Source organism: Bos indicus x Bos taurus, chromosome 14 (assembly GCF_003369695.1).
Source record: "Bos indicus x Bos taurus breed Angus x Brahman F1 hybrid chromosome 14, Bos_hybrid_MaternalHap_v2.0, whole genome shotgun sequence".
Lineage (NCBI taxonomy): Eukaryota > Metazoa > Chordata > Mammalia > Artiodactyla > Bovidae > Bos > Bos indicus x Bos taurus.
In genome coordinates, this window is record NC_040089.1 from 70,376,736 (window position 1) to 70,520,914 (window position 144,179).

Genomic DNA, 144,179 nt, shown 5'->3' on the forward strand with positions numbered 1-144,179 from the left:
TTTGCTCTTCTGCCTAAAATCTTGACTCCAAGCAGTATTAATATAATTACTTTGGCTTTACTATCTGTGTTTCAGAATGATGATATTAATATCATTGCTAGCAGAATGATTTCTGAAAACAGTTTAAGATTTTTAAGGTGATTTTTGTTCTTAGGATCTAACCCACCATGGTTCACAGTGATATTGCTGTTTTTAAATTGTTTGAATTGTTTCCTCTCAGGCTATGCTTCTCATTCAATACATAATGAATTTTGTTTGTTTCATTTGCTTTCCATTTAAGAGTAGCTTTCTTTTAATTTTGACCTAAAGTTGTTTTGTAGTTATGTAAAGAATTTGCATGGTTCTAATGTCAAATCTATACAGTCAGTTATATTCAGAGCAGTTCTAGCTTCTGTTCTTATTCTCTCCACTTTGATCTCTAGCTTCCCCTATGATAACTATTAAACAAATGTGCTTTATCCTTCTATTTTCTAAAGTATAAGTAAATGTATATCTGGATGTGTTTATATATGTGCATAATTATATATATATGTATATAAATAAATATATGAATTAGTATCTTCCCCTTCTTCAGTATTAGATAAATGCTTCAGTTCAGTTCAGTTCAGTCACTCAGTTGTGTCCAACTCTTTGCGACCCCATGGACTGCAGCACGCCAGGCTTCCCTGTCCATCACCAGCTCCCAGAGCTTGCTCAAATTCATGTCCAATGAGTCGGTAATGCCATTCAACCATCTCATCCTCTGTTGTCCCCTTCTCCTCCTGCCTTCAATATTTCCTAGCATCAGGGTCTTTATCAGGTGGCCAAAGTACTGGAGTTTCAGCTTCAGCATCAGTCCTTCCAATAAGTACTCAGGACTGATTTCCTTTAGGATGGACTGGTTGGATCTCCTTGCAGTCCAAGGGACTCTCAAGAAACTTCTCCAACAAGAATCTCCTCCAACAAGAATCTCCAGCACCACAGCTCAACAGCATTGATTCTTCGGTGCTCAGCTTTCTTTATGGTCCAACTCTCACATCCATACATGACTACTGGAAAAACAATGGCTTTGACTAGATGGACCTTTGTTGGAAAAGTAATGTCTCTGCTTTTTAATATGCTGTCTAGGTTGGTTATAGCTTTCCTTCCAAGGAGCAAGTGTCTTTTAATTTCAGGGCTGCAGTCACCATCTGCAGTGATTTTGGAGCCCCCCAAAATAAAGTTTCTCACTGTTTCCATTGTTTCCCCATCTATTTACCATGAAGTGATGGGACCAGGTGCCATGATTTTAGTTTTCTGAATGTTGAGTTTTAAGCCAGGTTTTTCACTCTCCTCTTTCACTTTCATCAAGAGGCTTTTTAGTTAGTCTTCACTTTCTGTCATAAGGGTGGTGTCATCTGCATATCTGAGTTTATTGATATTTCTCCTGGCAATCTTGATTCCAGCTTGTGCTTCATCCAGCCTAGCATTTCACTTGGTGTACTCTGCATATAAGTTAAATAAGCAAGGTGACAATATACAGCCTTGACGTACTCCTTTCCTGATTTGGAACCAGTCCATTGTTCCATGTCTGGTTCCAACTGCTGCTTCTTGACCTGCATACAGATACCTCAGGAGGCAGGAAAGGTGGTCTGGTATTCTCATCTCTTTAGAATTTCCCACAGTTTGTTGTGATCCACACAGTCAAAGGCTTTGACATAGTCAATAAAGCAGAAGTACATGTTTTCCTGGAACTCTCTTGCTTTTTCTATGATCCAACAGATGTCAACAATTTGATCTCTGGTTCCTCTGCCTTTTCTAAATCCAGCTTGAACATCTGGAAGTTCACAGTTTATGTACTGTTGAAACCTCCCTTGGAGAATTTTGAGCATTACTCTGCTAGCATGTGAGATGAGCGCAATTGTGCTGTAGTTTGAACGTTCTTTGGGATTGCCTTTCTTTGGGATTGGAATGAAAACTGACCTTTTCCAGTCCTGTGGCCACTGCTGAGGTTTCCAAATTTGCTGGCATATTGAGGGCAGCACTTTCACAGCATCATCTTTTAGGACTTGAAATAGCTCAGCTGGAATTCCATCACCCCCACTAGCTTTGTTGCTAGTGATGCTTCCTAAGGCCCACTTGACTTCTGACTCCAGGATGAGCCCTAGATGAGTGATGGTAGCATACTATTAAATATATACATTTTCTTTTGGTTTTCAGTTCAGTTCAGTTCAGTTCAGTCGCTCAGTTGTGTCTGACTCTGCAACCCCATGAATTGCAGCACACCAGGCCTCCCTGTCCGTCACCAACTCCAGGAGTTCACTCAAACTCATGTTCATCAAGTCGGTGATGCCATCCAGCCATCTCATCCTCTGTTGTCCCCTTCTCCTCCTGCCCCCAATCCCTCCCAGCATCAGAGTCTTTTCCAATGAGTCAACTCATTGCATGAGGTGGCCGAAGTATTGGAGTTTCAGCTTTAGCATCATTCCTTCCAAAGAACACCCAGGACTGATCTCCTTTAGAATGGACTGGTTGGATTCCTTGCAGTCCAAGGGACTCTCAAGAGTCTTCTCCAACACCACAGTTCAAAGCATCAATTCTTCGGCACTCACCTTTCTTCACAGTCCTTATTTTATTTTAAACTTTTTATTTTGTATTGAGGTATAGCCAATTAACCAGCAATGTTGTGATAGTTTCAGGTGAACTGTGAAGGGACTCAGCCATACATATAGATATATCCCTTCTTCCCCAAACTCCCCTCCCATCCAGTCTGCCACATGACATTAAGCAGAATTCCATGTGCTCTACAGTAGGTCCTTGTTGATTAACCATTTTAAATATAGCAGTGTTCTGGGTAGCAGCAGCCAAGCAAAGACTCAGCTGCTTGGTTAGAGCCTGAAAGTCAATTCCTCTCAGTTGTTGAATTTTCAACTCATGAATTTCTGTGGTCCAGAGAGCAAAAGTTCCTCAAAATTGTCTACCACAAATAAGCAATGTTAAGAGTAACTTGCATGGTGCCTCTTCAGACCCTAGCTCAGACAGTTTTGGAAAAAGCTTCCAAGAGCCCAACCAGCTCAAAAGTAGAAGAGCTGCTATTTGTTGGATGCCAGTCAGGTAGAGAGAAAAGCTGATGTAATTTTATGAATTGAGAAGTTTGGCCTATAGTCCAGGTGATGCAGGATCATTTGACTTCTAGTAGAGTTGACCATAACCTTGACTAGACGCATCTTTGTTGGCCAAGTAATGTCTCTGCTTTTCAATATGCTATCTAGGTTGGATATAACTTTCCTTCCAAGGAGTAAGCGTCTTTTAATTTCATGGCTGCAGTCACCATCTGCAGTGATTTTGGAGCCCAAAAAGTCAAGGCTATGGTTTTTCCTGTGGTCGTGTATGGATGTGAGAGTTGGACTGTGAAGAAGGCTGAGTGCCGAAGAATTGATGCTTTTGAACTGTGGTGTTGGAGAAGACTCTTGAGAGTCCCTTGGATTGCAAGGAGATCCAACCAGTCCATTCTGAAGGAGATCAGCCCTGGGATTTCTTTGGAAGGAATGATGCTAAAACTTAAACTCCAGTACTTTGGCCACCTCATGCGAAGAGTTGACTCATTGGAAAAGACTCTGATGCTGGGAGGGATTGGGGGCAGGAGGAGAAGGGGACGACAGAGGATGAGATGGCTGGATGGCATCACCAACTCAGTGAACATGAGTTTGAGTGAACTCCGGGAGTTGGTGATGGACAGGGAGGCCTGGCATACTGTGATTCATGGGGTTGCAAAGAGTCAGACATGACTGAGTGACTGAAATGAACTGAACTGAACTGAACTGAACTGAGAGTTGACCAGAAGTCTGCTTCTAGGCAAGACCAGTATTTCTTTTTTCCTAAGAAGTCAGTTTGAATGCTCTAGGGTGAGGGATCAGGCCATGTGTTTCAAGGGAAGCACAGATGGAACAAAGCTGGACATGAGCTGTTAACTGCTAAAGCTGGAGGTTGGTACATGTGTTCATTACATTAATCTCTCTACTTCTGTTTATGTTTAATTTTTTCCACTGCAAAATGTTACAATAAGAGAATTCAAGTCGCACACACACACACACACACACACACAGCCTGACTGAAGCATTTGGTATCCAACCATAGACTACAGATACTCCTGTGGGCCTTCTACATCAATCCTTGAATCAAATTAATCACCAGCAGAAAGATTATCCTAGATGGATCTCATTAATTTAAATTCCAGCGGAAAAGCCTTTTTACTAAGTTAATTTTTCATGTTATATGCTTTGCTTTTATCAATGGTGGATGTAAGAGATACCCTTATAGAGAATGTACATCTTTTATACAGTCAATGCAAAAAGATATTACATTCTTGGATGTACATTCTAGAATTGAGGTTTAATCTGATTCAGGTATATTTTCCCAGGAATAATCCTGTATAAATGGTATTGCATACTTCTACCAGAAGGCATCTAGTGACCAGTTTGCCAACATGTGATGGGACAGTCTAGTCTTTACCTAGACTCATTATTTCACTAGGCATTTGCAAAATGATAACATTCAGATTATATCATCATCACTTCATTTGTTTGCTGGAAGACATCTATAAGAGAAACTTTTTCTTATCACCCTAGAGTTCCTCTCCTCATGGAATGGCTGGCATGCTTTAAGCCTGGAAGATGCTAAGAGTGGTTACCACCTTCCTTAACCTCAGCAGAACCTTAGTAAACTTCTGAAATGGAGAGGATGGCATTTGGACAGAGCAGTCTGGATGAACTCATATAAATATGTCCTGGAGGGAATATAGAAGTAGATGAATAAACAGGGCTGGCTTAACATTGCCTACTTCAACATTAGTGAGTTTGCCCAAAGTAACAATTTTGGCTTTGATGTAAGTTCTCTAGAACTTTTTTTAAACTATGTGAAACAGTTAGTTGTACACTAAGGCCTCTTCTGTTTGGTTGAGACACTCAAGTCCAAGTAATAGGAGAAAGGATGTGGTCCTGGTGTCCAGGGTAGAAGCTGTGACTAGGACACCTCTATAAATCAGGAGCAGTGTTCACAATGACAAAGATCCTGAGTTATCTGAATCCAAATCTTAGCTCTGTAACCACCAGTTATGTGTCTATGAACAAGGTATTTGACTTCCTTGAAGCTCAGTTTCTGTAATTAGGGTTGGAGACTGTGATCTACCTTTCAGTCTTGCGTACATTAGAGATAAGATAAGCCAAGCACTTTGCCCAGCATCTGGCACAGAATAGATACTTGCTACGTAGACCTCATCATCATTTAGAAGTAATTCAGAAAAAAGCAAAAAACATGTGATACCACTTATATGTGGAATCTAAAATATGACACAATGAACTCATCTAGCAAAGAGAAGCAAACTCACAGACACAGACAATAGTCTTGTGGTTGCCAAGGGGGAGGTGGGGTGGGAGAGGGACGGACTGAAAGTTTGGTGGTTGGCCGGGAGGGAGAAGGAGAAGGCGTAAGTAAACAAATAAATGGAAGAAAGACAAAGGAACTGCTTAATGATCAGACTAAATAGTCAAGTCGGAATTGGGGACCATCCCTAAATTCAGGGCTGAACACATTGAGTGGCAAAACAGCTTCTGGAGCAATCACAGGGGCTACATTTGAAAACTGTGCAAGGTCCCTACTGGGGAGAGTTGTATGTCCACCGAATCCAAAGACGTTGCTGCAGGGTTGTAAAGTCAGGGCAACTCTCTAGTCAGCTACCAATAGAAATCAGAGTTCTCACTGCACTTTCAGAAGCCATTTGCTGAGAAATATGTCCAAATGGTGTCTGCTGAGATGCTAACGACTTCTTTCAAGCTTTCTCACTGATGTTTGCTGTATTTTAGCTTTTAAAATAGAAACTTAAATGAGAATTTGAACTTAGCTTTCTGTGGCTTCCTTTGTATTTGGTTTGCTTATCAACGACACCAATTTTAGTTTCCTAGCAGCCTTTGCAATACCACGAGATTAGGTTGATTAAGCCTTCTAGGCTTGCGGTCAGTTCAGTTCAGTTCAGTTGCTCAGTCGTGTCCGACTCTGCGACCCCATGAATTGCAGCACGCCAGGCCTCCCTGTCCATCACCAACTCCCGGAGTTCACTCAAACTCACATCCATCGAGTTGGTGATGCCATCCAGCCATCTCATCCTCTGTCGTCCCCTTCTCCTCCTGCCACCTATCCCTCCCAGCATCAGAGTCTTTTCCAATGAGTCAACTCTTCGCATGAGGTGGCCAAAGTACTGGAGTTTCAGCTTCAGCATCAGTCCTTCCAATGAACAACCAGGACCGATCTCCTTTAGAATGGACGGGTTGAATCTCCTTGCAGTCCACGGGACTCTCAAGAGTCTTCTCCAACACCAGGCTTGTGGTAGATGAGGCTAATTGCTGTTGGTTCCTGGTCTGAATGAGGTTGGGAGGCAAATGGCAAAACACTCTCAAGGCAGGTAGAGTAGGGTTGAAAGGCTCCTTAGAAAAGTAATTAATGGAAGATGTTGGAATCTCCTCTTTCTACCTTCAGTATATTCTTACGTATCTTGGTACCATTTTTAAGCAGAGTTCAGAGCTCCCTACAAACACCCCTATTGCACCTTAGTTTTTTTAACCCCTTAATTGTGCCACTGCGGTTATGAGCACAGAGTAGGCGGTTCAGTTATGGAAGGTCTAGTCTAAGATTTCCAAATCTTTGTTGGCGATAAATATAGGAGTCAAGAATAGCATTGGAATTGGGATTCAGATCCTAATTTGCCAGTCCCCAAAAGCTGTGGTCTTAAACACTCTGACTCAAAGAAGAGTGTGCATATGTTAGTCTCTCAGTCGTGTCCGACTCTTTGTGACCCCATGGACTCCCCACAGGCTCCTCTGTCCATAGAATTTTCCAGGCAAGAATACTGGAGTGGGTTGCCATTTCCTTCTCCACAAAGAATAGTAGACTAATAGTTCATTAGGGAGCTGACTAAAAATGGGGAGAAATAAGTTCTCATTGCCCGTGTCAGGCTCAGGAAATGTGTCCTTGACCCTGAGAGCCCTGGGACTGGCTCTGTGGTAATTCTCCCTCCAGTCTTTTCCTCATGATCAACAAAGAAAAAGACCAAAGGGTCCTCTATTCCAAAGACAGAAAATTAATTTCAAAGTCCAAAGTGAAACTCACTCAGACTCTTTACAACCTCAGGGACTATACAGTCCCTGGAATTCTCCAGGCCAGAATCCTGGAGTGTGCAGCCTTTCCCTTCTCCAGGGGATCTTTCCAACCCAGGGATCGACCCCAGGTCTCCCGCATTGCAGGCGGATTCTTTACCAGCTGAGCCACCAGGGAAGCCCAAGTCCAAGTCAAAGTCCAAGGCCCCTGTTAAATTCCAGAAGGAAAGTCAGCACATTGGCAATGTTGTACTGGGAGCCATGTGATACCCCAGTAATGGAGAGGATGTTCAGTTATTGGGGGAAGGGGCTTCCCAGGTGGCCCACTGATAAAGAATCCACCTGCCAAGCAGGCGATGGTGGTTGGATCCCTGGGTCAGGAAGATCCCCTGGAGAAGGAATTGGCAACCCGTTCTGTACTCTTGCATGGAAAAGCCCATGGACAGAGGAGCCTAGCCTGCTGCCGTCCAGGAGGTTGCAAAAGAATCAGACAAGACTGAGTGACTAAACAACGAACAATATGTAAAAAACCCAGGAAGTCAGGGATAATTGATTGACTGCTGGGGCAAAGTGCACCTGGCCGCGTGTCTAATTCTTTGAACAATATTGGCTTCTGGGCTGGGCTGGTCTGAGCTGAACTCCAGTAAAGCTAACCACTTCCTCATTAGCTCTGAGACAGGGTGACCTTCCTCCAGACCAGCTGAGAGAGAGACTGGATCCAAGTCGGCCAGGTGATGCTCTCCCTTCACGCCGAGAAAGGTCAGGGGGATGTCTAAGAGGATACCAGCTGGGGAGGAGATCTGGGTGGAACGTGCTCTAGGGGGTAAAGTAGTTGGTGTTATCTGGGAATGGAAATGACACCAGGGCAGGTTTCGCAGCCAGGGGAGGATTCCCAGGGAAGGAGCTCTCAGAAAAGGTGGGGCGAAGGGACAGCTGGTGGGAATGATGTCAGGGTGGGAGTGTGGATGTTTGGGCTGTGGTTCTGTGAGCTGATGCGTCTAAACTGCCTCTGATTCTGGTGCCTGGTGGATAAGTAGAGCCGCATAGGAGAGGCACCCTGCGGGTATTAAATGCTCTCAGCCCTGGGTAGCTATGAAGTGCTCTGATATATTTTTTTTTTTAATTCACACCTGGATTCAAGCCTTGCTGAGTCTATTTTTATCTTCTTTTTTTCTCGGTTTCTTTATTTGCAAAGTAATACAAATAATGACCTCACAGCATTGTTGTGAGGGTAATACTCTGAGACCAGTTAGGAAAGTGCCTGACAAAGGGCAGGCCTTGGATCGGTGAGTCTCAAGCTCAGCTGAGCCTTTGGTACCAAGGAGAACATAGAGATGGCTATTGTCAGATTATCAAACGCCAATCCAATTAGAATCACTTTGCTTCTGTGCAGCCAGGGTTAAGAAGCTCAGTACTAAAAATTAATTGTTTTCGGAAAGCTCAGAGGATAGAAAAGAGTGGTGGTTTTTGGTTAACTTTTAGTCAAGTCCTGTGTTGTTAACTGTGATTAGTTTGCTTTTGTATAAAATGGTAACTTGGAGAAGGTACAGCCACCTCTGGCTTGTAAATCAATCTGATTGGATATAGCGCTGGTTCTAGGCAATCCCCTTTGCTTCTCACACTTAGGAGCAGAACTGGGAAGATATGGGAGTAAAACAGTCTCTTTGGAGCCTTGCCTCTGGGACTCACCGGACAGGACCATGGGGTTTAAAATAGGGGCACAGTGTGAGTGAGACTCCAACAGTTTAATCAAAGACGGTCTGGGGCCTCCCCATGCTTTGTGAGGGGACCTGGCATAACCTGAGCACTCATTGGTGACCCTCAAGAATCTTTCCCCAGTGGCTTCCCTCTTTCCTCCTCCTTCAGGCTTCTCCTGAAGAACAGCAAAGTGGATCTCAGGTGTGAGGTTTCATTCCTGGATTTTCTCATGTAGCAACTGGAAAATTGCAGGCTTAAGAAGAGAGAGCTTTTCCAGAAATTCTCCTGCGTTATTATTGTGTGCGTACGTGACCCTAGGCTTAATATTACCCTGAGCCGGAAGACCAAAGGGAGAAAAAAATTTCTCTTTTGTTTTCCGAGTTACTAGACTTGGTCACGTCGAAAGAAAGTAGACTTCCCTTTTTGGGGGGCAGTGAATTCAAAGAGTTTCTTTAGTGCTTAACTGACTGACCTAAAGCGCTAGGAGAGAGACCGAAAGGCCTGTGGTCACCTGGTCCTCTTTTCCTTCCTTCTTTGCTCAGGGCAGAGAACTTTCAAGAATGGAAATGTTCTTATATACACTTTTAAAAGTAAAACATAGAAGATGAGATCAAATAATAAGTAAAGTAAGCAAAACAAATACATTTAGGTGAGACTAACATGATTAAAATCCCTCAAATCATCTATGATAATAGAACACAATGAATTTGTTCTGAAGTTCTTTGTTTGAGGTAACTAGAAATGTTTAAGCCTGTGTCTTGTATTTCATATCAGGGTGAGTTTGGCTGCAGGAATTACCTCTTCCTTTTTTTGATAACAGCTTTACTGAGATAAAAATTAATGTATGTAAAAGTTACCAATTTAAAGTCAGAACTCAATAGTTGTTTTTAGTATATTTACAGAATCGTGCAACGGTCACTGCAACCAATTTTAGAATATTTTTATCACTACGAAAAGAAACCCCATATCCTTTAACATAAACTTCTAACCCCATCGACCCACTCCCTGACCTCAGGCAACCCTGAATCTACTTTCTAGCTCTGTGAACTTGCCTGTTCTGGGCATTTCACATGAATGGAGTCATACAGTGTTTGGCCTTTTTTGTCTGGCTACTTTTACTTCATCTATGTTATAGCATATGCCAGCTCTCCATTGCTTTTTGTGGCTGAAGAATACCCTATTACCTGGATACATCACATTTTGTTTATCCGTTTGTTGGTTGAGTGGACATTTCGTTGTTTTCACTTTTAGTTATTATGCATAATGCTGCCATGACCACTCGTGCACCGATTTTTATGTGGACATATGTCATTTTTTTCTTAGATACATACCTAAGAATGACATTGCTAAGTCAGATGGTTTAAGTTTTTGAGGAAATTTCCAGATTTTTTTTTTTTCCAAAGTGACTTTATCATTTACATTCCCACTGAGTATACAAAGATTCTGATTTCTCTATATACTCTCCAATACTTGCTATTATATGTCCTTTTTGTTATAGTTATCTTAGTATAAAGTAGTATCTTACTGTGGATTTGATTTACATGATGTTTATGCCTAATGATGTTGACCATTTTTTCATGTGTTTGTTAGCTATTTGAATACCTTCTTTAATAATATCTGTTCTTATCCTTTGTCTATTTCTGATGGATTTTAATCTAGTTATTTTTGAATTCTAAGAGTTTTTTTTTTAAATGTGTTCTAGCTACAGTTCCCTCCTCAGATATGTGGTTTACTCTCATCCTGTGGGTGGCCTTTCCACTGTAAAAAAATAAAATTATTTTTCTTTATTTGCTGCACTGGGTCTATGTTGCAGCACGTGGAATCTGATTATAGTTGCAGCACGCAAACTCTTAGTTGTGGCATGTGGGATCTGATTCCCTGACCAGGGATTGAACTTGGGCCCCTGCACTGGGAGTGGGGGGCCTTAGCCACTGGACCACCAGGGAAGTCCCCCACTTTTAATAGTGCTCTTTGAAGCACAAATTCTTAACTTTGATGAAGTCCAATTTGTTTTTCTATTGTTGTTTGTGCTTTTGCTGTTATGTCTAAGAAACCATTGCCAAATCCAAAGACATTCAGATTTACCACTGTTTTCTTCTAAGAGTTTTATAGAGTCCCTAATTTCAGGTCTTTAATCCACTCTGAGTTCATTTTTCTGGATGGTATGATATAGGAGTTTTGACTTCATTCCTTTGCATGTGGGTATGCAGTTATTTCATCACCATGTGTTGAAAATACTATTTTTCTCCAGGAAATACTTCTTAAGAACAACATTTTCAGAGGCAATTCCAATGTTTTGTTTTCTCATGAGAAACCCATAAGTAGAGAAGGCAATCCAGAGTTCACTGAGCCCTCGTGTCCAAGTCACGGAGTCCTTCCTAGGCAAAGTGGGTGATTCCCAGGCGTATTCACTGCCAGCCTCCTATTTGTACCCATGGCAGGAATTACCAATCAATCACAGCACCCTGGCTAAGGCTTGGTGACTACCAAGGCTAACATGAAGGGGTAGTGTTCCAAGAGATTCAGTTTGGGAGAGAGTGAAATGGTGAGGTCAATTTCAGATATGTTGAGTTTGTAGTGCATTTGGGACATATAAAGGGAGCTTTGGCAATAATTGGTTGGTGTAAAAAGACTGAAACCCAGGCCAGGGGGGGGGATCTATGCTGAGAGACTTGAGACTTTGCTGTACAGATGGGAACAGATCCAACCTTCTAGAATGAGTGATAAGGTGAGATAACCCGGCATTGACCCAAGGAGTCTGGTGAGGCTACAAATGGGACTGCCAGAGACTGGCTCGAGAAGTAGAAAAGAAATCAGAACAGTATTTGAAAATAAACTAAGGATAAAGGGCAGTTCAGGGAAGGCTATTGATAGTGTCACATGTTGTGAGAGATCTGGTAAAGTGCAGCGTTTCTGATTATCAAACGGGGTTGTTATCGCCTTTGTGAGTGCAGCTTCCATGGGATACTGGAGGTGGAAATAAGATGCAATAGTCTGAGCATTGAACTGGATGTAAGCCGAGACCAATGCTGGTGAAATCTGGTAAGAGATACAGAGATCAGACTCAGAAAAGCAACAAGATTATTGTAATTTCTTGGAATTAAGAAAAAAATTTGAGGTCAAATGAAATGTTCAGTAGACTGTGAAAAAAATGTCTGAGGCAAGATAAGCATCTTTGTGTTTGCCAGATTCAGTCTACATGGACGACATCAACTCAACTGCAGTGTTGTCTGAGATAGGTCCTGCAGAAATGGTGGGGGAAAATTATTATCAAGGACAGACCTTGTTAAAGAATATTTACTCGCAGATAGAGCACAGAATCACTAAGCTGTGTTTCTCAGAGAAGGGTCCATGTGATTACTTGCATCAGGAATCCAGAGGGGTTTAAAAAAATATTGATCCCTGGGATGCATCTGTGACCTCCTGAGTCAGGATCTCATCATAGGAGGCCCAGTTTTAATAAACTGCCCATAGTCAGAAAGCTCTAGAAAGCATTTGTCCAATCTATGTCTGATGTGGATACTTATTAACCATTCCAGTCATAGGGTTCTCCAGAAGTTTCCTGATGGGGTAACTGGAGCCAGATTAAGGACCTAGTGCCTATTAGGACCAATTGCCTCCTAGGCCATTGTCAGAAGTAACCCTCTATAGATGGAGTTAAAGTATTCCTGAAATAAACAAATGCAAACCGGATCCACTTCTGTCGAAATTGAAAACAGGGGAAAAACTTTTCATTAGCTTCAAACTGTCTTTTTTGAATATTTTTAGGATGAGCACAGGTCATAGCTAAGATTTTGAAACTTCGTTATGTATGGTTCAGTGTTTTTCCCTTGGCGTTAGTGTTTTATTTTAATATCTAAGTCTTAAATCACTTAGTAATTCCTTAGAGTGTTCTGGTTTGGGAAATTGCCTGAAATGATAACATGAAAAACAATAAAAAGCCCAAATTCAAACAAACTCAAGGACAAGAATAAGGGCAATGTAAGAGTGGGGGCTATGTTGCTTACATGTATCAGAAAATGGACACTGCCTTGGCCGGTGAAAGGAATTAGAGAAAATTCTGCTTTGGTCTAAAACATTCACCAGCAGAAAATTAGTTTCATGTCATTCCACTAAATAAATGTGGAATAAAAGATGTAAAACATAGCCTTGAGAGGATCCAAAATCATTCACGTATCTGGGTTCCCATTAGCCTTGGTTGGGCCTGCATGCAATCCTGACTATTTGGAGTTATTGAATTAAATAACTCAAAAGAGTTTAATTCTAAAAAGTATTTACTGAGAATTTCCTGGTGGGCTAGTGGTTAGGCCATTGCACTCCCACTGCTGAGGGCCCAGGTTCAGTCTTTGGTCTGGGAACTAAGATCCTGCAAACTGCATGGCTTGGTCAAAAAACAAACAAATAAAATAATAAGAATTTATTCAGTGCTAATGGAAGACAGTTTCTGCCACCAGTAACATGGGTAAGACAGATATTAAGTAATTAAAAGTATTATTATGTATATGTATTATATAACTCCTATTAGATGAGGCTCTATGTTGATAGATGCATGATAAAATGTTCTTAAAATGCATGATATGTAATGCAAATAAAGTCCAAGTTAAAGTGCAAGCAAATGAAAAATGGAAAAACTTAGCATTCATAAATTTATTTTGAGCTTTAAATAATAAGAATATTAGAAGTGTAACATTCTTTGAAATTTAAGAACCATTTCCAATTTTCATCAAGCTTTTTTTTTAATTTAAGTCTATTCATTTCAATTGAGGCTAATTACTCTTCATCAAGCTTTTGTCTGGGAGGCTATCCAAACTTTATTCCTTGCTAACTAGCTAAGTAGCACAGTCCATAGATCAAACACTGCTTATATATTTTCTATGGCTAATGTTGGAGGAATGGTTGCTGCTGCTGCTGCTGCTACATCAAAAAAACACTATTAATATTAATTGTTAATATGTTCTAATACCATGAAGCTGTTAGTCAGAAGTATTTATCCTAACTTTTCCAGTTGTTCACTTGTTTCCATCATATAAACAATTTATATCTACTTTGCTCTGATAAAAGGAATTAGTAATCTTTATCACCAACCTAGATAGCATATTCAAAAGCAGAGACATTACTTTGCCAACAAAGATTCGACTAGTCAAGGCTATGGTTTTTCCTGTGGTCATGTACGGATGTGAGAGTTGGACTGTGAAGAAGGCTGAGTGCCGAAGAATTGATGCTTTTGAACTGTGGTGTTGGAGAAGACTCTTGAAAGTCCCTTGGACTGCAAGGAGATCCAACCAGTCCATTCTGAAGGAGATCAGCCCTAGGATTTCTTTGGAAGGAATGATACTAAAGCTGAAACTCCAGTACTTTGGCCACCTCATGCTAAGAGTTGACTCATTGGAAAAGACTCTGATGCTGGGAGGGATTGGGGGCAAGAGGAGAAGGGGATGACAGAGGATGAGATGGCTGGATGGCATCACTGACTCGATGGACGTGAGTCTGAGTGAACTCCGGGAGTTGGTGATGGACAGGGAGGCCTGGCATGCTGCGATTCATGGGGTTGCAAAGAGTCGGACACGACTGAGCAACTGATCTGATCTGATCTGATTGATTAAAATTTCCTTATTATTACTGTCAGTGTTAAACTATTGAACTGGAAATGCCTCATTTTTACATAAGAATGGGTTCCTAAAATGCAAAGGTGTTCACCCTGAAACACAGGGCAGAATTTAATCTAGAATTATAAATCCAGATAACTTTAATCTAGAATTGTAAACCCAGATAATTTTATAACTTATAAATTTAAATTTAATGTATGAATGGTGAACACACAGCTCTGAAAACTATGCTAACCAATTATCATGGAGAGCACAAGAGAAGCCTTTATAATACAGAGATGTAATTACCTGTTAATTTCTCTGATGGGTGGTTTTGGCCTTTTTAGAATTTAATCAATCTGACTTGAGAAGCTGCTGCTGCTACTGCTGCTGCTAAGTCGCTTCAACTGTGTCCGACTCTGTGCGACCCCATAGACGGCAGCCCACCAGGCTCCCCCGTCTCTGGGATTCTCCAGGCAAGAACACTGGAGTGGGTTGCCATTTCCTTCTCCAATGCATGAAAGTGAAAAGTGAAAGTGAAGTCACTCAGTCGTGTCCGACTCTCAGCCTACCAGGTTCCTCCATCCATGGGATTTTCCAGGCAAGAGTACTGGAGTGGGGTGCCATTGCCTTCTCCGGACTTGAGAAGCTAGGAACCTAGAACATAAAATATATAAAGGGAAGCCCACTTTAGGAACCTGGCTATCTCCCATCAGGAACTGGGTCACACAAATGGATTTCTTCCCAAATGGAACCAGAAGAAAAACAAATTGGCAAATTCAACAGCTTTGGTGGTGAATAGGTTAGGCTTTGAATCAGACAGACCAAGGCTGGAGTCCTGATTCTATAATTTTGATCATTGCTAAGAATCAGTGATTAAAAGTGGTACATATATACACATTCTTTTGAAGAAAAGCTTATAGATTTAAACGTACTTTTTGCATACATTATTAAAAAGTACCACAAGTTTCTGAAGAAGAAGCAAAGTCTGAGCAACACCTTGAAATTTTTGTCATTGATTCAGGAAGTAAAACACACAAGTGAAAGTTCTTTGATCTTGTGGAACAAGGTCATTTGATTTGGTTCACGGGAGGGCAGAGGTGTTAAGAATGTGAGAGTTGCTTAGCCTCACTGACCTCATTTTTCTAAATGTAGCTATGTTGTGAAACAAAGGAAGAAGGATCCTTGCTGGGCCTGCCGGTCCACCGAGCATGCTGACTGCTGACCCACAACCAGGTGATTTCACTTCAGGGTCCCCGAGACAAGTGAGGCTTAGTCTTCTCAAGGGGATCAAGAAGGAAGAAGCCCATCTAGACAGTGGGCTGTGTTCTTGTGCTTTGACTGTACCAGATGCACACTAGAGACAGATGGAGAACGCAGTGCAGCTCAGGAGCAGCCCAGAAATGAGTATCAGAATGACTATCACATTTGACATAAAAGCGACCTTGATCCACATCTTTAGTGTAGGTTTCCAGAGTGACTGAGGGGTGGGAATGAGGAATCCGTCAAAAAGAGCCCTTGACTTTGGAAAAGGCCATAGGCTTTTATTGTTTAATTGGAAACCTCATTTTGAGTGGAAAAAGTGGTAACTTGTTCTTAGTAAGTCCAATCTCAGAGAGTGAGAAAAAGGACTTGATTTGTGTTTTGGGGGAAGGCTACTGCTGGCTGTTTCATGCAGACTTTGAAGAGGACCCTTGGGCTTCAGAAGCGGGTGCTGTCAGATTGCACCCTGGGTTGCACCGTCTGAATCATTTCCCCCGTCTCTTGTGCCTGGTTATCAGTGAACTGAGTCATTGCTCAGACATGACATCCTGTACTGGTCTGTGTTTAAGACGGAATCTACACAAATATCTGTTAATTATTCTTCTGTGCCAAGTGGTGGGAAAGAGGACTTCCTCTCTGGCTCACTGGGTAAAGAATCTACCTACAATGCAGGAGACACAGGAGGTGCGAGTTCAATCCTTGAGTCAGGAAGATCCCCTGGAGAAGGACATGGCAACCCCCTCCAGTATTCTTACCTGAGAAATCCCATGGACAGAGGAGCCTGGGGGGCTACAGTCCATGGAGTCTCCAAGAGTTGAAAACGACTGAGGGACTAAGTGCACAAGGGTTGGGAGAGCAAAATATGGAGGAAACTCAGAGATGTCAGGGAACTTACACTCTACAGACAGTTGAATACACAGAAAGTTTTTCCATGCTAACTTCCTCTTGTCTTCTATTTTATTTAACCTACATTCTGATATTCAGAAACTTGTTCTGAGATGTATTAGATGTGAACGAACCGCTTTTGGTACAAACACATTTCTTTCCTGGATTACGATTCCATTTATGACATCTGATGAAAATCAATAAAACCAGTCGATGGTTAATGTTTGACTGAAGGGGAAGGGAGAGGCTGGGGAAGCAGAGCCCTGCACTGGGTGTGGCCTCTGGGGAAGACACTCCAGTCCCAGCAAGGGTCCCAGCAGCTGAATGGAAGAAAATAACCTTTAACCACCATTTTTGTTACTTACAGAAAGGTAAGCTTTGGTATGTCTTAACTATGCTGATAATGTATTTCTTTAAGGAGAGCAGAATAGATGGCAAAGGGCCTTACTTAAGTTGCTGGATAAAAGTATTCCTTGAGGGGTGCTGGGTAGCATTTGCTGGGAAGAAAAGTTTATTCCTAGTGTAATAAGTTATGCTTCTGGAGCATAATTTCTTTTGCATGTTCTTTTGATTAGTCTATATCTTCTATAAATCCATTTCATGAAGTGGTTTGGGTTAAGTCAAGCTTGGGAGTAGAATTAAAGGAAAGCATAATTCTTTGGATGTTTACGTGTGGATCACACCCATTCTTTTCAATTAAAATATAAAAAAGTGCCCAGCCCTGAGAGGACCTGGGACTCTCATACTCTAGAAATCAGGGCCAGAATCTCATTTTCACAAAGTGTCATTTCTCAGGGGTGATCTTTAAAAACTGTGCATTTTATTTACTTCTTAGAGAGCGAGATTCAATTTAGGATTCATAGGACTGCCTGGGACAGAACAGAGAAAAGGAAATGCATAGGAGGAAAAAAAGTCCTTTGTTAAAAGTAGTGGAATAGGAATTGAAAACAGAAAGACGGATCTGCCTTCCCAACTGGGAAAGCAAGGTTGGTGCGTGTATCGGTCAGGTTCTGGTCCTTCTTTCGGCCACATTGGTGGGTGTAATATCAGCTAATGAGTGATTATTTTGAGATAACAAGACATGTACAGCTTGTCAGTATCTTCAAAGGTCCAGTCCCTGTCTTTGTCCCAGTTTTTTATTCATTGTGAGTGACTTTGAAACAGATGCCCTCTGGGCTGGCAGACGCCAAGCAGCAGACGGGCAATGCATTCTCTAATATTTTCTTGTCTTTCTGTTTCTTCAAAAACTCAGATAGCAAGAGAGGAATAATTTGAAAGAAGAAGAAAGCATATGTTTCGATGACATGGAAAATGGATGGCATTCACCCCTCACCAGGAAATGAAATGAGTTTTGCTGAGTGAGGGTTTATCATGGACTGTAGAGTATATAGTTTATGAGTCTTCAGGGTTGGGCAGATGGGTTAGGCCAGTTTCATCATTTACCAGCCAGCGGACACTGAGCAGATTGCTTAAGCTCCCTGTACCTTAAATTTCTCACCTACAGAATGGAGATACCTGCCTCACCAAGTAGTTATGAGAATAAGTTAAAAATTAGATCAGCATGTCAAGAACTCAGTACATAGTTTGGCACCCAATAGATGTTTAATGAATGTTAACTACTTTCCATGAGAAAAGATGTTGACTCTACCTTTTAAGTAGGTGATGCAGGTCAGACTGAGAAGTTGCTCTTTCAATCCCTAGGGAAAGAAACCAACAGTAATGTTGCAGTAACTACATCTACCAGTATGCAAGGGAGAAACTGATTCTATGCCAAAGAAGTGGGGTCCCAAAATATGAGATAATGAGAAAACACTTGAGTTTTGCTTTTTTTCAAATGAAGCATTTTAAAGCACGTCTGATTTTTCACATATATCTTGGGTGAGAAGGGGGTGTGGTATCCTCTGAGACTTGCTAAGATGTCCCCTGGGAAAAGTCATTGCTGTCGTTCAGGATGAAGATTGCATTTCCAGTACCTCTTCCCTTCTTTCATAAAAAGGCAAAATATACCCCAGCAACAACTCGACTTCCTGTTTGTTTGTCAAAGGAACTCTCTGGAAAGGAGAGTGGGGTCCCCCTTTTCTTCCTGATCAAGAGAGGTGACTCTGCTCAGGAGGAAAGCTGAACACCGCTGTGCTCCTTTCTCTGAAGGCTGACAAGTGCCTTTATGGCTGTTAGTTTACACAGGTAGAGACATACAGGTTTATTTGTTAGCATGAAGTTGTATTCCTTCAGAAATCCCTGGTGTCGAATTTAGCAGGGGTAGTTGTTCTGTGTTCTCCTGCGTGATTAAACAAGAAAAGAGGTACTGAAGTTTGTTAGGGGAATATCAATCTACCTAGTTGTTACTTGTGAGAACAAACAAGGGTGTTTATTTAGGTATAAGAAGTGTTAAGTTAGCAAAAGCAGATACTCACCCAGTGGTTGAGGTTTAAACTCTTGTACACTCAAGCTGAGCTTTTCACTTACGTGTGTGTAACAGACCAAGCTGTCCATGGTTATTGTGTATGTGACATAAATAAAACCTAATTTGTCTTAATATTCTGTAAGACCGACATTGAATTCTCTCATCCATGATATTCTGAATCAATGATTTCTTACTGCATTTTAATTATTTTAAAGCATAGGACTTGTGTTTATGAGTGAGAGGCAGAGAAATCGGAAGGGTAGACTTGTGCCCTTAGGGAATGTTAAACTCAGGATGAGCACATCTTCCTCACGCAGAGGGTTCCATGCTTGGTCTCTTCGATCAGACTGATGCTCCTTCCTCAACCTCCCTGAGCTGTTCTGCCCTGTAAGATGACATCAGGTCCTGCCTTGTGGGGACGTTGTGAAACTAAATGAAATAAGTCATCCAAAGTACATAACTTAGTAAATGTTCACTAAATGCTAGCTTTTTTTTCTTTTTAAAGGTTACAAATATAAAAAACCAACTCATGAGTGAGTTTTCATAGTGGTAAAGCACCCTTTACGAAGATAGAATTAAATTTATTTTCCCCTTATTCTCTTGCCCATCCCAGTTGTCAATTACAACTTAATTACAGAATCAGAAAGCCTGCCACACTTGAGGAGGACTGCACATTTTTGTTTTTAGAGCCCTTGTCTGAAGGTCACCTCGTACATGAGCTAGTATTGTAGCAAGTCTTTTGTTTTGTTTAAATCTCAGGGTTTAAACCATATGTGAAAGTTAAAGTGTTAGTCACTCACTCATGTCCGACTCTGCGACCCCATGGACTATAGCCTGTCAGGCTCCTCTGTCCTTGGAATTCTCCAGGCAAGAGTACTGGAGTGGGTTGCCATTCCCTTCTTCAGGGGATCTTCCTGACCCAGGGATCGAACCTGGGTCTCCTGCAATGCAGGCAGATTCTTTACTGTCTATCCACCAGGGAAGCCCTTAAATCATATGGGATGGGATCTAATTTAGATTTACCTCATATTGAATTTCTAAGGCCAGAATGTATTATCTTGACAAAGTATTCACCTGTGCACTTCTTAATACACAAAGAAATGTTGTATAAAGCATGAAGAAACACTTTGTCAAAAATAATTAAGATGCTCTTTTGAGAAATATTGATTTCTACTCTCCAAAAAAGTCAGTAAAGAATCTGCCTGTAATGCAGGAGACCCCCTGCAGCATAGGAGAGCCAGGTTCAATCCCTGGGTTGGGAAGATCCCCTGGAGAAGGAAATGGCAACCCACTCCAGTATTCTTGCCTGGAGAATTCTATGGACAGAGGAGCCTGGTGGGCTACAGTCCATGGGGTCACAAGAGTCAGACACCACTGAGCAACTACACAATGACAACAGTCCTCCTTTTAGGCTAGAAAAGACCCTTGTGGTGTTGTTGTGCTAGATATGGAGGAAAGAAGTCCTATCTCTGCCTCAGGTTTCTGAGGTGGAAACCGAAACACCTTAGAGAACTCAATACTGTCGTCCTTACTGCCAATCTGCTTAAGTCATCCAAGTACCATGGGGGTGAGTCGCCATCTGTGACCCCATGCAAGGGCCTCCCTTCCCTCTGATCTCCTCACCCCAGCTGCCCTTTTCCTAGCTCACTCTGGGGGGAGTGCTGGGTGGAGGTAAGTATGAGCACACTTCCTGAAATAGTCCTTAGAACTCATTATTACTTTCTTTAATAATTAGGTTTAAAATTTGTATTTAAGTCAATCAGAGAAATTTAACATATTTTAAGAGGAGCCCTCTACCCTCTCATAAGACTGTATAACCAATTATTCACCTACTGATTAAGTAAAAAAATCACCCTCAATTTTGCATACGTGTAAATCCAGATTTTCGTATGCTGAAAGATGGGCATATTTCAATTGCAAAATTCAGTGCGAGAACAAAGTGCCTGCCTTTATGTGTGCATTGGGTGGGGAGAGGGCAAGCCACCCTTCCTTTTCCTTCTTTGGACCTTCCTTCCTCCTTTCTAATCAGCATGAAGTGGAAGGCAGCAGCCCAGATTTTACACCTTCCTGTTTGTTTCTAGCTTATTATTAGCTGCTTTAATTTGGTCCTTAATTTGCCAAGAATGCAAATTGGTCAGATCCTCTTGTGATTTTTTTCTAAACCTTAAGTGATATAATGGGTGCCAGAGATTTGTGAGCAAGAAGACCACAAAGATGGGCATGATTGATCTGAACATTACTTGATGAACAATGTGAGCAAGCTTTTAATCTGATTTTTATTCATATCTGGCCTTGCTGTCCAATTTATGCTGCTCTTAGCAATATACAATGCAGAGGTGAATTAAGTGGCTCACAGAATATTTGGCTCTATTATTGGTCCTGATGGTGTATGAGTTCTAGTCACATTCTTTCCTTGGCTCCATTATTGGTCCTGATGGTGTATGAATTCTAGTCACATTCTTTCCTTGGCCACATCACCTGTGATACTGGAGAGCAAATTCTGCAGCCCTCTCCATCTGTACCTTTATTGTTCTTTGGAAATGCATTGTCCAGCCTTAGAGCATGGTGAATTACTTTAATTCAAAGCCTTTAACTTTTCTTTTTTTAAACAAAAAGGATGAGTATGGCTGACTTGATTTAAGGTTTGCCTATCACTTAGCTTTTTGTAAGAGGGGGAAGAAAATCAATGCTTGTGTATTGATTTACTTGCAGGTTTGGAGACCTGGGACCTAGAAATTCCTCGTCCTTACTCAGATAAATGGGGAAACGACAGGGGAGTCTAAAAATACCTCTTGGAGGCACTGGAGCCCAGCAGGAGACTCAATCAGCTTGGAGTGGAGCCCCTGGGATGCAGTGGCCACTGCCTATATAGTAACTGGATGAGGCTCCATCTGAGGCCACCTCTGTCTTAGGATGGCAGTGCCTTTGTCAGTCAAAACTAGGGCCCCTTGATGTATTAGTTTGGTAGGGATGCTATAATAAAGTACCACAGATAGAGTGGCTCAAGCAACAGAAATTTATTGTCTCACAGCTCTAGAGGCCTGAAGTCCAAAATCAAAGTGCCTGAGGGGCTGACTCCTGCAGACAATGAGATCTGCAGCCTCTCGCCTTGGCTTGTCTTTCCCTGTGGCCCTTCATATTGTCTTTCCTCTACGTGTGTCTCTGTGGCCAAGTTCCCCCTTTTGATGAGGACACCAGTCATATTGGAGCAGACTCACCCTGACGACTTCATTCTAACCGCATTACTTCTGTGAAGACTTGAGTCTCCGAGTCAGATCACATTCTGAGGTACTTGGCAGTCAGGACTCCAACATGAATTTTGAGGCAAGGGGCATCCTTGCCATCACACTCAGCTCAACTGAAAACTAAGAAACTAGGGGGGTGAAGGTCAGAGAGTGAATGAGGAGAGGGTACGATAGAGAAATAGTTGTGTGGTAGGAGCTGGATCTCCAAGGCTGATGGTCCTCTGAGAAGGCGAACGCATGTTAGTGTCTGAGGAGGAAGCGCCGCCATGGAGCGAAAAACAAAACTTTTTGGAATTTTAGCAAGATACGTAACCGACTCAGTGACACCAGGAGTCTTATTTGTAAGGATGTTCATGCTTTCAGAGAGACTAATATATGAATGAGCGCATAGGTGTGAAGTTAGCCAGACGGTGTGATCTTGGACCAGTGTCTTGTGACTTCTTTGATTTTTGATCTTTATGAGGTAAATTTTTTTACATTAAAAAATAATTTCATATTTATTTTTGGCTGTGCTGGGTCTTATTGCTGTGCGGGCTTTTCTCTAGTTGTGGTGCACGGGCTTCTCTTGTTGCGGAGCACAGGCTCTAGGGCCTGGACTCGGTAGTCGTGGCTCCCGGGTCTAGAGCACAGACCCAGTAGTTGCGACACATGGGCTTAGTTGCTCCAAGACAGGCAGGTGGGATGTTCCCAGATCAGGGATCGAACCCATGTCTCCTGCATTGGCAGGTGGGTTCTTTACTGCTGATCCACCAGGGAAGCCCCTTTAAGAGATAAATTTTAACAGCGTCTGCTTCATAGGGTTCTTACGAAAAATCAATAATTATATAAAAGTCTCAGCATGTGCTGAGACAAAGGGCTTCCAGGAAATGTTAGCTGCCTTTGTGTCGTTATCCTGGCTGGACACAGATTCAGGACATGGAGGGGTTTCAGTGTTTTCTGGGCTGTGGTAAGTTAAACGAAGCCGTCAGCCCTAATTGTCAAGGCCAGCAGCCCTGATTCCGCGTTTGTAAATTGTTTACGGTTAAAGCAACTGGTGGTGGCTTTTCAAAACTCTCCCAGACCTCTGACCTCTGTTGCTAAGGATGTACTTGGCCTCTTAGATAGTTGCATAGAAACTGTGTGAATTTAGTCTTTGTGCCTGAGGGAAACTCTGACAGCAAAAATTCCTAGCAGAGGGTTGGATCAACTGTTTCAGATAGTTCAGACAAAACATCACTGAATTATCTGGAAATCTACTCCAATCCTTTGCCAAGTAGGGTTGGTGAAGTAGTCTACCAAGTGTGTATGGCTTGGTGGTTTTAGGCAATTTCAGTTACAAACCATGGTTTCCCTCCAGCCAGGATGTAATATTCATTAGTGAAATTATGTCTGTGTGAAGAAGAAAGATAGGCGAGACTTGTTTGTGAGGACGGAGTCCTCCTCTGGCATAATCCTAGCAGTGGGGTACCTTGCCTTGGATCATTCAGACAAAGGCTTTACTTGGCCGCTTCTTTTGGCCGTGAGGGTGTTGTTGTGAAGGCTGCGTCTCGAGTATCCCTGTGACCAGGGCCATCGAAAGCTGGGAATTGTGACAGGAACTGTCTTGTAGGACAACATTTAAAGTTCTGACTAATAAACTTGGGTGGCAGAAGGAAATTTTATTTGACAAAAAATATTAACTGTTCAAAATATTCACTTATTGAGGTCCCCAAAGTAGATACTATTATCCTCGCTTTACAGAGGCGAGTCGGTGGAGGAGCCAGGGTCCAAACCAGCCAATCTAACAATTGCATTGTGTGACTGATTCATCCACAAAGAAATCATGAGACTCTAGGCATGGGAACGGAAAGCAATTACTTCTGTTTCCCACTGGAAACCTTTCTGTGAGGGGTGAAACCAAATGTAAATAACAAAATAAAGGATGAGTTTAATGCTTTGTTTACTTTTTAGGTTTCATTAAGCACCTCAAACGGTGGCCTGTTTGAGCATCTAGCTAAAATAAGGCATTTATTTTAATTTGCTTTTCTGCCATTCAACTTACATGTCTTTGGAAGCTTGGAAGTGCTAAGAAATCATTTCAAGTGCAGATGGTATATATCGATCAGTTCTTAACCTATTTACTGAGAAGAAATTTGTTTGTGTATTTAAAAGAGAAATAATCCTTATCATCAACAATAAAAATGTATTACTGTGCATCAAAATAAATCTTTAGATCTTGTTAGTTTCCTTTAATGTTTTCTGTTTATTCTGAAAGCTCTTACTAATTGGAGAAATTCATAGAATACCAATGTTGCTGCTGCTGCTGTGTTGCTTCAGTCGTGTCCGACTCTGTGTGACCCCATAGACGGCAGCCCACCAGGCTCCCCCGTCCCTGGGATTCTCCAGGCAAGAACACTGGAGTGGGTTGCCATTTCCTTCTCCAATGCATGAAAGCGAAAAGTGAAAGTGAAGTCGCTCAGTCGTGTCTGACTCTTCAAAACCCCATGGACTGCAGCCTACCAGGCTCCTCCGTCCATGGGATTTTCCAGGCAAGAGTACTGGAGTGGGGTGCCATTGCCTTCTCCGATACCAATGTTAGACAATCACAAATGTTTCAGAATTTAATAAACATCTGTTGAGAGTGTAATATATGCAAGCCATAGTATGAAGAGCTGGGAGAGGTTAAAAATATATAATTTTAAAATAAGGCCTCTGCTTTGAAGGATTTTGTTTTCTAGTAGAAGCAGCAACACAGACATGTAAATAAGCGATAAAAAATAAAATGCAGGTAGGAGGGGCTTTGAGAAGGCAGTGGCACCCCACTCCAGTACTCTTGCCTGGAAAATCCCATGGACAGAGGAGCCTGGTAGGCTGCAGTCCATGGGGTCTCTAAGAGTCGGACGTGACTGAGTGACTTCCCTTTCCCTTTTCACTTTCATGCATTGGAGAAGGAAATGGCAACCCACTCCAGTGTTCTTACCTGGAGAATCCCAGGGATGGGGGAGCCTGGTGGGCTGCCGTCTATGGAGTCGCACAGAGTCGGACCCGACTGAAGCGACTTAGCAGCAGCAGCAGCAGCAGCAGCAGGAGGAGGGGCTTTGAGAGAGCTTCTGGCTGGAAAAAAGAGAGATTGCATGAAGGATGTAATTTCTAGCTCCATGAGGCAGATGCTATACCCCTTATTTTGTTTTCCCAGATTTTAGCCCAGTATCTGGCACATAATAGAATTGTTAAATTCAGTGATTTTAAAATAAATAAATTGGCTCTAGATGGTCAGGTATGTAAGGAAAAATGAGAACACATAATCTCAATCCAGCTGGATTCAGCAAATATCAATTGTCATTTACCCTGGGTGGGGCCCTTTGCTGGGTGGGAAGAACAGCCAGTGCCGAAGCGTGGAGACAGGGAAGCTGGGTGCAAAGTCCACGGAGTGCTCGCGGCATTCCTGGGTGCGGCGGGAGTGGGAGATAAGGCCAGAAGAGCAACTGGGGACCAACATTTAAAAGATCTTGATGCTGAGGGTTCTGAGGAGAAAGATCCCCAAATGCTACTTCTCTTAAGCAAATATTGGTTGATAGCTGATCGTGTTCATTTTACTAATATAAAAAAATGACTAGTTAGATTTAATAATACCAATTTATTAATTTTAAATATATTTGTAGTATGCTAGAACCTGGGCTTGTTATTTGTTTCCATATGTTTCCAAACCATGTAAGTAGTCTAAAGCCGTAGAAAAAATGTCTTGTTTGTGTTTGACAAGGAGCCAATTCTAAAATGATGTTTGGACACATAGACCAAACTAATTTTGTTGCAAAAGCTCATTTCTAAACATTCACAGAATTTACAGATCTAACTGTCCTGAAGGGTTTCCGTCCTAGCTCTTTCTTAAAATAGCTGTAGCCTTGGGACAATTGGTCTCATTTACACAGCATGCGCTAACAACACGCACATCTCTATGCCTATATCTGCCTCTCTTGGGCTATCACACAGTACAGGGTAGAGCAGAGAGAGGAAAGTTCTTTGAACTTTGGCTTCTGACAGATCTGGTTGGCAACAGGGCAGTATCACTTCCTAGCTGTGTCTTTAGGTGAATGGCTTAACTTTGGACTTTGGTTTCCTCATGTATAAAGTAAGAGTAACATTTCCTAATTCGTTATGACTGTGAGAAACTCGTAAAAGTGTTCGCTCACTATTGAGCAATTGCTATGTATTTTTCATTCGAGTAAACTGAGGCACAGAGAGAGATTAAGTAGTACCCACGTGGCCACACAGCTAACGAAAGGCTGTGCTGAGTTTCCGACCCAGACTCGCTGACTCAAGAGTACACCTTCTGGGCCTCTGCCATTCTGTCTGTAAAGGTCCCTCCACTGATCTACCCTATGCGCTGTGCTGTGCTTAGTCGCTCAGTCGTGTCCACCTCTTTGAGACCCCATGGACTGTAGCCCGCCAGGGTCCTCTGTCCATGGGATTCTCCAGGCAAGAAAACTGGAGTGGGTAGCCATGCCCTTCTCCAGGGGATCTTCCCAACTCAGGGATCAAACCCAGGCCTCCCAAACAGCAGGCAGATTCTTTTTTTTTTTAGCGTCTGAGCCACCAGGGATGATCCTTAATAAACACTATTTTCTATCTTTATTTCCCAGGACATTTGTTAAGCTAAATTGTTGTAGTACTTTGATCTTTCTTAAAGTTCAAATAGAAGGTGTCCAAAGGTAAGGAATTAAAAATTTTCAGGGTTTAAATTTTTAGATAGTTAGAATTTTATAACCATTTTCCCGTGCAGATTATATTAGCGATGTAAGTTCAATGTAGAAAACTTTAAAAAATTAATAAAAAAAAAAAGTAAAACAAGATCATCTACAATTCCTCGAGGCAATAAAATAATTGGAATTTTAGTGAAGTGAATGCATTCTTCATTTCCTTGGTTTTTTTTTTGTTTTGTTTTAGCAGTCCAATATTATGATAGGCAACAGTCCTGCTTCACAGACCATGTGGAAAATTTGTCTCAGATCTTAAAATCAGTTAGTCATGAAAAAATAAGAATAGGAAAAAAATCAGTTAGTCATGATGTATCTTAGGGTGAAAGGTATACTTTTTGTGAAACGTGAAGACACAGGGAAAGAGGAAAAATAATACTGAGTAGGAGAGAAGAGGGGCAGAGTGTAGATTCTCACTGAGTTGCTTTGGGAGTTATAAATACATTTTTTCCTTTGGTGTATTGTACAATTAACAGCAAGGTTTAGAAGACCAAAGAGGTGGCTGGTGAGGTCGTTGAATGAAGGATTGGGAACATGCTTGGGTTCTTCCTCCTTGAAGACTCTCACATATTTGCAGCTGTGAATCAGAACCACTAAAACTTTAGCATCTCGTTATTTTGGCATTTGGCGCATCTCCTCCATCCATATAATGAGGGTCTTCATTGCGGCACATGGGGGCTTCTCTAGTTGTAGAGCAGAGGCTCAGTAGTTGAGGCTTCTCTGTTTGCCCCCGGGCATGTGGGCTCTTACTTCCCCAACTAGGGATTGAACTCTCGTCCCCTGCATTGGAAGGCGGATTCTTAACCACTGGGCCACCAGGGAAGTTCCCACTTAAGACTCTTTAAGTGAAGAAGAGTGATAAAGTGAAGCGGTAAAATTGGAGTCAGCACAAGCTTGTTTCGGGATATTGACTTGTGGTTGCTGTGGATGAGGTATCAGGGGGCTTGGGGAAGTCCAGGCTGTTCCGCAGAGGAGAGGCTGGCCTTCAAGGATGCCATCCTACGAGGTTTACAACTGAATATCGTCCAGGGATCCTTTGTGCTTGGATAAACATGGTTTTAATAGGAGGGGAACTAATCAACTTATCTCCGGTTTATTCACAGGAGTTTGAATAAGGAAAATTATGACAACGCAAGCCCAGCTACACTGCTTGTGTCTCCTTACACTTTACTTGGTAAGAGAAGAGAAATGTTCTGTCTTTATTTAGTGGAATATTTCTAGCCCATACCGGGGAAGCAACAGCTATCATCACTTAAACAAAAAAGTCTATCAACTTATTGTGAACAAAGCACACAGCTTACACTAATGGGCCATTTTTGATGAAATGGCTGTAAGTTATATGTCTAACTTTCAACCAGGGAGATGCTTTCTCCTCAGCTCTTATAAGCCAATGCCCCTTCACGGGCAAGTTTTAAACCATTCATCTACTCAGTTTTAGGCTTTTACATCCAGCTCAGGGAATCTGGAAAGAAAAGTATACTGATACATGTGTTAGTCTCTGTCCCTTAGTCTTGACTTTATTTATTTTGTCTTTAACCATCGTTAAATTACCACCGAAATTAAGAAAAGTATTTTCTCCAGTTTTGACTCTGCTCTGCACTTTTGTTTCCATATATGGCTTGGACTTTTTTTGGCCAAATTTGCCCTTAGTCACTTGTCGAGCTAACCCTATCGACTCAGGCTTCTAGAAGTTGGAGCTGAATGGAACGTGGGGAGACCAGCCCAGGCCTCAGGTGGATAGAGGGATGCGGTCTTCCCTTTTGTCGTGAGGTTCCTAAGGGTCATACATGTGCCAGATTTGCTGTGTTATGAAGCAAAATTATGGGGAAGCATTTGCTTTCTCCTTAGAAGGAAGCTACTAGATCCTCCTACCTCTAATCTTGGTTCCTTTCTTTGAAAACCCGAATATAACATCGGATTTCAAGTTCCAGAGAGCCCCTGAGAGTCTACACAGTTCAAAATATTTAGAGTGACATACAGCTGTACTTGTAAACTTACCAAAGCGTTCCTCTTGAGGGGAAAAGCTGCAGTCTGAACCTTATGAGCCTTGTGCATCCCCACAGCCTGGGGCTCGAAGCTTTTCCTCAGGACTGCCAAGAAGCACCACTTGGCTTCGCTCCTGTTGCTACCTTCTCATATGTGCTTTGCTATCTATATTATGGCAGAACGGTGAAATCAGTGCCTAGTTCAAACTTGGCACTGCTGTTGACTGGTGATAGGAACTTGGGTGAGTTACTACACTCTGAACCTCAGTTTTCTGCCTTATGAAATGGGTCTAACAAGAGGACTTGCCTTATATGGCAACTAAATGAGATCATACGAAGCCCTTGGATCAGTGACTGGCACAGTCTAAGGACTTGATAAATATTAGCTATAATTATTACTACCACATTTTAAATATTCAGGGATTACACTCATATGGACCCTGACCTCCATGAGGAAGACTGTGTTTTAGTCATCTTTGCATCCTCAGCACATAGCACAGTGCCAGGAACAAGGTAGAAATTAAATACATAATTATGGATTTATATTAAGAAACAACAGTGAGCTCTAAGAAAGACAGAGAAGATTCTTTCATGATAATTTAACATTAGCAGGTTCAACAGCTTCTGATCTGAGATGGGGATATGCATTTTTCTTCCTAGATAGAGGATGAAAAGCAGTTTTCCTTTTCCTTCCTTTTGTTTTCCTTACTCTCACCATAGTGAAGTTTCTACCCGGAGTGAGAAATGCGGCCCAAACCACTGCTGGCAGCAAGAGCGTTGCCTGGGAGACGGCCACGTGCACAGTTGTCTCTGGGTGAAGGAGGGAGGCTGCGACCTGTGGACTGGGGTCTCAGGGCCGTTGGGAGGAGCCATGTCTCTTCTGCCCCCACCCCCGACCCCTGTGCGCAGACCCTCTCCTGTGAAGACTGCAAGTTCACTTGGTGCTTCTTTCTTTGGGCATCAAGCTTTTATTTAGCAGAGGATATTTACCATTTATTCCATACTATAGTGGCTCAGCTGTTCTCTTTTGAGAACTGGTTCTCTTAGGGGATTAGAAACACTGTGTGAACACATTGGAAGGGCACTGAAGAGAGGATTTGGGAGAGTGCTGAGTAGGGATGCAAGGAAATCAGGGAGAAGCCAACTGTTTTAGAATTGTGCCTGGGACTCTGCTTCCTCCAGAAGGAGGAGAGCTTGAAATACCTGCTGTATGACCAACACAGAGAACTCTTGGTGTAAAGCGCAATGAAGGTGGCTACTAGGCAGGCAGATCTGACAACTGCAAGTGTCCTTTGCTGGCCTGGAAGGCAGTGGGGCAACTTGGAAGGGGTGGGGCTTCGTAGTCCAGCCCCCTCGGCACCATTCCACTGTAACACCAACTATCTGTGCCTCTGCTAGGGGGGTTCTCTTGAGAGACTTCCCTGATAGTGGTGAGGATCTTAAGAAATGACATGTGTGGAGGGTCACATTCCATAGCAGGAAACACAAAAATATCAGTTCCATCCGCTTCCTACCTTTCACCTCTTTATGCAAGATGGTGGGTTTTGTTCCTCCAACTCTTTCACAAGTTTTCACTATAACATTCTTCCCAGTTCTGGCAGTATGGCTTGTTGACTCATGCATTTTGAAATCTTTATAGCTCAAATAGCCCTGATATGAGAACCCAACCCTACTTTGAACCTTGCCACTGAGACATCTCCTTGTTTCCTGATAGGTGAGCCGGCTTGTCCACAGAGGAAAAATGCAGGCTTGTGGGTGAGGTGTGCCTGACTAACATAGTTTTCCTGCAGGGTCTGTCACCGGTGTGATCAGCTGAAAGACAGACTGCTTATTGATGTGAGCAGAAAACTGATGAAATGAAATGGAAGTCACTCAGTTGTGTCTGACTCTTTGTGACCCCAAGGACTATACAGTCCATGGAATTCCCCATTTCAATTCCATTCTCCGTGGAATTCTCCAGGCCAGAATACTGGAGTGGGTAGCCTTTCCCTTCTCCAGGGGATCTTCCCAACCCAGGGATCAAAGCCAGGTCTCCGGCATTGCAGGCGGATTCTTTACCAGCTGAGCCACAAGACAGACTGCTTTCTGATGTGAGCAGAAAGCTGGTGAAAGCAGTGTGCTATTAAGCAGTAGCCCCTCAAAAGGCACCGCCCTAGCAGCAGCAGCATCCTGTATCCACCACAGCGCCCACTTCTTGTGCTCTGCCTTCCAGAGGGAGGAGAAGCTGGAGCTGGAGCTGGAGAAGATGTGGAGAGAAGTGGGAGGGAAGATGAGCCCTCAGAGGAAGACACACCTTGAAAGGAACTGATGAGCTAGGAGTCTGTATAGTTATTGCATCAGTTAAGAAGTCCTTTGCTGCTGCTGCTAAGTTGCTTCAGTCATGTCTGACTCTGTGTGTGACCCCATAGACGGCAGCCCACCAGGCTCCCCTGTCCCTGGGATTCTCCAGACAAGAACACTGGAGTGGGTGGCCATTTCCTTCTCCAATGCATGCAAGTGAAAAGTGAAAGTGAAGTCTCTCAGTCGTGTCCGAATTTTAGCAACCCCATGGACTGCAGCCTACCAGGCTCTTCCATCCATGGGATTTTCCAGGCAAGAGTACTGGAGTAGGGTGCCATTGCTTTCTCCAAAGAAGTCCTTTAGCTATGAGCATATTTAGAGTATCTCCAGTCAACAGGGATTTATTTTTTTGTTAGACAACAAGAATTCTATAGTGGGCAGTCCTGGGCAGGTTTAGCAGTTTTGTGATATTATCAGAGACCTGGGCTTCTTTATCTTTGCTCCACCATTATCTGAGCTGGTTTATCCCCCATGGTTTCATGACAGCTGCCACAGCTACAGACAGGGGACCACTGCCTGAATAAGAACAAGGAAAGAGGAAGGGCCATGCCACCCACATCTGTCCTTTTTCATCAGCTCAGTTCAGTCACTCAGTCGTGTCTGACTCTTTGCGACCCCTTGGACTGCAGCACGCCAGGCCTCCCTGTCCATCACCAACTCCCAGAGTTTACCCAAACTCATGTCCATTGAGTCAGTGATGCCATCCAACCATCTCATCCTCTGTTGTCTCCTTCTCATCAGGAGAACAAAAACTTGACTGGAAACATTCCCCCACCCACACCCCGACCCAGCAGACTCCACCTTTGTTTCAATAACCAGAATGGAGTCACTTGGCCATGATCTTTCCTGCAAAGGAGTCTGGGAAAGAGATCATTTGTCTTTCCAAGGGATAGAGGTTGATGATGGCTGCGGGGGCAGCTAACCCAAGAGTCCACTACATCTCTGAAGTGGAGGGAAGTTCCAAATTCCAAAACCTCTGTGTTCTTGTTTATTAATGCTTTTTTGTTGGACACCCAGATCAACTCAGTCAAGGTTTAATGAGCCACAGTACAAGATCTTTTCTCCCCATCATTTTGTCCTAATTGTTTTTGGGTTATTTATCTCCAGTGTTTCTGCAGTAAGAGTGTACTTGCTCCATATAAGGAAATGGAGAATAAATCTCTTCTCCCCAGTTTTTCTTTCTTTTTTTGTTTTACCTGTCCAGTTCTCCAAACCATTAACTTCCCATATCATACTAATCCATCCCACCCCTGACTGCCACCACAGGAGGAGAGCAGAAGGACCACTCAGGAGAGGCACTGGCATTGGGTGTTGTGCTAGATACCTCGTTCCAGGGGTGCCCACTGTGGTGGGTGTATAGCTGGCAGTCCCTTCCTGCGTGCTGCTCTGCCTTGAGATTTCCTTCAATGATCCTCGTTGGTGGGAGACAAAGGGATGGCAGGAACTACCGCTGAATGTGCCCTCTTGCACACCCTCCATGCTGCAGATTTCCTGCCAGGCTGTCTCGGCCACTTGTGCTCTTTCTAGTGGGTAGTGGGGCAGTGGCTTAGAGCGGCTAAGAGTGGTCTGGAATTGTAGGTTCAAATCCTGCTTCCTGCACTGTGAGCAAATGACTTAACATTTCTGCATCTGAGTCTCATCGCTGGTGAAACAGAGCTAGTGATGATAAATGTAGGATTGTTAATGTGGTTAAATGTGCTTAGGACAAAGCTCAGCATACACTAGTGTAGCGAATGTGAGCTCTTTTTGCTGTGTGTCAGGCAAGCATTGTACTAAACAGGTCCACGTATTTTTTTTCCCCCTTATGGATTCAATTGTCTTTGAGGTGCCTGAACTCGAGCATGCTGGGGAATCTGCCATGGATTTCCTTATAAACTAACAAGAGTGGAATGGAGGGGTTTTAAGAAGCTGGTGTCAACCAGGTAGAATTGAATGGCATAGTGGCACTGTGGGATGACGATCACCAGTTTTCCTTCAGCTATAACCTAGTGTGTGTGCCATGTCAACTGCTCGTGGGTTCTACTCCGGTCAAGTGACTAACTCTCTGTGAGCCTGATTGAAAACACGGCAGTGTTAATTCCCACCCCCACCCCACCCCCCCACCCAGGGTGATTGCTTGAATCACCTTGAATGAGAAAAGCAATGCTAGGCTGCTGACAAACCATCTTGACATAGTGGAGCCTCAACAAATATTAGAACCCTTCCTGCCTATTTTGACTTGATTTCACTTTTTTTTTTTTGAGCCATTTTAGAATCTTAGATTTCATATATCACTCCCAGAACCATAAGAAAATCATCAAGTGGCCCAAATACATTCATAGTACATGGTGTTGCTAATTTTCTATTTTTCTTTCATCTCTTAACAGACAACTGGATATGGCCAAGAGGGAAAGTTTAGTGGACCCCTAAAACCCATGGAATTTTCAATTTTTGAAGGCCAAGAACCGAGTCAACCCATATTCCAGGTAAGGGCTACTCTTAGTCTCTGTCATCTTGATTTTGCAGGCTCTCTGTGGACTTTACTCCTTTATCTACTGGACACCCAGAAATAAAATAGAGGCCTAGGAGATCTCATTATGGAGAATGATTTCAGGAGCCAAGAGATGAGCAGTCTCAGTAATACCAGGCGTCCTCATTCGGACTTTCTCAGTGGTATCTGGGATATCTCCTGTCCCTGAGGCGGGAACCTTAGGGCCTGTAGGCTCCGCCCCTCTCCGGGGGTGGGCGGGGACCAGTCTCGGAAGAGGGTGGTTATCTGAGTCTTGGTCTATTCCGTGAGCTGGCTGCTTGCAGCATTTGAAGATACGGATTCTCTGGTTTAGCGCTGGAATAGCCTGCCTTCCTGGGGAAGGAAATGGCAACCCACTCCAGTATTCTTGCCTGAAGAATCCCGTGGACGGAGGAGCTTGGTGGGCTACAGTCTATGGGAGGAGCTTGGTGGGCTACAGTCTATGGGGTTGATAAATTGTTGGACACGACTAAGCAACTAACACACACACACACACACACACACACACACACACACAGCCTGCCTTCCTCACTGCCTCCTCTGAGCCTGTCTCTGGGCCGACCCAGGCGTTGACTGAGACACACTGGGAGGCAGTCATCTTGTTCACTTGGTTCACTGAGAAGCCTCAGATTGAGGGTGGATGGCAGGGGCTTGAGGGGCAAGAGACTTCAGCTTTAGGGGCACTGAAATAATCTTGGAAACATAATGGAGAGAGGGAGAAAAACATCCTACTGCATTGGTCAGAACCCCCTGGAGAAGCCTGCTTGGCCCTAGAGTGGTAGGAAGAGGCTTTGATGGGCCTTAGAGGATGCCCGTGATCCCCTGCCCCATGCACTGGGGGAGCAACAGGGGTTGCCAAACTACTGTCTGAGGTGGGTATGCCTTCTCTTAAGTGCCAAACATCTCTTTTGTTGGACAGTTCCCATCCACAGAGGAGGGACCAAAAACTGCCTCATCCCACCTTCTCTCATTTGGTACCAGATCAGTGCGAAGTGGCCCTATTATATGAGCTGGTGGGGGTGCACAGGTATCTCTGTGCCCCCGCCGTGGGGTGTTACAGAGGCTTTGACCTCTCCAGTTAGGGGAGTCAGGCCCTGAGGGAGGAGCAAATGCTTTGAGAGCTTAGACAGAAGAGCAGTCCAGCAAAGGCACAGCTGGGACACCTGCCCTGTGCTGGGAGAGGGCAGGGCCTGCCTGGGGTTCTGGCAGAAGGCCAGTGAGGCCAGGAAGCCGCGAGCCTGGAGAAGGAGGTAGGAACGGAGGCCGCAGAGACAGGAAGGATCCTGACTTCTGAGGTTCTTAGATTCCGCCCCCACCCCGCAGAGGAGCGGGCCTGAATCACGTTTCTGTTCAGGGCTGCAAAGCGGAGGGAGCTGGGAAACGGAAGAGGATGCCAGGAAAAGGTTGGGAGTCTCTGGCGAGGGCTCACTTAGGGGAAGATCTCGTTAACTAACTCTGTCTCCCTCGCCAGGGAGCATTTAGTTAGAGATTTCTCATTTACATTTGGAAAGTCCTTTTCATTTGTGTGTTTTATGCTTCATAAGTTGGTAAGAATGCTGTGGGCTGGGCACACATTCATCTCCTTTTATGAACTGTGCGGAAACTGCCTAGTGTTACAAGATGCTGTGCTGGGTTCTGGGGGTGCAGGATGAGACCAGCAGCAATTCTGCCGCTGGAGCGCTCTTGGGTAGCAGAAGGAGACTAACAAGAAGGCAAACAATGCGCTGGAGGGTTCTGATTGGAGTCTGGTGGGCTGCGGAGGGGGCCAAGTGCAGGCAGAGAAAGAGTGGTCAATTTTAAGAGTGGAGGGTAGTCGTTGAACAGAAAAAGTTTCATTGGACCCCAGAACTGGGTATTTAAAGTTGACCAGGCACTCCCAAACAGAAAGCAGGCCCTGAGGACTAGATGGAAAAAAAAATATGGGGGCAGGCATTTAGCAAGAAAATGAAAGATGGCAGGTGGTTTAGGGTGGGAGAGGCTGTGAGGAGAAGGTGAGACTGCTGAGGGCGAGGGTCGGCGTGGGGGTCCTGACTGGCTGTTTAACCTGTGTTAGGCGGCAGGGCCCACTGGGACGTTAAGGAAGGGGTGAAGGAGTTAGGCTGTGTTTGCCCAGACTTGCTCTCTGATCACTTTGAGTGTATGATGAGGGGAGTGAGCCTGGAGGCGGGAAGGGTCTTGGGACACTGTTTGCCACAGAACCAGTGGGACATGACGGAGGCCTGGTTTAAGCAAGTATAAATGGGAGTGGAGGGGACGGGACGGGTGGGAGCAATGCGAGGGGGTCCCATGTGCTGGAATTGGTTACTGAGTGAGTGCAGGCAGTGAGAGAAAGGTGTTGAGGGTAACTCTAGGGTCTCTGGACTGCTTGACTGGCTGGTTCATGGTGTCACTCAAAGAGAGAGCGAGAGAAGGAGGGGAGGGAAAGTTTATGGGAAAATAAGTTTTAGGCTTATTGAATTTAATCTGTGGGGTTAGCAAGGTGGAGATGTTTAAGAGACAGTGGCCACATGAGTCTGGAGCTGTAGACTGGAGAGTCTTCCTCTCAGTTGCTAATCCAGAGCTTGGGTTTGAAAGCCTGTCTGTAGCGAGTACCTCAACTACCCACAGGGGCCAGGTAGATGATGAACGGTACTATCTTGGGATCAGAAAGGCAATAGCAAAAAAACAGATGTAGAAAACCCCGAAACTGTGCAAATGTGAAATTAAAAGTCTTCTGACACTTGGTGTTAGCCTGTGGGACACAGGGAACAGTGGGGAGCGGGACTAACTGAGGGTGCCTCACAGGGCAAAGGCTCAGGGCAATTCCAGATAATTTCTCACATCAGAATTTGTGTATTACAGGATTTCATGATTTTTTCCACAAAAGTCAGACATTTTTATCTTTATGTAGAATTTCCTAAGAATCTAAATATTTCCTAAGAATCAAAATCTAAGAATATTGGCACAGTTAAAAAAAAGCATCCTATAATCAAAGCAAAAGTTGTCTGTGGGCCAGAGAGTCTGCCGTCACTTCTTTGGGCAGAAAGGAACAGATGTTCTGCGAGTACAGGTCCACGTCTCTTTGAACAGAATCAGAACTGTACATAGTTCTGATGTACTGAACTGTACAATCTCCAACTTACAAATATCGCAGACCTAGAAATTGCTTCTTAGGATCCTTTCACAGTCTCTGAGGATCCCAGCCAGTAAAATCATTCCTTGGGTTGCTCCACGTCGTTTTCTGTTCTTTTTCCATCAGTCATGCTACAAAGCTTATCTCTTCTAGGCAGGAAATGAGAGCCCCGTTGTCACGGCTGAAAGCTCTTGTGTATGGGTGTGTGTGTTACAGAGGAGAAGTAGGAGATGAAGGGGAATTCCTTCTAGAATCTCAGAGTCTTTGTGCTAGAAAACACCTTAGAGACTCTTTGTACCAACTGCTTGTTTTACAGATAGGAAAATCGAGGCTTAAATAAATTAATGGCATAACTGATATTATAACACTGCTGTTCTCATGTTCTAGTCGAGTATATCATGCTACCTAACACCATATATGGCTTCCCAGGTGATGCTAGTGGTAAAGAACCTGCCTGTCAGTGCAGGTAGAAATAAGGGACATGGGTTCAATCCCTGGGGTTGGGAAGATCCCCTGGAGAAGGGCATGGCAACCCACTCCAGTATTCTTGCCTGGAGAATTCCATGAACAGAGGAGCCTGGCGGGCTATAGTCCATAGGGTCACACAGTCAGGCACCACTGAAGTGACTGAGCATGCACGCAACACCATATGCAAAAATTAACTCAAAATGGATTAAAAACCTAGATGTAAGACCAAAACCGTAAAACTCCTAGAAGAAAACATAAGCAGAACACTTTGATATAAATCATATCTGTCTCCTAAAGCAAAGGAAATGAAAGCAAAAATAAGCAAGTTAAGCCTAATTAAACTCCAAAGCTTTTGCACAGCAAAAGAAATGATTGTTAAAATGAAAAGACAACCTACAGAATGGGAGAAAATGTTTGCAAATGATATAACTGATAAGGGGTTAATATCCAAAATATACAAAGAGCTCATACAACTCAACGTCAGAAAACAACCTAATTTAAAAATGGGTAGAATACTGAAATAGACATTTTTCTAAAGAGGACATACAGAAGGCCAACAGGCACATGAAAAGATGTTCAACATTGTTAATCATCAGAGAAATGTAAATTAATAAACTCTAGAAATGATCCCTGAAAGTATAGTCTTGAGAAATGCACATTTAAACCACAAGGAGATATCACCTCAAGCTGTCAGAATGGCTATCCTCAGAAAGAGCACAAATAACAAAGGTTGGTGAGGAAGTGGAGAAAAGGGAATTGCTCGTGTACTTTTTTGGGGGAATATAAATTGGTGCAGCCACTGTGGAAAATTGTATGAAGGTTTCTCGAAAAATAGAACTACCACATGACCCAGTGGTTCCACTCCTGGGTATATGTGAAAAAAATGAAAACACTAATTCAGAAAGATACATGCACCCCAATATTCATAGTATTTCCAGTCGCCAAGATATGGAAGCAAGCTAAGTGTCCGTCAGTGGATGACGGATACAAAATATCTTGACACACACGTGACACACACACGCACAGTGGAGTACTACGCGGCCATAAAAAGAACTTCCCTGGTGGCTCAGACCGTAAAGCATCTGCCTGCAGTGCAAGAGAACTGGCTTCAATCCCTGAGTTGGGAAGATCCCCTGGAAAGGGAATGGCAACCTACTCCTGTATTCTTGCCTGGAAAATCCCAAGGACAGAGAAGCCTGGCGGGCTACAGACCATAGGGTTGCAAACAGTCAGATATGACTGAGTGACTAACACTTTCACTTTCATAAAAAGAATGAAAATTTGCCATTTGCAGCAATATGGACGGACTTTGAGGGTATTACGTTAAAGTGAAATAAATCAGACAGAAAAAGAGAAATATTGTATGAAATTGTTTATAGGTGGAATCTGAAAAACAAAACAAACTAGTGACTACAACGAAAAAGACTCATAGGCACAGAGAGCAAACTAGTGGTTACCAGCGACAGGCTGGGGGAGAGGAGGGGCCGAGAGAGAGAACTAGTGGTTACCAGCGACAGGCTGGGGGAGAGGAGGGGCCGAGAGAGAGGCAGGGGATTAAGAGGTACAAACTGTTATGTGTAAAACTGCCTTGAACAGCAATGGATCAAACCAATCAATCCTAAAGGAAATCAACCCTGAAGATTCCTTAGAAGGACTGAGGTTGAAGCTGACACTCCAATACCGATGCAAAGAACTGACTTATTGGAAAAGACCCTGATGCTGGGAAAGATTGAGGGCGGGAGGAGAAGGGGATGACAGAGGATGAGATAGTTGGATGACATCATTGACTTAATGGAGATGAGTTTGAGCAAACTCCAGGAGATAGTGAAGGACAGGAAAGTCTGGTGTCCTGCAGTTCATGGAATCGCAAAGAGTTGGACATGACTTAGCAGCTGAACAACAGCAAATAATCTACAAGGATATACTGTACAACACAGGGAATATGACCAATATTTTGTAGTAACTATTAGTGGAGTATAACCTTTAGAAGTGAATCACTATGTTGCACCCCTATAATTCATGTAATATTGTGTGCTGTGCTATGCTTAGTTGCTCAGTCTTGTCTGGCTCTCTGTGACCCTATGGACTAGTCCTCCCAGCTTCTCTGTCCATGGGGATTCTCCAGGCAAGAATACTGGAGTGGGTTGCCATATCCTCCTCCAGGGGATCTTCCTAACCCAGGGATCGAACCCAGGTCTCCCGCATTGCAGGTGAATTCTTTACCATCTGAGCCACCAGGGAAGCCCATGTAATATTGTGCTTCAATTTAAATTAAAAAGTAGGTTACATGACAAAAAATAAAATCTGACATCTCAGAAAAAAAAAAGCATTTCGTTCTCTCTCCATCTTTGGCTGTGGAGATGATGTTGGAAACTCGGCCTTGGTAAGATGTACTCTGAGCTCTTTATTCCAGTGGTGGCATGGAGTTGTCCCAGTCCCCTCATCTGTGCCAAAGAACTTCTTACCTGAAGTCAGGGAGGCACAAAACAAGCTTATTGCCCCATGAGGTTGACCCTTGCATTATTAACATATCCTCCAAAAAAGAAAGAAAGAAAGAAAAGGAAGGAAGGAAGGAAGGAACTACACATCTACAGACTTCTTTCACTGAAGATTTGCAATTATGCCCAGCTCTGTATTCTCAGGGGCTTCCAGATGAAAGAATTGTATGATACATTTCTGAGATAGGTCATTTTTTGCCTTTTCTCTTTGTAATGTATGAGATGTAACTCACATATCTTAAGATTTGCCCTTTTAAAATGGCCAATTCTTTGGTTTTTAATATATCATAAAAGTATGCAACCATCACCACTGTCTGATCCCAGAACACTTTCACCAGCCTCAGAGAAACCCTGTACCCACTGGCAGCCACTCTTTCGTCTCCTCCCACCCCCTGGCAAACACTAATTTATTTTCAGTCTCTATAGATTTGCCTTTACAGACACTTCATAAAAATGAAGTCATATAACATGTGGCCTTTTGTGTATAGTATCTTTTACTTAGCATCATATTTTCAAGGTTCATCCATATTGTAGCTGCTGTTAGTACTCCACCCCTTTTTTATAGCCGAATAATATTCCATCGTGTGAATATGCTACCTTTTGAATATCCATTTATCATTTAATGGACATTTATGGCTATTACAAAGTAATGGTATTATGGACATTCATGTACAATTTTTTGTGAGGACATGTTTTCCATTCTCTTGGATATATACCTAAGAGTAAAATTTCTGAGTCATGATGAATTTAATATTTAGCCTTTTGAATAACTGTAAAATTGGTCTGCAAAACAACTAAACTATTTTACATTCCAACCAGCATTGTATAAGTGTTCTGATATCTCCACATCCTTGGCAACGCTTGTTACCATTTTTTTTTTTTTAATTAAAGCTATCCTAGTGGAGTAGAGTGGTTTCTTTGTGGTTTGGGTTTCCCTAATGATTAATGTTAATATCTTTTAATGTACTTATGTACTATTTGTGTCTGTTCTTTGGAGAAATGTCTCTTCAAATCCTTTGCCTATTTTTAAATTGGATTATGTCTTTTTATTGTAAGAGCTGTTTATATATTCTGCATAAAGTTTCTTATACACATAATTTGCAAATACTTTCTCACATTCTGTAGATTATCTTTTCAGTTTCTTGGTAACGTCATTTGAAGCACAAAAGCTTTTAATTTTGAAGTTCAATTTATTTATTTTATTTTCTGTTTGTGCTGTTGATATAATATCTAAAAAACTACTGCCTCATCAAGAGTCATAAGGTTGTATGCCTGTGTTTTCTTCTTAAAGTTTTATAGTTTTAACTCTAACATTTAGGCCTTTAATCTATTTTTAGTTGTTCTGTGCATGGTACAAGGTAGGGATCTAACTTCATTTTCTTTTGCATGTGAGTATCCAGTTGTTCAAACATCATTTGCTGAAAACACTATTTTTTTCCCCTTGAATTATCTTAACACCTTTGTTGGAAATTAATTTGACAATAAATACAAAAGTTTACTTCTGTACTCCTGATTTTGATTCCACTAATCTATATGTCTATCCTTATGCCAGTGCCATCGGAGAAGGCACTGGCGACCCACTCCAGTACTCTTACCTGGAAAATCCCATGGACCGAGGAGCCTGGTGGGCTGCAGTCCATGGGGTCGCTAAGAGTCGGACACGACTGAGCAACTTCACTTTCACTTTTCACTTTCATGCATTGGAGAAGGAAATGGCAACCCATTCCAGTGTTCTTGCCTGGAGAATCCCAGGGAGGGGAGCCTCGTGGGCTGCCATCTATGGGGTCGCACAGAGTCGGACACGACTGAAGTGACTTAGCAGCTGCAGCAGCATGCCAGTGCCATAAACTTATTGCCCCATGGGGTTGATCCTTAGATTATTAACATATCCTCCAAAAAAGAAAGAAAGAAATTCTTACACAGTTCTATAATATTGTAGCTTTGTAGTAAAGTTTGAAATTATGCAGTGTTAGGTCTCCCAACTTGGTTCTTCTTTTTCAAGATTGTTTTGGTTATTTTAGGTCTTTTACATTTAAACCTAAATTTTAAGATCATCCTGTTAATTCTACAAACAAGACAAAGGTAATTTTGGTAGGGATTGTGTTGAATCAGTATCTCAATTTGGGGAATATTACTATCTTAAAAATCTTGTTTTTCAACTTTTAAGGATGGGGTGTTTTCCATTTATTTAGATCTTTAATTTCTTTCAATAATGTTTTAAAGTTTTCAGATTACAAATTCAGATTTTCTTGTATTTCTCAGGTTAAATTTATTTTGAAGTATGTTATTCTTTTTAATCTTATTGTGTGTGGAGTTGTTTTCATAACATCACTTTCAGATTTATTTTTGCTAGTGTATAGAAATAGTATTGATTTTTGTATATTGATCTTTTGTCCTGCAGCCTCACTGTACTTGTTTATTTGCTGTAAAATTCTTTTTAGATTCCTTAAGATTGTCCATATATAAGATCATGTCTTCTGTGAATAGAGGTACTTTTATTATCCAATCTGGATGACTTTTATTTCTCTTCTTGCCTAGGATCTCAAGTACAATATTAGATAGGAAGTCCCCTCCATGCGAATGAATTCTGTTCCGAGAGTGCATTCTTAAAGTCCAATTTGTTCATAAGTCCAACAGAGTTAGCCTAGGTACCCAGCTAACACAATTGGCTATAGAGGACCATATTATAATTGGTTTATAATACTTTTCACACAAATAATATGCAAAAAACAAATATAAAAAATAAGGAAAACATTTTTACCTTACAGAATAGTACCCTGAAAAGTACAGGACAGCACCTGGCAAACAGGGGCTGGTACAGAGTGAATAGGCAAGAGGAGTTACCGACCTGAAGAGGGAGAGGAGGTGGCCGACGACAGAGCTGAAGGAGTGTCAGCAGTAGGAGACAGAGGGCGAGCTGCAATTCCACTCCCACCTGATGTTGGTAGCACAGGTTCTGGCTCCTTGCTGGATTCAACGCTACCCTTTTGATAAAATGATCCAGTGATGTCTGGGTAGTGCCTCTTTTTTTCTCATCGTAGATGATATCTTGGGCTTGAAATTAAGACATTATACTACTACACTCTATACAGTGCGTGCATGCTCAGTCATATCTGACTTTGCGACCGCATGGACTGTAGCCCACTAGGCTCTTCTGTCCATGGGATTCTCCAGGCAAGAATACTGGAGTGGGTTGCTGTTTCCTCCTCCAGGGGATCTTCCCAGCCCAGGGCTTGAAGTAGCATCTCCTGTGTCTCCTGCATCGGAAGGCAGATTCTTTTCACCACCGAGCCCCCTGAGAAGCCCATTCTCTACAGAACTGTAAAGTACACAAAGCACAACCACTCGCAGAGGACGCACACACGTGACAACGTGCGCCAGATAAGTGCACTAACTTAAGACACAGAAATGCACACTCGAATCTTTGAGAGCTCACAACTTGAAGGGGACTTACTATATAGAAGTGACAAGATTGGGCTTCATTTTCTTGTTCCTGATCATATGGGGAAAGCTTTCAGTCTTTCACCACTAAGTATAATATTAATATTAACTGTGGGTTTTTCTTATATATCCTTTATCAGGTTGAGGAATTTACCTTCTATTCCTGAATTGTTGCATATTTTTCATCATGAAAGGATATTGGATTTCGTGGAATGATTTTCTGCTTCTGTTGAGATACTCGTCTGGTTTTGTCCTTTATTCTATTAATATGGAATATTAAATTAATTGATTTTTGTATGTTGAACCAGCCTTTTATTCTGGGATAAATGCCACTTGGTCATGATATATAATTTTTTATAGTTGCTAGATTCAGTTTGCTAGTATTTTGTTGAAAATTTTTGCATCTGTATTTATAAGAGATATTGCTCTGCAGTTTTATTGTATTTTTTTTCTGATTTACATATAAGGATGATATTGGCCTCGTAGAATAAGTTAGGAAGTGTTCCATACTCTTTTTTTTTGGAAGTATTTGTGAAACTTTGGTGTTAATTCTCCCATTGTTAGGCAGAATTCATCAGTGAAGTTATCTAGACCTGGACTTTCCTTTGTGGGAATTTTTAAAATTACTAGCTCAATCTCTTTACTTGCTATAGTTCTTTTATTCTTTTGTCAATTTTGGTTAGGTTCAGTTGCTCAGTTGTGTCCGATTCTTGTGACCCCATGGACTGCAGCACGCCAGGCCTCCCTGTCCATCACCAACTTCCGGAATTTACTCAAACTCATGTCAATTGAGTCTGTGATGCCATCCAACCATCTTATCCTCTGTCACCCTCTTCTCCTCCCACCTTCAATCTTTCCCAGCATCAAGGTCTTTTCAAATGAGTCAGTTCTCATCAAGTGGCCAAAGTATTGGAGTTTCAGCTTTAGCATCAGTCCTTCCAATGGCTATTCAGGACTGATTTCCTTTAGGATGGACTGGTTGGATATCCTTGCAGTCCAAGGGACTCTCAAGAGTCTTCTCCAACACCACAGTTCAAAAGCATCAATTCTTCGACCCTCAGCTTTCTTTATAGTCCAACTCTCACATCTATACATGACTACTGGAAAAAACATAGCTCTGACTAGATGGACCTTTGTTGGCAAAGTAATGTCTCTGCTTTTGAATATGCTATCTAGGTTGGTCATAGCTTTTCTTCCAAGGAGTAAGCGTCTTTTAATTTCATGGCTGCAATCACCATCTGTAGTGATTTTGGAGCCCAAGAAAAATAAAGTCTGACACTGTTTCCACATCTATTTCCCATGAAGTGATGGGACCAGATGTCATGATCTTAGTTTTCTGAATGTTGAGCTTTAAGCCAACTTTTTCACTCTCCACTTTCACTTTCATCAAGAGGCTTTTAGTTTCATGGTTGCAGTCATCATCTGCAGTGATTTTGGAGCCCCCCCCCCCCCCCAAAAATAAAGTCTGTCACTGTTTCCACTGTTTCCTCATCTATTTGCCATGACGTGATGGGACCAGATGCCTTGATCTTTGTTTTCTGAATGTTGAGCTTTAAGCCAGCTTTTTCACTCTCCTCTTTCACTTTCATCAGCAGGCTTTTTAGTTCCTCTTCACTTTCTGCCATAAGGGTCCTGTCATCTGCATATCTGAGGTCATTGATCTTTCTCCTGGCAATCTTGATTCCAGCTTGTGCTTCATCCAGTCCAGCGTTTCTCATGAGGTACTGTGCATGCAAGTTAAATAAGCAGGGTGACAACATAAAGCCTTGACGGACTCCTTTCCCAACTTGGAACCAGTCTGTTGTTCCATGTCCGATTCTAACTGTTGCTTCTTGACCTGCATACAGATTCCTCAGGAGCCAGGTCAGGTGGTCTGGTAGTCCCATCTCTTGAAGAATTTTCCACAGTTTGTGGTGACCCACACAGTCAAAGGCTTTGGCATAGTCAATTTTTGTAGTTTTTGTCTAAGAATTTATCTGTTTCACCTAGGTTGTCTGATTTGTGAGAAAACAGTTGCTCATAGTATTCTATTTAGATTTTTTAATCTCTGTAAGTTTGGTAGTGATGTTCCCTCTTTTTTTTTGGTTGTGCCATGTTTGGCTTGCAGGTTCTTAGTTCCTCAACCAGAGATTGAACTGGTTGAGGTAAGTCCAGTTGAAGATTTGTTCATTGTAATGATCTTTTTTTTTTTAAAAAAAAAAGAAAAACAACTTTTGGTTTTGTTGATTTTCTCCTTTGCTTTTGTATTCTCCATTTCATTAATTTCCACTTTATATTTCCTTCTGCTTGCTTTGGGTTAGTTTAGTCATCATTTATTTAGTTTCTTTTTTAAAATAATTTTTTATTTATTTATGGCTGCACTGGGTCTTCATTGCTGCATGTGGGCCTTCTCTAGCTGTGGTGAGCAGGGGCTAACTCTTTACTGCCGTGAGCAGGCTTGTCATTGCAGTGGCTTCTTTTTTTGTGGAGCACATGCCACTATTGTTTAAAAAATATTTCCTTAGGATAAATTCTGTTTAGTAATTTTTGCTATTAAAGTCTATAAACATTTTTTTAAATTTAATTTTATTTTTAAACTTTACATAATTGTATTAGTTTTGCCAAATATCAAAATGAATCCGCCACAGGTATACATGTGTTCCCCATCCTGAACCCTCCTCCCTCCTCCCTCCCCATACCATCCCTCTGGGTCGTCCCAGTGCACTAGCCCCAAGCATCCAGTATCGTGCATCGAACCTGGACTGGCATCTCATTTCATACATGAAATTTTACATGTTTCAATGCCATTCTCCCAAATCTTCCCACCCTTTCCCTCTCCCACAGAGTCCATAAGACTGTTCTATACATCAGTGTCTCTTTTGCTGTCTCGTACACAGGGTTATTGTTACCATCTTTCTAAATTCCATATATATACGTTAGTATACTGTATTGGTGTTTTTCCTTCTGGCTTACTTCACTCTGTATAATAGGCTCCAGTTTCATCCACCTCATTAGAACTGATTCAAATGTATTCTTTTTAATGGCTGAGTAATACTCCATTGTGTATATGTACCACAGCTTTCTTATCCATTCATCTGCTGATGGACATCTAAGTTGCTTCCATGTCCTGGCTATTGTAAACAGTGCTGCGATGAACATTGGGGTACACGTGTCTCTTTCCCTTCTGGTTTCCTCAGTGTGTATGCCCAGCAGTGGGATTGCTGGATCATAAGGCAGTTCTATTTCCAGTTTTTTAAGAAATCTCCACACTGTTCTCCATAGTGGCTGTACTAGTTTGTATTCCCACCAACAGTGTAAGAGGGTTCCCTTTTCTCCACACCCTCTCCAGCATTTATTGCTTGTAGACTTTTGGATCGCAGCCATTCTGACTGGCATGAAATGGTACCTCATAGTGGTTTTCATTTGCATTTCTCTGATAATGAGAGATGTTGAGCATCTTTTCATGTGTTTGTTAGCCATCTGTATGTCTTCTTTGGAGAAATGTCTATTTAGTTCCTTGGCCCATTTTTTGATTGGGTCATTTATTTTTCTGGAGTTGAGCTGTAGGAGTTGCTTGTATATTTTTGAGATTAGTTGTTTGTCAGTTGCTTCATTTGCTATTATTTTCTCCCATTCTGAAGGCTGTCTTTTCACCTTGCTAATAGTTTCCTTTGATGTGCAGAAGCTTTTAAGGTTAATTAGGTCCCATTTGTTTATTTTTGCTTTTATTTCCAATATTCTGGGAGGTGGGTCATAGAGGATCCTGCTGTGATGAATGTCAGAGAGTGTTTTGCCTATGTTCTCCTCTAGGAGTTTTATAGTTTCTGGTCTTACGTTGAGATCTTTAGTCCATTTTGAGTTTATTTTTGTGTATGGTGTTAGAAAGTGTTCTAGTTTCATTCTTTTACAAGTGGTTGACCAGATTTCCCAGCACCACTTGTTAAAGAGATTGTCTTTAATCCATTGTATATTCTTGCCTCCTTTGTCAAAGATAAGGTGTCCATATGTGCGTGGATTTATCTCTGGGCTTTCTATTTTGTTCCATTGATCTATATTTCTGTCTTTGTGCCAGTACCATACTGTCTTGATAACTGTGGCTTTGTAGTAGAGCCTGACGTCAGGTAGGTTGATTCCTCCAGTTCCATTCTTCTTTCTCAAGATTGCTTTGGCTATTCGAGGTTTTTTGTATTTCCATACAAATTGTGAAATTATTTGTTCTAGCTCTGTGAAGAATACTGTTGGTAGCTTGATAGGGATTGCATTGAATCTATAAATTGCTTTGGGTAGTATACTCATTTTCACTATACTGATTCTTCCAATCCATGAACATGGTATATTTCTCCATCTATTAGTGTCCTCTTTGATTTCTTTCACCAGTGTTTTATAGTTTTCTATATATAGGTCTTTAGTTTCTTTAGGTAGATATATTCCTAAGTATTTTATTCTTTCCGTTGCAATGGTGAATGGAATTGTTTCCTTAATTTCTCTTTCTGTTTTCTCATTATTAGTGTATAGGAATGCAAGGGATTTCTGTGTGTTGATTTTATGTCCTGCAACATTTTATGCCTCAAGTTATTTCCAAAAGGATTATGCTAATTTATATTTTCATTAATAATATATGTGCTTTTTTCCATTCTTTACAAGAGCTTTTACAACATTGGCTATTATTGATTTTTAACTTGTGAATATAGAAAAATATATTAAAATTGTTAATGAGGTTGAATGACTTTTCTGTCTGCTTTTAAGTGAATTTTCTCTTCTGTGGTCTTAAAAATACTATAGCTATCCCATGAATGATCATTGACATTTTCTTCATTTCTGAAAAGTGAGATTTTCATACAGAATATTATCAAATAAAGTCACTTTAAAGTTGTTTTCCTTAACAATAAAGTATCTCTTAATCTTTGTCACAGTTTTTAGAAGTACTAAATGCTGTCTTTTTCATCCTAGCAATGAAACTACACTTCTTAATGTTTCTTAGAAGCTAGGAGTAATATAGCTCTCAGATATTCCCAGAAAAAAATCTCATCTAATTCTAGCTATAATGTAAAGTATCAATTGATTTTTGTAAATATATTAAATTATGTCATTTATTGTTTCTTGAGAGACATGTAGTTTGAATATTAGTTAATATTAAAGCAGACTTTTAGAATGTATCCCTTTAAAAGCTTAGAAATTTTTATTTTGGTGCTTGTGCAAATAAAAATGTTACCTGAAATTGGTGACTTACAACAAATTCTACAACATTGCTTTTCCTAATGACTTAATCTAATTTTTGCTTTTTCCCAGTTTAAGGCCAATCCTCCTGCTGTGACTTTCAAACTAACGGGGGAGACAGATGGCATATTTCAGATACAATCTGATGGACTTCTATATCACAACAAAAGCCTGGACAGGGAAACAAGAGCTGTTCACAGACTGCAGGTGAATCGACACCAGGCCACGGACACCAGCTCCAATCTCTGAGTGCTGGAGATGCCACTGGCACACTCCTCCCCAGCACAGAATCCCGTTTCCACTCTCCTTACCCTAACGACGTGTTTGCCAATCTCGTTTGTCCATATATATATTTTTTAAATCAACTAGAGAGTGATTTGGTAAAGATATCTTCGTTTTTAGGCTTTTTGACCAGGTAACCCAAGTTATATTGCCAAGGCTCTCAGATGAATCACTCATCAAGTAAGGCCCTACTTAGGCACCTGGATCAAAACCACTCAACACTTCTCTGATATTTCACTGGTGTCTTGCTCTGGCTATTGGGTGGGCTCTGGCTCCGCAAAGAAGGCAGCATTGGTGCTAGATGACGCACCTTTGGGCCTTGCAAGAAGCAGAAGTGACCGATGACCAAAGTCAGAGTCTGACTAAAGAGACCTCCTCCCTCTCTTTCTCCCTTAGGTTTCATGGTTTGTATCTGAATACACAGAAATGGTAGAGAGCTAACTGTGGGTAAAGAGCAGGCCAAAAGCTTTCTGTTAGTAAATATGCAGATTGACCACTAAAATGCCTCTGTAACAGCACGTGATGTTTCCATATCCTCAAGGGTCAAAGTGTTCTTATTTCACTGACTCTAGCTATTTAGAAAACAGCATGTCCAGTGTCCAGCATATCCCACTGCTGGAAAACAGTCATGATTAGCTTGGCTTAACTGATAGGGCCTCTATTTTAGCAGCTCCCAATTTGGGCTTTTATGGGTGTCTTTCTCCCCTGTAGTTATCAGACCATTGATTATTTGGGCTCTAATTTCCTTCAAGTGACTTTTGGGTGTATGATATGAGGTTCAGACTCACCGAGAAGCTTTCCTTTTCCTGTCAACATCAGGTCTCAGCCCTGGATGCTCAGGGCAATACAGTGGAGGGCCCGGTCCCTGTCACCATTGAAGTGAAGGACATCAACGACAACCGACCTGTGTTTCTCCAGCAACATTATGAAGGCTCAGTAAGGCAGAATTCTCGCCCAGGTAATAGGCAGGAGCCTGGAGATATTTGGCAGAATGGCAGATTTGTGTGGTTAACAGCTATAGCTATCATTCGTTAAGCACTTACTATCTTATTTAAATTTTATTTATCTTATTTAAATTTCACAGCAATCCTGTGGGATTAGTTTTATTATCCCCATTGCTCTAGGGCACAATTTCTCACCGTTGGCACTACTGACATCTTAGGCTCTATAATTCTGTTTTGTGTTGTTGTTGTTTTTCTTTTTTTTTGGTCAGGGGCTGCTGTTCTATGCATTATAGGATGTTAGCAGCTTCCCTGACCTATCTACACATCAGATGCCAGGAGCAACACTTCCTTTCCAAGCTTTGATAGCCGAGATGTCTTCAGACATTTTCAAATATCTCTTGGGGGCAAAATCACCCCCAGTTAAGGACCACTATCTTTGGATGAGATTTTAGAATACCTTACAGCTCTAGAGGGGCTTCCCTGCTGTCTCAGACGGTAAAGACTTTGCCTGCAATGTGGGAGACCTGGGTTCAATCCCTAGATGGGGAAGATCCCCTGAAGAAAAGACTGGCAACCCACTCCAGTATTCTTGCCTGGAGAATTCCATGGACAGAGGAGCCTGGCAGCTATAGTCCATGTTGTCATCAGAGTAGGACATGACTGAGCAATTAACACACACACACACACACACACACACACACACATACACACACAGCTCTAGAACACTCTGAAAGGGTAAGCTTACTTCCCCACACCCTCCCAGGAATCCACATTCTCATGGTCACTGCTGGCTCCTAGTTCTTTTTCTTCTCTTACTTCCAACTCCTAGCTAGGGCTCATCCTTTCACAATTCTCTTACCTTTTATCTCCAGGAAATCCCCTCATCAAAGCCTAGGTGTGTGCGGTTCAGTTCAATTCAGTTCAGTTCAGTCGCTCAGTTGTGTCTGACTCTTTGCGACCCCATGAATTGCAGCACGCCAGGCCTCCCTGTCCATCACCAACTCCCGGAGTTCACCCAAACTCATGTCCATCGAGTCAGTAATGTCATCCAGCCATCTCATCCTCTGTCGTCCCCTTCTCCTCCTGCCCCTAATCCCTCCCAGCATCAGAGTCTTTTCCAATGAGTCAACTCTTCGCATGAGGTGGCCAAAGTATTAGAATTTCAGCTTTAGCATCATTCCTTCCAAAGAACACCCAGGGCTGATCTCCTTTAGAATGGACTGGTTGGATCTCCTTGCAGTCCAAAAGAAGACTCTCAAGAGTCTTTTCCAACACCACAGTTCAAAGGCATCAATTCTTTGGCGCTCAGCCTTCTTCACAGTCCAGCTCTCACATCCATACATGACCACTGGAAAAACCATAGCCTTGACTAAACGGACCTTTGTTGGCAAAGTAATGTCTCTGCTTTTGAATATGCTATCTAGGTTGGTCATAACTCTCCTTCCAAGGAGCAAGCGTCTTTTAATTTCATGGCTGCAATCACAGTGTGTGTGGTAGGCTTTACTAAAGATTTAGAGAAATGAAGGAGCATCTTGTCATAACAGTGCACAAAATAAACCTGAATATTAGACTTTGAGTTCTCAGAAAGACTCTTGGCCATTTCCATCGACTCACTCTCAAACTTCCTTCTGTGTTACTTAATGCTCTCTCTCATTTTTCAATGCCCACTTCCAATAACTCTGGAAGAGTATTCCTTTCACTTTATTATGTGGAGTAATTTCATGTGTCTCTGTCTCTGAGGTTGCATACCAAAGGTTCACTGCTGAACTGTGCTAAGTAATTATCTTGCAGGTCTTATTCTTCACCAATAGGATTTTCTAGTTCAGTGGTTCTCAAACTTTTTGGTCTTAGGGCCCTTGTATTCTCCTAAAAACTATTACAGGCTCTAAGGAACTTTTCCAAGGATATATGGCTTATATCCAGTAGTATGCTGGCAAATTTTAATAGCTGTCTATCTGGGGGTGGGAAAAAAACCTCAGATTTGTAGCATTTGTCAATTTCTGTGGTATAACTACTCCCACCATAACTTATTTTAAACTACCAATGGTGTTAATAATTGACTCACAGTATTTCTGGAAATTCAACTGGGTTGTACCAGTTGGCTCCACTATATCACTGGTTATATCTACCAATATTTATCATATTTGAAATCAAAACTGAGAAATTGAAAAATTATTTAGTAATTGATCTAAAGTAATTATCATATTTTAATAAAAAGAACTGTATTTTCAAAGACAGTAGGAATTATTAAGAAAATGGCATTGTTTTAGTCTTTGCACATCCTTTAATGTTTGGATTAGTTGAGAACAATTGGATTCTTATGTCTGTTTTTGCATTCATTTTGTGGCCATATACTGTTTTGGTTGAAACGTTTAAAGAAAAACTGTCCTTAGGCAGGTATGTAGTTGAAAAAAGGAGTACTGTAACAGTGTTTTCAGATTACTGTGAATAGTCTTTGATACGAGACAAAACTCAGCAAGGGATAGTTTATTGTTGATTGCAATGTGGAATCTGAAACTGTATCAATGTCTTTTGGGGTACTCCTTTATGCTAAAATGCATCAATTTATCTTGTGATTTGGATGGGTCTTTTATACATGTTAAAAACAGTCTCAAAGACCCCTAGAGGTTCCTGGACCATACTTTAAGGAATTTCATCCTAGGAAAAAGGAGCAGAATAAAGATTTACTCCACACTAATATGAATTATGGCACATTCCTCCACTCTATTTCTGCCCCTTGGAAGGCAAATGTGTCTATGGTTGGTTTAATATCTTTAAAAAATATCTTTTAACATCTTTTTTTAATATCTAAATATCTTTTTTTTTTTTTTTCTGGGTACATTTTGTTAAACAGGAAAGCCCTTTATCTATGTCAATGCTACAGACTTGGATGATCCAGCCACACTCAATGGCCAACTTATTTATCAGATTATCATGCAGCTTCCCAAGGTCAACAATGTCATGTACTTTCAGATCAACAACCAAACAGGAGGAATTTCACTTACTCCACAAGGTGAGTTAAGTGATGCCCTCAAGGGACTCTCTGAATCAATACAAATGACCTAGATCTATATCATCTTCAGAGACATTTCCTTTTCTCTTCTCTCCTACTTCCCATAGGATCCCAGGAATTGGATCCTTTGAAGAATCCTTCCTATAAGCTGCTGGTCTCAGTGGAAGACATGGGAGGCCTGAGTGAGCATTCCTTCACTGACAGCGTGCATGTGGATATTACGGTGAAGGAGAACATTTGGAAACCGCCAGAACCTGTGGAGATTGAAGAAAACTCGACTGAACCTTACCCCATTAAAATCACTCAGGTAGTGCCCAGGGAATGCTAACAGCCTGCCCAATCAATGCACTCACATTGTAGGGGCCCACTCTCAGGTCTTCACTGATGTTTTTGCATAGTATCATTATAAAGCAAACTAAATAAACAAAATCTCTGACCACAAGTCTCTGGAGTTTGCCATCATGGGTGAACTCTGGACTGTACCAACTTAGATTCATGTGCACTAAGTCACTTCAGTCATGTCTGACTCTTTGTGACCCTGTGGACTGTAGCCCACCAGGCTCCTCTGTCCATGGGATTCTCCAGGCAAGAGTAGTGGAACAGATCGCCACTTCCTTCCGTGGGGTATCGTCCCCACCCAGGGATCGAATCCAAGTTTCCTGCATGGCAGGTAGATTCTTGATCATCTGAGCTACTAGGGAAGCCCAACTTACATATATTTGAGTTTTAAAAGAGAACTTTACTCACCTTCATTTTCTAAGTAGATAATGCTATTTTCTTTTTCTTGTCTATAGTGTAGAATATGGCTGAGTTGTATATGGTACATGTGCATGATTTGAATTTGAGACTGCAAATTAGTTTTGAAATGTTGCTTCTTATTCCGGTGGGGAAAATCTCAGTGTGAAAGATTTGCCCCATCATAGGCTGAGGGGCAGAGATAGGACTGGCCAAGAGTAAGAGCTGAGTAGACAACTTTTATCTTTGGAGCCCACCCCCTTTCCAACGCCATCCCCTGTAGGTACCTCCCCTCTCCCTTCAGACCCTCCCCTGGTCCCACCTGTGTCTCACTTTGAGCCTTCTCTTCCTGCTTTAATTCCTGGAAATCCACTCTGGGGCCCACCCAGATCTGATCTTTCCTGGGAGATCAGGAGATTTCTTGACACAGAAAGCTGTGAGTCAGTGGAAGATCGCTGGATTTGGAAGCAGATAAGCAAAACCACATTCTTGCTCTATTACCTCAAGGACTGATCATAAACAAAGAAAGTGAAAGTGAAGTCGCTCAGTTGTGTCCGACTGTTTGCAACCCCGTGGACTGTAGCCTACCAGGCTCTCCGTCCATGGGGTTTTCTAGGCAAGGATACCAGAGTGGGTTTCCATTTCCTTCTCCAGAGGATCTTCCCAACCCAGGGATTGAACCCAGGTCTCTCACACTGCAGGCAGACTCTTTCCCATCTGAGCCACCAGGGAAGCATAAACAAGTCATTTATTGTTTATGAGAAGTTGAGGCAACTTCTCACCAATAAAATGGGGATAATGAAAGCTCTTTAGGGTGTGACAGAAGTTAATTAGTATCTGTGGAAGTAGATAAAAGTTATTAACGTTATGAGGCAGTTCTGGTCTCTAGTACTCCTATATATATATATTTTTTAATGGTACTGCTATTGTTAAGGGGTCCTGGGGCCCATCCCGTTGTATCTATCTTCTAACTTAAGATTTTTATTTATTGAAGGTTTTTAACGTGAAAAATATTTTACCTCCTTTTACAAATTTACTTATTTATTTAATTGGAGGATAATTGCTTTATAATGTTGTGTTTGTTTTCTGCCATACAACGAGAATCAGTCATAACTGTATATATATCCCTTCCCTCTGAAGCCCCCTCTCACTGCCACCCCCCTCCCCCCAATCCCAGCCCTCACAGAGTGCCAGGCTGGGCTCCCTGCGTTATATAGCAGCTTCCCACTTACTGAATGTTGAATTAATGAATTTCACCTTCAGAAGAAAAAAAACGAAAGCAAGAAGTATTCTGCTTTACCAGATAAGAAAGTATATCAGGACTCATTTCTCCAAGAATTTCAGTTTGGTTCCTTTATGAAAGTCTTCCTATTTATTATTCACGTTGCCTTCATAAGGATTTATAAATGCTAAAAAAAAAAAATGCATATACTTAGTTTTTCATAGCACTGTCGAAGAAAAGAAAATATAAAGAGCCACAGCCAATACCCAGGCCTGGGAAAAGTACTCGGTGTGTCTTCAAACTGAGGAAGAAGAGTGGAAGGGGAAAGATGGAAGAACTTGGGCTGAATCTGTAGGGCGTAACGGGAGCTTGCTTACAACCAAGAACATAACCTTTGGCCTGGAGCTTAAATAACTAGAAAAGGACAGTGGTGGCTCCTTGATACCCTTCCCAAGTTGTCTTTGAGGAAACAGTTTAGTGTAGGACTTTAGGCAGGTCATTTAAACATTCTGCGTGCTAGTTTCCCGGTTTATAAGATTCGGGTAACAATAGTCTCTACCTGATGGGACTGTTTGCGGATTTAATGAGACACTTTAAAGTGTTTAGTATTATGTCTGGAATGGGGCACAACCCTCAATAAGTGTTGTTATTAGTAGTAAGTAGATTATCCCATAGGCTAGGCTCTGTCTGTAGCAAGTGGACGGGACTTACTTTTGAGTTTATTGATTTTATTTTTTCCAAGTTATTTACAAAACAACACTGGGAGTTGGCAAATATTCTTATCCCTAAAGTCTATGAGATTAAATATTTAAAGGAGAGATGTTCTTATTTATGTATCACTTGTTTTAAATAACAGCATGATGAAGAATTGAGAGTGTCTCCTGTCTTTACTGGGGAGTTTTGGGAGCTTGTCATTCATCATGGCTTGGTCCTCACAAAATGCCAGACATTAAGTGCATCTTGTTTCTTAAAGTGGTGTTTCATGACAGGAAGTCTTCACAACCAGGCTTCCAAATGAACAACCTATAGACTCTTTAGAGGGTTCACAAAGAATTGCTTTAGGGAAGGGAAATACCGCTATGTGCTTATCTGGAGCAATACAACAGTGAAAAGGAAAAAAGGGGGAGGGATTATTTTAGGTTGAAAATGAAAAATGTAATTTAGCAGTTATAAGAAACCACAGACATCCAAACAAGGTCGTCAGAAATTTCAAACGGAGAGCTAGAAAATTGTTTATTTCCTTTCCAGTTCTGTCCGTCCGGGACTGTCTTTCCTCACATTTTGCTCTGGGCCCTGTAGGTGCAGTGGAATGATCCAGGTGCTCTATACTCCTTAGTGGACAAGGAGAACTCACCACGATTTCCATTTTCGATAGACCAGAAAGGAGATATTTATGTGACTCAGCCCTTGGACCGAGAAGAAAAGGACGCAGTGAGTAAATCTAAGAGGAGGTTCACGGGTGACGAGACGAGACCCTGTGCCCGTGGAGACCTGAGGGCAGAGAGGATTTTACTGAACACCCACACCACCGCCACCAAACCCCCAGAACTGTGTTCTGAACCTCTGTGCCTTATTGCTCTCAAAGGCATGGAAATAACCCCACAAATTCAATCCATTTTATATTTTCTCATTTCGCAGTTCTAAAGGAATGGAAAATAAAGGCATAAATGGAATAGTCTTGAAACAGTTGTTTTCTCTGCCTTTTAAAAAAGATGATGATGGAGTCATGTTTTACCTCTGTTCTTGTTATAGTATGTTTTTTATGCGGTTGCAAGGGATGAGCAGGGAAAATCACTCTCAATCCCACTGAAAATTCAAGTGAAAGTGAAAGACATTAATGATAATCCACCTACGTGTCCATCTCCAGTGACTGTACTTGAGGTCCAGGAGAATGAACAAATAGGTAAGAAAGTGTGTGTCTGTCTTCTTTAACTCTGTAATCCCTTTCTCCTCCCTGTTGGGTAAATGGTGGCAGATAAACCTGACTGGGGATCGGTTGTCCATGCCCAACACAGCGTAGAGGTAGAATGCATTTTGGGACTCACACGGGTACAGTATTTCAGTTCAGGGAGTGTCTGAGAAGGGTTCTAAAATTGGAGTTTTCTAACTACCACCCCTACTCATAGCACGGTTCCTGCCTCTACCATTACTACTACTCCTGTCGCTACTTACACCCCTACACCTGCCGTGAGCACCATAACCACTTGCACCAGCATCCTGTATAAATGTGTAACGTTATCTCATCTGCACAGTTTTCCCATAGATTCTTTTTTTGCCTTCCAAAAAAGTCAGTGACAGATGTAATCCCATCAAATTTGCTAAATAAACAAACATTCACACTCCATGCCAGATACCCTGCAATTGACCCTCTCTAGGAAGCTGATAAAAGCTCATGGGGCTTAAAGATGAAGTTCAGTTTCTGTCTGCTTTTGTCCTTCTATTCTTGACCTGCTTCATTTCTTTGTACTATTCCAGGATAGCTTTAGTTTTGTGCAGGGACAGCTACTATTAGAACACTGATATCTGGGAGTTCTGTGACTTCACTGGATTTGGGACACCTCTTACCTATTACTCCTTACTGCTGAGCTCATTGGTTGTGCAGAAGATCTTTGAAAACCTCTGTAGATGATACCTCAAGTATTTTTGTGTAGGGCCCAACATTTAGTGTATCTGTTCATCTATGATGCATAACAAACTGCCCCCAAATTTAGCAGCTTAAAATAACAAACATTTATTATCTCACAGTTTCTCTGAGTTAGGGATCTGGACATTCAGAAAGAGAGAGAGAGAGTTTAAAAAAAAATGGCAAGTAAGATGAAAGTCAGTCTTTTCATAACCTAATCTCAGAAGTGACATCCCATAACTTTTGCCATATTCATTAGAAATGAGTCACTAGGCCCAGCTCACACTCAAAAGGAGGAAGTTCCACCAAGGCGTCACTATCAGGGGTGGGGCGACTGCTGAGGGCCATTGTAGTGGTGGCCTGCCTTACTAGGGAGGAGGACAGTACTTGTTTTCTGAGACTAGTTTACCTTGCTGGGAAAACAAATTGTTCAAGGGTGCAGCCTCTCCAAAAGTGATCATTTATTTTGTAGCAATATTTCACAGTCTTGAGTTGTGGACTTAATGGATCAGGAATTCTTAGAAATCAACACAGAATGAGTCTATTCTAATATATATAGCCTAGAAGGAAACCCCCCCCCCGCCAAAAATGCCCCTGCCTTTTGGGGCCCTGTCTAGCTCACTAAAATACCAGATTATTCTTTAGTATATTTATATTCTCCTGTTTGGTGTCTTGTATCAGCCAGAAACTTGTGAGACTCATGTCCCCAAGTCTTAGCAGTGCCAACTTTAATTCTGAAATCCCACTTGCCACCAACGCCTTTGTATTCACACCAGAACTTTATCCTCTCATAAAAGCCCCACCTCCCCAAAGTATTTCTCGGTGCCCCAAGAGATACTGTACGTACCTCTGAATCAGTTTGGGCTGCCACTTATTCCTAGCTTTTGTCACTCGGAGACATGACACTTCTTTCACTCCTGGCTCATTCATAAAGTTCTCTGGTCCCACTGAGTGGCGCCCCCTACTGGAGTTTCCCTGTCAGTGATGCCGAACAGTCCTGGTGTCTCTGACCGCTGGAGGGTTTCCCCGCAGTGAGGGGAGACCGGTGTCCTCTGTGTTACGCTCACTTGCCAAGGGAAGGGTCCCGAGCAGGGCTGCTCAGACACCAAAGTGAAAGTGAAAGTCGCTCAGTCGTGTCCGACTCTTTGCGACCCCATGGACTATACAGCCCATGGAATTCTCCAGGCCACAATACTGGAGTGGGTGGCATTTCCCTTCTCCAGGGGATCTTTCCAACCCAGGGATCGAACCCAGGTCTCCCTCATTGCAGGTGGCTTCTTTACCAGCTGGGCCACAAGGGAAGCCCTCAGACACCAAACCACCACAGAATTTAGTGAGACGCACTTTCATTCCAGCACGCAGATGCTTTTCTTACAAGGGCAGATGCAGGTTGCAAAGGTGACTTGGTTGCTTGTGAGGACGCAGAAATGGCAGCTGCTACCACGCTAGACACATGTTCTGATGCCTCTCCTTCCCTGGCCAGGAGACACGTCTGCCAGGGCAACCCTCTTAGAGGCATAACATAGGTACTTTCGTTCCTCCCCTCACGAAACCCTCCAAATCTCCCTGTGAATCAGTAGATGCAAAGTAACAGGGCGAGGGGATAAAGCCAACTCCACAAGGGGGATACATATTCAAGTTCTAGCCTTCATATGGAATTCTGGCTGTGCGTAGAGAAACACACAATTCCCATTTCATGCAGCAGGATGACCCAGCATCTATCAGAGCTCATCCAGACAGACCTGGGTAGAGCACTGCGTTGTGGCCAGACTTCTAGAACTCCCTGGACTGAGACACTCACAGAAATAAAACTTAGGTCCATAAACTGCAGCGAGGTGGAGAGGACGCCAGCCTGCTCTCGGCCCCTGCTGTCTTTATCTTGGGGGTGGAGTCAGTCTCTGCTGTTGTTCCAGAAACTTGCTTAGAATTCAGCACAGTTGGCTTGTCCTTGTTTAGTTTTACCATTTGCCTTGTGCATTAGTGTCTGAGGGTGGCCGTAACAAATGACCACCGACTCAGAGATTTGAAACAACAGAAATGTATCCGCACACAGTTCTGGAGGCTAGAAGCCTGCAGTCAAGGTGCCCGCGAGGGGAGAATCCTGGCCCCTGGTGGCTCCTGGCATTCGTTGGCTGCTCATGGTGGCCTTGCCGCAGTCTCTGCCCTCTTCTTCACATTGCCTCCTCCTCTGTGAGTGTCTCTGTCGTCTCTTCTGGATTTAGGGCCCACTCCACATCCAGGATGGTTCAAGACCCTGACTTGGGTCCTCCCAAATTCATATGGTGAAGTCCTAGCCCCCGGCACCTCAAGGGGGACTACCATTTAGAGACACGGTCTTCAACGTCATTAGCGTGGGTCTTAACCCAATATGACTGGTGTCCTTCTGAGAAGAGAAAATCTGAATAGACACAGAACGGGGGAAGACCATGTGCAAACACACGCAGCAGATGGCCATCTATAAGCCAGAGATCTCTGAAGAAATCAGTCCTCCTCACAATTGCTCTCAGACCTCTAGTCTCCAGAAACTGAGAAAATAAATTGCTGTTGTTAAAGCCATCCATCGTGTGGTCACTTTTTAAAAAAATTTTTTTATGGCAAGCCCTAGCCAGCTAAAAATGGACTTCCCTGGTGGCTCAGACAGTAAAGAATCTGCCTGCAATGCAGGATACCCAGGTTCCATCCCTGGCTTGGGAAGATCCCCTGCAGAAGGGAACAGCAACCCACTCCAGTATTCTGGCCTGGAGAACTCCATGGACAGTGGAGCCCTGCGGGCTACAGTCCATGGGGTCGCAGAGAATCAAATGCGACTTAGCGACTCACACACACATGCAGCCAACTAAGACGCTGCTCCACACACTGTACTGCTGAAAAGGTGAGAAGCACCAGCATCAATCTAAGAACTTTATTCTGCTTCTCACGGTTCCTTTTAGTGCCTTCTAGGAACCCGATTCTCCACGGAAGCCATTTTTTAATAGGCTAAACAAATTAATGGACGGGTTTCCTTCTTTCTTTCCCTATAGGGAGCAGTATTGGAACTCTTACTGCTCACGACATGGATGAACAAGACACTATCAACAGTGTTTTAGAATACAGAATTGTGGATCAAACTCCCAAAGTTCCTCAAGATGGACTCTTCCTGGTCCAAGAATTCTCTGGAATACTCCAGTTAGTGGTGCAGTCGTTGCGTAAGTGGGACACTCCACAGTACAACCTGACCATAGAGGTGTCTGACAGAGGTTAGTATCGCTTTCACGGTGTCGAGTGAAAACACTTGTTTTCTTTCTAGCTGTGATTGTTAGGCTGCTCTAATGCCTGGGTGTGTTACAGAGGCTACCATTGAAAAAGGTCTTGCTTCCCACATAAAACAAGGCCAGAAGCCAACATGGTAACGGCCAGAGTTGCAGCTCAGAAAATGTGATTATGTTTGTCTCCTGAGAAGCAGATGCCCACGAGGGGATTAAATATATAAAGATTTTATTAGGGGAACTGCCTATGAGAAAAAATGGAAAGGGATACAGAGAAGTGTGGAAGAGCCATCACACCTCAATTCGAGCCTGACCCTGAGTGAAGGAGGGAAGGAAGGAAAGTGCTGGGGAAACTCCCGGTCAAAGGGAAGTTCGGCAGGGTCATCGGAGGTCCGAGGTTGGCTGTGGAAGGAGTCTGTGGTCTCCCAAAGCAGGCCTACCTTAGCCTGCCTGCCTTGTTCAGGCACTGCTGGGGCAGCCAATGGGAAGCAAGGTCTTGGTGCACACGTGGTGATGGAGTTCAGAGCCCGGCAGCATGTTGTCATTTAAGATCCCTGTTGTTAGAAGTTGTTGGCAAGCTTCGTTGTCATGGCCACCATGATCACAAACAAGACAGTTAGTTGTATTTCTCAAGTCTCCCTTTCAGACTCAAAGGCTTCTACTGTATGACTGTGAAGGAACTTTTGGAAAGCTTTGTCTTCTCCTATTAGCTTCTAATTGGCCATTTGACAATATCAGGAAACATTCATCCTTATACTTTATACAATTTCAAAGCAAGTGGTTTTTAATCTTTGCTAAGTCATGAGACCCTTTGAGAATCTGATGGAAACTATGAATTCCTAAACAAATGCATATGTTCTCAGATAAATTGCACAGACACACAAACATACTCGACCTCAGAGACAGGCCTGTTTTAGGGTCATTAGTACTTTTAAGTTAAGAATCTTTCTTCGAGTTAACTGGTCCTGAGTCTTAAAGAACCAAGTAGTTCAGTAATTATTATGCTAGGAAAGAGAGATTATATAGGTATGCTGTACTAAAGAGCATCATTTCACATTGTGCTTCATATTTTTTTTCTTTATCCAGATGTTGAGATACTAAAGAGAACTGAGAGTCCTGGGGTTTACCAGGCCCCCAAAGCAGAACATTTGAGACATAGTAATTCAGCAAATATAGAGGGCCTAACATAATGCTTAGCATTATGCTAAGAGGTACAATGAAAGTGGGTATAATAAATTATCCCTGTCTGTGATGAGCTGACAATTTCACACCATTAGCCAGCCATTCTTCCAGTGGTTACTGAGCATTTAGCTTGATTGAGGCACCATTCAAGGTACTGGGAATGCACAAATAAATAAGACCCGCTGTCTGGCCTCAAGGAGCACTTTTGGTAGAGGAGATGGACAAGTGAATAAATAAATTTTAAGGAATATGTACAAGGTAGCCCATGAAAGCAATGAGTGACTCAGTGGAGAGGGAGAGAGACCTAAGAGAGCTTTCTGGAAGAGGTGTCATTAATCTGACTTTCGATGGATGAATATGACAAGTTACAAAACAGTGTAAAGGCTTATAGAGGAGAAGAAAGTCCATGTGCAAATGCATGGAGACCCAAAGCAGTTTAATGCTGTAAGAGCATAAAGTGGAAATCAGATGACAAATTGTCTATATACATGAATACATCTATAGAATATATGGACCAGATTATGCAATATATTTATATGTAAATATATGGGTGTATGTGTGTTGATGGAATTAAACATTCAATAGTATACTACAGAAAATTAGTCAGTAGGCTATAATTAGCATAGTTTTACATAAATTCAGGGAAGTGATTTTATTTACATGAAATCACGAGGCTCACTGCTGGTCCAAATGAGGCTTACGTGGAACAGGCAAGTGGTGAGTTCAGGCCCTGGGACCTCTCCAAATCTCCAGCCATTCTTGCTGTCTACAAATGTCCTGGGGGCTGGACCCAGCTTTAATTAGCATCCACTTATTTATAAGATGGTTATTATTAGGTTACATGCCTGGCCTTGTGTCTGGCGTGTTGAGAACAAGCTCTGGAGCTCTGCAGCCTGAGTATGTTTGTCAGTATCCCAGGAAAAGAAAGCCCTCTTCAAAGAAGTAACCAAAAAGAGAGCAAAGAAGGGATTATCTGTAAAGCTGTGGGTAGGCGTTACGGGAAGCCAGCAGGAGGTGTGAAGCACAACGGAGTCATTTTTACCCCAAGCTGAGAAGGGCAAGGGAAGGGCCCTTCCCTGAAGGAGCAGGCCCTGGGCCTGGGGCTGTGACTCTAGAGGAAGCTGCTGGCAGTGGGAGCCAGACTGACTCCGTGCTCCTGCCCTTCCTCAGACCTCCTGCCAGTGCTCCCCCTGGTAGAGCTCAACTGCTACCCAGAGGGCCAGGATGCCCAGTGATGCTGTTCCTAAGGGCAGCCCCAGGGCACAGAGCAGGGTGAAGGGTGGGGAGCAGACGGAGAGGACTGGCGAGCACGTGGACTCGAATTCTGGCTTGACCACGAGCCAGCTGCAGGACCTTGGTCAAGTTGCCCTTGGCTTCCTCGGTTGTGAACTAAATGAAAATGACAATCGTACCTACATCACAGCGTCAGAGTGAAGATGAAATGAGTCACGTAAGCAAAGCACTTAATGCCGAGCCTGATACACACAGGGTGCCAGCGGTGTCTGTTAGGATGAGAACCTTGATTTTGTTGCTGTCTACATTTTATAAACTGACTGCCTCACACTGATTTCAAGTAACATAACCAACCTCTTACACATCTGATAAGTAGCAGAGACAGAATTTCAGTGGTGGGGTTCCAGAGCCCAAAGCCTTAGCCATTGTATAATACAGGCTTCATGGCTGGAATAATGGAAACCTCAACAAAAGATCCCATCCTGTTGGGCTTCATGTGGCTGTTTTTCTGGGGATCCCATCTCTACTGGTACTCCATGCTCACCTTGGATCCAGGTTGAACTGCTGTCTCTGACTAGGTCTCTGAATTGTCAAACCCACCCCTCAAAGCCACTTTCCAGGATTCTGTGAGCTGCCTCTGGGTAGGCATGCCCTTGGAAGAGGGCTAATTGTATCATGGGCTTCCCAGGCGGTGCTAGGGGTAAAGAACCCGCCTACCGATGCAGGATATGTAAAAGACCTGGGTAAAATACTGGGTCAGGAAGATTCCCCTGGAGGAGGGCATGGCAATCCACTCCCGTCCTCTTGCCTGGGAAATCCCATGGACGGAGGAGCCTGGCAGGCTATAGTCCAAAAGGTCGCAAAGAGTCAGACACGACTGAAGCGACTTTGTACACAGACACACCATTGTACTGTGCCTCCCTCACTTGGGCCTTCCCTTATGGGGGCAGAAGAGATACAGCACAGTGAGAGCCAGAAGTGTTCAGAGAAGGAAAGACAACCTTCTTGGATGCTCAAAGAAGCTTTCTAGAAGGACAGTTTTGCACTGGGCTTTGAAGGCTACGTAAGTTTCACGAGCCAGAAAACAGAGGCTGCTTCCCAGGAAGCCTGGCTCAGGAACAAGCTTTTATGGAGGAGGAGGCAGGTGGGTGGAGTGGGAATCCCAGAGGAGCCTCTCCCAGGGTTTTCTTCCACCCCACCTTGGTGACCTACACGTGGGTGTTGGTGGGGAACAGAGAGACTCCTTGCTCTGCACATCGCAGGCCAATAGTCAAATTGTGGCGTGGCTGTCACTGTACTTGCCAACTGTTTTTCTTGCAGATTTCTGATCTCAATGCATGATTTTCAGTGAAAATTTTTGTGATGTGCTTTTGATTTTCAGATTTCAAGACCCTCTGCTTTGTGCAAATCAACGTTATTGATATCAATGATCAGATCCCCATCTTTGAAAAGTCAGATGTGAGTAGTTGTCACCTTGTTTTTGCTTTACTTTGTTTATATTACCTGACCCCCACTTCTGGAATAAGACACAAACAGTAGTTAGGGATAATGCCAGATTTAATATCTTAGTTAATGCTCTGCTAGTAAACTCAGGCATCGTCTTCAGTGGAAACCTTCTGGGGACAGTAATGTTCACTGTTATAGTATCTGCGAGCATCTGTTTATAAACTTTTGCCAACAGCTCATTTATTTCAAGGACTGCTTGAAAGCTGTAAGCACAGTCTTTGTCAAATTGAGATGAATTGAGTGGCTGCTTGCAGTTTGCCTTTATATATTTTGTGTGTGTAGGACAATAAATAGATTATTGCTACGTTCTCAAACAAGAATTTGTTGTCAAAATTTAAAATCTGGCAAAATATTGGCAATTTAAGCTCACCTTGCATTAATTGAATAAGAATCCAGTAGTCATATACAGATGTGAGAGTATCTGAAGGCTGAGTGCCGAAGAATTGATGCCTTTGAACTGTGGTGCTGGAGAAGACTCTTAAGTGTCCCTTGGACTGCAAGGAGATCCAACCAGTCAATCCTAAAGGAAATCAACCCTGAATATTCATTGGAAGGACTGGGGCTGAAGCTGAAGCTCCAATACTTTGGCCACCTGATGCAAAGAGTCGATTCACTGGAAAAGATCCTGATGTTGGGAAAGATTGAAGACAGGAGGAGAAGGGGACGACAGAGGATGAGATGGTTGGATGGCATCACCGACTCAGTGCAAACTCTGGGAGATGGTGAAGGACAGGGAGGCCTGGTGTGCTGCATGCAGCACGTGGGGCTGCAAAGAGTCGGACATGACTGAGCAACCGAATAACAACAACAAAGGCGAAGACAAAGCTGACCTCTGGTTTATGCCGAAAGAATGTGCTCAGGACACTTGCAAAAAAAGAGAAGAACTGGGCAGAAAGAGCAGGATAAAAAAGATCAGTTGACTATATCAAGAAGAATTCAAGCTAACTTACTGGTAATGTGGGCTTTGAAGTTGGCAGTAGTTTTATCATTGCTTCCCTTAAAATGGATGCCTCTATTTATTTATTTTGGAGGAGAGAGAAGCTGTTTTGACTAGATTGTTATGTTTGAAGTCAGTGATGAGGCAGCCCTGAGCCTTGTGATGATGTTCATAAATCAAAATAAGGATAAAGCTGTGGCAAAGAAAGGGAATTGATTTACAGGAGGGTGTGCAGAGGTAAAAGGTTTGACAATATAGCCTGTGTAGCAGGCACTGAGGTTAAGTGAGCATGAGGTGAAGAGCCTGTCTCTTCTCCGTCCCCATTCTCTTGGGTATTTGATCTTTTCTGTATGTTATAGTCTCCTCGCATTACATCTAGACAGTGTTTTTAGACTGAGAACAAGAGTTCTGCTTTAGGAATCTCAGAGCTTGGAAAGGCAAACGGGGCTCTAGAAAGTGTGAGTCCACTTCTTTCGCTGCCGTGGTCCACTCCTGGACCCTGCCTGTTATCATCTTCATGATCGTGATGCCAAGAGACGTGACCTGGGGGATTTTCAGTGGAGGAGTAAGAGATTAACAGCACCTGCTTTGGAGGTGGACAAGCATGGATTTGAACCCCAATTCTGTGACCAACTAGCTGTGTGGAGTGGGTTTCACCTCTCCAGTCTTTTGCTTCTCTGTCAAATGGAGGTGATGACACAGCTATTCAGTAGGGCATTTTGTCTTGCTGCTTACCTTTTTGAGCACTTATTATGTGCTAGGCATTCAGAGGTTCTATATGTATTATCTCTGCAAATCCAAACAGAAAACATAAAATAGCTTCCATTTTTATTATGTCCAATGGACAGAGGATGAACCTGAGACTTTAAAAAATCAGGTAACTTATTTCAATTCACCCAGGTAATAAGTGGCAAGCCTAGGATTCATACTGAGGCCACTTGACTCCAAAGTTCAGGCTCTTAACAACTATTCTGATTGATTAAGAATTAATTAAAATGATACATGTAAAGTGCCTGTCACATTGTAGGTACTCGATACATAGGAGCTATTTATCTGTCTCATTACTAACAACTATAATGATAGTTACAGTTATTAAATATATTGGATGTGGGTGGGAGAATCTGTTTTAGAATCCCATCAGTTGCTCTCTGAGACGCTGTTTCTTGGTATAACGGATATCAGTCTACAAGTGTGACTGATGTCAAAGCAACTGCAACCTACTCATCAACGGGAAAAACATGCTTGGTAAGTATTGATGTAAACGATGACTTGTGTCCATTCTGAAACCAGAGGCAGGTTTGCTTGTTGATAATTGTGCTTGATGACAATGGACATTCTCATTGTTTCCTTCCCCTATTTCCTTCTTAGTATGGAAACCTAACTTTCCCTGAAGACACAGCTGTGGGATCTGTCATCTTAACCATCCAGGCCACAGACGCTGATGAACCACATACTGGGAGTTCTAAAATCCTGTATCGAATCACACAGGGAGACAGTGAGGGACGTTTGGAGATTGAAACAGATCCCCAAACCAATACTGGATACGTCAAGCTTAAAAAGGTAAATCGCCCATTGAATGGAATTTGTCTTTTTCATAGATTAGTTTCCTTAGGACCATTCAGGGACCTATAAGCAGAGGTGATGAATTGGCGGCGACCTCTCAGGCACGTGATGGACTCCTGGAACCCCCGCAGTCATTCCTGTCCTCGTGAAAGACAGAGGCCGGGATTCTTGCTCTGAGTCTGTCACTAGCTAACCAAGTAACCTTTGCAGAGGGAGGTAGTATTTTCATAAAAATTATAGAATGAATCATTTTTAGTATCAGTATGTCCCATGCAATTATTGGGAAATGCTTTTACTAAAAAATCACTTACTGTTTATCTGAAATCCAAATTTAACCAGGCATTCTTTATTTTTATTTACTAAATCTTGGGCAAGGTAGTGCTCAGGGCTTTATTTTTCCCTTTGCAGGTGTGGGATATTAGACTAGATGAAGCCCATGAACCCTTTAGGATGTAGGCTGTTTATTCTAGTGGACCAGCCATAGGTTCCTCTTTTTAATAATGACTGGAGGGTGGTAGGTCTCCTTTAATAGGCAAGTTATAATAAACAAATGTATTCTCTCATACCTTCTTCCCTGCCCACTCCTTACATTCATCTTTTACGGTGCTGCTAAGTCCACTGACTCTTGCTTCGTCTCTCCCTTTGTAAGGACTGGGTAGCCTGGAAGCCAAAATCTTGATTACCCTGATACTTGCTTCTTTATACAGGGTCTTCCCATTCTTCATTCAGTCTACTCCTATCCCCTACTGTATACACCTGAAGTTTGGCCCTTTCCTCCCTGGCTGCCTCATGTATGCATGTAAACTGGGTATCGGATGACTCAACAGGAAGCGGCACTCAATGTCATCCAATATCTTTAGAATGAAAAGAGATCAGAGTTACAGCAATAGAGACTCTGCAGACATGGTTGAATGCGGAAAGTCTGTAGTACAGTGTGTGGGAGGCTGCATCAGAAAGCTCTGAAGGAAAGTTTTGACCCAGAATAAAGGTAGAAACTGAAAATGAAGACAAAAGAAAATAATTTTACAGAAAATGGATAGAAGTATAGGGGGAAAAAGTGCTGGTGCTGAAGGAAACCCTGGAGCAGAATCTCAGAATTCTGGTATCGTTCTGACCACACACCCCGCCTCTGACAAGGGGCCTCACTGGGCTTCAGCTGCAAGGTTTGTGCGTGGACCTACTTAAGCAGCAGTATTTTGTGTGAGTCTGACCTTTGAAAAAGGTGCCGTTACATCTTCCCCCTCTATTCATGGCTGCCTATATGGACACAAAGAACCCAGAAGGAAAGGTCAGGGCCCCGAGTTTGCAATGGGTGGTCCAGGCGGCAGGCCTGGTCCTGGGGCAGGATGCGGGGGCAGATAGCTTCCATCCTTCCCCAGGACCAGCACCCTCTAGGTGTCTAAGAGAAGATAAAGGCCTGTCCATCTCAGTATGAATGTCGGTAACTTTTCATGGTGGCTTGTTGTGAACTAATGTAAGTTAATTTGACCATCTGTGGCTAAAGGGCATCTATAGGGAACAGTTGGTAACCTTGATGATCAGCAGTAGGTGAAGGCTCTAATTTTCTTCCCACACCCTTAACATGAGAGGGTGTGTTCCAGTACAGCGGGCCTCTGGCCAAAATCTTGGTCACATCCTTATTTTGTTTGTGGTTATATGCCAAGTGTCCAGAATATTTGCACATAGTGGAGGTTCAATAAATCTTGGTTGCCTGAATACATAGTTGAATTCTGTCCCATGTGCAATTAATAATAAGCAGGTTTGAAAACCAGCATTCAACTTGTGCTTTAGGCTTTAGGTTTGTGCTGGCCTGGCTCTCTGTCCCTCAGGCACTGTAATCACAGTAGAATAGTGACAGGATTCATCTGATTGTCCGCAGAAAAGGTGACGATAGACCAGAACTGGAGTCCTGGAACTCTGAAGGGTGTAAGCTGCTGGACCAGCCAGATGCTACGTTCTTCTTCAAGAATGTATTTTTCCACCAAATTGCATGTCTTGAATACCACTGATATCACAAAAACCTCTTTGCAAGATCACTGTGCTAATTAACAAGCATTCTAGTGTAGCTTGAGACAGTGCTAGCTCAGAGCCTGTACCAGCTGCCTCTGGGGTGTGGCTCTGATTGGGATCTTTCAAATGCTAAGTGCCAGCCAGCCCAGAGGTGTGGATCCCTGACCAGGATGCACTGATGTCAGCCAACCGCCCCTCGGGTGTGTGTCCTTGCCATGACAGGTGTGTTCATGCAGTTTTCAGGTTTTTAAACTTAGACTCTATTATGTGGTTTCTCTGGTGGCTCAGTGGTAAAGAACCTGCCTGCAATGCAGGAGATACAGGAGGCATGGGTTCGATTCCTGGGTCAGGAAGATCCCCTAGAGGAGGGTATGGCATCCCACTCCAGCATTCTTGCCTGGGGAATCCCATGGACAGGGGAGCCTGGTGGGCTACACGTCCACAGGGTCACAAAGAGTCAGACACGACAGAAGCGACTGAGCATGCACGCATGTGGTTTCTCACGCATAGCTTAGTTAACCTTACTTCTAACTCCCTCCTCATTAATGGCTTCAGAACCATTGTATTGGTCATTTAAAAAAAAAAATTTAATCCCAATGTTAAACTATCACGATCCTATCAGCACCTGTTCACCTGAATTAAATGTGCAAATGAAAGTGAAAGTCGCTCAGTGGAGTCCGACTCTTCGCAACCCCATGGACTATACAGTCCATGGAATTCTCCAGGCCAGAATACTGGAGTGGGTAGCCTTTCCATTCTCCAGGAGGTCTTCCCAACCCAGGGATCGAACCCAGATCTCCCCCATTGCAGGCAGATTCTTCACCAGCTGAGCCACAAGGGAAGCCCAACAACACTGGAGTGGGTAGCCTATCCCTTCTCCAGGGGATCTTCCGGACCCAGGAACCGAACTGGGGTCTCCTGCATTGCAGATGGATTCTTTACCAACTGAGCTATGAGGGAAGCTCTAAATGTGCAAATGGCAACAGGTAAAATTCACTGAGGAGCGCACACTCCACAACTGAAGCCCCTTTCGCTTCATGAAGCACTTCTGCACATACTCCTTTGCCTGTCAAGCTCATCCCGAGGGAGGCATAAACAGTCCCATCATCCAGCTGAGGTTCAGGCTCATGAGTTACAGTCAGCCGCTCTGCTAGATGAAGGAGCTGGGAACTTGACCCCTGGCTTCTGACTCCTTTCAGGAAAGGACTGCTGTGGCAGCCTGGGATTGCCATGTACTAGCTCTGCGACCTTGACACAAATGTTGTAACCTCTCAGACCTCAGTTTTCTGATCTGAAAACCTAAATTGGTAGAACCTTCTTGATGAGGATCCTGGAGGATTCAGTGCAAAAATACACACATAGCTTTTAAGACGTGTGAGGGCAGAAGCTAGGACTCTGGCTGTGGACAGATGAGACGTTTTCTCTTCTTGCCAAGGGTACCAAACTTGCCCGATCCCAGAGTGCCCTCTGGGGACAGCTGACTCTGGCTCTCTGGTGGGGGGCCTGGAAATCAGTCTTTTGAGCAAGTGCCCTGCAAAGGCTTTCTCCTCTACTCTTGAGTAATGACTGCACTTCAGGGTGGATACCAGGTGTGTGGGCTTTCCATCCATCGATTCTCCAACGCCAGCCTGGTGTCCTACTATGTAACTCAATTATGACACTTGTCTGTTGGGAGACAGCATCCGACCCTCCCAGGTTAAGGGCTCAGTCCCACTCTCCCACCCCACTTCAGAAGCCAGTAGTAAGTCCCAGGTTGTCCCCTGTTCTTCTGACTGACTGGCTATACATCAGAGGTTCATGACTCCCTCCTTAAGTTCCAACATTTGCTAGAACAGCTCACAGAGTGCACGGAAACATATTTACCAATGTATCACGTAATAAAGGATATGATGAAGGATCCAGCGGAGCAGCCAGATGAAGAGAGAGATGGGGTGAGGCCTGGGAGGACCCCGAGAGCAGGAGCTTCTATCTCATGGAGTTGAGCTGTGTGTCACTTCCCCAGCTCGTGGATGTGCTCACTAACCCAGAAGCTCTCTGAATGCCTTACTCTGGAGGTGTTTATTGAGGCTTCATCATTTAGACATGATTGATCATGAACTCAGTCTTCAGCCCCTGTCCCCTTCCTGGGAGGTGGAAGGGGTTGTGCTGAAAATCCCAAGCTTCTAACCATGCCTTGGTCTTGGTCTGGTAACCTGTTCCCGTCCTGGTTACCAGGAGCCACCAAGAGTCACCTCATTAGAACAAAAGGTGTCCCTGTCACCCAGAAAATTGCAAGGGATTTAGGAGCTCAGTGTCAGGAACCAGAGGAAAAGACCAAGATATACTTTTTCTATGAATTCATATGCCGCAAGTGATGCTTGGGAATAAACACATTTTAGAACTGCTGTCCTCCCTGTCTTTACCGCCACCCTGAGCTCTGGCCTATTGAGTGATAGATCAGCATATTCTTGAGACCAAGCAGGTATCAGGAGCCAGGAAGGCTATTTCTCTGAGCCCTGCCAGACTCATCAATAACTCTCCTGAAATTGAAATTCAGAGGTTTGTTTTGGCTTTAATGTTTTTTTGATACAAATTTTGTCACTTCTTCATTATGGCTGGTCCTTTTGAATTCTCAGTACATGATGTATTTTTAAGCAGCTAGAATATCATGTGGAAAGCTAATGTGCGTTTTTTTCTCATCACTGATTATTGATGAAAATGTTAAATGTCCCCGGTCTCAGCTCCTTTCCTTCAGCACTTTATCTCTGCTTCCAGGTTGAATCTAAATCATGGGGTTGACCTTTCAAGCAGCCATGTACAGAAGAGGGATTGTGGCATAAGTGGGTGTTTTCTGCCTACCTGATGAGTAAGGTCGTGAGGGTCTCTTGACTTGACTCTGCAAGCATAGCCCTGTGTAGTGAAAGACAGGGCACATGGTTTGACAAAGCTTGTTCTTGATTAAACTCTGCTGGTTATCACTTGCTAATTTTAGTATCTTCGATTTCTAATTTTTTTCCTGGAAAATGTGGTTCCGTGTGTTTTCCTGGTGTGAAAGTTAAGCGGACTGACTGATAGCAAGCTGTTACTTCCATTCAGTAAGGGTTGAAGGAACACTGACACCGTCTCCTAACGGGCCTCCCTGCCCTGGTCAGATTGGCTCAAATCCACCCCTCCCCTAGCGGCTCCCAGAGTTAACTTCCTCCAGTACAAGTCCCACCTTGTCAGTCTTGTGCTCGCCGCCTCTCTCTGTTCATCAAGGATCAGGTCCCAGCTTCCTAGCTTGACGTGTACCATCTTCTCCATCACCTCTCTCTTCTCTCAGGTCACACATTCTGTCCTGCTAACTCCCGCTGCTCCTTATTTGCAGGTACACCATTTCGTTTCTGTATCCCTCACCCCTGTATCCCTCACCTCTGGTTTCTTATCTCTCACCTCACCTCACCCTCACCTTTCCGTGAAAGGATCGGAAAGCCAGGGAGGGGACTTAGGACCTGTTTGATGTAAGGATGAGGTGTGTGTCCTCTGCCCGAGCCCACAGAGTGCTGTGCTGCTTGTCTGAGCTTGGTCTTGGCTTGACCCACAAGGAACAGATTGACGCATCCTTGGTCCACATGGCGGGCTTGCTCTGGGGGCTGTTGGCTTCCTGCTCCATCTACCAGACTTTTAGTTTGATGGCCCTGCCCTCCTCCCCTGAGATGATGGGTGGATCCCTGGGAGTCAGACGCTCCAGGGTGCACACATCTCTTCCCAACTCCCCTGGGTGGGAAGCCCTATCCCACCATGAGGTCTTGACCAAGAGGTCATCATGGGGTCATACCCTGTAGGCACTGGATGCTTATTTCTATGAAAATCCTCTCTTTTTACATCTCAGCTGGATTACAAAATTTTATACCCTGCATTTTAACAAGAGCCAATTCATTCTCAGATGACCTTGAGTCTTTACACATAATTCTTTCTCTTTCATATGAGGAAATTTTCTGTCTTACTTCCTTTTGAACTAGCAATTGGGTTGCGGATATTGTGTGTGTTTGTGTGTTCATGGAGGAGAGAGTTTCTAAAGAGTGAAGATTTTCTCCAGAATCTCTTTCCCACTGGAGCCTGCAAGGGCTTGAGAAGGACCAAGACCTTCTCATTTTTGTATTTCCTGATGGGTATACTATGCACACTGTCAGGGAAGTGATGAGAAGCAAAGAATGCAATACAGTTCCTCTTCTCAGACAGCTCATGGTCAGTAAGGATCTGGAATAGAGAAGCAAACAATTAGGATCCTGAGTTAAGTCCTATAAGATTACAGAAGGCATGGAGCTCATCTATTTGGGGATACAGAGTGGGATTTAGGGAAGATGGTATGCAGAGAACAGCACTGAGCCAACTTTGGACTGATGGGGAGAATTTTTTCAGATGTTGAGGGAAGAGTAGGCTGAGCGAATGCAGTCATGTGTCAGCTTTTCCTCTTTATGAAAGGAAAATACCATTTTTGTTTAACTGATGAGAAACTGATATAAACTAAAGTTAAAGAACTGACAGCTCCCCAAGAGATCCTGGGTCCTCCAGGCCTGGAAGAGTGAATAAAACAGGGCAGTTCCCAGAATCTATAATGTGCTTTTTGAGCTTTTCTCTGGTTCCTTCATCTTTTTGAGGTCATGGATACCTTCGAGATTCTGACAAAAGCTACATAACCTCTCCTGATGAAAAAATTCATGTATGCACAAACATCAAAAATTCAATGGAGTAAGTTTAAGGATCAAATTTGCTTTATTAAATAATTCATAAATCAAGTGTCATTCCATTTAGCAAATAGAAAGGAGCTCCACCAAGCTGTAGCAAAGGAAAGATTTTTAAAGGTAGAATGGGAGTGGAAAAAGGAAATTATTGGCAAAGAATGTCTTGTTTCAGACAAGGTTGCCCTCCTAAAAGGAACAAAAGGGCCTACTGGGTTGATTACCTCACTAGGGCCGACCAGATTCAAGACTGACTGGTTAAAGTTGCATTCCTGGGGCAGGGATTGAGAATGCAATAAGTCAGGTATTAAGTTTTGTTGCTGACATGGGGTTTAGCACAAGTGATTCCATTTTGGGCCTGTTGTTTCTTTAAAGTGTGTACATGCTCAGTTGTGTCTGACTTTTTGCAACCCCAAAGAGCCCAACTCTTTGTGGACTGTAGCCCGCGAGGCTTCTCTGTCCATGAGATTCTCCTGGCAAGAATACAGGAATGGGTTGCCATTTCCTTCTCCAGGGGATCTTCCCAAGCCAGGGATCGAACTCACGTCTCCTGCGTCTCCTGCACCGCAGGTGGATGCTTTACTGATGAGCCACTGGCGAAGCCCTTTAACAGTTTCCCCATTTTGATCAGATTCTCACTTATCTGAGAAATGTGATAAAAACTTGAAGCATTAAATGCCACTATCAGATACTGCTCTTTAGTTCTTTCTTCTGTTGATCTTCTGTGTGATATTCACAGGTCATAATGGTTTTTTTTTTTGTTTTTTTTTTCTACTTAATCCCTGTGATATTCACAGGTGTCAACTGCAGGTTTAGAGTTTTTAAGTTGGTCATTCTTTCTGTCCCCTTTCTGATGTTCTTAGTCTTAGTGAGACTTGGTAGTGAGTGGTTGTGAGCATGTATTTAAAGCTTTTGAGAGAATGCAGCACATGAGAGAGAGTACTCTGATTCTAACAAGCAGGATAATTCCTTGTGTTTGGAGTGTACCTTTGAGCCATGGCCCCCAAGACCCAAACCAATCAAATGCAAATAATTCAAAGAAAGACTCCATGGCAGGAGTCACCCTTTGAAGGCAAGTGGCTTGTTCAGTGATCTGATGATCCTGAATTTCTGCTGCCCCGAAAGTGTTCTCCAGGTATGGCAGGTGGTGTTGGCTACAGCATAGACATCTCCTTGCTCACCTGAAAGAGAATCAAGGGCTATCTTATATCAAGAACAACTTTGGCCAGAAAGTCTTAAGATTTTTGTTGGGCAGCTATTGCTCTAACAGTGAATTTTTCAATATTTTCAAGAATTAAGGAAAGGTTCCTAATCATATTCTGGTTTACATGCACTCTTAACCAAGGAGGGCTTCCCTGGTGGCTCAGACGGTAAAGAATCCACCAGCAAATCAGGAGACCTGGGTTCGATCCCTGGGTTGGGAAGATCCCCTGAAGAAGGGAAAGGCAACCCACTCCAGTATTCTGGCCTGGAGCATTCCATGGACTGTATAGTCCATGGGGTCTCAAAGGGTCAGACACGACTAAGCAAAATTCACTTCACTTAAGGAGAATGGACCGGCTAAAGAAAGGGAATCCTGAGTCATGAATACCTCTTGACAATTCCTTTCTAACTCATTTACTGATGTAAATCCAGGGAGTTCAACCAATGAGGTGTCTCAGTTGGTTTGTGAACACTCAGGGGCGCAGTTAGATAACCTAGGAGACGTTGCCTGATGACGATGTACCAGCCGTCTAGGTACATACAGAGAATGATAACCATCACAGACAAAAATAAATGCTGTCAGGACACAAATCGCTTCCATCGAGGCAGCACTGTTAGTGGGTTCACTCGTAGGGATAGTTAGTTGCATATGCCTGTTCAAGTTAGATGTCAGTTAGGTTTTCTCCCAGCCCCAAATCCTAGTTGTTTTAAATTTCAGAGGCTGCCTCCCTTAGCGACAGTCTGGGAGATACAGATGGTGGTTTACCTTTCCAGGCCAATGCCAGAGTGAAGGAAAGGGAAGGGAAAAAAAGAGAGTTTCATGTTCAGCTGAAGTATGAAGTGTTGATCTGATGTCCTGGAAGGGAGCATCTGCCGCACTGTCAGCTGCCTCTCTTCCTACTCAATCTGATTTGGAGATTCAGTATTTTTATAAAACCAGATGTCCGGTGGACCCCTCTTCAGCTGTGAGATGTGTATCTAAGGTTTAAGACTCTAAAGTTTGGCTGCCGTGTGGGGAGTAAGGAGGACCGGGCAGATCCCTTCCAAGGAGGTTCAAGGGCAGTCTTTGTTCTCACCGATTCCAATTCAGAAAGGTGGGAGACAACTGAAACATTAGCTTGGAGAGTTGTAGCCGGATATTTGAGGAAACTAGAAAAATTCAGGATCCAGTCCAGTTTATGGGTATATGTGTGCATGCCAAGTCGCTTCAGTCACGTCCGACTTTTTGCAACCCTATGGACTATACCTCGCCAGGCTCCTCTGTCCACGGGATTCTCCAAGCAAGAGTCCTGGAGTGGGTTGTCATGCCCTCCTCCAGGGGATCTTCCTGACACAGGGATCAACCCTCATTTTTTGTCTCCTGCATTGACAGTCGGGTTCTTTATCATTAGCGCCACCTGGGAAGCCGAGTCTAACCTGCTGTGCTGTGCTTAGTCACTCAGTCATGTTCAATTCTTTGTGATCCCATGGACTATAGCCTGCCAGGCTCCTCTGTCCATGGGGAATGTAAAGGTTCAAATAGAATTTTTCTCTCTACAATTATTCCTGCTTTTTAAAAAATTCTTTATAAGGATAACCCCAGTAAAATAATTTTTTTTGCATTAAATTTGGCTTGATTATTTACATAAGCACAGCAAGAATAGTGATTGACCATGTAAGCTCATCGGAGAAGGCAATGGCAATCCACTCCAGTATTCTTGCCTGGAAAATCCCATGGATGGAGGAGCCTGGTAGGCTGCAGTCCATGGGTCACTAAAAGTCGGATATGACTGAGCGACTTCACTTTTACTTTTCACTTTCATGCATTGGAGAAGGAAATGGCAACCCACTCCAGTGTTCTTGCCTGGAGAATCCCAGGGACGGGGAAGCCTGGTGGGCTGCCGTCTATGGGGTCGCACAGAGTCGGACACGACTGAAGTGACTTAGCATAGCATAGCATGTAAGCTCATGCTGGAATCTTCAAAGCAAAGTACTCTCTGAGTCTATGCACATCTCTCTCAAATGTGACAATCCAGTCCAAGCCTTACCAATGTAATCAATGTTTCCAAATGTGTTCCATTATGAGGAGAACAGATTCTTATTGAACATATGTGAATGACTACCTATATTGCCATGAAAAGAATATATTGAGAGTTTCTGAATTCTGGAAAGATCACCTAGAAAAAAAATGTCATTTTTGTTTAAAAAGGTATGATTTATCGATTGCTGTAAGTCATAGATAACTTAAAAGAAAACATTTCTTTAAATCTGGAAAAACAAAACATTAAGAAATATGTACTGTATTAGAACAGAAAGTCATACAAATTATAATCAACCTCCTCAGTTTATTTAGTTCAATGTAATTAATACTGGCTCTATTTTAATCTGGTTTTTCTGTTATTCTGGAATTCTTATCCAGTTTAGTTTTATGATTTTAAAATGATCAGATATTGTAGAATACCTGTCAGAGTCCTTTTTATGGATTTCTCTGAAGATGAAATAGTTTTGTAGGAACATTTCTGCAAAAGCATCAGAATAAAATAATTAACTATCTGTAAATGACAAAATCCTTAAAATGTCCATTATCAAATATCTGATAAGAATTCATTGTAATGGAATTGACAAGAAAATTTGGTAATTTTTGCAATGAGTAATGTTTAAGATAACTAGAATTATGACTGATAACATCATACCAGGAAATAATAGATTTCCAGGAATCTTGTACAATTTCTATATTTACATACCTGTGTAAATATAACATAAAGAAGGTTTGGACTTCCCTAGTGGTCCAATGGACATGGGTTCGATCCCTGCTCTGGGAAGATTCCACACGATACATTACAACCACGCACAACTGCTAAAGCCCATGCACTTTAGAGCCCATGGTTTGCGTGAGAAGCCTGAGGACCGCAACTAGAGAGTGGCCTCCGCTCGCTGCAACTAGAGAAAGCCTGTGTGCAATGAAGACCCAGCACAGCCAAAAATAAACACATTTTTTTTTAAAAAAGAAAAAAGCCTGAACACTCAAATCATTAAAAAAAAAAAAAAAAAGTCTTAGTATTACTTGTTTGACAAAGTTTTCCATGTAATTTAACATATCAAATAATCTTAATTAGTGGAACATCTCTCTTTTTATAAGGAGAAAGAAAATGTCTTTTCTGATTTTTCCAAAGTACCTCTGGAAAATCCCAAAATTATTTCCAGGCCAAAAAGACTTCACTTAGAATTTGATTTTGGGAAGTTCTGTCAAAAAATTCAAAAGATTTGGACACAACTAAAAAGGATCACAGATCATTATGAAACAATACTTAATTATCCAATTAATTATTTCAAGAGCAAATGCAGTAAGTTACGTACTTCTGAGCCAAATTTTGCTTTTCTAATGTTGAGACAACTCAGTTTACTTAAATAATCAAAGACATGATAATAAAGATATAAAGCACAAAAAGTTATTTTGATAAAACACAAAGTCTTTGCTTTCTAAACAGATTTTTTAAAGATTAAAAAAAGCTTTTCAAATTTCTCATAAAGAGTAGATCTTTTTTATTAATAGATCTAATAAAATTTGTCCTTTTAGCAGATGAAATAAAATTAAGTTTTAGCTTTTTTTTTTTTTTTTTTTTTACGTTGTGCTCTTTATTGCCAAAAATAAAAACTTTCAAAAGACAACTACTGTTAATAAATAACCCTTCCTTTCTGTACTAGATTTCCGGTTTTCTCCAGGCTTCTCCTGCCAGGTTGCCTAATTAACTGTGTTGGGTGTGTGCCTACCTACAGGGCTAAGGGTCAAGGCCAGATCTTCATTAAGGTCCTTGTCCTCTCCCCTGCCCCCACCACACAAATTAAATCATCTGGCCATTGTTGGTGAAGATTGAAACTGATGGGTAGAGAACAAAATACAAGGTTTACTGGGGGGAAGAGGGGGATAGCCTAGGACTAACACTACTCTTAAGAGGTTCTCAAATTCAGGACACTTGAGAATCTGAGTGAAAGGCCAATAGGGTGGCCAAGGCAGGGACTGGAAGGGCGCTCGTGCAGCCTGAGTCAGGATTCAGAGTCAGTCCCTACACACGAGCCTACAGTGGTGAGCACTCCAACTCATGAACAGAAAGGGTTCGAAGTAAAGAGCTGAAATGACCCAAAGGTGAGAGTCCAGCTCAGTGGTTGTCAACAGGGGAGCCCTATGGCCCCCGAGGCACACTGGGAGACAGGGTGGAAGGAGTGTTTCAGGGAGCACTGCTGCCAACCTACAGGAAGGCCCAGGGATGCTAAATGAAGGGGAAAACTGTCCTGCCGGCAATGGCAGTGGCGCCCCCGGTGATCTGTAACCGATCGAGGCTGGCATGGACCTACCCCTCCCCGATGCTGCCTTGCTAATTGGTACTGAAGGCTTGCCAAGAAACTTGAGCAACAGCTGTCCAGTGCCCAGGAGCCAAAAAGAGTCTCAGAAGAGACCTGAAATCCAACTGTTTTGCTCAAACAGGTGAGCTGCAGCTAGTTTACGGTGAGGACGTCACTCTGGATCTCGTGGCTTAACTGGGTCTGTAAATCACTCAGCTTCTTCTTTAATGCAGAGAGGTTTTAGCTTTATGTAAGAATATTTTAGTATTTAAACTTATTTTAAAACTCTTGAAATAACAATTAATTTTTTTAGCTAACTTGACCGCACAGGATTTCCTCTTTTTTCCTCTTTTTCTTTCTTTCATTCTTCTTTATTTTCTATGTCCATAGTTTTCCCTTAATTTTTCTCCTTCCTATTTTAAAATAACTAGAGAAAAAAACCACTTTTATTTCCCTCAACAAAATATATTGCCATACCTCATACCCTTTTTAACCAAAAAAAAAAAAAAAGCCTCCCAAACAAAAAATACCTCCTATTTTCCTTGCATACACAATTATTTCTTATTGTTTTAAATTACATGAGTGACTGAGCTTGCACACGTTAGAATTCTTACACTTAGAAGCCTTAATTTATAGTGAACACTTGCTAAGCAATTATGAACTGTTACCCTAGCATTCTTTAGACTAGCAAATTTATGAATATATTTCATAATTTTTAGAAAAATATGCTTCCTCATAGTAAACATTTTTAATGTGGCACTAGCCATATATACTAATAGATCCAAATATCTTTAGTTCCTCTGCAAAAAGAAACCAAAGTGGGTAAAATTTATGTTCAGTAATTAATGTTTTAGTATTTTATCTTACTTAGAAGTGATCTAGATGTTCAGTGAACTTCTGTGGAGGGGAGCAGTAGGAATTACATGAGTCCTGTAGTCTTTTTTGGATACCTTTTATATCTCTAATTTTTTATCAGGCTTTTGCAATGAAATTATTTTGGAATTTTGAAGTCTTTTGGAGGCTTCTTCATGCCAATTAAAATAGGTATTCCTTGCTTTTAAGTGCTCTTCTTAAATGTTCTTGTCTAATTGGAACATTCCTCTTAATGGCCGTTGTAATTCTCCTTATGGAGAAGGCAATGGCACCCCACTCCAGTACTCTTGCCTGGAAAATCCCATGGACAGAGGAGCCTGATGGGCTGCCGTCTATGGGGTCGCACAGAGTTGGACACGACTGAAGTGACTTAGCAGCAATTCCCCTGAAGACTGAAAGCAGTTTGCTAGGAAACTTAGCAGCGTTCGGAGTTCAGCCTCCATTTCTTTCTGCTCAGCCATGTTTGGGGCCCCAGTTTGATGGTAACCATACCAAGTTCTCACGCACAAAATTCTAGGTTGTCTTTAGTAAGGTTTTGGCCATTTTGAGGGGTAGGTATTTATAGTTTCTGAGATAGTTTTTAGATGTAAAATGAGCAAGTATGCTCTAGTTTATGCTAACCTCTCCCACCCGCCAAGAGTTTAAGTTCTTTTATTTTGAAATGCGAATCCTGAGGTTTCTGGGAAATCATTCTCCATACAATCTGGTTGCTGCCGTGTCCAGCTCTGCAAGCCCATGGACTGTAGCTGCTTCAGCCTCCTCTGTCCATGGGATTCTCCAGGCAAGAATACTGGAGTGGGTTCCCATTTCCTTCTCTAGGGGATCCCCTGGACCCAGGGATTGAACTTGCATCTCCTGCATTGGCAGGTGGAATTCTTTACCACTGATCCACCAGGGAAGCCCCACACCATGTGGAAATCTCTGTATAAGCATTTCCCAGTGACTTCTGAGAACTGTCTTGAGAGAATCAATAAATTTCTGATGAATGAATGAATTATCCCAGGATTAAATAAATTGGAGGAGTGCTGTACTGATTCCCTCTTCTAGGAGAGTCAGAACACACATTAGCATATTCAAAGTCCTGGTAAGTCCCATAGCAAAAGCTTCTCCATGGCTCTGCTATCCAGAGAAAGAGGTTTTTGCTGACACTAGATTAAGAATGGATGCTCTGTCAGAGCGTTTTTTAGGGCGCCTTGGGGAGGGGGCGGATTTTAAGGGAGTTAATTATCCCCCAATTGATTTTCCTTCTTTTTCCCCCTGTACAGCCTCTTGATTTTGAAACAGTAGCCATTCATAATATTGTAGTCCAAGCAGAAAATCCTGAGCCTCTGGTGCCTGGTGTACAGTATAATGCCAGCTCTTCTACTACCTTCAGACTGACGGTGACAGATGTGAATGAGGCCCCGCAATTTTTCCAACAAGTATCTGAAGCAAAAGTCAGTGAGGCTGTGGCTAAAGGCACAAAAGTGGGCAACATGACTGCCAAGGATCCGGAAGGTCTGGACGTCAGGTAGAGAGGAGCTGTGCTGGGAAGCTTGGCTGGGTGCTGTAGTCACGGCCCATGGGAGGAGGAAGGGCTGGGGGGCGGGTGGGCAGAGAAGCTGGCCTGACTTGAGGGCTCTCCCCTAAAGGAGCAGCCAGGGATCTGAAGCTGTGTCCCAGTGTGCTTGGTGAATCTGCCCTTGGTTTCGGCAGGTGCCAGTCACCTTGGGGGCATCGGGGAGCATCCAGACTTGGGAGTGGGAAGCAGGTCAGATTCCAGCCCAGCCTGCCTACTTCAGGTCCCAGCTGAGAGCTGGGGAGTCCAGGAGGTGGGGCTGGACCAGTCACAGGGTCAGGGTCCGGAGACAAGCTCCAGCTCCTGAGGCAGATGGGCGTTCTAGACAGCAAAATAAAGCAGAAACCTGACGGGGTGGACTCAGCCACCTGAGAGGGTGAAGGGAACCTTCTCCATGAAGAGTTCTTCAGAGCAGGTCCAGGGCAACAAGATTCACTCCGGAGCTCAGCCCTGGAAAGGTGAGTATGTGGGCTAAGACGGTTAGACAAGATGTGTAAGTATTTCCATTTTAGTAGTTCTCATTTGTTTTTCAGGGTGATAGAACCCACACAGATTTTCCTTAAATATATGCAACAATAATAAAAATTTCCAAGATAACAGATGTATGTGTATACATCCATGTCTGTATCAATACCTATAACCTTCTTAAGATCATCTCGTTAATAAGCCCAAGGACAGGACTTGATCCTGGATCTTTTGTTTCTATTGTATAACATCAGCCCTACTGTCCATGGCATGACAAATATTTTAGCATGGCTTAAAACCTATGCAAGTGATTATGAATGTTATGAATGACAATTCCTTAAGTGTCTCTAAATATTTGAGGGGAGTCTTGCCTTCCACTGAGTGATCCTTTTGGTACCTGGAATCAGTTTCAAGACGTTTTTCTGATTGTCGGAGTAAAGTTCCCACCTACTATTTTACACTGCAAGCATGTATCAACTTTCACAAAGACAGATAAGAGAAAGGAAAGAAGAGATGTGTTGTACTGGATGGTTAGTGTAGATACTACTGTGTACGTCAGAGTCACTAAGCCTGATGGGGCACAAAATGTTCCTAATTTTACAACAGTTTACTCTTTAACAAATGCTCCCATCTCCTTCATGAGAATGCCATGAGAAAGTCATTGGTCAAGGGCAAGTGAGTAAAAATTTGAGTTTATGAGTGGAGAAAACAAAGTTATTTAAGAACATTCCTCAGATGTTCATTCTTTCATCTGAGGAAATGATGTGATGTATGTACTATTAAGTTAAAATCAGGAAGATGAGAAGAAAGATAATGTCCTGGCAGAAACAAATGAAAAGAGTACTTCATGAATGGAGAGTAATCAATAGTTGAGATGCTAGGAGTAAGTCAGTTAAGATTTAAGGATAACTCCAAAGCTGCTGCTAAAACCTGAGCAATTTAATTCTCTGTCTTTTAGACCCACAAACTTGGAATCCATTAGCACCCAATGGATCCTAATCCAATCTATCAGTAAATATTAGTGATTCTTTCATTGAACTATATCCAGAATTGACCTGCTACTCATCACTTCCTCAGTGATCCAGGCCACATTATCAACTCTTCCACCCCACTCACTGCAATGAGAGTGGGTCTTTAAAAAAGTAAAATCACGCAACTCCTCTGAAAACCCTCCAGAGGGTTTCCATCTCACTCAGAAATCCCGACTACATCAGTTCAGTTCAGTCCCTCTGTCATGTCCGACTCTTCGTGATCCCATGGGCTGCAGCACGCCAGGCTTCCCTGTCCATCTCCAACTCCGGGAGCTTGCTCAAACTCATGTCCATCGAGTCAGTAATGCCATCCAACCAAACACAGGCAATTATTAATTCACTGCCCATACACAGAGCCTAACACAGTGCTTGGCATATAGAATATTCTAACACTGGGAAAAAATTAGTGTGAACCAACAACATTATTACTTTTTAATCATTCTCCTACTCCCAGACATGTAGGTTGTTTCCAGTGTTTTTTAACTTATAGAAAATAATTCGTTTTTAAGACTTCTATTAAATTGTTTCTTAATTTGGAGAAAATTTCCAGAGGTGGGGTTTTTTAAAATTTAAAGATACAGACATCCTTATGGCTATGCGCTTTGTTCCCAAAAGGCTGTAGCCATCTGTTTTCCTTTGGTTCTAGACTTTTCTCGCTCAATTTCACCTTTCATGCACCTACCAATGAGTTCCACTGAAAACACAAACATGACTAGGTCACCATCCCATGCCTGCCCATCGCTTCCCACGACCCAGCTCCTTCCATCCCTTGAGCTTCATCCTTTGCCATCCACTGTGCCCTATTTTTATCCCTTCACTACTGGAATGTCTGATGCCCCCACATCCTAAGCTATTCCTTGGCCTCTCTGCCTTAGTTCCTGCAATTCCTTCTGCTTAAAGCATCCTTCTTTTTCTCGCTTTAGTTAATGTCTACTCTTTCAGATGTTTCAGAAAAACATCTATTTCTGCTTTATTGACTATCCCAAAGCCTTTGACTGTGTGGATCACAATAAACTGTGGAAAATTCTGAAAGAGATGGGAATACCAGACCACCTGACCTGCCTCTTGAGAAACTTGTACGCAGGTCAGGAAGCAATAGTTAGAACTGGACATGGAACAACAGACTGGTTCCAAATAGGAAAAGGAGTCCGTCAAGGCTGTATATTGTCACCCTGCTTATTTAACTTCTATGCAGAGTACATCATGAGAAACGCTGGACTGGAAGAAGCACAAGCTAGAATCAAGATTGCCGGGAGAAATATCAATAACCTCAGATACGCAGATGACATCACCCTTATGGCAGAAAGTGAAGAAGAACTAAAGAGCCTCTTGATGAAAGTGAAAGAGGAGAGTGAAAAAGTTGGCTTAAAGCTCAACATTCAGAAAACTAAGATCATGGCATCCGGTCCCATCACTTCATGACAAATAGATGGGGAAACAGTGGAAACAGTGGCTGACTTCATTTTTCTGGGCTCCAAAATCACTGCAGATGGTGACTGCAGCCATGAAATTAAAAGACGCTTACTTCTTGGAAGGAAAGTTATGACCAACCTAGACAGTATATTAAAAGCAGAGACATTACTTTGCCAACAAAGGTCCATCTAGTCAAGGCTATGGTTTTTCCAGTAGTCATGTATGGATGTGAGAGTTGGACTATAAAGAAAGCTGAGCACAGAAGAATTGATGCTTTTGAACTGTGGTACTGGAGAAGACTCTTGAGAGTCCCTTGGACTGCAAGGAGATCCAACCAGTCCATCCTAAAGGAGATCAGTCCTGGATGTTCATTGGAAGGACTGATGTTGAAGCTGAAACTCCAATATTTTGGCCACCTGGTGAGAAGAAGTGACTCATTTGAAAAGACCCTGATGCTGGGAAAGATTGAGGGCAGGAGGAGAAGGGGATGACAGAGGATGAGATGTTTGGTTGGATGGCATCACTTACTCAACAGACATGCGTTTGAGTAAACTCCAGGAGTTGGTAATGGACAGGGAGGCCTGGCATGCTGCGGTTCATGGGGTTGCAAAGAGTCAGACATGACTGAGTGACTGAACTGAACTGAACTGAACTCTTTCAGGAGAGGGTTCCCTGGTGCCTCAGCTGGTAAAGAATCCGCCTGCAATGCAGGACGCCTGGGTTTGTTCCCTGAGTTGGGAAGATCTCCTGGAGGAGAGCATGGTAACCCACTCCAGTATTCTGGCCTGGAGAATCTCCACGGACAGAGGAGCCTGGTGGGTTGCAGTCCATGGGGTTGCAAAGATTCAGACATGACTGAGCAACTAAACACAGCACAGCTCACTTTTTCAGAAAGTCTTCTCTGATTCCCATTACCTTATCTGGAATTCCACATGGACCTGACAATCATCACACTAGAATTATCTGTCTCTGTCTTCTCCACTGGCCTGACAACCCCCTTTGGTAATTTCCTCTCTTGGTCCACAGCCTGATGTTTGCTATCTCTCAGCAGATGTCTGTTGAATGAAGAGTTCACCGTGCCTCTGAGTATTCACCTATTCACATATATCCACCAATGAGTGTTCACGTTTTCTTAGAGGGCATGGTTTTAATGGACAATTCCAGGTTGTTTTATTTGAAAAAGAAGCTTAACTTTTTTCACTAGAGGTTGTGACTCTACCTTTAAAAAAAAAAATTAAAACAAGTACAAAAACCACTTTGTAGGGATGAACAAATCCTTCTTTTGAAGGCAGATGGTAGGCAAACAAAGCATTAGTAATATTAGATTATGCTTCTTTATATATGTTGTCAATAGTCTGCAAGGGACAGTGCTGATATAACAGCGTAGAGGTGCATAAACTATCTCCACGTTTTCATGCAGGGTAACGTGGGCTTTCTTTCGCTCTTTTCTCTTACTGAAGTTATTCACTGAGAGGCGACAAGAGAGGCTGGCTAAGAATTGACCCCGCCACTGGTGAGATCTTCAGTGTGGCGCTGCTGGACAGGGAAGCTGAAAGTCTGTATCGGGTACAAGTGGTGGCAACGGAAGTAGGTGAGCCAACACAAATACGGAAAAGGTAACACAAGTGATCAGGGGCTACGTCAACAGAAGTGGGAGGGAAGGCGAGGTGAGTGGGAAACTCCACTGGGTTGAACGGTCAGAATATCTGCCAGTGGAGAAACAAGAAGAGGACAAACACGGAGGGAAGGGTTCACCCCGCCTTGGCTGTGTTCTGGGTGAGAACCCTCGTGACTGCTGCGGGGCTCTTTCCGGCCGGGCTGCCCCTGGGGCTGGCAGGGCTTCAGGGCTGCTGCTCCCTCTGTGGGGTCCTGCAGGGACCACGGCTTCTAGGAAGGTTCCTGTGACCCCACTGAACTACCCCGCCTTCCTCCAAAGTGGCTGTGGGTTTCTCCAGGGAGCGGGATCAAACCACCATGTAGTATATAGAATTATATGGTGGTGGTGGTTTAGTCGCTAAGTCTTGTCCGATTCTTGTGACCCCATGGGCTGTAGCCCACCAGGCTCCTCTGTCCATGGGATTGTCCAGGCAAGAATACTGGAGTGGGTTGCCATTCCTTCTCCAGGGGATCTTCCCGACCCAGGAATCAAATCGGGGTCTCCTGCATTGCAGGCAGATTCTTTACTAACTGAGCTATGAGGGAAGCCCCAGAATTATATAATATATAGTAATATACCTGCCTGACTTACCAAAAAAAAAAAAAAAGAGAGAGAGAGAACTGAACAAAGTATGACTAAATAAACACAGATTTAGAGCAAAGAAAGAAACTTTCAAAATGTAGAGCCCAGGTTTGGGAGTAGGGGAATGGGGAAAATTCCAGTAGGTGGGAATCATGAAAATGGTCCCTGTCTGTAAAAAGCTGAAGAACAGCAAAGTACTGTAGTCATGTTAAACCAAGGAAGCTAGACCCGCAGATGTGTGTGCTGAATCTGAAATGGTTGTGGGTGAGCGCACGGACCTCGCTGAGGTGGGTTGGGGACTCTCTCTCTTGCTTCTAGTTAATGTGCTTCTAACACATACCACTATCACACTCTACACATTTAACTCTTGATTTTAAAAGCTCCCGATTTAATCAGCAGAAAGTTTCTGGTGAAATCTTTGTGCTCTGCCTTCTGCTAAAATGTACCGTGGGGTCAGCACTTCACTTTGCTGCTGCTGATGCTGCTGCATCACTTTAGTCGTGTCCGACTCTGTGCGACCCCATAGACGGCAGCCCACCAGGCTTCCCGTCCCTGGGATTCTCCAGGCAAGAACACTGGAGTGGGTTGCCATTTCCTTCTCCAATGCATGAAAGTGAAAAGTGAAAGTGAAGTCGCTCAGTCGTGTCTGACTCTTCGAGACCCCATGGACTGCAGCCTACCAGGCTCCTCCGTCCATGGGATTTTCTAGGCAAAAGTACTGGAGTGGGGTGCCATTGCCTTCTCCTAGACGTGTCCTAAAGCCTCTCACAGTTTAGAAGTGTCAGGAATCAAAAACAGGGTTCAAAACTCTGCCCGGTGTGCAGTTGTTGGCCCTGGACTGATCCGTGTCGATGAAATGACTTCAAGAACCCGGTAGCTCTTCCTCCTTTGGTTATGCAGACAGCTGGCAAGAAAAGCAGGCAAATAGAATTTACAGGAATTGAAGCGGGCTGGAGTCAGAAATTGTAGGAACATCAGGGAGAATGAGAACCATCAGCGTCACTGCTGTACTGACCGTCTCCTTCTAAGCACTTACCCCTCACACAACACTATGGGGAGGGATTATTATTGATTATATTTGATGTATGAAGAAACCAAGATACTGATAAGTAACCCGCCAATGATCACACAGTTACTAATTGTTCAGGCAGCAAGGTCAAAATTTTTACCATGGTACCCCAGCAAATAACATTTGTACAGCTCTGTACAATTTTCTAAGAATACTACATGTTGGATCCTCATATAGTCACATTTTACAGCTGAAGAAATGAGACTTAGAAAAGTTTTTTTTTTTAATTTATTCATTTATTTTTGGCTGCGGCACTTGGACTTCTCTAGCTGTGGTGTGCAGGCTCAGCTCGGTAGTTGTGGAGTGCAGGTTTAGGTGCCTTGCAGCTGGTGGGATCTCACTTCCCCGAGTAGGAATCAAATCCTCACCCTCTGGACTGGAAGGCAAAGTCTCAACCACTGGACCACAGGGCAGTCCTGACGCTTAGAAAACTTAACAACCACACCTAAGTCAGTGATGAGGAGCAATTGAAGTTGTGGGCTCTAGAGTCAGATCTCTTGAGTTGGAAGACTCTCCACTGCTGTGTGACCTTGGGCAAGTCACACAACTTCTCTGAGCTCCAGTCTTCTCATCAATAAATGCATGCAGAATTGTTTTGAAGTAACATGTATAAAACATTAGCACATAATTCTTGGGGGTGTGCGTGTGTGCTCAGTTGTGTCTGACTCTTTGCAATTCCATGGACTGTAGCCCGCCAGGCTCTTCTGTCCATGGAATTTTCCAGGCAATAATACTGGAGTGGGTTGCGATTTCCTCCTCCAGGGGATCTTCCCGACCCAGGGATCGAACTTGTATCTCCTGTGTCTCCTACACTGGCAGGCAGATTCATAATCCTTAGTTATTTTTATTATCAAGACTTTTAAAGCAGAAAATGAAACTAGGTCTGAATTGTAAAATTTTTTTTAGGGAAAGGAAATATCTTTTCTGATTGAGAGAATGAGAACAGACACCGTATTTCAATGATTCAATTCCTTAGGTGGATCCTACTTGAGCTCCACGGCGCAATTCCACCTGACCCTTACGGATGTGAACGACAATCCCCCACGGCTGGTCAAGGAGTACACAGGCTTGTTCTTTTGCTATCCCCCCAAAGCACCCGGAAGTCTCATTTTTGAGGCCACCGATGATGATGAACTGACATTTCGGGGTCGACACTTTACATTTTCCCTTGGCAGCGAAAGCTTACAAAAAGACTGGGAAGTTTCCAAAATCAATGGTGAGTTGTCAAAAGAACATTGAGAAAAACACTGATGGGCGATGAAATGAGTTTTTAATTTGCCTTGGTGTGTGTGCAGCACTCAACACAGAGCTTTCTTCCCCGCTCCAGAAAGGAAGTTCATGCTGTGGAAACTTGCACAGGCAAGCTCTCCAGAGGGTTGAAAGCCCCCAAGGTTGGGAAAAGACAGATTGTTAACACTCAGTGTCCCCTTTGGTGTAAACGAACAGTTGGACAGTAGTTGGTGTACATGAATTGTTTTCCAATCAGAGCAGCATTGCAAAACAACCAGTGGCAGCTGAGAAACAGATTTTGTCATGATCTTTTAAAAACAGCTTTATTGAAACATAGTTGACATACAATTAACAGCATATATTTAAAACATACAGTTTTATAAAAGTTGATATAAGTATGTGCCACTGAAGCCATCAGCACCATCAGGTAAGACGACTCCACCAGCTCCACCAGGTTTCTTCATGCTCTGTTGCAATCCCTATTTTCCACCCCACGCTGTTCATCCCTCAGTCAGTTCAGTTGCTCATCATGTCCAACTCTGTGACCCCATGGACTGCAGCAGGCCAGGCTTTCCTGTCCATCACCCCCAAGTAACCACTGATCTGCTTCCTGTCACTGTAGATTGGTTTGCATTTTCAAGAGTTTTATGTAAATAAAATAACAGCATGCAATTTTTTTTGTTTGGTTAATTTCACTTAGTATACTTATTTGGAGATTTCACCGTGTTATTGCATATATCAACACAGCACTCATTTGTATTGCAGAGGAGTATTCCATTGTATATCATGATTTATTATTCGTTGACTTATTATCACTTAAATTGCTTCCATTTTTTGCCATTTCAAATAAAGCTGCTATGAACATTTGTGAAAAAGTACTTTGTAGGAGCCTGTGCTTCCATTTTTCTTGGTTAAATACCTGGAAGTGGTCATATGGTAGCTATATGGTCAAATTTTAAGGGGATATAAAATTGCTTCCCAAATAGTCTGTAATATGTTACATTTCCACCAGTGAACGAGAATTCTAGTTGCTTAATATTCTTCCCAATGCTTGTTATGCTCGGTCTTTTTAATTTTAGCCATTGTAGTGGGAGTGTAGTATTTCATTATGGTTTTAATTTACATGGCCCCAATGACTGATGGTGTTGACCAGCTTTTCATAAGCTTATTTGCCATCCATATATCCTCATCAGTGTAGTGTCTGGTCAAATACTGTGCCTGCTTAAAAAATTTAGCAAAGGTTTGACTTCTGTTGTGGTCTTTGTCAGATATATGTTTACAAATATTTTTTTCCGAGGCACTGTTATATTTTTATTTTGTAACAGTACCTTTTGAAGAGCAAATTAAGTTTTTTTGATGAAATCTAATTTATTGATATTCTTCCCTTATAATCTGTGACTGTTTTGCATATTCTTTAAGAAGTTTTTGCCAAGATCACTAAAGTTTTCTGAGATTTTTTTTCTTCCAGAGGAAAAGAAAGCTATGGTTTTAGCTTTTACAATTAGCTCTATGATCCATTTCAAGTTAATCTTTCTTGCATGTATGGTAAATGTCAAGGTTCATTTTTTTTAAATATGGCTAATTATTTAAACACTGTTTATTGAAAATATCCTTTTCACATTGAATTGTCTTGGCAGCTTTGTCAAAAACCAAGTGACCACATATACATGGGCCTATTTCTGGATTCTCTTCTGTTTGATTGAGTTCTTTGTCTATAGCAACACCATAATGTTTTGATAATTTCAGCTCAATAATAAGACTTCAAATCAGGTAGTGTCAATGTCCTCGTTTTGTTCTTTTTCAAATTTATTTTGCATATCTATATAATTTTTCGAATTAAGCTTGTCTGTTTCTACCCCCAAAACCTATGCTGGTTGTGATTGAGATAGTATGAATCGGTGCTTGAATTTGGGGGACAATTTAAATCTTAACAAAACTGAATTTCCCAATCCATGAATATGATTATGTCTCCACTTATTTAGGTCTTCCTAATTTCTCTGAGCAATGTGTTTTAATTTTTTAAGTATAGTTTTACAGAATTTCCCCTGAGCACTTCATATTTTTATGCTGTTATAAATACTTAAAATTTTTAATTCCAGCATATAGAAATATAACCGATGATTTTCTTATACTGATCTTGTAGCGTATAACATTGCTGACTTCACTTGTAAGTTCTCTCTCCCTTGTTTCCTTACATTTTCATAGTTTTTCTACATGTTGTCTGTGAATCATTATAGCTTTATTTCCTTTCCAATCTGGATGGCTTTTTATATGTTTAGCTTGCTTTCTTACTGGTTAAAATCACCAAGACAATGTTCAATGAAGGTAGTGAGAGAAGAAACAATTCGGCTTCTAATCTCAGGGAGAAGGCATTCAGAAGTCTCTCACCATTGGGTTTAAGGTTAGCTATAAGTTTTTGTAGATGTCCTTTATCAGAGTGAGGACTTTATCTTTTACTCCTAACTTGCTGAGAGGTTGTTTTTTTTTTTAATGAAGTATGATCCTAAAAATTTCAGGTGTTTTTTCTGCATCTGTTTAGATGATTGTTGGTTAATTTAGGTTTTTGTTGTTTTTGTCTGTTAGTTGGTGAAATATTTCAGTCAACTTTTGTATCTTAATTCAGTCTATTCCTGAGATAAGGCGTACTTGATGGTGAAATATTAGCATTTTTATGTGATTGGATTCAATTTGCTGAAATTTTAAGACTATTTCTGTCTATATTCATAAGGGATATTGGCCTGTTTCCCCTTATAGTGCCTTTGTCTGATTTCGGTATCAGAGTAGCACTGGCTGCACAGAATGATTTAGAAAGTGTTCTACCTCTTCAATTATCTGGAAGAATTTGTGTAAAATTGCTTTTTATTTTTTCCTTCAAGTTTGATAGAATTCACCAGTGAAGGCTTCTGACTCAAAGTTTTCTTTGTAGGAAGTCTTAACTATAAATTCGATTTCTTTAATAGATAAGGGACTACTCAAGTTATAGATTTATTTTTGGTTGAGCTTGCTAGTTTGTGTCTTTCAAATGATTCTCTATTTCAATAGATTTGTCAATTTATTGGCATGAAGTTGTTCATAATATTTTATTACTTTTAATAATTACAGAGTATGTAGTGATATCACTTCATTCTAATATTGGAAATTTTTGCCTCTTTTTTGGTCTTGATCAGTCTGGCTAGAGGTTATTAATCACACTGAACAAGCTTTTGGTTTCATTGATTTTGCCTTATTTTTTGTTTTATATTTCATTGCTCAGATCTTTATTATTTCCTTTATTCTTCTTATGTTGTTTTTAACTTGCTTTTTGGTACTGCTTTTATTCAGATGGAAACTGAAGCAATTGAGAATTTTTTTCTTTGTTAATGTGGGTATTTGGTGTTATAAATTTATCTCAGTGTCGTATTAGCTGTATTCCATAAAGTTTGATGCGTTTTCATTTTCATTCAGTTCAAAACACTTTCTAACTTCCCTTTAGATTTCTTCTATGACACATGGATTATTTAGAAGTAGGGTATTTTGTTCTCATATATGTGGGGATTGCCCACATCTTCCTGGTTACTGATTTCTAATTTAATTCCATGGTGACCTGAGAACATGTGATTGGGGTACTTTTAAACTTACTCAGTTTTTCTTTCAGTACTTTACAGACATTGTGTTCTGGATTGTATTGGTTCTTCTTTGTTCTTTTGAGTATAATATCCTTTTTTCTCTGGATATCTTTAAGATTTTCTTTTTCACTAGTTTTCAGTAAATTGAGTATTATGTGTAATTGTTTATTTTTCTTTTTCCTGAGATTTGCTGATCTTCTTGGATCTGAGGATTTAGAGTTTCCATCAAATTTGGAAAAACGTTAGCAATTACTTCTTCGAATATGCTTTCTAATTCAGTGTTTGTGACCACTTTATGGAACATAACTACCAGGAGTAATGACAGCCTACTGCACTTGGTGTTCGTTTCTACAGCGAAGTCAGGAATTGAGAATTTGATGGATGCTTCAGCATCCTTTTTAACATTATGGAGGGTACCTGTGGAGTGGTGATACTTGGGGTAGTTTAACTCACACTTTCATCTAACCATTCATGTACGAGGCAGAGATGAGCTTTATTCCTGCTCATCCAGGGGCCCACAGTTGTGTTTTCATGTCAGTCATTTTTTTCCCCTATTCTGACAGGAACTCATGCCCGCCTCTCCACCAAGCACACAGGCTTTGAGGAGAGAGTTTACAACATCCCAATCCGCATCGGTGATGGTGGCCGGCCACCCTTGGAAAGGACTGTCTCTTTGCCAGGTAGATATTTTGCTGCAGGCAACTTGGGATAATGTTGTCTCTCAATATGATAATTTGTGAGAATTCTTATCTTTAATACAGGATTCCTCAATTGTTTGCTTGAAAATTTATCTACCAAATATTATTCTGTTTCTCAGTTACTTTCTGCAAGTGTGTGGAAAATAGGTGTTTCCAGCCAGCGGCTCGCATGCCTGGGATACCCCCAGTGGGCATGGCAGTTGGTATACTCCTTGCCACCTTTTTGGTCATCGGTGAGTATAATTTCTCAGATTCAACGATTTCTGTCAGAAACATGAGCTCACATGAGGGTCTGACTTCATGGGCTGAGCTGGGGCTGCTCAGATGGCAGCCTGGGCAATAACCAAGCACACAGATCACCAGTAAACCTGATCAGGAGTTACTGCTTTGGTACTACCCTCCACCCATCACTGCCTTGCTGGTTAGTTTAAAACCAGCAAGTTTAAACCAGTTCATTTAAAATCACATAGGTGGCTTTAAAGAATAAATTATTGTATCTCACGCTGAGTCACCAAGCTTTCATGCTGAAGGGGAAATAAATGCAGTAGCTGTCCCTCTGCTATGCGTCAGGCACTGTGCCTGGTGGGAGACACGGTGACGGACATAAGCGGATCTTTCACTCACAGAGCTTAGGGCCTAGCCCGCCATTGTTGGAATAGGTAGAAGCTAGGACGGGGAAGCCTGGTGGGCTGCCGTCTATGGGGTCGCACAGAGTCGGACACGACTGAAGCGACTTAGCAGCAGCAGCAGCCTTCCAGTGGAGACGCGGGCGTATCTGAAGGACCTGACATGTTGCAGAACTCCCCCTTTTATGTTTTTGTGACTGTGGACCTTGATTCTTTATTAACTCAGAATAATTCCACTGCATCGCAGGCCTCACTCTGCCTTGGCCCCTAGACAGCAGAGTTCCCTGTCTTCTTTTTTGTAAACAGCTCAGTGTCTACTGTAGTCTTTAGCCTCTTTTCAACAGGTGTTCTCACCGCAAATTACGTATTAGTAGATACTTCATCAGTTCACATGCACCTGAGCGAAGGAGTTGACACAGTTTCACATCCTTTCTCTTTTAAAGGAAGAGCTGGGGTTATTCTAAGTCTCTTTCATTGTTCTTTTGGTGATTCGTAGCTCTAACAGGGATCTCATTTCCTCATACCCTCCTGTTTGTATTCCTCATTATTATGACACAGAAAGGCCTTTGTGGCGTGACCATGGCCCATCCTAACATGTGCATAGTAGTAGTAATGTTAGTCGCTCAGTTGTGTCTAACCCTTTGCGACCCCACGAACCATAGCTCGCCAGGCTCCTCTGTTCATGAGCTTCTCCCGGCAAGAATACTGGAGTGGGTTGCCATTCCCTTCTCCAGAGGACCTTCCCAACCAAAGGATCGAACCTGGGCCTCCTGCATTTAGGCAGATTCTTCACTGTCTAAGCTACAAGGAAGCCTAATATGTGCATGGTGACCATCATTTCTCTCTGACAACAGTTTGGTACAAACATTTTATGCTAATTGAGCTGGCTTTTGAGGTTTACTCACTTACCAAACTCCCCCCTACCTCTATGCCTTTTCTTATTCTATTTGTCTTCTCATCTTGAAAGGATTTTTGGGTTTGCATGCCATGGTTTTCTAGCATGACCATTTACTCTCAAAATTTTACCACAAGTTAAAGATTGGATGAGTTTGGTGATCTACAGACAGAAGTAATAGGATCTTGTAGTTTCATATCCTTACTTTTTTTTCAAAATAGGAGGATTGGGATTATTGCAAGATTCTTAATGGGCCTCTGAGCATCCAGTCTTTTCTGCCATTATTCCTCCTGTGACCCTAATGCCAGATTAATTTCCTAAAAACAATAGGTCTTTAGTTCACCTTTTCCTTTTCCATATAGGTCTCTGGTTTGTAGTACACATTTAGTGCTAAAACGCACAATGTAATTTTGCAGGAGGTCAGAGATGAGGGAAAGCAGAGAGGTTAGGTAGTCTACTCAAGCTGGAGCCATGAGGAAGGTGCAAAAGAAAATGTGATACTTGGTGAAAGTAGGCTTTAGGTAGATGGACGAATCCTAGAAAAGCTCTCTGGTTGTTCTCATTGGCCTATTTCCTCCAGGGAAGAAGGACTGGAATCAACATCTATTGGCTGCGTCCAGACTTCAGGAACTCTGTCAGATGCTCATATGGTCTTCAGGGTAGTGCAGGCATAAAGTCCTATATCCCTTGACAGAGGCCTGGGGAGAGCCATCAGCTTAGATATAACTTGGGACTTGTTACACACTGACAGCAAGAAAAGTGATAAGCGTACTTATCCAAGAAAACCCATGCTTAGAAGCCCTTAATCACCATGACAACGAAGCTCTGTTGACCCACTCACAAAATGAAATTTATGAGTCATTTTTTCCTACCAGGGTGCTACTTTATAAATGAATGTGACAGTACATTGTAAGATTTCATCTATTTGACTCTGATTTTTCTCTTTTAGGCATAATTTTAGCAGTGATGTTTTTCCGGATGAAGAGGGATAAAGGCCAACATAATGCTGAAAGTGCTCAGGCATCTGAAACCAAGCCTCTGAGAAACTGAATGTGAAAAAGAATGTTTGAGTTTATGTACCAAGTGCTATTTCAGTAACATAACCATTTAGTCCCGTATTTTTACTTTTCATCCAACATATGCACTGGAAGTTTTACAGATAAACTCTCTTGTCTTTCAATATTTTATTACTTTTAGATATTTCATGTGCTATAGACATTAGAGATATTTTCCCATTTCTCATGACACTTTTCTACTCTGCAAAAGTTGTAGCTATTTCTCCAAACACAAAAATGTGTATTTTTCCCTCTTAGGGAATGAGGGGCTGATGAAATAGTCTGTTTATTTTTGCTTCCTCAAGAGGTTTTATCAGTCACCCATCACAGAGCTTTCTGGATTCCATTTATGCTTTTTTCTAATTCCATCCCATGTCTCCTTCCACCATATCTCCTTTGGTATTTCACTAATTTTAAAACATTTGTTGGACAAAAGAACAAAGCAGAGTCTCAGGAAGAAAAAATAAAAGGGCAGACCTGTCCCTCAGTTTGAACAGAAACTCTTGATCGTTTGAAGAGGCCTGCTTCACAGACCCTGGTTGCAAACACCGGCCACTCACCATGTTTACTCACCACCTCCCATGCTCGTGTGCTGTGCCCACTTCCTTTGTGTGTATATTAATAAAGTTTTGGTTATTATATATTTAATGGTGAAGGAAAATAAGGAAGCATGAAAGATGTAGTGACAACAATCAAGAATAAACATTGGCTGTGGCTTTGTTTGTTTCTTGGATTTCTTTGGTTCTGCTTCCTGATTCTTTGCATTTCTTGAGGGAAGGACTAGCTAGCAGTGGTTAACTATCGTTAGTCAAAATTACCTCTCACGTAGAATCAACCCATAAAGAGGGGTCCGCAATGAAATAAACATTCACTGTGCTTATGATCATGGATTGGGATGTTCAAGGCAGATACATGAGAAATTTTAAATTTTTAAATAAGAAAACCTTAGATTTGGAAGCACTTCTAGGACCTGGGGCTGTTGTCTGGCTCCCGATTTGAGTCTTGAAAGCGTTCAACATTACACAGCCTCTCAGAATTTTCAAGAATTTTGGGGAAAAGAACTTGTATCTGAAAAGGCACTCCTACACTGATGGCTAAAGCAGGCCATGGAGTTCTGTTTTTCATAAATAACCCTCTTTGTGGGCTTTTATTATATATTTTTGAAAGCAAAAAAGTAAGACAAAAGAAATTATGTAAACTCTAAGACCTCAATATTACTTTCTTGCATAATGTTATCCTGTGCCCCAACATAATACTGAGCTTTTGTACCTGTTTTTTTTTTTTTTCACACAAGACTCATTGGAAGTCTCATGATGGGTGAGGTTCTCTCTTGTCTCACCAAATGCTGAAAGACCAAACAAAAGAAAACAAAAATCTAGGAGCGCCAAAAGCAAATTTACTGCACAAATTTTACCCCAGCCTAAAGAATGGTCTAACTCCTCAGCAACTTCTCTAGGAAGTTTTCTTGTGTGTTTTGGACCAAGGGTGACTGTGATTTAGGTCACTTAAAATTGCATCCTTGTTGTTGTTCAGTCGCTCAGTTGTGTCTGACTCTTTGCGACCCCATGGACTGCAGAACGCCAGGTCACTTTATCATTCCTGAAAGACAGCAGTTCCGTGGCAGGTCTGCTCAGGCACCCCTCCTGCCTCAGTTCAGGGTTGTCCTCTCTGGACCAGTTTGTATCACCTAATAGTAGACTGATCACACATAACCATCAAAAATCTAAAATCACTGCTTTTTCTCATCTAAAACCACTGATTAGTATTCATGCTTTTTCCCCTTGGTGGGCCCTCCGTCTGAACCTTCTACTCCTTTCATGACCAGATCCTACCCATTCTTAGAGTCTTCAAGACCAATTTAAATACTGGTCCCTTTGGGAAGCCTTCTGTGAGGAAACTACAGACACCTGGCCACCATCTCATCTAAACCTCTACACTGTGGTGAGGAAAATGCCAGGATCTATTCCCTCTGCTGGTGAGAGTGGTTCCATTTCCACTGGAAGACATCTTCCCCTCCCCGTTCCCCAGCTTTTCCACACCCCGTCTGTATAGTTTAGAGTCAACTTCCTGTTTTTCCCCATGTCCCTAGACTCACTTCTAGAATTTTGTTCAAACTCTCAGAAAACAGCTCTCTTTAAGTACAATTTGCAAAACTAGGCGAAAATAAGCTTAGAGCATTCTAGTCACCATAAGAGGTAAGCCTGTCTCAGAGCAAGGACCACAGAGAGTTCAGAGGAGACTTTGAAAATGCTGAGTGCCTGCTCCAGCTCTGTCTGAGGGCAACCTTGCTCTGGACTTTCTTATCCTGTGAGGCGGTATGTCCTGTTTTACTTAAAGCTCAGTGGAGTTCTGCCCTGGCAACTAGAAGAGTGGGTGTTTGTACCTTACTTGTGGACCTTCTGTTCCACAACTGGAGCGCGTTTGACCTCCCCAACTAGTCTGGGGTTTCTCTGAATCCTTTCAGCATCTCTCTGACAAGTCTTGGCTCATAGCGGCTCCTCCATAAGTTTTTAAAGAATGAATACATGAAACAGCTGATTCATTTAGCCCATTTATACCATTGTCATTTAAGAGGCAACCGTTAGACAAAATCGAAACTAATCCATCTGTGTTTAGTTACAGTATCCTCAGCGATACCTTAAACTCCCACTTCACCATGCTCTGATGAGCCGTTCCAACATCCTCACAGCTGAAAGCAGTGGTGAGTGAGGCCTGTGAGTGACAAAGCCTGCAGGAATTTCTGGATGATTGAGAAGTAGCTGTGAGAGTGAGAGGGTCTCAGGAGCGGGGTGGGAGGTACTCCTGGGAGAAGCTATAAGGAAAGTCTTGGGGGTTTCTGCTGCTGCTGCTAAGTCGCTTCAGTCATGTCCGACTCTATGCGACCCCATAGACGGCAGCCCACCAGGCTCCCCCGTCCCTGGGATTCTCTAGGCAAGAACACTGGAGTGGGTTGCCATTTCCTTCTCCAATGCATGAAAGTGAAAAGTGAAAGTGAAGTCGCTCAGTCGTGTCTGACTCTTCGCGACCCCATGGACTATAGACTACCAGGCTCCTCCATCCATGGGATTTTCCAGACGGGTTTCTGGACAGCAGTAAATGAAGAGGAGAGATATCGGGTTGTGGAGGGGGTGGGGAGCATGGTCTAAATACTCACAGGCAGGAAGCTAAGGTTACCTCTGAAGTATCCAGGGCAAGAAGGAGAGAATTTGTTTCCAAGGTTCTGTATAATGCTATATGCATCATGGGAACTTGTTAAACTTAGAAACTTAAGAGTTACCTGAAAAGAAACAATGTCTTAAATTTTTATTTTTAAAACTCATTTTAAACTATTTTAAAAGGTACAGTTCAGGGGCATTAAGTACATTCACATTATTGGACAACCATCACCATCATCCATCTCTAGAACTTTTTCATGAATGTGTAGAGTTTCTAAATGAAACTCTGCCCATTAAACATGAACTCCTCATCCCTTCCTACCCCTAGTCCCTGGCAACCACTGTTCTAACTTCCTGAATCAGGTATCATACAATATTTGTTCATAATATCAATGTTTTAAAACACATTTTAAAATAGTAAGAGAAAAAAATAGCATTCAAACCTAGAAGTTATCTTATGAGGAGAGTGTCTCAAAGCTAATACTATTTTTGATTTTGCTGCATTCAAACGTGCCATACATTATACACTTAGATATACATTTTACATATCTATGAAAATATCCATACAATGCATATACAATGCACGTGCGTTCTCCAAACACACATGCTCTCATTCTCCTAAATTTCTTCTCACCGAAGCCTGTCTCCTTCTGGCCGAATCCCGAGAATGTGGGCGGCTGTTGGATGGCCAGCTCTCTACCACAAGGGTGCTCAGTGGACACATGTTAGAATCACCTGGCGGAGTTTTTCAAAAATACTCATTCCAGAGCCCCATCCCCAAATGAGTCAGCATGTCTGGGCAGGGTGTTTTAACGTTAATATTCTGAAAAAAAACATATATATATATATATATCCCCACGTGAACCTAACGTGCAACCATGGCTGAGATTCCTTATTCCAGACAATCCTCAGAGGGGTTAGCACCAGGCTGGTGTGGAATATGATCCTTTGTGGGGTCTGAATCAGCAAATTTCTTCAGAACATCAGCTTCCCAAGCCTCTCAACTTTCTGGGCACCTTTAACCCGGGCCTGCTTCCATCTTTTCCCAGGTGGAAACACGGTCCATGACCTAGAGCTCAGGGAAGGTGGGGGGTTGCTGTCAAGAGAGCCATTCCTCGGCCCTCAAAGATCCTTCCGCTGAGAGCAGCCTGGTGGGTACAGTCCCAGGTCACTCTGTCAGCATGTCGGAGCCTGTGAACTCCAACGACGAAGCTGAGAAGAAAGACATGGCTTCTGCCTGTGGAAGAGCAGAACTTTTGTAGACTAGAGCAAAAATTACTCCGAAAACACACATGTCTGTAAAGTGATCTTCTTGTGCTTGGAGACCTGGTTATTTAAAGGGACATTCTTGACAGTCTTCCCTGTAGCTCACATGGTAAAGAATCACCCTGCAATGCAGAAGACTGGGTTTGATCCCTGGGTCAGGAAGATCCCCTGGAGAAGGAAATGGCAGTCCACTCCAGTATTCTTGCCTGGAGAATCCCATGGACAGAGGAGCCTGGCAGGCTACAGTCCACGGGATTGCAAAGAGTCAGACACGACTGAGCGACTGATACTACTACTTCCTGATAGTGTCAAAGACAAAGAATATTTTTCATAACACAATTACTTCCCATTTTATTGCTTTTCCACTTGTACCTCGAGCATGGTATGGGCCCCATTCGACATGTCAAAAGGACTGTATGCCACCTGTTGTCATGTGTCAGCCATCTGGGCCCTTTGGACAAGGAGGGCGGCATCCTGACACGGTAGATAATTCTAAAGGGGAAGGGACTGTTCTGGAACCCAGGGGTAATAATGTCCACGGCTAGGGCACAAGTCACACTTGGGGTTCCACAAGTTATTTAATAATGTCTCCAACAGCCCTTGGTGTTTTGGAACAGAAATCAAAGCCTCCCCCCTCCACCCCCGCCCCACCTTTTTACACATGATCCTCATCCTGGGAGTGCGCGGTGGGACAGGAAGAAGACTGAAGCCGGGCTATGGAAACAAGGGTTCCTGTGATGGGGAGAGAGTTGTCATTCTTTCCATTGCAACAGCTGGGTTGAGGGGTAAGTCCTGGAGTTGGAAAGCTACACTGGAAGGGGAGGAGGGCAGGCACCAGGGAGGTGGGAATAAAAATAGCACCTGTGTGAGCGCAGCCTTTTAGTTACTTGAATTAAGCACAGGACTGGGAGGAAACAGAACATATTTTTAGTAACTGAAGTTAAAGTGAGACTTTCTGGCTCTTGGGGGAGAGAAGATCCCAGAGGTGGAATTTCCGGGGGTCTGCTGCGGCCTTGGTTGGCGGTAGACACAGAGAACCAGGGAAAGGTCCCCTGAGGGGCAGGAGGGGAGAGGCCCCGGGGGGCTCCCTGTCGAGTGTGGACCTCTGTGGGGGGATCTCAGAGCGCCTTCCTGGGGCCTCTGAAGGGGAAGCCTCCCCTGGAGTGAGCAGGCCGCGCGGCTCGGTGCTGGATCACTGCCTGGCGTCCCGGGTCCGGCTGAGCCGGAAGTTGGTCCTGGGGTAAGGCTTCCTCGGGGTGTGAGTTCTTCCCCGGTTGCTCTACGTCCTTCCAGCTCAGTGTCAGTGACCCTTCCTTGGAAGGGCCCGTGTGTTCTCCAGGAAGGCCCTTCAGGAAGTGGAGGCTGAGAAAGAAACAGGCAAGGAGAAGTTCTATGAGAGACAAGGCCTGTGAGGGATGGAAGAAAGGAGAGTAAGGGGAGCCCGGGCCGTGAGGGAAGGGTGCTAGGTGTTGAAGGAGCCAAGGAGGGCGGGAGGACCTTTAGGAGGAGCCTCAGGCCCCCCGTGCAGCTCTGAGGGCCCGGGGCCAAGCCCATGCCGAGCTCGAAGTAAAGACTGTTGGAGAAGCCCACTTTGGGCAGAAGCCTCAGATCTCAGAACCCCTGCTCCGCCAGGCTGCTGACTGGGGATGTGACCCTGAAGGTGGAGATGGTGATCCTCCAGCTCCTGCAATGAGGGGCTTCTTGAGGGAGCATCTGAGCCTACCCTGACCCCCCGCCTTCCAATGGCCGTCATAGTTAGGTTGCAACCTAACTGGAGTGGGTTGCCATTTCCTTCTCCTGGGGATCTTCCCAACCCAGGGATCAAACCTGGGTCTCCTGAATTGCAGGCAGATGCTTTATCATTTGAGCCACCAGAGAAGAAGGCAAAGAGCACCGCAAATCAACTTTGCCTTTCATCCTTTTGCTTATCCGTAGGTCAGATATTTGTTGAGCCTCCACCATGGCTAGCAGTAATAAAGAATCCTCCTGCCCATGTAGGAGACTCGGGTTCAATCTTTGAGTCAGAAAGATCCCCTGGACCAATGAAATGGAATGAAATCCACTCCAGTATTCTTGCCTGGAAAATCCCATGGACGGAGGAGCACGGGGGCTACAGTCCATGGGGTCACAAAGAGTCTGGCATGACTTCGAGACTAAAAAATCTACAACCATATCATGGCCTGATATTGAGCTAGTCACTAGGAACACAAATCACATTAGTTAGTAATTTTTACAGCTTTTATCATGTGCCCCGTACTATTCTAAATGCCTTACAAAATATTGTCATTGAGTCCTTACAACAACAGTATGAGGAAGATACAATTATTATGTCCATTGTACAGATCAGAAGTTGTGATAGAGAAAGGTGAAGTATGTAACTTGCTCAAGGTTGCATACCAGGAAACAACCCCAGAACTCTTAACTCTGAAGTCCATGCCCCAAACTACCATATATCGTCTAATCTAAGGAACCAGCTCTTGTGAGATGCATTGTTATTTCAAGTGACACTAAGAAAGAAAGAAAATGAAGTCGCTCAGTTGTGGCCGACTCTTTGAGACCCCATGGACTGTAGCCTACCAGGGTCCTCTGTCCATGGGATTTTCCAGGCAGGAATACTGGAGTGGGTTGCCATTTCCTTCTCCAGGGGATCTTCCCAACCCAGGGATCAAACCCGGGTCTCCTGAATTGCAGGCAGATGCTTTATCATTTGAGCCACCAGAGAAGAAGGTAAAGAGCACCGCAAATCAACTTTGCCATGCCATTATTAGTAAGATGCATCCTCAACTGCGGAGAGGTGAAAATGTGAAAAACAAAGCGAGTCTTGAATTGGTGGTTGTTACAAAGAGGCACGTCTCTGTTACAAGGCACAATCACACAAGGCAGACGACTTCAATGATCGTCGTGCAGTGAGCTGAGCGTCGTCACACCAAGGTGGAGCACACGTGGACTGCTTCGGTGGCAGAAAGGGGTGACCGTCACTTCTGTCTGAGGGTCTGGGAACCCATCGCAGAAGTGGCACCCAGCTCTGCCTTAGGGTTTCTCCAAGTAGAGAAGGGAAGGATAGAACTGGGGAACCTGGAGTATTTTAAGGGCCATGGTTGCTAATACAAATGCTAATGTTAATTAGCAGTAGCTAACAATAGCTAATCGTTCAGTCTTCACCACATGTCAGGCACCGTGTTTAGGGCTTTCCATGCATAGTCCCATTTAATCTTCACAGAAACCCTTTGAGAAAGCACCCTTACGAGGAAGAATCCCGAGGCTCAGGAGGTGAACAGATTCATCTCGTACAGCACAACTAATTGGTAATGTACCAGGATTAGGGTCTCTGGCAGCCCAGCTCCCAACTCTCACATTTTAACTATACTGCAGAGCCACCTCTAGGAAGCAGGTTAGTCTTATAACAATGTACTGTACAACTGAAATTTGCTAAGAGAGTAGAATTTCAGTGTTCTCTCTCACACACAAAAGGTAAATATGAGGTGATGGCTGTGTTGATTTAATTAGTTCGATGGGAGGAATTCTTTCATAACACATACGTATATCAACTCATCACACTGTACACTTTTAAGTCTCTTGCTATGTTATTTGTCCATTGTTATCTCTCTCAATAAAATGGAAAAAAAAAAAAAGAAGAAGAGAATTGGTGATGAGACCTGCTCACCAAGATCACTCTCATCCACTGAGCTCTCCATTTCCTGGGAAAAGCACGTGTGAGGGCTAAGCATTGTCCAACCCAAGGGTTGAAGAGAGACCTTTGACAGACCGAAGACCTGTCTCTGAAGTTGGGCAGAGCATGAGTGATGGGCAGGAGGTTCTGAAAGTGTTGGTGCAAGATTGGGGCCACTCAGTCATTTCAACGAGCAAGTCTTTGCTGAAAGCTCATCTCAGGCAAAGATCTGTGCTGGACACCCAGAGGACTTTTGAATGAAGTCATGGACTGAGCGTCAAATGTTGCATGAATGAAATATAACATTGAATTCCTTTGCAGGCCTCTCTTATCCAACCCCTACCCACTCTGACCTCATCTCCTGCCTCCTCCCTCTTACTCACCATACGTTAGTCACACTGACCATCTGGCACTTCCTTGAGGGGGCAGATTCCTTCCCCTTCTGTTCCTTTACATGTGACTCTGCCTCAAAGATTCTCCTACCTCTAACCCCCTTTTTTGTGTCCGCCCTTTTCTCTTGCTTTAGGTCTCAGTGTAAAGTTGGTCTCCTCTAAGCTGTCCTGCCTGTTACTATCCACCTGTTAATTTTCTTCCTGGCACTTTCATAGTGTATATTATGTCCTTTATTAGGTTTGCTTCTTTAGGGGCAGAAACCTTGTTCACTGTTGTGTCCCATCATTGAGCATGGTGCTGGCATGTAGGAGAGGCTCTGTATTCGAATAAGTGAATAGCTTAACTTAGAATCTAATTATGGAGCCAAGATGGACATCGATGGCAGCAAAGAGTTAGCTGCTGAACTTTCAATAAATGGAGAGATCGATGTGGGCAGAAAATGTCAAGGAGGTACAAGCATTGAACAGAGTGGGCAGAATCCAAAGACTTAGCGATAGCCCTGGAGAAGAACCAGCTAGGAGAGAAAATCCAGTCTGTGGGAGAACACAAAAATAGTTTTCCCTTCCCTACAGGTTTGAAGCACCTGCAGTTTCAGTACCTGCAGTCTGTCTAGCTTTACTTTCCTCATGTGCTCTCCTCCTACTTACTGGAACATGAGCAAAGGCCATAGTGGCCAGCTGTCCAGGCTTGTTTCTCCAGAGTGCTCTGGTGGACTCCCTTGGGGGGCTACCCTCAACTGAGATTGAACTCGCCTATGGCTTCTCAGCCCAGGAATGAGGATGTTTGGGGGAACCAGCATGGCTGCTGCCTTCCCCATGAAAAGTGATCCCCAAAGTCCATGGCTCAGAAGGTAAAGAATCAGCCTGCAAGGCAGGAGACCTGGGTTCAATCCCTGGGTGGGGAAGATCCCCTGGAGAAGGAAATGGCTACCCACTCCAGTATTCTTGCCTGGGAAATTCCATGGACAGAGGAACCTGGTGGGCTACAATCCATGGAATCGCAAGAGTCGGACACGACTGAGTGACTAACACACAAAGTGCAGAGAGGACCTCAAATGGTCATATTTTAGAATCCCTTCAAGGAATATAGACGCAGAGATGAAGGCAATGGCACCCCACTCCAGTACTCTTGCCTGGCAAATCCCATGGACGGAAGAGCCTGGTAGGCTGCGGTCCATGGGGTCGTGAAGAGTCAGACACAACTGAGCGACTTCCCTTTCACTTTTCACTTTCATGCATTGGAGAAGGAAATGGCAACCCACTCCAGTGTTCTTGCCTGGAGAATCCCAGGGACAGGGGAGCCTGGTGGGCTGCCGTCTATGGGATCACACAGAGTCAGACACGACTGAAGCGACTTAGCAGCAGTAGCAGCAGTGTCTTCAGTCAGCTATTCTTGCCCACCCCACCACTGAGGTCTAATAGAGCACATTATTTCATTCTCTTGCTTAAGAGTTGTACTTGCACAACTTTGAATTTCATGAATTTCCACACTGTACATTTTGAAGGTTAAGACTTGTTAGCATTTTACCCATGTTCTGTCTTATTCATCTTACGTGTCTTGAAGGTGGTCTGTAGAGCATCAAGTCTTACTTTAATTGTTTATTCATGTGTTCACTTCCCCTCACCCCACCCCTATCCAGCACACACTGTGCAACTTGAGGGCAGGAGACCAGGTCTTATTATCATTGTAACTCTGCTGCCAGCAAAGAATCTTTAATGAAACAGTTTCTTGGTAAGTGTGGAATTAAACTGAAGCATTCTAAGACCTTCCAGAAGCTCAGTTCTCTTTTTTAGCAAAGTTGCCTCAATTAACCTGAGCCCGAGTTGTTTGCCCGTTAACTGTATAAACCAAAATCTGTGTCCTCCTTGTCAAAGACGATTAAAGGGCAGAAATCTCATTTTAGCTTTAACTGGTCTGTGACTTAATTTGGCAAGCCTCGTCTTACCCACGATTAGACATTACTGAACAAGAATACAGAAAAATGAAATGAAAGTTAAAAATAACTTTCTGCTATAGTGAAATAACAGTTTAAAACTCTAAGCAAAACTCTTTGCCACAAACCTCAACCCAAGAATCCAGCTATTTCAGAATTTGTAGGGATTTAATTGCCACATTTCTGCCAAGGACAATACCATGCAATGGAGCTAGGAATGAAGTCATTTGGGCATGTGTTTTCTGGAACTGTGCCCCAAATAGTTTTCTTCTTGACATATGCCCAGCTCTTTAATACAGCTTAGCATATTAGTATTAGTAATGCTCATAGTTTCTTTATAAAATCATGTCTAAAATATAAAGGGAGCAGGGAAAGATGCTCAGAGTAAGGGAAAGGAAAGAAAAATAAGGAGGAGAGCATTTGTTGAGGATGAGTGAACACTCAACAAGAGTGCATCATGAAAACTGCTCTGTCAATGAGAACCTTATCCAAAGAGTCAGCCCAGTGATTGACATGACATTTGCCCCCTGAATTAGGACACTCTGAATTTAGCTAAGGACTATCTTCTTTAGATTCATGCATGATTCACTTAATCCACAAAGGACTATTACTTTTTTTTATTCCTAAGAAGCAGGCAGAAGCAGTGATGACAACCCTCCACCTTTGCTCACGCAGTTTCCTTTCTGTCAATTGTTTCACTCCACTCCTGTCAAGGCTTCAGAAGGAATGTTCAAGGACTCTTCCACCAAAAGGCTATTAAGTAAATGTTTACAGTAATCTTTGCCCACCTTGGACTGTTCCTATCTCTGATATTTCACCACGATCAGAGCCTAAGATCATTTGGCAAATATTTTAAGGAAATAAAAGGTATGAAAATCCCTATTGAGGTCAGAACTATGGGATTACAGAGAGACTTGGTAGACTCCCCAACAGCTGAGAACAGTCAGCTAGAGAGGGATGCAGAAATTCATAAACTGTATTAAAACTTTTGGTGCCCTGGAAAAAGCTCTGAAATGTTCCAATCATTAAATTACTCAACTGAAATCACTTTCAGCTGAGCAAATGCAGAACAAACCCAAGCTTTTAAACTACATCATATGTTCCAAAAGTGAAATGGAAAGCAATAACGCAGAGTGGTCTGTTCTTACTCCCACCTGCTGATGCAGGGGATTTCAGATTTAATACAAAGACATCTCCAGTATGTCTGCCCTCAGAACCAAATATGTGAAAATAATAAGCTTGGACCACTGACTCAAAGAGTGGTTCTGCCAATTAGAGTGGTTGATGTCAGGACACTTAATACGTGGTAGATTTCAGTAATGTTCATTTCAGTGATACACAAACACATGGATAAATAATATCTGTGGTGAGAATAAGGTGAAAACTCTTGGCAGAGTATGTAGCCCCATGAAAGAATAAAAACAGAGGCCAAAAAATAAGACAAAAACTTGCAGACTAAAGTGCTGAAAAAAATCAGAGAAGAAAATCATAAAAAGGAGTGAGTGGTTGACAAGCTCAACTGTAGTGAGGGGCGTTGGACTGATCAGTGTCAAGCAAATTTAATAACAACCTCGTGATCTGGAAGATGATAGTTGCAATTTGCACACAACATCAATTAAGTGTACGTTGCCTCCAACTCCCTGTGCATTCCCTGGTATCATCCCCTTACCAGGAGTGTGGTGGGATTTAGTGACACAGTACTAGTGAGTAGAATCTGGAAGAAGTGATGGGTGTCACTTCTGATATTAGGTAAGAGAAAGACTGTGGTTTCTCTCTTGGGCTGCCCTCTCATTCTCACTCTCTGATTTGCTTTCTCTGGGGAAGCCAGCTGCCACCCTGGAGCTGTCCTAAGGAGACAGTCATGTGACAAAAACCCTGCTGTTTCTGGGTGATAGCCAGGGTGAGCCCAAGGCCTGCCAGCAGCCATGGGCATCCAAGCACATTCCTGCAGTCATTTACTGTGTTAGGAATATGTATTAATAGACATGGATTGCTTTCATTTATCTCAAGAAGTACGACTGTGCTATTAATATTACTGAAAATCACATTGTAGCCATTCCCTAACCTAACAGCAAAGAGTGATGGCCCTGTGGGCTTAAGGATAAAGGTGGAAATATCCTTCCTCAATGACTGAGCAAAGAAGATAGATGTCCTCTCACATTCAATTTACTCTTTAGTCTCCTAATTCATGGTTTCACTTACCATTTTAAGGTCTGTTTAGAAAATTCCAATCTGTTTTGACTAGATAGACAAAAATAGATGACTAAGAGCCAAAACAAAATATTTCAGAAACTATGATCTTTTAAAATGGGATTTGTTTTTAAGTCATTTTCTCTTTTGAAAAAAGATAACAGGAAGGAAAACAGTTTAACAGGACTGATTAACACAGCCATTTGGATGTGGTTATTTTGGTTTAGGAAGTGTTTTGGTGTAACTATTTTGATCCCAGTATTCCAAAGAAAATGAAAAATGCTGTTTATTTTTTAAAATTTCCAAGTGATATGCCCAGTAAATTAGTGGATCTTTCTGTCTTGACCCTCCCTCACCCTGGGTCACTCTGATCTTAATTTCCAGGTAGTAGTTGATGATGAGATGAAACTTAGGGGTTGGGTAAGGATGACAATTTCAGAGTACTGCAGAATGATATTTAAAATGTAAAATTTTAGTGGCACAATTTTGGGGGGATATTCAAATAATCTGATTATCAATATGGCCATTGCAAATTGTCAAGTACTTGGGGGTATATTATTTTTGCTAATATCTCTTTGCTTATGTGATCTTACTCAAAATGTGTAATATCCACTAAAATAACTTATGTAAGTGTTTTCCAGATTTAAATGTAGATGGATAGCAGTTACATGAAATGCTCTCTGGAATGCACTGCAATGTAATGGTTAAGAATACAAGATAATGTACTCTATAATATGGTATATAATACTATACACTATATTAATACTCTATAATAAATAAGAAAAGGAGTAGGTCAAGGCTGTATATTGTCACCCTGCTTATTTAACTTATATGCAGAGTACATCATGAGAAATGCTGGACTGGAAGAAGCACAAGCTGGAAACAAGATTGCTGGGAGAAATATCAATAACCTCAGATATGCAGATGACACCACCCTTAAGGCAGAAAGTGACGAGGAACTCAAAAGCCTCTTGATGAAAGTGAAAGAGGAGAGTGAAAAAGTTGGCTTAAAGCTCAACATTCAGAAAACGAAGATCATGGCATCTGGTCCCATCACTTCATGGGAGATAGGTGGATAAAAAATGAAAACAGTGACAGACTTTATTTTTGGGGGCTCCAAAATCACTGCAGATGGTGACTGCAGCCATGAAATTAAAAGACGCTTACTCCTTGGAAGGAAAGTTATGACCAACCTAGATAGCATGTTGAAAAGCAGAGACATTACTTTGCCAACAAAGGTCCATCTAGTCAAGGCTATGGTTTTTCCTGTGGTCATGTATGGATGTGAGAGTTGGACTGTGACGAAGGCTGAGTGCTGAAGAATTGATGCTTTTGAATTGTGGTGTTGGAGAAGACTCTTGAGAGTCCCTTGGACTGCAAGGAGATCCAACCAGTCAATCCTAAAGGAAATCAACCCTGAATATTCATTGGAAGGACTGATGCTGAAGCTGAAACTCCAATACTTTGGCCACCTGATGCGAAGAGCTGACTCATTTGAAAAGACCCTGGTGCTGGGAGGGATTGGGAGCAGGTAGAGAAGGGGACGACAGAGGATGAGATGGCTGGATGGCATCACTGACTCAATGGACAGGAGTTTGAGTGAACTCTGGGAGTTGGTGATGGAGAGGGAGGCCTGGCGTGCTGAGATTCATGGGGTCGCAAAGAATTGGACACAACTTAGCGACTGAACTGAACTGAATATAATATTAGTGTAAGCCACTCTGTAATATAGTGGTTAAGAATACAAGATAATATAATCTTATGTATTGTTATCAGAAATGCATATGTTTAAGTTGAATCTGGGAAGGCAATTCCATTGATAATATCAAAAGCTGATAAAATACAAATGAGAAGTATTAAGATGTCCCTGGTGGTCCAGTGGTTAAGAGTCCAGCTTCCACTGTGGGAGGCATGGTTTTGTTCCCTGGTTGGGGAGCTAAGATCCTACAGGCTCACATACCATGTGATGAGGCCAAAAAAAAAAAAAAAGAAAAGAATTATGTAAAGTTGTTAATATTAGGAATTCCCAAACATGGCTGCATGTCAAGAACCATCTAGAAAGATTTCACCTTCCTGTGAAGATTAAGGAGAAAAATTTCACTCTTTCTGTGAAGAGTAAGGAGGTTTGGATTTAATTTCAGACCATAAACAACTAGAAAATAGGGTAAAATAGATGAAACAGTTGTTTTCATACATTGGACAACAGGCAGCACATTGATTCTTGAGAGAAGGAAAAGAGATAAGACGAGCCCTGTGAATCCTGTGAATCCCCCCAACCTTCTGCCCACAGGCAATTTATGGATCAGTGATATGGCAGGAGGGAATCCAGAGACTTGCTGAGTTGGAGAGATAGAGACAAAGTTTGGGGGAGACTGAAGTGGCTGAACTTGTGGGACAGAGTTCCAGAAAGGAGGGAGTAACACAGAAAAAGAACTTACTTGTGTAGGGATTCCTTTGCATCTTTGCTGAGTATTATGCTGTATAAAGTGTGAAATTCCACAAGCCTGGGTACAGAATGAACAGAGTTATAAACTGAATAATTCCCAAAGCTCACACAGGGAGGGAAAAATGTGAAATCTGGTTATTCAGTCTGATGATCCTTTACATCATCTACAACATTCAGTAGAGGGCCCAGAAGAATCACATCATAGTAATAGGACTCTATTATTTTGGAATGAATAATACTCTAGACTACCCTAGCTTCCCTGGTGGCTTACCAGTAAAGAATCTGCCTGCAATGCACAAGGTGCGATAGACATGGGTTTGATCCATGGGTCAGCAAGATCCTCCGGAGAAGGAAATGGCAACCCACTCCAGTATTCTTGCCTGGAAAATCCCATAGACAGAGGAGCCTGGAGGGCTACAGTCCATCTAAGGGGTCACAAAAAGTCGGACACAGCAGAGTACACACACACACACACACAGTTATATTAGAAAAGATGGCCAAAATTAATGATCTAAAATCTCACCTTAAGAAACAAGATGAAGAAGAGTAAGTTAGTCCCAAAGTAAACAGAAAAAAGAAATAATCAAAAGCCGAAAACAATACATTAAAAAATTGGGGGGGGGGGGGAAGTAGCTAAAATCAGTAAAAGCTGATTCTTTGCAAAGATCATTGAAACTGATGAACATTTAGCTAAACTGTTCAAAAAGAGAGACACACACCCCCCCCCCCCAAGAGACACAGAGAGAAGACACACATTACCAATATCAGAAATGAAAGAAGGAATATCACTATAGATCTTACAGACATTAAAATGAGGTTATGGACAACTTTATACCAACAAACTAAAAAATTTAGACAAAATGGACAAATTCTTGAAAGACTCAAATTGTCAAAACTGTCTCAGGAATGGATATCTGATTCTTATGGAGTCAACCTACCACTGATTCACTGAATATTATTGAAAATCATTGGTTTTGATCAGATTTTATCTAAATACATCAGTGGACCAAAATGATGGAAGATTTGAGCAGGAGTGTTTGTTGTTTTAGTCACTAGGTTGTGTCCTACTTTTTGCGAGTAGGACTGTCGCTTACCAGGCTCCTCTGTCCATGGGATTTTCCAGGCAGTAATACTGAATTGAGTTGCCATTTCCTTCTCCAGGGGATCTTCCTGACCCAGGGATTGAACCCATGTTTCCTGAGTCTCCTGCATTGGCAGACAGATTCTTTACCTCTGAGCGAACAGGGAAAGCCAGGATTAGGGTGTCCAAATAAAGCCTAAACCATTAAACAATAAAATATGCAACTGCAATTGAAGGCTGCACCACCAAACACAGCTCCAAATAGTTTTCATCGAATTGCGGAACGATTTGAGTCAATTGTCTAGGAGTTTTACAAACTTAGCCTTCAAGATTTAGATGTGAAGACACTGGGTTGGCTTACTTGACAGCCATTACCAATCCCCTTCTCTCTTGCTTATTTTCTAAGCCTTCTTTGCAGCTAGATAAAGGTGGCCAAATGCACCAACCTGGCAAGAATTACAAGCAGATATCTGCTAAAGAGTGGGGGAAGCACCTTGATAAAAGGTGAAAAAGTTCAGCAGCTCTCTTGCAAATGAGCAAACGGCAGGGACAGTAGTCCTAACATCTTTTAGCTGTTGAATTGGCAATGGAAGTAATGGGCTTCTTACGGATTTTTTATTATTGGTATGTAAGGGAAAAAATCCCTATTTATTTGAACAGTTGATATTGAGCTTTCATTTACTTGCACCTGAGCAGTCTTAACAGAAGACTTGCTGTTACTATTTAGTTGCTGAGTTGTGTCCGACTCTTTCCCGACCTGATAGATTGTAGCTCACCAGGCTCCTCTGACCATGGAGTTCTCCAGGCAAGACTACTGGAGTGAATTGCCATTTCCTTCTCCAGGGGATCTTGCTGACCCATGGATCAAACCCATGACTATCACATCTTTTGCATTGACAGGTGGATTCCTTACTGCTGAGCCACCAGGGAAGCCCAAGAGAAGACTAGGGCACATTTATATACCCCCATAACCAAGGAAACAACGAAGACAGAAAGGGAGCTGTCATTCAACTCTTCCCTTGATTGGCTGTAAAATCTTAGAACCATTCCTTAGCATCAGTGAGCCTGAGTTTTGACACCAGTAGATTAACAGCAACACTAACAGCTATGTAGTAAAAACAGTGCTGAGAGAAGAAATAAACAAGAGGCTTCAGTATCCCTTTTGGCCACTGGAAAGACACTATGCCAGTACAGGAAGTTCCTACACATCAGAACGGCTAAATCAAGACTGAGATTCTCCATGTGGCATAATGAAACGTCATTAAGCATCAGTTTTAGCATGAATATGAAGAGTCTGGAGGTTTTTTTAGAGGTACATATGCTAAGAAGGCGTCAGCTCCTAAGAGGATCGGGAAAAGTAAATGAAGTACATTCAGTGTTTCTGCAACAGAAGCCTGTGACAATATTTCATATGAAGAAGTCTTTGCCTCTATGATTCACTGCAAATCCCATGACCCATGTTTCTTTTTACATGAAAAACCACCAAAGTTCCCCCCAGAATAACTCCCTGTTTAGCAGATATTTGTGGTCAAGGTTCAGAGAAGATTTTTTTTCCCATAAATAGCTTGTGCTCTATGCACTTGGAGGAAAGTAGAGCTCACAGAATTTCAAAAGGCTGAGAGTGCCCAAGGAAATCCATGCAGACTACCTGGGCATGTAAGCAAATGGAGCAAGAAAGCCATGCGCCACTTCCAGGTGACAAGGAAGGGCAGTGAGATTGGAATCCACACAACCACGGTGCCTTACCTTTCTTTCTTATAAATAAAGCAGGGAGCTTTATTTGCTCACTAGTCTAATTGCTTTTTGGCTTCCCGTGTGGCACAGTGGTGAAGAATCCACCTGCTGACACAAGAGATGCGGGTTCAGTTCCTGGGTCTGGAAGATCCCCTGGAGTAGGAAACGGCAACCCACTCAGGTATTCTTGCCTGGGAAATCCCACAGACAGAGGATCCTGGTGGGCTGCAGTCTCCACGGGGTTGCAAAGAGTCTGACACAATGGAGCATGCACTAACTGGCTTCTTATATGAAAAACGGCTCTGGTACCATCCAGCTCCACCACTTCCCGCCTGGCTGTGTTGACCCTGGGTAAAAAAACAGGTTGTGTCTCAGTTTTGTCATATGTAAAATAAGGATGATAATAGCGCCTCCATAATAATAATGGGCTTCCCTGGTGGCTCAGCTGTAAAGAATCTGCCTGACAATGCACAAGACACAGGTTCAATCCCTACGTCTGGAAAATCCCCCAGAGAAGGAAATGACAACCTGCTCCATTATCCTTGCCTGGGAAATCCCATAGACAGAGGAGCCTGGCTGACTACTGTCCACGGGGTTGCAAAAGAGTCGGACACTACTTAGCAACTAAACAAGTTAGCAACTTTAATAATAATAAATTTATTGAGACTTACTTCATACGGAACACTACTGTCAGCACATTAAGTATATTAAACTCCTGCAACCTTCACAACTCCATGGTGTGGACTCTATTATCATTATTGGATTTTAAGTTGAAAAAAGCTGAAAAAGGGTAAGAACCTTCCTGAGGTCACATAGCTAGTAAGAGACAGAGGTTAGCTAGAGGGTGACTGCCAGGATTGAATGCGATGGAGTGTGCATGTGAAGCCCTGCCTGGCATATGGTGTGCATGTGCCGCTATAAACACTAGTTGTTATTTCTAGGTCACGTTTTGCCCATGATGTCACCTTAGAACAAGTATAGGAGTCCATTGCAAGTTACGAGTAGGGAATGTAACATAAATAAAAGCACTGAACCTTTTTACGGAAATCCAATTTTGTAGGATAGGAACATGCTGGGTAAGGCAGTTCTAATTGTTTTCTAGGGAGTCTTTCTGGAGAAGCAGCCAGCACAAACCAGTCACAGAGACGTTGTCAGTGGTGAACTAAAGTCAAGCTTAGGAGAGAAACAAATGCTGAGTTCTCACAATGGCAGGGGAGTTATAAGAGAATATAAAGGGATAAACCTGCAACAGACACAGTCCCACTCCTTTCTAAAATAATCTAGAGTCACCTAATCCTTCTGTTTTTCTATTTCATAATAAAAGAGTCATTGGCTATCTATCTGCTCCTCAGATAAACCCATTCTATTAATATGAACTCTTAGAACATTTTTTCCATTCCCTGAGATACACTTAATTCTAATCCACTTTTGATTTCAGCTTTAGCCAAGCTGAATTTTATGCATTTTTACTTGTATTGCCTCCAATTCTGTTTAAAACTATTCACTGAGCTCCTATTTTCTCCAAGATTTTTCCTGCAATCAAAAAGATTTATTCTTTAATGAACTTACATGGAAATACTTTTACGGGTTCTTTTTCTTTCTTTTTACAACTCTCCAACACAACTTTCTGTCTGACATTTGTTAGAAATGAGAACTTTGTGGATTGTCTTGTGATTTGTGATATTCTCAGAGAGATGATTCTTTCCTTTTCCAGAGGTCTCCCCTGAGGCTAAATAAATATTTCTCCAAAGAACACATACAAATGGCCAAAAAGTACATGAAAAAGATGCTCAACACCACTAATTATTAGAGAAAAGAAAAGAAAAACTACAATGAAGTAGCACTTCACACCAGTCAGAATGGTCACCATCAAAGCAATCTACAAATAGTAAATGCTGGAGAGGCTGTGGAGAAAAGGGAATCCTCTTGCCCTGTTGGTGGGAATGTAAATTGACATAGTACGGTGATTCCTTAAAAAAAAACTAGGAATAAAACTATCATATGACCCAACAATCCTATTACTGGGCATGCACCCTGAGGAAACCATAATTAAAAGAGACGCATGTTCCCCAGTGTTCACTGCAGCACTGTTTACAATAGCTAGGACATGGCAGCAACCTAGATGTCCACTGACAGGTAAATAGATAAAGAAATTGTGGTACATATATACAATGGAATATTACTCAGCCATAAAAAAGACCCCATTTGAATCAGTCCTAATGAGGTGGACCAACCTAGAGCCTATTACTGAATTAGTGAATTTAGCCTATTAGTGAATTTGATCAGAAAGAGAAAATCAAATATTATATATTAATGCATATATATGGAATCTGGAAAGCTGGTACTGAAGAACCTGTTTGCAGGGCGTCATTGGAGAGGTGGGCACAGAGAGCAGACTTGTGGACACAGTCGGGGAAGGAGAGGGCGGGGCGGATTGAGAGAAAAGCATGGAAACATGTATATTACCATGTGTAAAACCGATAGCCAGTGGATATTTTTTAAAAGATGTGGTACAGATACACTGTGGAATATCAACCAACCATAAAAAAGAATGAAATAAGGCCATTTGCAGGAACATAGATGGACCTAGAGATTGTCATACTGAGTAAAGTGAGTCAGAGAAAAGCAAATAGCATATGATATCACTTATATGTAGAATCTAAAAAATGTACAAGTGGACTTATTTATAACATAAAAATAGAGTCACAGAGAAAATAAACTTACGGTTACTGGGGGGGAAAGAGCTGGGGGAGGGATAAATTGGGAGATTGGGATTGACATATACAGACAACTACATATAAAACAGATAACTAATAAGGACCTACTGTATAGCACAGGGAACTCTGCTCAGTACTCAGTAATGGCCTGTATGGGAAAAGAATCTAAAAAGAGTATATAAATGACTCACTTTGTTGTACACCTGTAACTAACACAATGTTGTAAGTCAACAATGCTGTACCAATATACCAACTATACAGATAGAAGTTAAGAAGAGGCATTCTTTCATTCAGTGTTCAGCACCAATTATTTCCTAGGAGTGGGAATACAAAGATAAATAAGATATCATAACTGTCTTGGACAAGATACTAAAAGTAACGGAAAAAAGATTAAAGGCAGAAATCAACATTGTAAGTCAACTGAGAAGGCAATGGCACCCCACTCCAGTACTCTTGCCTGGAAAATCCCATGGGTGGAGGAGCCTGGTGGGCTGCAGTCCATGGGGTCTCAAAGAGTCAGACATAACTGAGCGACTTCACTTTCACTTTTCACTTTCATGCATTGGAGAAGGAAATGGCAACCCACTCCAGTGTTCTTGTCTGGAGAATCCCAGGGACAGGAGCCTGGTGGGCTGCCGTCTATGGGGTTGCACAGAGTCGGACACGACTGACGTGACTTAGCAGCAGCATACTTCAATAAAAAGCTGAGATTTAAATACAGAACTATCTGGCTCCAGCACTTGTGTTCATCTCATTGGGTTAGACACCCATTCATTGACTTACTCAGAGTCAGGTTCTGGGCGAGGTGACATGGCCAGGAAGTCACCAGGGCATGCAGCAGCTGGGACTTGACCCCAGATCTTCCATACGGGCCCATTGTTCCTCCCACACCACTGCAGTCCTTGACTGGGTAGTTGCCAAAACTGGGCAAACACCATGATAAACGCTAGTGGTAAAGAACCTGCCTGCCAAGCAGGAGACATAAGAGACACAGATTTGATCCCTGGGTCAGGAAGATCCCCTGGTTGGGCATGGCAACCCATTCCAGTATTCTTGCCTGGAGAATCCCATGGACAGACAGAGCCTAGCAGGCTACATCCATAAGCTCGAAAAGAGTTGGACATAACTGAAGCTAATTAGCATGCACACATGTAACATGATAAAGACTGAGTGGGGTTGGGGGTGTGGTCTCCCTTGGTTCAAAGGTGCCCAACAGAATGTGCAACCCTTTCCAGGTCCGCCTTCCCTCCCCACTGCTGCAAATGGACACCCACTTTGCACCTCGTCCTTTGCTTCTGCTTTCTTCCTGGGCTGCCTGCAAAGCACCAGGGACTTAGTGCAGGCTTTATTTATTCTTGTATCCTTGGGGTTTTGCTTGTGTATACTTTCTAGTTTCCAAAGTGCTGAAAGATATATTGGGTTTTTTTTTCTTCCTTCCATGCAGTTTATTGTGAGCCGCTCACAGAATAACTCATTTTAGAAAGAGGTTGCTACAAATGTATCACACACTTTAATTTAGGATTCTCCTTGCTGTCCTGTTAGAACACCAGTCTTGACCTCTGAAATTTGTCTCACCTAATGAAGATTGCAGCAAATACGATTTTTGCCTGAATGTCTACTGTTTTAGAAGGAGGTTTGGGATTGCTTAAATACAGATTAAATCCATTTAATTGAGCAAGTGTGTAAGGTCCATTGAAATGCAACCATCAATACTGGAATCTCCCAGATTGGAGGCTGAGGGGACAGCCAGGATGAATGAGACAGTCTATGCCCTCTATGAGATTTTGGTTTAATTTGAAGGGAGGCTGATGGAGATCAGGGGTTAGCAAACTTTTTCTGAAAAGAGTGATATAGTAAATATTTTAGGCCCTGTAAGCTATAACATCTCTGTAACAACTACTCAATTCTGCCTCTGTAGCACAAGAATAGTCGTAGACAATAGTAAACAAATGGAAATGGCTATGTTCCAATAAAACTTTGTTTATAAAAACAAGCAGTGGGCCAGATTTCCCCCACCAGCCGTAATTTGCTGACACTTGGTTTAGAGTGAGGTTTCTGCCATGAGACTGCCCATGTTACAACCCACTGCCTCCAACTGTGGGACCTTGGTCAACTCACTTAATCCCTCTAAGTCTTAGTTTTCTTATCTGTAAGTGGGAATGGGGATAAAAGGTGATTCACAGAAATGTTCTAAAATTGAATGAGATATGGCTTACATGGGGCAACGGCTGACTCCTGGTAAGAACTCAATAAATGTTAATTATTCCCACTAAGCCAAGAGCCCAGTCAGAAGCCTCTCTCTGGTGAGGGCATCACAAGGATAGAATTAGAGAAAGGGGATCGTAAACCATAAAGTGTTGTAAAGAAATTCCCTTAGAAATGAAAGGCTTACACAAGGCCCATGTGAAGAAGGGTGTGAGGATCAAAGAGATTGCCGAGGCTTTTTCTGATAGTCTCTTCCCCCAGCACATATGCCTGGCTTTGCTCTGCTCTCATTACATCTTGTGTGAACTTCTGTTAGGGTCATTGATGGTTCCTCTGAGGAAACCAAGAGTTAACACCTGTCCTCACTCCACCGTGAGCCTCTCCTGGGATTCCAGGACCTCGAGCAGGGCTGGGCTCAGTGTCAGGTGGTTAGTGAGTATTGTTTTTGTATACTTTTCAGTGTTTAGGATTCTAGATGAGTGAAGAAACAGCTCTGCTATAACAGCTCTGAGCTCTCCAAAGCCAGTCCTGTTTTGAGGGGTTTTTGGAAGGACCTTCCCATGATGCTGCTAACATCCGTCCCCCTTTCATGGCAGTATCTAAGCTGGCTCTTACCCAGTCTCTGAAAGTCTGTTTTATTTCTAAAAGTCAAGGACCGATCCTGTAACACTTACAGAATGTTCTTGAATAACCAATTGACCCTGATTATTCAATGAATAATCTTCTTTTACTCGTAGGAATGAAAAACAAAGGGAAGTGCCAAAGGGGAGCAATCCTAGTATGGCAGCTCTGCGGTGGATGGTCGCCTTGCCACTAGACAGAGACCCAGACAAACAAAGTGAGTGGGAGCCAGACAGCCAGCTTTCCAGCGCACCCCTGGGAGGCATCCTCCAGCGCCTTTCCAGCACAGCTTGGAAGGGGCGCCAAATGGGGACACGGCTGACATCCGCCTCAGTTCTAACCGCCGCAGATCAATGAACCTGGCACCTAGCTCATCTTTATTTGGGTTGCTTTTGAAAGCCCAAGATAGGGAGAGCCACCGGGCTCTGCAGCACAACGTGCTGGTGGCCTTGGCCACAGGCTCTTCTGCTGGCTGCCTCTCCACTGTGCTGAGTCATTCTCAACAGGGGAGGCGGCAGGAGGAAAGGGCCTCTTTGCAAAGATGTGGAACCAGCCTAACCATATCCCAGGTCTTTGCGCAAACTGGGTATTGCTGCTCACTTCTGTCTGAGCCATGGAGTCAGGAATGTAGCAGAAGCGAAGAATGGGGGCCTCGTAGAAGAACAAGCCAACGTGTATCAGTGCTGGGGCAAGCTTAGCGCCAGAGGCTGACACACACACTCACAGGAAATGCCCACAGAAGCTCTGAAAGCTTCACACCAGAGCCCTTCTCTACCCTGGATCCCAGGTATGAAGGCTGCTATCCAGTCTTAACCTCCGCAAGCTTCCAAAAGGTTCTGTCACTGCTTCACGATCTCCCCGAGACCAGACAGCACTTGCTAGACTTGCTTTTCTCAAACTCGGCCTCTCTCTTTCACCTCAGAACCTTTCCAAGTGCTGCACCTTCTCCCGGAGCTCTCTTCTCCTCCCAACTCCGCTTCCTCCAGCCTTTTATCTTAGTAACTCAGTATTTAGGTCTCAGTTCAAGTTTTCCTTTATCCAGCTTCACCTAACCCTGCACTGTGGGTCTGTATCTCTCTTCAAACCTCTTACCTCAGCTTGTAATCGCATTTATTAGCAATAAGTCAGTAGTTATTGCAGTGAGTGTTTTATCCCCATTGTTAACACAATTCCTGGCTCTAGAGCTGACCTGTTGGGATTTAAATCTTATCTCCAACACCTACAGCTGTATAATAGGGGCAAACCACATCTGCCCATGCCTCAGTTTATGCATCTATAAAATGGGCATTAGAATAGAACTGATGTTTTTGAACTGTGGTGTTGGAGAAGACTCTTGAGATTCCCTTGGATTGCAAGGAGATCCAACCAGTCCATCCTAAAGGAAATCAGTCCTGGGTGTTCATTGGAAGGACTGATGTTGAAGCTGAAACTCCAATACTTAGGTCACCTGATGGGAAGAACTGACTCATTGGAAAAGGACCTGAGGCTGGAAAGATTGAAGGCAGGAGGAGAAGGGGATGACAGAGGATGAGATGGTTGGATGGCATCACTGACTCGATGGACATGAGTTTGGGTAAGCTCCGGGTGATGGACATTGAAGCCTGGCGTGCTGCAGTCCGTGGGGTCGCAAAAAGTCAGGCACGACTGAGCAACTGAACTGAACTGACATCATAGAGTCGTTGGGATGATCAATCAAGTGAACCCCTGAGGGGCTGGTTCTGCCTCTTCTCCTTGGTGTTGACACCTGTTTGGACTTCTGCATTCACAGGGATCAGTCAGTTCAGTCGCTCAGTCGTGTCTGACTCTTTGCACCTGTGTACATTCACAGGTATAGTCTGAACCTAAGCCTTAACCACTCCTGACTTCTTGTTTCCACCAACTGGTTTTGCTGTCAGATTGGCTCATTTCTGCCTGCTCAGTCCATGATTTTTCGCTTCAGTCCTGACCCTGTTTCTAGCCCCAAAGCGAACACAGACAATCACCAGCCCTGGCTCTCATCCAGGTTGTGATGCCTGCTCTGGAGGAAGGGGCACAGAGGTGACAGCAGGGAGGAACCGGATGGACCGAGCTCTGGCCTGAGCCAGCACCACCAACAGGCTGGGAGTCCCTGAGGGGCAGAGATGACACGCAGAGCAGTGGTGAGACTCCTAAAACCTGCCTTTCATCACACTTTCCCCTGCTCCCCTCCCTGACCTGGGCAGCAGGCTGTCACGCTCCCCTCCCTTGTGACCTGAAACAGAACTGAGAATTATGTCAGTGGTGTTTCCCACTGTGATCACTCGTCTACTATGTTGTGATGACATTTTACATGTTTAATTTTTATTTTACCTCAAATTAGTTTTTTAAAAATATTTATTTATTTGGTCATGTCAGGTCTCAGTTGCTGCACACCGGTTCTTCACGTGGGATCTGTCATGTGGGATCTTTCGGGGCAGCACATGGACTCTCTAGCTGTGGCTCACAGGCTTCGTTGCTTCGTGGCATGTGGGATCTTAGGTCCCCAACCAGGGATCAAACCCATGTCCTCTGCATTGCCAGACAGATTCTTAACCACTGGACCACCAGGGAAATCCCTCAAATTAGCTTTTAATTATAAAAGTAAAATAATTTTACATGAGGGCTTCCCAGGTGGCTCAGTAGTAAAGAATCCACCTGCCAATGCAAGAGATGCAGGAGACCTTGGTTCAGTTCCTGGGTCAAGAAGATCTCCTGGAGGAGGAAATGGCAGCCCACTCTAGTATTCTTGCCTGGGGATCCCATGGACAGAGGAGCCTGGCTGGCTCTAGTCCATAGCGTTGCAAAGAGTCAGACAAGACCGAAGGACTGAGCACACAAGCAAATTTACATGATTTAAAACTGATCAGAAGCATAGAAAAGTTATGAAAAAGCTCTCTCCCAACTTACCTATACTTGAAAGTCCCAACCCTTTCTGGGGGGGTGTCCACAATCTATTGTGTGTCCATCTAGAAGAAAAAGAAGTCACTCAGTTGTGTCCAACTCTTTGCAAGTCCATGGATGCAAGTCCATGGATGCAAGTCCACCGTCTGTCGATGGAATTCTCCAGGCAAGAATACTGGAGTGAGTTGCCATTCCCTTCTTCAGAGGATCGTCCCAACCCAGGGACTGAACCCAGATCTCCTGCATTGCAGGCAGTTAGTTTCTTTACTGTCTGAGCCACCAAGGAAGCCCTGTCCTTCTAGAAAAATGTTTGCCAAATATGGATTTATGCAAAAATATCTGTGCAAATGATATATCATACATATTGCCCTGAACAAGGGCACTTCTTTTAATAAAGTTGTACCTTTGTTTCATTTTAAAAGAGACTGAAGGAGAAACAAAGATTCAAAATACCACTTGTCAACCTATGCTGATTTTTCAAATATTATGGATATATGACTCATTCTTCTCAAGGCAGTAGCATTCTGTTCACAAAATTCAAAAAGGTCATCATTTCAAAACCAAAGAAAAACTTTGGTCTTAAATGGATAATGGTACTTGTACAGAGTAGGCATTTATAACCCATAGTGATACCACAATTGATAACATTATTAGAATATTCTAAAAGAGAAAGCTGCCTAAGAAGAGTTGGCTATTCCTTCCCTTGTGCCTTGTTATACCTTGAATGCTATAGTCACATCTATATTCCATATTTATAATTGTGTGTTTGCATTTCTTTCCTTTTGAGTCTTATTTAGTTTTCAAGCCGCATGGACTCAATAGTGTCTGGGACATAATATGCAATCAGTCTTTGCCCTGTCAGTCTCTATGCAAAGGCATAGCTTCAACTCTTAAATATAAACAAGCAACCAAGGATGAGCAGCCTTGAGGAAAGCTATGTCATAAGATCCAGGAAATAGGGGACCTAGCACGAGAAGGAGGTGGAGAGAATAACCAGGATGATGGCAGAAGTCAGTCCTAGGACCACAGCTCTGCAGGAGGCCTTCTAAGAGATCAGAGGTAAAGGAGCAAAGGAACAGAGGATATCTCCAAGGAAAAAGTGTGATTAATAGGTTACCTGGGGCTTCCCTGGTGGCTCAGGGGTAAAGAATCTGCCTGCAAATGCAGGAGACATGGATTTGACCCCTGGTCTGGGAAGATCTCACATGCTCCACACCAGCTAAGCAGCTAAGTGTGCCCCAACTACTGAAGCCCATACACCCTTGAGCCCACGCTCTGCAACCAGAGAAGCCATCCCAGGGCGAAGCCCACACACCACCACTGGAGAAAAGCCCCCACAGCAACAAAGACCCAGAACAGCCAAAAGTAAATAGATAAATAACATTATTTAAAAAAATAGGTTTCCTGATGTGTTTGATCATGTTGAGGGAAACTTTACAGCTTTGTAAGTGAGTCTGGCTGTAAATTGGTGATAAACACACAACATAAACTAAAGGAATACAAAAAAATAATAACACAATCCTTAACTCCAAGAAAAACAAGCCCTTCTACAGGAAAGCAAAATAAACAATGCTTGACTAGACATAAAAATATAAACACAAAATAGTAATTTAACAAAAATTTGGGATATAAACATACTTTGGATATAAATATACTTGGAAAATATACGGAGATGGAAGTGAAGTGAAAGCGAAAGGCACTCAGTTGTGTCTGACTCTTTGTGACGCCATAGACTATACAGTCCATGGAATTCCCCAGGTTAGAATACTGGAGTGGATAGCCTTTCCCTTCTCCAGGGGATCTTTCCCACCCAGGAATTGAATCGGGGTCTCCTGCATTGCAGGTGAATTCTTTAGCAACTGAGCTATCAGGGAAGCCCATGGAGGTTGAAGTATAATATAGCTTATCTTTCAGGGTACAAAGTCAATCAATAATGTCTATAAAATTGGGAAAAATAGCAAAAATTTTCTGTTAAAGCATATTACTTAGACACTATGGTGATTCCTTAGAAAATCAAAATATTAAAAAAAAATAAAAAATAAAATCCCCACATAATTCAGTAATTCCTCTTCTAAATATATATCCAGCTTCCCATGTGGTGCTAGTAATAAAGAACCCGCCTGCCAATGCATGAGACATAAGAGACACAAATTTGAGCTCTGGGTTGGGAAGATCCCCTGGAGAAGGAAATGGCAACCCACTCCAGTATTCTTGCCTGGAGAATCCCGTGGACAGAGGAACCTGACAGGCTATAGTCCATCAGGTTGCACCAAGTTGGACATGACTGAAATGACTTAGCACACACAACACAAATATATATCCAAAAGAAGTGAAAGCAAGGTCTTGAAGAGGTATTTGTATGCTAATGTTCATTGCAGCCTTATTCACAACAGCCAAAAGTGAATATCCATAGCTGAATATATGGAGAAATAAAATGTAGTGTACAAACACAATGGAATATTATGTAACCTTTAAAAAGAGGGCAGTTCTGCCATTTATGTTCACATGGGTGATTCTGGAGGACATTATGCTAAGTGAAATAAACAAAGAGACAAATACTGTATGAGTCCACTTATATAGGTAACTAGTCAAATTCATAGAAACAGAAAGTAAAATGGTACTGTCAGGGGCTGATGGGGAGGAGGGTATGGAGAATGTTGTTCAATGTGTATAGAGTTGCAGTTTTGCAAGATGAAAAAGTTCTAGAGATCTGTTGCACAACACGGTAAATATAGTTCACACCACTGAACTGTACACTTAAAAATGGTTAAGGTAAATTTTGTGTTATGTTTTTTAACCCAATTTAAAAAGAATCATAATTAAAAGACACTTGCTCCTTGGAAGAAAAGCTATGACAAACCTAGAAAGAGTATTAAAAAGCAGAGACATCACTTTGCTGGCAAAAAGTCTGTATAATCAAAGCTATGGTTTTTCCAGTAGTCATGTATGGACGTGAGAGTTGGACCATAAAGAAGGCTGAGCACCAAAGAATTGATGCTTTCGAATTGTGGTGTTAGAGAAGATTCTTGAGAGTCCCTTGACAACAAGGAGACCAAACCAGTCAATCCTAAAGGAAATCAACCTTGAATATTCATTGGAAAGACCATTGGAAGATGCTGAAGCTGAAGCTGAAGCTCCAATACTTTGGCCACCTGATGTGAAGAGCCAACTCGTTGGAAAAGACCTGATGCTGGGAAAGACTGAGGGCAGGAAAAGAAAGGGGCAATAGAGGATAAAATGGTTGGATAGCATCATCAACTAAATGGACATCTGAGCAAACTGCTGGAGATAGAGAAGGACGGGGAAGCCTGGTGTGCTGCAGTTTATGGGGTCACAAAGAGTCGGACACAACTTAGCAACTGGACAACAAAAAACCCTCATCAACTGTACAGTTAAAATATATGCATTTTATTGTACACAAGCTATGCCTTAATGAATTTGAAATCAGCAAAAATGAAGAAGCATGTTACTTAGAGAAAACACTAGAAGAAATAGCTCTTTTTAAAAATCTCTTTAAAGAGGTCATCCCTGGAGATGGGGGAAGTAGAGCAGGGACTACTACTTCATCCTACAATTAAATGTTAAATGGTATATTTTGTTCATATATTGCTCAGGAAAAAATAAACAATAAACTTAAAAAATCCATTCAAGGACATGAGTAAACATTAAGTTTTCAACATAAAAATAGATCAAGACTACAATTCAAGAAATACAAAGAGCTAATGAAAATTTTAAAAATTCAAAGTTATTAATAGCCAAAGAAATCCAATGAGGTACTATTTTTCCTATTAAAATAACAAACAGTAATAAAAAAATCATGTCATTCAATGAAGGCATAGAGAGAATGAGATGAAGGTTTTCACATGTCATGGAGCAACCTTCCAAAAGGATACTTTGAGAATGTGTATTAAGGTCCTTGGGGCCATACTTTTTGACCCAGTGGCTCTAGTTTCAGAAGTAATCATACAGAAAATTAAGGATTAAATCAGAGACATGGACAAAAAAATATATACAAAAGAGTTAATCATTGAACCATTATTTGCAATGTTTTATTATAAAAAATTTCAAACACAGAAAAGTTGAAAGTACAATGAGCTCCCATATACTGTTCACCTAGGTTCAACTGTTGACAATTTGTCACAAGTCAAATTGGATGACCTCAGTAGTTAACAGTGGTTATGTCTGGCTATTGGGATTACAGGTAATTTTTACTTTTTATATCATATTTTTTAGCTTTTAGTAAAAACAAACATCAACACTATACAACTCAGCAATCCCACTACTAAGCATATTGTTGTTCAATCGCTCAGTTGTGTCTGACTCTTTGCGACTCCACGGACTGCAGCTTCCCTGTCCATCACCAACTCCCGGAGCTCACTCAAACTCATGTCTATCACATTGGTGATGCCATCCAACCATCTCATCCTCTGTCGTCCCCTTCTCTTCCTGCCTTCAATCTTTCCCAGCATCAGGGTCTTTTCAAATGAGTCAGCTCTTCGCATTAGGTGGCCAAAGTATTGGAGCTTCAGCTTCAGCATCAGTCCTTCCGATGATCTTTCCAATGAATATTCAGGGTTGATTTCCTTTAGGATTGACTGGTTTGATCTTGTTGTCATGGGAGTCTCATGAGCCTTCTCCAAGGCTCTTATAGTTCTTCTGTGTATTCTTGCACTTCTTAGTATCTTCTGCTTCTGTTAGGTCCATACCATTTCTGTCCTTTATTGAGCTCATCTTTGCATGAAATGTTCCCTTGGGATCTCTAATTTTCTTCAAGAGACCTCTAGTCTTTCCCATTCTATTGTTTTCCTCTATTTCTTTGCATTGATCCCTGAGGAAGGCTTTCTTATCTCTCCTTGCTATTCTTTGGAACTCTGCATTCAGGTGGATATATCTTTTTTTTTTTTTCTCCTTTGCCTTTCGCTTCTCTTCTTCTCTCAGCTATTTGTAAGGCCTCCTCAGACAACTGTTTTGCCTTTTTGCATTTTTTTTTCTTGAGGATTTGATCTTGAGGTTTCGATCACTGCCTCCTGTACAGTGTTACGAACCTCCATCCATAGTTCTTCAGACACTCTGTCTATCAGATCTAATCCCTTTCTATTTGTCTCTTCCACTGTAAAATTGTAAGGCGTTTGATTTAGGTCATACCGGAATGGCCTAATGGTTTTTCCTACTTTCTTCAATTTAAGTATGAATTTTGCAATAAGGAGTGCATGATCTGAGCTACAGTCTTGTTTTTTGCTGACTGTACAGAGCTTCTCCATCTTTAGCTGCAAAGAATATAATCAATCTGATTTTGGTATTGACCATCTGGTGATGTCTATGTGTAGAGTGGTCTCTTGTGTTGTTGGAAGAGGGTGTTTGCTATGACCAGTGCACTCTCTGGCAAAACTTTGTTAGCCTTTGCCCTGCTTCTGCACTCCAAGGCCAAACTTGCCTGTTACTCCAGATATCTCTCAAAGTCCTATTTCCTATACCCTGAGGAAACCCAAAATTGAAAAAGACACATGAAACCCAATGTTCATTTCAACTTTATTTACAGTAGCTAGGACATGGAAGCACCCTAAATGTCCATTAGCAAATGAATGGATAAAGAAGCTATGGTACATATATGCAATGGACTATTACTCAGCCATAAAAAGGAATGCATTTGAGTCAGTCCTAATGAGGTAGATGAACCTAGAGTCTATTATAGAGTGAAGTAAGTCAGAAAGAAAAAAATGAATATTGCATACTAATGCATATATATGGAATCTAGAAAGGTGGTGCTGATGAACCTATTTGCAGAGAAGCAGTGGAGACAGAGGCATTGAGAACAGACTTATGGACACAGCTGGGGTGGGGTGGAGAAGGAGAGGGTGGGAGGTACGGAGAGAGCAACACGGAAACATACATTACCACATATAAAACAGACAGCCGATGGGAATTTCTGTATGACTCAGGAAACTCAAACAGGGGCTTGACAACAACCTAGAGGGGTGGGATGGGAAGGGAGGTGGAAAGGATATTTAAGTGGAAGGGAACATGGGTAAACCTATGGCTGATTCATGTTGATGTTTGGTAGAAATCAGTGCAGTACTGTAAAGCAATGATCCTTCTATTAAAAAATAAATAAATAAAAACACACATCAACAATTCCTAATTAATATTTCAGTGAAAAGAAATTCCTGATAAGTGATCTGTTTATTCAACAGATATTACATGGTGAGTCGTTTCCTATGTGTTATGCCATATTGCCCTCCCACTACTAATACCATTTCTGAGTTCAAAATGCCTAACTTCAGAAGCTTTAGTAAAGTCAGTGGTGAGCTTCTCCAGGTTTTTGTTAACAGTTCGCCTTTGAGAGAAGTTTGTAGGTTGCACATTATTTATCTGAAACTAGGAGTCAGATTCTTTCCTACCCAGGGTTCGAACTTGCGTCTCCTGCACTGCAGATTCTTTACCAGTGAGTCACCAGGGGAGGCCTTGCAGCGGGGAAGATGCTTCTAATATATGATTTGCAGACTTGAGAGCTAATTCGTGGTTATGGGGATGGTGCAGCTGAGCTGGAAACAGAGTTCTGCACGCACAGCTACCTGATGAACAAGGGTCAGGGGCTCTGTTAGCTTCAACCTCCTGCTAGCTGGCCCGTGCCCAGGGCCTGCCTACCTGGCCAGGCTGCTCGGTCACAGTGAAAGGACTGCTTCGCTCTGGTGGCAGGCTGCTTTGGGGTTGGTACATCTGAATCATTTTCAGAAACAGCAAATGGACCTCGGGTTCAGATGCCCACACATCGTATGTCACAGCAGCCTTCAGAGAAGCGTCACAAAACAGGCAGACGGAAGATCAGGAAGGAAGTTAGGGCACAGGTTAGAAGAGGGCACGTTTCCGAAAAGGTCCTCACAATTTATCTTTTGAAACGCAGAGACAGCTGCGGGGCTTCAGAGGGTGTCGTGCTGGAACGAGCACTTCCTGGGACAAAGTAATTACCCAATGGCTCCCCAGCACTATGGAGACCAGTGACCAGCGGCAAAGGGCCTCTGACTAATGTGAACTGAATTTTAAAAGGCGCGATTTTGCCAAAAAAAGAAAAGCAGGACAATAATGAAATTCATAAACATTTGAGTATGACATTTATGACTTTTCTTCTTTTGTGCTTGGGATATTTTTCTTTGATGAAATCCAGGGCACAGAGACTTTACATCCTGGCTATTCAGAGTTAAGTATCTCCAACTTCGAGTATGACTGCCTTGTGACAAAACAGAGCGCGGGGCAGGCGTGGAACTTGCAGCTTCAAACTGTCATAAAAACACAGAAGCCATAATGAAGTGTGCCTCCTGGTGCCTTTATTAAAACCTGCTGGCCTGACGCTCCCAGACAGGCCTAGCCCGCACCACCTGCTGCAAGCCTGGGTGAGCCGCCAGCCTGGCGTGTGGGGTAGATTTGGGCCCTCTGGCGGTGCCTCCCACTGTCTTTTGCACTGATTTCCTTTGACCTCTAGAGTAATTTGAAAACAGATGATGTTTTGCTATGGAAAGTTTTCCTCTTGGAACTGTGCCCAAGCTTTTGATATGGGAAAATTTTTGCATCAGTTGCTTAATAATTCCCAACACACATCGTAAAACCCTCACAATTTAGGGTACTTTAGTTCACCCTACCAAAAATAAATCAATTTATTAAAAACAACAAAGGGAATTTATTTTCCACAGTAAGTTGAGAGAGGGAGAAACCAGCAGGGCCGTCAGTCCCTGGGGCGGAAGAGAAGTTTTTGCTCTTCTTTCTCCTTGCTGTTCAGTCACTAAGTCGTGTCCGACTCTTTGCGACCCCATGAACTGCAGCACGCCAGGCTTCCCTGTCCTTCACTGTCTGCTGGAGTTTGCTCAGACTCTTGTCCATTGAGTCAGTGATGCCGTCCAATCATCTCATCCACTGTCGCCTCCTTTTCCTCTTGCCCTCACTCATTCCCAGCCATCAGGGTCTTTTCCAAAGAATCAGTTCTTAGAATCAAATGACCGAAGTATTGGAGGTCCAGCTTCAGCATCAGTCCTTCCAATGAATATTCAGGGGTGATTTGCCCTTCCTTGCTTCTAGAGCTGCTAATTTGCTTGTTGAGATTCTCGGACACTGATGGGGTCATGTTCAAGGGCACAAGGTGCCAGGAGTGAGTGGCTCGCTCATCCTCCGTGTGTGGTTGAAGTACCCTGAGTGGGGACGTACAGGCCCATCTTCCTTTCTCTTCTCAGTGGGAGGGAGCCGGGAAAGCACTTTCCCTTCCCTGTAGGGAGCGTCTCTCCTTTGCTGCCAAATGGAGAATGAGGATTTGGACACAGGAGGAAACTGAGGGCTGCCCTTCAGGCCGCAGGCCTCTTGGCCACTGTCTCCAACTCATCTCTTTGGATTTTGCACAGAGCAGTGGTTCTCCAACCTCCACAAGCATCTTAATCACTGGAAGACCTTGTTAAAGCCCAGACTGCTGGCCTCCAGCCAGTGTCTGACTCAGAACGTCTGAAGTGAGACCTTAGGATGTGCATTGCTAATGAGTTCCCGGGTGATGCTGAAGTTGTTGGTCCAGGACCACGCTGTGAGAATTATGATAACGTAACATTTTGCTTTCTTTTACAAATTAGATGTTCCCGGTCCCTTGCTGAATACCATCAAAGCCTCTCTCTGACCCCTGAAACGAGTAACAAAATTATTAAATTATCCCAGTAATAGACAATGGATTTTATGATGTAATGATAAAGGACTCAGAAGTTTTTAACCTAAAGAGGAAGAGGCAAAGAATCTCAAGGAGAAAGCTGTCCATATTTCCTACACACAGTTAAAAAGGCCTGAGCAGCTATGAGAGAGGGCCTGGTGGATATGTGGAAGGATTTCCAAGGATGATTAAGCAGGCTCGCTGAAGGGGCCTGGAGAAATCTTATCCTCAGGGGTCTCCAAAAGCAGAATCAATGACTATCACTTGGACTGCTTGAACCTGGATGACAACATGCATTTCTAGAAGAGTTGTGATTAGCTTGACTCTCATCCTCTTCCAGGAACTATGCTACATGCTTTATTTTATTCTCTTAATAATTCTGTAAAATTGGTGCTCATATCACCATTTTACAAATAAGGAGGCAGAGACCACAAAAGCCTCAAGCTCACTACACCTGGAAAGTAGCAGAACTCAGATTAGGATCCATGTCTGTGTGATTCCCTGTCCCAAGTTCTGGTCGTACATAAAGCTGTAACTAGCTATTGGTGGTTTGTATCTTCAGATTAAAGAGTCGTTCCTGTCCCAAGAAGTTGGGAAGAAGAAAGTTCCCTGTAACTGAATGAAAGACGCATGATTGGTAAGTTTTGAAGGGTTGAGGATTAGGGAGTCGGGGTAGAGGATGTTGGAAGCACACAGGCCCTGGCCAACCAGTGAGGAGCTGGGGTGGGGGTGGGGGTGGGGGGACAATATGAAGAGCCTGGACCCCATGGAGCAGATCACACTGAAGAGGGTGGAGAGAAAGGAAACTCAGCTCACAGTTTGTAGCTTTCATAATTTTGCTTGGGTCAGATCTGCTGAATACAGGCAGTATCAAAGTCACCCAGATTCAGTATAGACTCACTCAGGATGGAAGTTTGTTTCTCTCTGATGTGAAAGTCCAAGCTGGTGGAGCAAGTTTCCTTTGTGATAATGTCAGGGGCCCCAGAAGATGTGGCAAGAATACACAGAAAAACTATATGAAAAGGGTCTTAATGACCCAGATGACCACGATGGTATGGTCACTTACCTAGAGCCAGACATCCTGGAGTGTGAAGTCAAATGGGCCTTAGGAAGCATTACTATGAACAAAGCTGGTGGAGGTGATGGAATTCCAGCTGAACTATTTCAAATCCTAATAGATGATGATGTTAAAGTACTACACTCAATATGTCAGCAAATTTGGAAAACTCAGCAGTGGCCACAGGACTGGAAAAGGTCAGTTTTCATTCCAATCCCAAAGAAGGGCAATGCCAAAGAATGTTCAGACTACCCTACAATTGTGCTCATTTCGTATATAAGCAAAGTTATGCTCTAAATCTTTCAAGCTAGCCTTCAGCAGTTTGTGAACTGAGAACTTCCAGATGTGCAAACTGGGTTTAGAAAGGGCAGAGGAACCAGAGATAAAATTGCCAACATTCCCTGGATCATAGAGAAAACAAGGGAATTCCAGAAAAACATCTACTTCTGCTTCATTAACTGCACAAAAGACTTTGTGTGGATCACAACAAACTGGAAAATTCTTAAAGAGATGGAAATACCAGACCACCTTACCTGTCTCCTGAGAAACCTGTATGCCAGTCAAGATGCAACAGTTAGTACCAGACATGGAACAGTGGACTGGTTCAAAATTGGGAAAGGAGTATGTCAAGGCTGTGTCTTGTCACTGTGCTTATTTAATTTATATGCAGAGTACATCATATGACTTTCCTGGCTGGATGAAACACAAGCTGGAATCAAGGTTGCAGGAGAAATATCAACAGCCTCAGATATGCAGATGATACCACTCTAATGGCAGAAAGTGAAGAGGACCTAAAGAGCTTCTTGATGAAGGTGAAAGAGGAGAGTGAAAGAGCTGGCTTAAAATTCAGCATTCAAGAAACTAAGATTATGGCATCTGGTCTCATCACTTCATGGCAAATAGAAGGGGGAAAGTGGAAACAAAGGCAGATTTTATTTTCTTGGGCTCCAAAATTACTGTGGACGGTGACTACAGCCATGAAGTTAAAAGATGTTTGCTCCTTGGAAGGAAAGCTATGGCAAACTTAGCACATTAAAAATTAAAGACATCACTTTGCCAACAAAGGTTCATATAGTCAAAGCTGTGGCTTTTCTGGTAGTCATGTATGATATGAGAGTTGGATCATAACGAAGGCTGAGCACTGAAGAACTGATGCTTTTGTTTTGAGTTGTGGTGCTGGAGAAGACTCTTAACAGTCCCTTGGACTGCAAAGAGATCAAACTAGTCAATCCTAAAGGAAGTCAATCCTGAATATTCCCTTGAAGGACTGATGCTGAAGCTGAAGCTCCAATACTTTAGCCACCTGATGTGAAGAGTCGACTCCTTGGAAAAGACCCTGATGCTGGGAAAGATTAAAGGCAAAAGGAGAAGAGGGCAGTAGAAGATGAGATGTTTAGACAGCATCACTGACTCAGTAGACGTGAAGTGAAGTGGAAGTCACTCAGTCATGTCCGACTCTTTGCGACCCCATGGACTTTGAAATTCTCCAGGCCAGAATACTGGCCAGAATACCCACTGGAGTGGGTAGCCTTTCCCTTCTCCAGGGGATCTTCCCAACCCAGGGATCGAACCCAGCTCTCCGGCATTGCAGGCAGATTCTTTACCAGCTGAGCTACAAGGGAAGCCCCAGTAGACGTGAATCTGAGCCTAATCCTGAAGACAGTGAAAGACAGGGGAGCCTGGTGTGCTGCTGTCCGTGGAGTCACAGAGTCAGAAACGACTGAGTGGCTGAACAGCAGCAACAAGGCTGCTCGTGGCCACCTGCCCCCAACCCATTCCACAAACATTACGTTTTCTTCAGGATTTGGCCAGATGTCATTCTCTCCAGAAAATTACTTGGATCCTATAGTTTCATTCTAAACCTCCAGGCCGCTCTCCTGTTATAGCACGCCTCATTTTGCTTATCTTCTTATTTATTTACTTGGCCACGCCCAGCTTCAAGACATGTGGGATCTTAGTTCCCTGACCAGGGATCAAACCTGTGCCCCTTGCAGTGGCAGTGAAGAGTCTTTACCACTGGACAGCCGAGAAGTTCCTCTTATCTTCTTGAGGCTGAACACTATGCTGATTTTGTCCCTAACCCCAGAGCAAAACACAATGTCTGATAAATCTCTTAGTAAGTTTATGTTGGGTCCACTTAAAACTCCAAGAATCAAGTTGTACTCAACACTTCTGTATCATGCACATCACAAGCCAATGGCTAAGAGTTCTGTCCCCTGGCAGGGAATTCACCACCTGGGTCTGGGCCTGGAGGTAGAGCTCGTGCCTGGCTAGCGCAGAGCTGTCCCCTCTCCTGCAGGCCACATGGGAGGAACAAATGGGCCAGGGAACAACCCCTTAGAGAATACTCAGGTCTCTCAGCTTTTCCCATCATTTCAGATCTTTTACCTTGTCTCCTGGCTCAGCACCTTATAGACATGCCAGGGCCTTTTATGAAATCCCTTCACAATGGCAATGAAAGGCAAGCAAAGCGAGGCTCCATCCAGCCACTGCAAGGAAAGAAAATGTCGGAGGTGGTTTAGCTTCAAGTCTGAAGACAACAGAAGCCATCAGCTTTTGGCCCTTGGTAATTTTCAGGCATAGTATGAAAAGGTATTTCAAATCTGGCAAAAGATCTGAATCTGTGTCCCAGCATATCTGGAGTCAGAGAAAAAAGGTCATATTATTTGCTTCCTGGTATTTGCAAACCCAAGGACCAGACACTGAATGGCTGGGCTGTCTTTCCTTGGATGCAGAAGAACTCAGACGAGAGGGTGATACCCACTTGGAAGGGGACAAAGGTCAGAGGTCACTCATTCATTTGTCACCCAGCAGTCACCCTCCTGGTGACTCAGGCCTGCGCCGGGCCCTTCAGAGATCAAGACCCACTCTGCCGCGTGCTGTCACCACCAGGCAGGATGTGACACGCCAAGCTTGTGTGCTACTAAACAAAAATCTCTACAACTTAGATGCCGTTGCTTACAGTCCACTTGATAAACTATGACCTCCTCGTCTTAGCGGAAGTCAGACAGCCATTAAAAAGCATAGTGACTGTAAGATATGTTGTTACGAGAAGAAAGGAAGCTTCAGGACAGTGTCAGCTTTGATTAGTATGAAAAAGGACCTATCTACCTGTGTGTCTACACACACATACACATGGGCATGTGTGGTCTTAAATGCTTACTGGCTTATTGTTGATGCGCTGGGAAGGGAAACTGGATAATATAAGGTGAGAAGAAGATGTAACATTCATTTTATATATTTTTCAGGCTTCCCTGGTGGCTCAGCAGTAAGGAACCTGCCTCTCAATGCAGGAAATGTAAGAGACACAGTTTCAATCCCTGAGTTAGGAAGATCTCATGGAGGAGGGTATGCCAACCCACTGCAGTATTCTTGCCTGGAGAATCCCATGGGCAAAGGAACCTGGTGGGCTACAGTTCATAGTGTCTCAAAGAGTTAGACACAACTAAAGCAACTGAGCATGTATGCACACACACATAAATATATATATTTCAATAATGTGTGGACCTTTTAAAAAAATCTTTAAAATAATGCTCCTTTTTGAGTTAAAAAAAGGCAACCTGAGGAGGGTTTGAATCCTACTCTTGAATACTCTGCCAGGCACTGGTGTGTGTGCATTACCTCATTTACTCTTCACGAAACCCATGAGGAAGTTACTGTGGTCCCCAAATAATCGGTGAAGGAAGACAGAGCCGCTGTGGAGAGCCAACAGGGAGCCGGCACTCCCGGCCCAGGTGTTGAGAGCGGACTGAGCTTCCATTTCTAGAGTGAGTCTGAGGAGTCAGGCCAGGAAGGCAATGCCCGGTGAAGAGGGCCACAACCCAGCCAGGGGGCCAGGACTGCTTGATGGTACTGGGGTGTCAGGCATTGCTTCCTTCTGACATCTGAGCCCTGGAAAGTGAGGAGGATGAGGCAGGAGAAGAAATGGGGGTGAAGCAGGAGGTGAGAAGCACATCTGGGCGACAGAGCAGCAAGGGCTGAGGGGTGATGGGGCCCTGCTGGGGCTGCCTGTCCCGGGGTGATGAGCATTGAGGACGGGCTGCAGACAGAGGCTGGAGCCCTTGTGGGAGGCCCCGGGCAGCCCTTGCTGAAGGCAGCCAGGAGCTCCCGCAAGGTTCAAACCAGGAAAGAGGGTGTGTGCCCGCTCCTGCCTCATCATCTTCACCCCATTGTCTGTCCTTTTTTTAACACTGACTGCTGTCTACAAAGGGCTTCCCCGGAGGCTCAGCGGGAAAGAATCCACCTGCGTTGTAGGAGATGCAGGAGACGTGGGTTTGATCCCTGGGTCAGGAAGATCCCCTGGAGGAGGACATGGCCACCTGCTCTGGTATTCTTGCTTGGAGAATCCCATGGACAGAGGAGCCTGGCGGGCTTACAGTCCACGGGGTCGCAAAGAGTCGAACATGACTGAGTGACGGGGCACCCACTGTCTATAAAATCCTTGTAGCTCACTTGTTTACTCTCTGTGTCCCTCAATGGATATATAAGCTCTGGAGAACTAGGACCACGTGTGTCCTGTGGGCCCCACTGTCTGCTTGCCTAGAGCAGCGCAGGGTATACTTGGGCTCTCAGCATTGAGTGAACGGGTGAAAATTGATTGATTGCCGTCCTGCTGTGCACCCCATGCCCCAGTCCTCGAATGCAGGAGGGAAGTTAAACACTGAGCTGTTCTATCTCCCCCTAGGTCCACTCCCTGCCTTCTCCACCCTCTCAGCATCCTGGGGGGTGGGCTTGGAGGAGCCCGTAGGGACTCCCTTATGCTTTAGCTTCTTGGAGGGTCCAGCCAATGACAGCACTGGCAGGAGATCAGGGAGAGGGCCTTCCATTAAGCCTGTCTTTTATTCTCTGTACGCTGAAGCTTTGACATCTTTGACTCCATCAGACCCTGGAGTGCGCCTTTCATAAGCAGATAAACCAATCCAGTGTTCCCGCTACCAGCTGCCATCTTCATCAGCTCTCCCCTTCTGGGGCCTGGTCCCCTGCCCTCCTCATTTCGGACCAGGTACGAGATGACTAGAGGCAGCCCCTACTCCCCATTGTTTAGCCTAGCCAATGCTAAGCTTCCTTATCCTGCCTCTCTTTTTCCTTCCAGTGGGAACCACAGGAAAGGCTCTTCCTGGTCATGTTTTCTTCTGCTCCTTCTGCCCCTGACTAGTTATAGCGCCTCCTGTGGACACCTTACACAGTGGAGTGCCACGCCTCCTATTGCTGAGGAAGCGTGAGTAGAAACAAGTCTTCCTTCACAAGTCATTTCATGTCTGTGTGTCTTGAGGGACTGGATTAAAACAAGTGCCAGGTACCCGGAAAACTGGGCACAGTTAGGTCGGGGTATGTGTTCCCTCTACACCCTGTTTGTGGAGGGCTGGCTGCACCCCTCAGGTGAGTTACTTAACTTCCCTGAGCTTTGGCTTCCTCATATGTACAGTGGAAATACTATTATCCACCTGCCATGGTTGTTCTGAGGGATAAACAGACAATGTACTGTATATATCTTCCCAGAAGGGGAGCTTTTTCTCCCTCTGAAAACTTACCCCTCAGAACTGAAAAGGAACTACCTTATATTTGTGTCCCTATAATGAGGTGTGTTTCTACTGTTCCCACTGGAAACAGTGGCTGACTTTATTTTTGGGGGCTCCAACATCACTGCAGATGGGAATTGCAGCCATGAAATTAAAAGACGCTTACTCCTTGGAAGGAAAGTTATGACCAACCTAGACAGCATAGTAAAGAGCATATTACTTGGCCAACAAAGGTCCATCTAGTTAAGGCTATGGTTTTTCCAGTAGTCAGGTATGGATGTGAGAATTGCACTATAAAGAAAGCTGAATGCTGAAGAATTGATGCTTTTAAACTGTGGTGTTGGAGAAGACTCTTGAGAGTCCCTTGGACTGCAAGGAGATCCAACCAGTCCATCCTAAAGAAGATCAGTCCTGAGTATTCATTGGAAGGACTGATGCTGAAGCTGAAACTCCAGTACTTTGGCCCTTGATGCAAAGAGCTGACTCGTTTCATAAGACCCTGATGCTGGGAAAGATTGAGGGCAGGAGGAGAAGGGGACGACAGAAAATGAGATGGTTTGATGGCATCGCTGACTCAATGGACATGGGTTTGGGTGAACTCCGGGAGTTGGTGATGGACAGGGAGGCCTGGCGTTCTGCAGTTCATGGGGTCGCAAAGAGTCGGACACGACTGAGCGACTGAACTGAACTGAACGGGGTGTGTTAGAGGCCCTGTGATAGCCTCTCAGACTCACTTGGTTTCAAGGTAACTCCCAGCTGCCACCGGCGGTGTGCCTTCACACAGGGGTAACGACAGTCTCCCACTTCCTGCTGCACCTTCTTCCCGCCCCTTTGGGGGCTCCCTGCAGACGCTACCATGTTGCTGTGAGGCCCGTTCAGTGCCCTGAGCATCCATGGGACGGGGGAAGCTCCAGCTTCCCAAGGGCCAATATTGACCCCAGGGAGACTAGAGGGGATGAATGCGTGCCCCTCCCCGTACCCGTCCCAAGAAGCAGTTATAAGGCCTTTTGAAGGATGTCTTGAGAGATGGTGCCCTTGATACCAGCAGGGGTGCAGCTCAGGAATGCACCCCATATCTGCTACTGCCCAGCGCCCCACTCCTACCTGCGGTTCCCTGATAGACTGGCAGCTGGAAGGCTTTGCTTTCTGTGGAACCCGGGCCAAGACACTTGAGGATTCTTTTCCTTTATTTTGACAAAGTACTGTTTGAGACGGACAAATTGTTCTGAGACAATGTTCTGCTGTCAGCTGCAGTTTGGAGTGGTTATAAGGGTTGCCTTACACAATGGATTTTTTCAAAGGAGGCAGATTTAATACAGATATAGTCATAAATCTGTATTATCTCAGGATAATACAGATTTAGTCATAAATCTAGGGATATGACTTCACAAGAGCAAATACTAGATATCATTGAAAACAGGCCTTTAAGGATCACTTTTAAAAGCAATAATAATTTTATAAATACCATAAATACACATTTAGAGAATGAAGAGACACATCTGTACTAAGCCTTACAGAGATGGATATCTGGGGCCTCAGGCACATTTTCATTAACAGCATATTATTATATGGATTCAAAAAGCAATGTTATCGCAAAACAACTTAGCGGGAAGTAAAGGTGATGTGTTTTGGAAAACTGTTAGATGCCTCAAAATGTGACTTTGGTTGTGACAAGGACAGTGTTAGTAAAGGAGATATGAAGAACTAATGTAGGATGGTTTCATGAATGTGAGATGGGAATATTTAAAAGAAATATTTCTAAGTTAGCAGTATTTCTAAATTACTATAATGTTTGTAATGTCTTGATAAACTAATAAATGTAACCGGTAGACATTTGTCTGTTTCATTTATATTTCTAAAAGAATATATCCTCACATCGTTCAAAACCTCTTTTTTGATCTTCAGTCTTTCGAAAGTGGAGACTCATTGTCCTTTTCGTGTTTGCTGTCTGTTTAGACATTTGTGGTACATAGAGGGCTTGGCACAAGGAAGGAGTTGGCAGACACTAGCCCCTCTGCCATCTTACTTCCTGATTAACAGATCAGGTCTCCTTGCTCTCTGCTGCTCGGATTCCACCAGGCGCTCGTTTGCTTTGCTCTGTTTTCTCTAATAAGGGAGCCAGCCTTGGGCCTAGATAAGCACCTGACTCTTTTTACCTGGTGTGTCCTGGCTGTCTTTCTACTATACAGCTGATGGGGGGTGGTGGTGGTGGGGTGCTAGTTAAATTGGGATAATCTAATTTTTGCTGATGAAAATGATATCTTATTTGCCCAAGAGATATGATTCTTAGGAGAGTCCATTCTGCTTATCTTGAAGAAGCAGGGCATCTGCCAATTGCAGGTCAGAGCCACACAGAAAACAGGTGCAGGGAAATATCACTTATTGGGAAATTTTTCTCATTACCATAGAGGCAATGGTGCTCAGAGGTAGCTAAAACCAGACTGACATGACTGTGCCTGCTTTGAGTAAACAGAATCCCGGGTTTTTGCCCTTCCTACAAGCAGAGACATTACTTTGCCAATAAAAGTCTGTCTAGTCAAGGCTATGGTTTTTTCAGTAGTCATGTATGGATGTGAGAGTTGCACTATAAAGAAAGCTGAGTACCAAAGAATTGATGCTTTTGAACTGTGATGTTGGAGAAGACTCTTGAGAGTCCCTTGGATTGAAAGGAGATCCAACCAGTCCATCCTAAAGGAAATCAGTCCTGGGTGTTCATTGGAAGGACTCATGTTGAAGCTGAAACTCCAATACTTTGGCCACCTGACGCGAAGAGCTGACTCATTTGAAAAGACACTGATGCTGGGAAGGATTGAAGGCGGGAGGAGAAGGGGATGACAGAGGATGAGATGGTTTGATGGCATCACCGACTCAATGGACATGGGTTTGGGTGAACTCCGGGAGTTGGTGATGGACAGGGAGGCCTGGAGTTCTGCGGTCCATGGGGTTGCAAAAAGCTGGATACAGCTGAGTGACTGAACTGAATGGCTCTTCATCAGGCATTAGGTTGTTTCACTATTATTATGGCTGTTAACTTGGCATCTTCACTGGATCCGCGGCTCCTCAGCAGCTGGTCTTTGCAGGCAGGATCCGTACATAGATGCCACTGTGTTCTCAGGAGGCACAGGCAGAAAGTTACCACGTGGGTGTCTTCTGACAGCTGGAGAAGGAAAGCAGTTGATAGATGCAGTTATTGGGACCGAGCTCTTGAGTGGTTTCTGGGTCTCTGATCACCAATAAGGTGAGTCTAGAGCAAGGCTCTGAAGCCAGCTCCAAAAAGGGAACAGGAAATTGGCTTCCTCTCATTAGCTGACCAGCTGACCAGTGAGGGTGGAGTGGGAAGGACTTGGATTTGGGGTCAGGCAGGCCATGTGTGCATTTCAGCTCCTCTGCTTACTATTTATGTAACCCTGAGTGTATTAACCGTTTTTGCTTTCCATTTCTTTAGTTCAAAATGGGTATAATAATAGCTTCCCCCTTTCCTCTTAAAACTGTTAAAAAGAATTATATAAAATAAATATGGGAAATTCTTGGCACATTGTCTGGCACCAAGTACTCCAAAGATGTGAGCTGTTATATTGACTATATTACATTTTCTTTAGATAGCACTTGACTATACAAAATCCTTTTCTGTCAACGGACGTGTCCTTGCTCTCAGTACACTAAGCACATCATGACTATCCTTGACAAGTTCTTAGAACTTCCTCCCCTAATCACTACCCATGAGTAACAAGAAAAATAGACATGAAGTCATAATTAAACCCCAAATACTTCACATGGGTTTAGGGAATGAATTAATCAACTGAAATAGGCTGATAAGAGATTAGATAAAGAGTTCTTAAAAGAAAAACAAAGGATGTTGCAAAAACTGGTAGAATTGTTTCTTCTCGTGGGGTTGCGTTTTAGAGATCTTGGTGGCCAAACAGGCAAGTAGAGAAGTAGCTCAAATTCCCAGCTAAGCAAAACATTTGTTTTCATTACTCTCCTCAAAACATCTATCATTACTAAGTCTGAAGCAATAAAGTATTGTTCTAGAATCTTTGAGTGAGGCATTAAAATGAAATACTACCCTGAAGGACAGCAAACGAGAGAGGGCTGTTATCTTCCCTTGGACCTCGCCCCCCAGGCACTCAGCTCCTCTCCCGAGAAGCAACCAGAGTTACCAATTTCTTATGCATCTTTTGGAGATATTCTGTACAGAATGAAGCAAAAAAACTTTTACCCTCTTTTTATACAACAAACCAAATGCATTGCTTCATATTTTATTATTCTAGTCAACAGTGTATCTTGATAATCATTGTAAAGTCAATACTGAGAACTTCCCCATTTTTTTCAAGGCTGCAGAGTATTAGATCTTACACAAATACCATCATTCATTGAGGGAATCCCCTCCTGATGGACATTCGGGTTGTTCTCAGTCTTTTGCTATTACGAAAAGTGCTGTGATAAATAACTTCTGACTTATGATGTTTCTCACGTGTAGAGACAGAACGTTTTTAAAAAGTGTTTCTTAATCCTTTGGGGTCAGGATGCCCAGACACTGAGAAACTTATGTAAGTCATGTCCCTCCAACACCAGGCCAGGGCACCAAGCCCCCAGCTGCGGTGGGGGTGGGCTGCCAATGGCTCGACGCTACCTCTTTCTCCAGGGTGCCACCCTACTCAGATTACCCTGCAGTGTGCCCCAGCAGCCGTGACTCACCCAGAGGGACGAAACGACTGCCAATTCCACATGCATCTCGTGCTCCGGGGCGCCCCGTGGGATCACGTTGAAGCTGGACTCGGGTTGAAGCTACCTTCTCTCTTGGTTTTATTCTGTGCCTTGTCCTGTTTTCCTTAGTCTTTTCACCTTGAGATAATTCCCTCATGCACCCAAATTCCTGTTTTAGGCTCTGCCTCAAGGGTACGTACCAACGTAAGACAGGGTTTCTCCTAAGAAAAATGTACATACAGATGTCAAAGAGAATTTTAGATAATTTCAGAGAATTCACTGGGCCTCTGAGTTCCAGACCAACACAGGGCTTTTACTTCGAAACATCCTAAAACATTCACAGTCTCACAAATACCACCTCACATAAGAGAGTACATTATAGCCAGCTATTTCTTCCGTACTTTAACTTCTCTATTTCCTTTTCAGTGGAAGATGTCAACTTGATTAATTACCTTTAGAAATTCAAATATTTTAATCGCTAGTTGGACTGTTCACAATTGATTGGTTAAGAAGTGGAAATTTTCACCACAAAGTAAGCTCCAGTTCTCAAATGCATGCCCCGGGTAAAGTGTTTTTCCCTTTGGGAAAATAATGAAAATGCGTAATCTTTCCAAGTTGCTTCAATATCTGATGTCCTTTTGGGGGAAAATGTGGGAAGTATTTTCTCAGTCTTTTGAGGTTAGATGCTCTGGTTTTCTCAGAGTTCCATAGAATTCTGAAGGACACATTCTGCTGTAATTTACAAGTTTTTATTACCCGGTTTTCAAAAGTTTTAGGAAAATTGCTTTCTTAATCATTGGTAAATTCAAATGCCACAGATTCTTCCAGTTGGGTTTAATGAATCAAATAGGTCCTGAAGAATGACTTTTCTAACCAGAATGGCATCTGAGTAGAGCAGTGTAGGTCTCCATGTCAATTACTGAAGCTTTGTTTTCAGTGCTGCCAGATGTGAGGAGCCGTGATGGATAGGAGCCTGAATACTAATGATTAATAATAACAGGAGCAGCATCGACGGCAGCTGCTGTTTACAGAGCATCTGCTCCAATAGCACTGTGCTAGGCACTTGCTAAACGGTTTATGTGCGCCATCTGGTTTAAACCCTCACGACAACCCCAGAAGGTAGGGCTCACATATGAGGAAAACGAGGGGCCAAGAGGTGCTTCTTTTTCGACTTCAGTGATATCAAATCAAGAATCTCCCAACCTCTTCCCAATAAAAAGCAGCCGAAGGGTTACGATTGTGATTGCCACATTATGGATGGGACTGAGTGGAAAAGGAGGAAGAAGTTAGGAGGGATGGGGCTGGCAGGACTTGCTGAAAATGAAACTTACCCCTAAATGTGCTGTTGGCGAGGCTGCCATCTCCACTGACCGTGGAGAGGCCGTGGGGTGGCAGTGGCTGACTGAGGACCCCCTCCAGGCCTTTGAAAGGGGGGATTCTCACGTGTGAATTAAGCATAACCTTCTCCCTTCTGCCCTCCAGATTCTGAATCCATTTAGAAGAAAATAGGAGTAATATAGGGTGCAAAATATCTGCTTTCAGGATAGTCAAGCTGATTGCAGAGCATGACTGGAACTTTGGACAACTTAGTGGTGTAACCCCATCCCCCAGTTTAAACTCTGGGAACTGGGCACAGGAAAGCAGCCTGGAGAATCGGGCACAGCCTCACACTTGTGGGACTGAGACTGTGAGACAGGCAGAAGGAGGGACTTCGTGTGTGCCTTTAACTCACTCGCTTTGCTCAGCAGAGGACCTGAACAGCCAACATCCAGGGCCCAGTGAACGTCAAATGCTAGTCACCTCAGCAACCAGATAAATCACTCTCCCCATAGGGGGAGGACTGAGAGTTCAAGAGAGGGACCAGAAGCCTTTCCTCTGGAGAATAGGACGGATGTTCACTCTCCTCTACAGAAATATGAAGATAAATATGAACCTCCTGCCTCAACCCTCCCCAGCAGGAACCTCTGCTGTGAAGCCCCACTTGTTCAATT

General features: G+C 43.0%; 1 protein-coding gene across 5 annotated transcripts; it reads left to right on the forward strand.

The window, feature by feature from the left end:
• The first annotated feature begins 7,738 nt into the window (after positions 1 to 7,738).
• On the forward strand, positions 7,739 to 96,655 carry CDH17 (cadherin 17). Of its 5 annotated transcripts, XM_027561540.1 has the most exons (19): positions 7,739 to 7,865; positions 11,056 to 11,191; positions 28,002 to 28,072; positions 33,590 to 33,688; positions 48,520 to 48,654; positions 49,549 to 49,687; positions 52,528 to 52,686; positions 52,794 to 52,993; positions 55,943 to 56,074; positions 56,396 to 56,546; positions 60,287 to 60,502; positions 64,308 to 64,384; positions 66,738 to 66,929; positions 81,304 to 81,548; positions 85,966 to 86,096; positions 88,790 to 89,029; positions 93,212 to 93,328; positions 93,466 to 93,579; positions 95,817 to 96,655. In XM_027561540.1, exons 3-19 carry the CDS (start codon positions 28,022 to 28,024, stop codon positions 95,915 to 95,917), a joined length of 2,499 nt encoding a protein of 832 aa, XP_027417341.1. In that variant the 5' UTR covers positions 7,739 to 7,865; positions 11,056 to 11,191; positions 28,002 to 28,021; the 3' UTR covers positions 95,918 to 96,655. The 5 variants fall into 5 exon arrangements, with proteins under 5 accessions (XP_027417341.1, XP_027417339.1, XP_027417340.1 ...); XM_027561538.1 differs by lacking the exon at positions 11,056 to 11,191; XM_027561539.1 differs by lacking the exon at positions 11,056 to 11,191 and having other exon boundaries at positions 7,739 to 7,837.
• The last annotated feature ends 47,524 nt before the right edge of the window (positions 96,656 to 144,179 follow it).

Bases quoted from the DNA above. Each gene is read 5' to 3' on its own strand.
- CDH17 (XM_027561540.1), top strand. From the start codon at position 28,022: ATGACAACGCAAGCCCAGCTACACTGCTTGTGTCTCCTTACACTTTAC. The intron at 28,073-33,589 runs GTAAGAGAAGAG...ATCTCTTAACAG, and splicing joins GTCTCCTTACACTTTACTTG to ACAACTGGATATGGCCAAGA. The intron at 93,580-95,816 runs GTGAGTATAATT...TTTCTCTTTTAG, and splicing joins TGCCACCTTTTTGGTCATCG to GCATAATTTTAGCAGTGATG.